General features: G+C 42.9%; 1 protein-coding gene across 1 annotated transcript; it reads right to left on the bottom strand.

The window, feature by feature from the left end:
- Positions 1–27,288: 27,288 nt before the first annotated feature.
- SLC7A14 (solute carrier family 7 member 14) lies at positions 27,289–107,724 on the bottom strand. Its single transcript, XM_083177778.1, has 8 exons — positions 107,583–107,724; positions 71,122–71,594; positions 50,236–50,472; positions 46,563–46,780; positions 42,297–42,443; positions 39,916–40,124; positions 38,940–39,817; positions 27,289–28,544 (listed from the first exon to the last, which is right to left on the bottom strand). The coding sequence occupies exons 2-8, from the start codon at positions 71,423–71,425 to the stop codon at positions 28,228–28,230; spliced, it is 2,310 nt and encodes a 769-aa protein (XP_083033904.1). The 5' UTR covers positions 71,426–71,594; positions 107,583–107,724; the 3' UTR covers positions 27,289–28,227.
- Positions 107,725–134,117: the final 26,393 nt, after the last annotated feature.

Here is a 134,117-nt window from a genome sequence, read left to right as displayed (position 1 = left end):
TGGCAGGTAAGTAAATGTAAACTTCTATTTACAAAGCATATTTCCCTCTGATGGTAGCACAAGTCCTTTGGGTGCCATTAACAAATGAGCTACTTTTATACACTAGAACATGGTTAACCTAATTTTCTATGTCAGCCTAAACAGTCTTCACTGAGATAAAAATAGTCACATAGCATAATCCCTACAATTATAAATATTTTGATTGAATCTGCACAAAAATGAAAAAGAAAATTGTTACTACAATATCCGGAAAACCAACATTCATAAAAATAAAGAACTATATATAGTTGGTGGTGCCCCCAGGACGAGTTCAGAAAACTCTGACTGAAAATTAGGGGGATCCAGCTACAAGATAGCTGGAAAAAGTCTGGCAATGACTTCTCTGGGGTACTCTTTATTATATTATTGTTTAAAATATAACTTTTATTATTTTATACTCCTAAAAAAGTATGTATGAAAAAGGAGAGACAAATGTATACTTACTATTCCTACATTTGAATTTTTAATTTTTAATGAGGCACAGTAAGTCAATTTCTCCTTATTAATATAAAATGATTTACGTTGTCAGACTTTTTCCAGCTATCTTGTAGCTGGATCCCCCTAATTTTCAATAATCCCTACAATGCAGGAAATGGGAACATCTGCTAGCCACAATGACTGAAGGCTGATTTATTACAGGTAATAAGAGTTTAAATGGAAGTTGCTGCACCGCTCGGCTACATGGACTGCCTGGAGGGGGACTAATAGAGGAATCACCAGTCACCTGTAAATAACACATATCTTTCTGTAGCAGTGTGCAAATCCTCTGCTCTTTCTGGCTGCTTATCCCAGGTTATCTTGCTCTAGCACCACCCACAAGGGTCAGGCCCTTGAGGAAAACCATTTGTAGCCACAATACTCCAGCTGACCTGCTAACCCTTGCTACTATCATTAATATATTAATGTTTCACATTGTCAATTTAGAGTGTTATCCAATAAAGGACAAGTCATTTAACACCATATTGCCCACGAAGGGAGATTGTGTACACACAATTTATTTCTTAAGAATTTTTTCTATAGCGCAGCATATTTCGGTGCATCTGCACGTTTACGTCTATTATCCTCTCCCAATACAGCTGTTAAACATACTGCCCTGCATAAACTCTTCTAGTATAACAAGTGCATATACTGTTTCAAGGCCAGATGAAACATGAACAGTAATCTATTGATCGTTAACTGACAATGCTTGGAACCCTAGAAGTGGCTCTAGGTAAGGAGCACTTATAGCTGTATTATATGAATATTTGCATGGAATATACTCAGAAGTTTGCACAGCTGCTTCATTCAGAGTCACCGCAGCTATACAACAACCTACATCTCTGAACAAGCCCTTAATGACTGTTCATACTGTATATGATGGTAGATTGTTGCACACTAGGTAGAAATGCAATTGAGGATACTTCAATCCTAAAGGATCTGTATTCCGACACACAAAGGCCCTTATTCATATCTGATCACAGTACAAATTTGTTTGGAAAATGGGCAAAACCATGTGCACTGCAGGTGGGGCAGATGTAACATGTACAGGTCGAGTATCCTGTATCCGAATATCCGTTATCCGAATTATTCCGAAATACGGACATTCCAGAAAGTGAAAAAAAAATTTTTTTTTGCTAAAAACTCACTGGGGACATATGTAACAGCATCACTGGGGACATGATATGTAACTGGCACTATATATGTGCAAGACAATGATTGCTTGGCATTCAAATTCAGTGCTGAGATAGTACACAAATTTTGTTTCACGTTTTGAAACCTTGTTTTTTGAACAATTAAAATATGTTTGTGTGTATTTTATGTGGTAATAAAATATATTTGTGTGTATATTATGTGTTTATACAGCATAAATGCAAGATACTTCAAAATACATCATTGAAATATTAAAATATTCCGAAATACGGAATAATCCGTTATCCAAAATTCTCCTGGTCCCGAGCATTTTGGATACGGGATACTCAACCTGTATAGAGAGAGTTAGATTTGTGTGAGTTATTTTGTTTCTGTGCAGGGTAAATACTGGCTGCATTATTTTTGGTACTTGTTTCCTAGCACGGCCACAATCTTATGGATCGTGTACCTTTAAGTTAAGGTACACGATCCATACGATGGACCCGATTTCCTTTGAAATCAGGTCCATTTTGCCGGCTAGGACACAATATCGGGGGCATCGCGTCGGTCGGGACCATTAACATTGGTCCCGACGCGACCGACGCGATGCCCCCGATATTTCCATAGGCTTCATTGTTAAAAAATATTTTAACATTGAAATCGTGTCGGGAAAGGTAAAATATCGGGGGCATCGCGTCGGTCGGGACCATTAACATTGGTCCCGACGCGATGCCCCCGATTTTTCCATAGGCTTCAATGTTAAAATATTTTTTAACATTGAAATCGTGAGAAAATGTGAAAAATGTGAAATGGGCCAATATGACCCATTTCACATTATATATGTCCCCGTCGTCACCCCACGATAGACGCCAACCCGAAGCGTGGCGAGCGCAGCGAGCCCGCGAGGGGCGGCGGTGCGCGTCCTCCGACCTTTTCATTCCCCTACTATCCATGTCGGCGTGGAGTTGAGAATAGAATAGTGAGTTGAGCCCGAAACTTCACAGGTATACGCGTCCCCTCGCGGGGCTCGCTGCGCTCGCCACGCTTCGGGCTCGGTGGCTCGCTGCGCTCGCCACACTATTCTATTCTCAACTCCACGCCGACGTGGATAGTAGGGGAATGAAAAGGTCGGCGGACGCGCACCGCCGCCCCTCGCGGGCTCGCTGCGCTCGCCACGCTTCGGGTTGGCGTCTATCGTGGGGTGGGGTGTACGCCGTTAAATTTGGGGGGGTTGGGAATATTTTACATTGAATCCAATGTAAAATCGGGTCCCAGGGACCCGATTTACATTTCATTCAATCAAAAAATCGGGTCGAAAATCGGTCGGTCGCGTCGATCGCATCGCATGCGACCAAATCGCATGCGATGCGATCGACCCGATTTTTCCGACACGACCACCCCGATGTAAATCGGTGTGGCCGTGCTAGGAAACAAGTACCTTATTTTTAAACTGCAATTTAGATTTCAGTTTCAACACACCCCACCCAAATGTAACTCTCTCTGCACATGTTCCATCTGCCCCACCTGCAGTGCACATGGTTTTGCCCATTTTGAGAACAAATTTGTACTGCTATCAGATCAGAATAAGGGCCAAAGTACTTAATTGGTACTCATTGCATGCACAAATGGGTCTTATGGCAGTATGGCATGGACCAGGCCCTCCAGCTGTTGTGAAACTACACATCCCATGCCTTGCCATAGTTTTAGCATCCCTAATAGCAAAACTGTGGCAAGGCATGATGGGACCTGTAGTTTCACAACAGCTGGAGGGCCATAGCTTGGACATGCATGGCATAGATAGACTGTCAATGATTGGCAGTCTGATGCCATTTAGAGCAGGGGGTGGTGGCAATGGCCATTTTGGTCTCTCATTGCAGCAGCAGCTATAGCTACTCTAGCCGTACCTCAATTAACCCCATTGTTTCCATGAACATTATTTCTAAGCAATGTGTGCCTGATATACATACAACTCTGCTTCAGGTTCTTGGCGTGGAAACTAATCAAGGACCAATTTAATAAGGTCAGTATTAGAAAAAAGTGCTTATGTTTTGGTGATTTTGCTGCAGGATTTAAAGTGGAATTTAAAAAATAAAAATCCTACCATTTATAAACCAGTTCTAAAAACATGACAGAAAAATAGTTTGGCCCTGGTTGTTTCATTATTGCAAAATAAAACTGTTTCTATGCATTAAAAAATATAAAAAATGTGACGATATATATTTTTTTAAATAACTTTGTAGCATTTCTTGTATTGAGGCATACATGAGGACTACTTATATTGCTATTTTAGAATTCACATTGCACTTTAATAAAAAAAAGGCACACATAAAAGCTTTATGCATTTATTAAAATATACACGATTTGGTCAATTGTATTTTCAGATGATACCTTTTTAGATTGATAAATTTTACACAATTTTTATATATGCATATATTTAGCTTCTTTCCGTGGTTTACACAACAATAACCCATTGTCTAGTGCACCAATGGGACTTTAAATCCACAAAAATAACAAACATTAACAAATACAGCACTCAGCTGCAGAAATAATGCAACAAAGAGGCCATGTGCTAAATATAATAGACAATAACAAATGATAAGATACAAAGCAGACAAAACTATTGTAAAAGACATAGCAAAAAAGACACTTTTCAAAATAACTTTCAGATTGGAGGACACACATAGATAACCTGCGCTCTACAGTTGTTGAACTAAAACTCAGAGGAAACAACAGAATTTTTAGATAGGGGAATCTAAGTTGGTCTTTTATCAAAAATGTTATCTTTGTGTATTTTCTACAAATTAATATGTGTATGTGAGATCACAAATCCAGTGTGTGAATAAAATGGCTCTTGAGTGCCTCCATCAGTATTTGTGAGTTTGAGTGTGTGATTACATGTATGTGTATGTATGTATGTATATATATATATATATATATATATATATATATATATATATATATATATACATACACATACATACATACATACACATATAAATGATCATACATGCATACATATATAAATTATCCACAAACCCCCACTCGCACTCAGCTAGTGTCAACAGTTAGGTTGCCCAAAGGAACGCAGTAACTCTGCATCCGCAAATATATCCAATAACCCAATGAATTGGGCAAAAGCACTCGCCATAAAAGAAAATTAAAAAAGAAGGAAGATTGATTCCATATATCAAGTGACATTAAAGTAGTCAGGCATAGAATCCAACCAATGTTTCGGTCCATAGATTAGGACCTTTCTCAAGGATATAGCATCGGTTTATTGATAATCCAACATGTTTCGGACCATCAGGTCCGTCCTCAGGGATCAATTTACACAGTGAGAATAACACACTCGTATACTGAGAACCCGCCTCCTCTGTCTTAATTACCCATGCGCCGCCGCTCACTTGTGGTGTCCAACGCCCAGGGTTGCCGAGAGAGGGGGGGAGCAGGTACAATTTACCCGGGCCCAGGCCTGTCAGGGGGGCCCTGGTCTGGACACACAGGTTTTTTTTTTATTTGGTGGCAAGTACCCCCAACATGACCCATTCCATTAGGTACAAAATGCTCTGTTCATGGACTTCCCTGCCAGTGGCAGTTACAGAGGTTGGACTCCAGCACAGTCCAAAATTCAAAGAGGGGGGTCACATCAACTGCCAGTGTGTCCAGGACAGTGATGCTTGGGGTGGCAGTATATGTGACCCCCCCCCCCCCCTTTTGAATATTGGACTGTGCTGCAGGCTCACATCTGTAATTGCCACTGGTAAGGAAGTCCAGGAACAGAGCATTTTGTACCTAATGAAATGGGCCATGTTGGAGGGTATGTGTAAATCCTTTGCAAAGAGCATGTAACGCCTGGCAGAGCATGTAAATCAGGGCAGACAGGTTAATCCTTGGCACAGAATGTTAACCCCTGGCAGAGCATGTTAACTCCTGGTAGAGCATGTTAACTTCTTAATATGCAATGAGCATTACGGTGTGTGGCATAACGTGTACTGAGCATTATGGCATGTGGTATAATATGTAATGGGTGTGTGACATGTGTAATAGACATTACAGTGTAAATTTTTGCACGTGTATCCACCTTGGAAGCAGTGGTGTAACACTGGGTCCGCAGAGTGTGCGGGGATCTCCGTCCATGGGGGCCCCAGGAAGTTGTTGTACCGGGGCCCAGGATTTCTCTTGGCGGCCCTGCCAACGCCGGCTGTCATTGCTGGTAGCCGTCGGCGCTGCACACTGCATCCGATCACTTCAGCACAGCCTTGCATTTCTGGGAACACCCGGCTCATGCTGGCCGTGTCATCAGCTCCGTTCAGCGCTGCGGTCCACCAGCCGATTCAAACCTCGTCCAGACAGCCTCTGGTTTGCGGTTGCCATAGAAATATACACAAACTGTGAAAACAAAATTGTGATAATTTAAGAGGTTTAACGAACAACACAGGTTATATTATTTTCTTTGAGTATATTTATCTGTTTTATCATTCGCATATGGATCACATTGTTTAAACATGCTTGTTTGATAACCCGTCTGGTAAATATTTAATAACCATAGACCTTTAAGTGAAGATTTAAGGAACTTGATAATGTAACAATCTATAGTAACTTTTATATGGTATACTATGGCTTTAAATGCTGCTGCAGTGTTAAAAACGTTTTTTAATGGTGTATTGTATTGTTTGTGTTTTAAGGCATCTCTTAATCACATTGTGGATACTATAACAGTGTCCCTTATATTGTTTTATTGTTTTAAAACCTCTTAAATGATCACGATTTTCTTTCCACAGTTTGTGTATATTTCTATGGCAACCACAAACCAGAGGCTGTCATCTTGACAAAGGTTCCAGAGAAGGACCGAAACGTCGATGCTCTGTACCTTCTGCCATGCTGCCTGATTAAATTCAAATGATCAAAGAGAAAGACTGGTGAGTGACGCCATTATTTGGAAAATGTGTGTTACCATTTGGTTTGAAATATAACCTATGGCGTTAGATGTTCACCCCAGCACCTAATCGATTGTCAGATGTGAGTGCCAGCCATATGGACAATATATATATATATATATATATATATATATATATATATAAAATCCAAAAGACCGACCCTCAGGTCTTACAGGTGGATGCCCCAATGTACTGGCTCCGGTGCCCTCTGGCAAGAGGGGATGAGGCCTTATCAGTATATAGAAAAAGGAATAAGCGGCACTCGGAGACTTCAGAAGATGGTGAAATGATAAGGATGTTTAATCCATGTGCAAAGCGGACTACGTTTCGGAGCTCGGGGGCCCCGTCGTCAGGTCAGGGAAAGCAACACAGGTCAGTGCTTTCCCTGACCTGACGAGGGGGTCCCCGAGCTCCGAAACGTAGTCCTCTTTGCACATGGATTAAACATCCTTTTCATTTCACCATCTTCTGAAGTCTCCGAGTGCCGCTTATTCCTTTTTCTATATCTATATATATATCTATATATATATATATATATATATATATATATATATATATATATATATATATATATATATATATATATAGTGCACCCGGAAAAGTATTCACAGCACTTTACTTTTTCCATATTTTATTATGTTACAGCCTTATTCAATGATGGAATAAATTATTTTTTTCCTTCAACATTCGACACACAAATAACCTATAATGCCAGTGTCAGAAAGTGTTTGGGAAATTTTTGAAAATATATTAAAAATAAAAAACTAGGAAATCACATGTACAGCCTTTGCTCAAAACCTGGTTGATGCACCTTTGGCAGCAATTACATCCTCAAATCTTTTTAAATATGATGCCACAAGCTTTGCACACCTATCTTTGGGCAGTTTTGCCCATTCCTCTTTGCAGCTCCTCTCAAGCTCCATCGGGTTGTTTAATCTGATTCAAGTCTGGGCTCTGGCTGGGCCACTCAAGAATATTCCCAGAGTTGTCCTGAAGCCACTCCTTTGATACAGTATCTTGACTTTGTGTTTAGGGTCATTGTCATGCTGAAAGATGAACCGTCGCCCAAGCCTGAGGTTAAGAGTGCTCTGGAGGAAGTTTTCACCCAGGATGTCTCTGTACATTGCTGCATTCATCTTTCCCTCTATCCTGACTAGTCTCCTAGTTCCTGCTGCTGAAAAACATCCCCACAGCATGATGCTGTCATCAACATACTTCACTGTGGGGATGGTATTGGCCTGGTGATGAGCGGTGCCTGGTTTCCTACAAACATGACACTTGGCATTCACGCCAAAGAGTTCAATCTTTGTCTCACCAGACCAGAGAATTTCGTTTCTCATGGTCTGAGAGTCCTTCACGTGCATTTTTGGCAAACTCCAGGCAGGCTACCATGTGCTTTTTATTGAGTGGCTTCTGTCTGGCCACTCTACCATACAGGCCTGATCGGTGGATTGCTGCAAAGATCATTGTCCTTCTGGAAGGTTCTCCTCTCTCCAGAGAAATGATATAGCTCTGACATAGGGACCACCACGGTGATCTTGGTCACCTCCCTGAATAGGGCCCTTTTCCTAAAATCTTTCTGTTTAGATGGCTGGCCATCTCTAGGAGTCCTGGTGATTTTGTACTTTTTCAATTTACAGATGTTTGAGACCACTGTGCTCATTAGGATCTTCAAAGCAGCAGATATTTTTCTGTACCTATCCCCAGATTTTTGCCTGGAGACAATCCTGTCTCTGAGGTCTACAGACAATTCCTGTTACTTCATTATGCACTGTCAAGTGTGGTAGCTTCTAAAGTGAGGTGTGTGCCTTTCCAAATCATGTCCAATCAACTGGATTTACCACAGGTGGTAAGAACATATCATGGATGATCAGTGGAAACAGGATGCTCGTGAGCTCAAATTTGAGCTTCATTTCAAAGACTGTGAATATTTATGTACATGTGATTTCTTAATTTTTTATTTGTAATAAATTTGCAAAAATCGGAAAAAAATCAACTTCTTTGTGTTGTCATTATGGGGTGTTGTGTGTAGAATTTTCAGGGGAAATTGATTTATTCCATTTTGTAGGCTGTAACATAACAAAAGGTGGAAAAAGTGAAGTGCTGTGAATACTTTCTGGTTACAAAGCTGATTAAAAAGAAATGCTACCTGTGCCCTCACAGCTTTAGTGAAAGCAGTAGATAGATGCATAAGTGCGGCAAAAAGATGACAATACAGTAACTTTGATTTCACAAGTTTTTTTTATTTCTATCTATATAGCTATCTGAAGACTGTAGAGCAGGCATTCCCAACCACGGTCCTCAAGGCACACCAACAGTGCAGGTTTTGTAGATATCCAGGCTTGACCACAGGTGACTTAATTAGTATCTGAGGGATTCTGATTAAACCATCAGTGCTGAAGCCTGGATATCACTATAACCTGCACTGTTGGTGTGCCTTGAGGACCGTGGTTGGGAAAGCCTGCTGTAGAGGTAAATAGATATAGAGGTATGATGAAGGCAATGGATGAAATAGAACCTTTCTAATTCCATACACAAAGTTGTTTTAAATTATAAATAAAATTGACAATTTGATTAATACTAATAAATGATACTTTTTTGCTTCTAGAATAAAAAATTAAATTAAACCCCTAGATTTGTGGACATAAGTTGCCTAATATAATAATCACCCTTAACCGCTTTATAGCAGACAAACTTTATATATAGACACCTGTACACTACCCATATACCGGCATACCTCTTACTATACAACTCAGCGCATGGTGTGTCAGTGCTTGCCCTGTTGTAAGACTTTACCTTTATCTCACAGTGTGAAAAAGAACCTGGTGTCATTAAAATACCAGTTTTCTTACTTTTTAAATATATATATATATATATATATATATACATTTTTATAGTAGCAACAATTTTAGGTAGCTATGGGGATTAGTTGTTTACCCCTTACCTATGTTTATCTGATATAGTTTATTAAAAATACATTGTTTTGTACTAGATTTTTAGATATTCTAAATAGTCCAAATAAATGTAGGCTTGATAAATAAGTAAATATACAGCCTATTATTATATAAAATGCAAAATAAAAACCCATCTTGATGAAGAATGCTTTACCCCAATATATTCTTTATACAAGTCCACAGGTTAAATTAGGCAGTATTACATTGCTCATCTACTACTGATTTATAGATTTAGTACTATAAATATATGGCTGATCAGAAGTTATAGACAACACAAGCTAATACCCAAGTAACAGGGGTGAATTAGAATAAGGGCAAGGCCACTGCTTTTCTTTCATTGTTGACTTTTCAGTTAATATGAAAGTTTGACATGGTCAAAGGGCAACATGACAATAGCTAGCACGTTGTTGTTGTTTTTTTGTACACACACACACACACACACACAAGATCTTGAAAAAGGTTTTATTAAACCAAAACGTCGATCACCCGTTTCACTGTGATGTGACTTGATTTACTTTGCTGTTGAAGTCCTCCTGAGTGATGCTCTCTACCCCCCTGGTCCAGGGATCTTGCTATATATATATATATATATATATATATATATATATAGAGAGAGAGAGAGAGAGAGAGAGAGAGAGAGAGAGAGAGAGAGAGAGAGAGAGAGAGAGAGAGAGAGATTTCATGTTCTGTGACCACCATCACTACAAACGCAGACTCTCGTGGGCTTGCATCGCTCACCATGCTTTGAACAAAGTGGCCGGCTTCACTCACCATGGGTTACTACTCCCAATACCCCATGGAATGTAAATGAAGTCAATCTTTGGAAAACATGAGAATTCCCCAAAACATGTACAGGCCATTTGTGACTCAACCATTGTCATGTTGACCCATTGTACCTGTCGACTGTTCATCTGTCAACCATATGATGTCGACCTATTGACTGTCGACAATACGTAGTTGAGCTATCATCCAGATAATCTGGACTAATTCAAAATAATATCTCATTACATCTTGACAGCCATTGAACCTAAAAAGACAATGCAGACACAACACTCTAAACTGAGCAACAGGTGAACCTGCATAACTGACAAATAGTCCAAAGTAGCTATAACTTTAAAATGTAAGCTCTCATGAGCAGGGCCCTCTCTCCTCATGTGCCTTTCTTTGGAGATATATATATATATATATATATATTCATTGTCCTGTCCCCTGATGCAACTGTTTTTATTTACCATGTACTTGTCCTAAATTGCCTTGAACTGTAACTCATTATTCTCTTGTTTGTTTTTTTTTGCTCGTATATCTATTGTTAGGTGCTGCTGAACCCTTGTGGCTACATATAAATAAGCAACAATAATAACTCTCACAATATAATCTCCACATCCAAATTCCTCTTGAGCCCTAAACATACATTTACACAAATAAGACAGTGAAGCTCTCAAATGCATCAGAAAATCACTTAAACAAGGTTCAATATATATATATATATAGAGAGAGAGAGAGAGAGAGAGAGAGAGAGAGAGAGAGAGAGAGAGAGAGAACATGGAAAAACGTCTGTGATGGCAGGTCCAGCTCATAAATGTTCTCATGAGACAGGGCATCTGCTAGCACTATACTGGAAATGTACCAAGTAATTGTGAAATTTTGCATATCGTTTTGAGTAGGGTGAACTTGAGAGAAGAAAAGCTCAGGGGAGATGAGATTGGAAATTGAGGAGGTGTGGTAGGCTTTGCTGAAAAGGTGCGTTAGACAAAAAAAAGTTGGTACTTATGTAATATCTGGGCTCCCATTTTTCTTATGAGACCGCGTGCGCTCGCCACGCTTCGGGCATGGTGGCTCGCTGCGCTTGCCACACTATATAAAATCAACTTCATGCGTAGTTGGATAGTAGGGGTATAAAAAAATGGGGTGCATTTAACATGGGAGCCCAGATAATACATAAGTACCAAAAAGTCTGACTTGGTGAGGGAGTTAGTCCAGACAAGAGGAACATAAGAGGAGGTATCCAAAGTGAAAGCCCTTCGCTTAGGTATTACCCAACTAGCAAATACCAGCTGAACCAGCAATTTAAATAAGCATTCCAGGCTAACCAAAATAATAAGGTGTTTAAACCATTCCCGGGGGGAACAAAAGACCTTATGAAAATGAATGTCAATATTCAGGAAACACAGTATTTGCCTAGCTCCTTCTGTCTTTTCTTATGTTACAAATACACTACATTACAAGACAATAACAAAACAAAAATACAATTATTAAGCAAATAGTGAAAACCAGAAACCTGTAAAACTACCTACAGTACTATAAAACTACAACTGAATAATTTGAAATACAAATAATGACCTTGAAAATAATGAACACACAAATATAAACACTTGAGATACACAGGAAGTAATTACCCAAAGAACTGGGTAAAAAAATGTGATAAATTAATTAAGTGAGATTTTCCAGGTTCTTTCTTGAGAATAAGCCAAAGGGGAAGATTTATTAAGCTCAGTGAAGTGATAATGTGGCTGGTATTTTATCACCGGCCAATCAGCTCCTGACTGTTTACTTACAGGCTTGGTTTGAAAAACAACAGGTAGGAGCTGATTGGCCGTTGATGAAGACCAGACACTTAATCAATTCACCGAGCTTAATAAATCTACCCCAAAGTAGCAAAGTCAAGTTTACCTGTCATTCCACCAAAATGCACCTTCATTGTGAAATAATTGCATTCCATATCAGTTAGAACAAAAATAAATCAAAACAGACAACCTCCTCATTAAGCCTCTACTGCTATATATCCTTGGTCCCCACTTTGGATGCTGCAGCCTTAACCTTCATAAAGGATGGAACATCTGAAATTAGAGAACTGTATTGCCAATAGTTATTTTTAATTATACATGAAATATTACGCTAAATGATTGACAATGCACTATTATTTGTTTTATTTGTTGCTTGTCCTCTCATGTATTCAAAATGTATCAATAAAAATTACTTGATTTAAATATACATGAAATAACCACCAGATAGAAAAATGTTTTCAATTGATTTGAATCTATAGTGCTATTTCCATCTGAAAGTGGATAGTCATATGCAAAACTGGCATAAAGTCACAGATGTGGAACCGCTAAAACATCAAAAACCATACCATACTGACAATTAAAACCTAGTTCTTCATACAGTAGGTGCTTTTTCCAGCATAAGAGTACTGTCCACCATATTACAGACCCCAAATGAGATCCATATGATGTACTGTAACAAGGAAGAACCTAAGTTTGGAAACTTTGCAAACAAAATGTTAGCATATAAACACAACACTTGTAGTCCGTTACTAGACATACAGCGCAGTCCCACCAATGTTTGCCTAGGAGGCTTGCCACCTTTTCAACATCTAGAAATAACTACTTCCTATCAAGCTAATTAAAAGTAGAAATATATGTCTCATCTGAAAGGGGCATGGCCTGATATGTTGGCTTTGTAGGAGAGGTGTGGTCCCATGGCTTGAACTCCCATTTTCTGCACTTCAAAGATCCAGGAGTGCTGTAGCTGCAGTATTGGCTCCTACACAGTGACACAAGCCGGATGCTGCATGCAATGTGTAGTACCCGGCTCCCGTCACTGAGCAGGAGCCACCATTTTGGTGTCACCTCTCGTTGGGTGACACCTGGGTTCGGCCCGCACTCCCCTAATGACTCTGGACATATGACACATATCTAATTGGCAGGTCTATGGAGAGCAAACATACCTCTATCACCCGTAATGTAAACCCTCTCTCCATTCTAAATTGACTTCAACCATGTAAAAAAAACACATCCTACAATACCTCACTCAGGTCCCTGCTACCACTCAGCTTACACCACTATCACTAGTCTGTACTGTCCCCTATACTACACATGCTAAATCACAATCATAGTGCTCGTCACGGATGTGGTTCAATAGATCTACAGTAAAAAGACAGTAAATAGGCTGACAGAATCAAAAAGTCACCATAAAAAAGATCAACACAAATTTTTTTTATTTCTTTTTTTGTATGTTTCACCATACTTGAGCCAAATTAGTGGAAACATATACCCTCTTGGGCTCACGCTTCCAGACTGGTGCCTTGCTCGACGACCGCTGTGCTCGATAAAGGTTTCTATCCCCAAACACAGTCCACGTGTATGGTAAATTATGAAAAAGTTGAAATAAAAATGATTTACTAAAAATTCTTTGTTGACCATGTGTCATGTTGACCTTTTGATCTGTCAACCTTCAGCACTGTCTGTCTGTTACCTCTCGATCTTTAACCCTGTCAGCCATTTCAGGTTGACCTATTGATCTTTTAACTGTAGATCTATCCCCCATATACATCTTGTCGCAGGTTCCTGGTGAAGGACGCTACTACAGATAACCTGATGGTGAATGTGTAGGTGACAGATGATAATGTCTAATTACTAAAAATTGACATTGCAGATGATCGTTCTATACCTATTGGAGCATATCCAGCTGCAGCACCCCCAGCATGCATCTGGCCTTTCACAATACACTAATGGGGCATACACACGGGGCAAGTTTAGCCCATTTTCTAAGCAATCTGTCTAGAACGCTTAGAAACTAAGCATGGATCGCTCCATTTGTGTGACCTTCAGCGATGGCGAAGGTCGCACAAATGGTCCCCTGCGTTGCCATCGCCCGCTCAGATCTTGACCACATGTAGTCAAGATCTAGTCATATAGTGCTACATGTGGGTAAAGAAACGCTCAGCACACATCACTGGTGCATAGCATGTGTGACAGTGATATGTGCTGAGTGATCTGTGCTAAAGTCACCCCGAGTGAAAGGGGCGTGGCACTCTTTATCATGACATAACTAGTTCCTCAACTATCTGCAAATTGGTGCCATTGGTCCATCAATCCCAGCTCCTTTTCTCTTAAGCTGGCCATACAATAGTTGACTGCGCAGAATGGAGATATCGACCGCGATCCGCGCTTGAGCCGAACAGGAGGTTCCCGGGCAGCATACGATATATGTACTAGGGCGGAGTGAAAAAACTGAAATTGAGAAATTCAAAATCGGCTAGTGTGGAAAAGTTGTGACTTGACTTGAATAAGAAACGTGCAAAAGCATTTTGATCTGAGTCAACATCTTCTGTTCTGGCAAGAGGCCTGAAGTTTCACTTTTTTGGTGAAAATGACGAAAACTATGAAGATGCTCCAATCTAGTTAAAATTATGTCAGGATGTCTTAGAGTGGTTCATTAATATACTTTAGCATAGTAAAAGAGAGTACGAGCTTGTCCTAGTGCAAAGTGAATGAAAAAATCCCTAATAATTGACCCATTTTCATGGTCACAATTGTGAATATTGTGTGTTTTCTCCTGAACGTGTTTATAATATAAGAAGCACAAATACTCTAAATGGAATTTCGGTGACACTGTGTGAAATATAACACTGCATAATAGCCCTTAATCAGACCTGATCCCAGTACAAATTTGTTCTCAAAATGGGCAAAACAAATGCTGCATTGCAGGTGGGGCAGATGTAACGTGCTGAGAGAGTTAAATTTGGGTGGGGTGTGTTGAAACTGAAATCTAAATTACAGTGTAAAAATAATGCAGCCAGTATTTACCTTGCACAGAAACAAAATAACTCACACAAATCTAAAGGTGGCCATACATCTACAGATCGATTGTCAGATTGGGCCGGTTGGAACAAACAGCTGGTAATATCTGAATGACAGTTTTTCAGCATTTCAAAGCAAATGGTCAACTGTCATTTGCTCTCATCTTTTACCAGGATTTTGTTCCAACCAGACAGATCGGACAATAAATCTGTAGATGTATGGCCACCTTAAATCTCTCTGCACATGTTACATCTGCCCCACCTGCAGTCCAGCATTTTTTTGCCCATTTTGAGAACAAATTTGTACTGCGATCAGGTCTGATTAAGGGCCATTATGCAGTGTTATATTTCACACAGTGTCACTGAAATACATGAAATTGGATTTATGCTGCTCTCTTTGCAGTGCATATACAAAGATAGACAATCCTGTGTATATAAATAAGAAATAACTGTTGCAGTCTGTTATTGAAAAACAGTAACTGTTACAATAAGTATTACAAGTAAGTGTAAACTGTCTAATGTATCATTTTACATATCACTTCTGTTTATTGACAGAAAAACAGTGTTGCATCCCCTATACTGGGAACATGATTGGGCTGCATTACAGCATATAATTATGCCAAAGATAAGCCAATATATTAACTGTTAAATACGTTGAAGTGTATTATGATGTAATAAATTGTAAGCTTGCAGCAGGGCCCTCTAACCCCCAAGTCTGTCTGTCATTACCTAGTTTGTTTTATCACTGTCTACTATTGTAAAGCGTAAAGGAATCTGTTGAGCTATATAAGAAACTGTAAATAAATAAATAAACAAATACATCTAATGTTTAGGGGAAAAAAAACAAGAACATTGATTCAAAAAATAACAGGTTAATCATTCTATGAGTGCTGTCCAGCAGTACATATATGCCAATCACTGTGTTCATTTCTAGGCAGCAGGGCCATCTTAACAGCAGTGTGGGCACCTGGGCAAAGCAATGCACTGGGGCCCTTACCCATTCTCCCCTCCTAGGGGTGGGGGGTGGTATCAGCAGCAGCTTTGATGTCCCACGGGTGGCAGGGGGTGCTCTATCTTCCATTCAACATGTAGGACCTGGAGCAGTAACTTCTGCTAATTACTCCTTTACTGCACAGGTGGTGGGAGGGTGAACACTAACGTGTGGAAGGGGGCACTGAGCTGTATGAAGGGTCCCTTGTAAATGACTTCCAGGGAGGTAGGGGGTGTTTTATACACAGGGGACGGTTGGATAATGGAGTGGGCTTAATATTCGTCATTTTCCGGTGGAAGGGCAGCTTGTTTGACTACAGATATCGCCATTATCTGGAAATAGATTTCTTAGCCTAGTATAAAAACCTAGAGTCCCAACTTTCAGGAGGTGCTGGGAACTTGGGTATCAGAGATCAGGAGCCAGAGCAATCCATTGACAAAGATATAAAACTACACCAGACGTTTGGAGCTGGAGCAGGGACCGGCTGCTTGAAGGCTGATATCTCTGGTTCTGGGCATGATAGAGACAAGCCGCTAGTGTCAGAGAGAACCTGAGAAATATGACTGGATATTGTAATTAACAGGTCGGATGTGGACTGCTGCTTTGAAGTTGGATATCTGCAGTTCCCCAGGGCCGATTTTCAAAATTTTGGTATCCCTGGAAAAAGGGGATCCTCAGCTATCAAAATACAGCCCTTATACGCCGGGGGCCCCTGGGCAAGTGCCCATTAAGCCCATACAAAAAGACAGCCCTGCTAGGCAGGATTGATCAGCAATACTTATTACAGCATAATGCACTTTAATGTATTTAACTGTTAATATATTGGCTTATCTTTGGCATAATTATATGCTGTAATGCAGCTGCAGGTGGGGCAGATGTAACATGTGCAGAGGGAGTTAATGTGGCCATACATCTACAGATTTATTGTCCGATCTGTCTGTTTGGAACAAAATACTGGCAATGGATGAGAGCACTTTGCTTTGAAATGCTGGAAAACTGCCAAAAACTGTCATTCAGATATTACCAGGTATTTGTTCCAACCAGCCAGATCTGACAATCGATCTGTAGATGTATGGCCACCTTTAGATTTGTGTTGAGTTATTTTGTTTCTGTGCAGGGTAAATACCTGCTGCAATTTAGATTTCAGTTTCAACACACCCCACCCAAATTTAACTCTCTCAGCACGTTACATCTGCCCCACCTGCAATGCAGCATTTGTTTTGCCCATTTTGAGAACAAATTTGTACTGCGATCAGGTCTGATTAAGGGCTATTATGCAGTGTTATATTTCACACAGTGTCAATGAAATTCCATTTAGAGTATTTGTGCTTCTTCTATTATAAACACGTTCAGGAGAAAACACACAATATTCACAATTGTGACCATGAAAATGGGTCAATTATTAGGGATTTTTTCTCCCGCCAGTCAGTCACTTTGCACTAGGACAAGCTCGTACTGTTTTTTACTATGCTAAAGTATATTAATGAACCACTCTAAGACATCCTGACATAATTATAACTAGATTGGAGCATCTTCATAGGTTTCGTAATTTTCACCTAAAAAGTGAAACTTTAGGCCTCTTGCCAGAACAGAAGATGTTGACTCAGATAAAAATGCTTTTGCACGTTTCTTATTCAGGTCAAGTCACAACTTTCCCACACTAGCCGATTTTGAATTTCTCAATTTCAGTTTTTTCACTCCGCCCTAATATGTACCCTTTTGCATGCTATCAAGGCCAAACATGTATGGTTTGGTTTACATTTTGTAGGCAGATAATATTTTAGTTATTTGTGTGTGCATAATGTGGCATACTGTAGTTCTCAGATCTTATAGTATGTACCCTAAATTACATTTATAAACCATAGTGTGACTATAAAGAAATGCTGCCATACTGATGCATTTTGTTTTTATGTTCTCCAAGCAACAATGTGGATATTAAAGGTATCTTACAGTTAAAATAGGCAACCCATAAACTGTTAAGCCAACTTAACCGTATGCCAAAGGTCAGCGCTGTATACCACATTGGTTATGTACATTTGGATATTATTATCTTACCTATTTTCCTTGTAAAATAATGGAGTTGGAGGTTTTGGCAGAGCAGGGTTGGTCATTTATACTTTTTTTGTATTTGTACTAAGCCTAAAAGTGAGATAACGTACCAGACACTCAGCTCCTAACTGTCATGGCACCGGCTGTTTGAGAAATGACAATAAGGAGCTGATTATCTGGTACTTAATCACTTTTTATTACTCTCCACTTTATCATTTGTTAAGGCTTAATACATTTGGCCCATAGACCCCTATGTGTTATGGTGGCTGAACAATCTGTGGTATTGATAATTGGCTATATAGTATAGTGTGTGTGGTTCAAAACAAACTTGATGATCAACATTCTTCCTGCCTGCATTTATTATCAGAAAGGTTGATAGAATTACCAATATCAGCATGTGTCAATGGTCATCTCCTGAGTTCATTAGCAGAGCCAAGCCAGCCTTCAAGAAGACATCAACGTGTCTGGGGCCAAACTGCTGTATCACATCCAGGACACTGATTGTTTTGCCTTATTTACACCAATTAATCACGTTTAACTAGTTTCTCACTTATTTATATACAATGCCAAAGAAATGTAGGTGACAGATATAAAAGCAACTTACTAAAAAATGTATTGTATTTTTCAAATAGCTAATATCTAAAAAAAATGTTTTATATACGAACATACTGTAAAACCAGAGACAGAAAAAGTGAGTTTGGAATGCATGTAAATGTTTGGCTTAATTTTAACCAGAAATGTAAGTATTCAAATAAAAGTCAATAAAAACCAAAACCTTAATACTTAAAAGGAAAGACTGGCAGCACTTGGCTCTACAGGAACACTGAGTAGGGCCATGTCCTCTTATGGGTTACAGTAGATCTGTCTGTCACCTGCTTCAGTAATGTGACAGGTGGTAATCTATTACATGTTTTCAACTTCAAAGTTTATTTTCAAAGCACAGGGTATATGACCCTTGATGGGCTTATCCAGTAAGGCAGAGGCACATGCAGAGGAATGTGTGATGAAGGAGTAAGGATTATTTCCACATTGGTAACAGAAAGGGCACTTTTCTATTGGATTTCTGAATGGGGTTAAGGGGCGCTGTACCAATGACCACTTTGCATTAGAGCTGGCCAGTGCCGGATTGAGACCTCATGGTTCCCTATGCAAGATATCAGTTTGGGGCCCTCCTCACTCAAAAAATACAAAGCTCTATATTTATGCTGCTCTGAACTTCATACTTGACTACTTTTAAAAACTAGTTTCAGGGAGATTATAGTTGGTAGTAGAATTTTGCACAGCGCCCCACTGAGGAGGTGTGTCATGCTCCACCCAAAGGGCGTGACTAGTTCCATATATGGAGAGATTGTGAACGTGGCACCTAGAAGCGTGGGTGTGTACTGCTACATCTGAGAGGAATCTTTTAAAATTACTTGGCGCTGATGATTCAATGTAAATGTATCTGTCTCTCATTCCTTTTTTTCCCAAAAATGTAACAGTGTAATGTGGGCTAGCTGACATGAGGGAGATTGCTAGACTAATGAGGGAGATTGCTGCTATTTCAGGGAGTCTCCTGCAGAATGCAGGAGTGTAAGCAACTATGCTGTACTTGCAGCTGGCATGGATAGAGTAACTTTGCTTGTGCACAGTCATCGGCATCGCGTACATATCTGAATCAGGCTGTAAGGGCTTTTGGAAGTAGGCCTGTAATACCTGTGTCACATTTAAAGTAAACTGGTTTCATCAACATACAGTCCAAGCATGTTTTATCCTATCAAAGAACATCATGGGGACTATGGTGATATGGACATGTTATGTGATGTCATGAAATCATTCGGTAGTAGCTCAATACTCGTCTGGGAACATTTTGGACAGCCATGGTATCTTTATGGGAACCCATGGGACCTGCTAGGACCTAGGCAGGCGCCTAGGTTGCCTTGTGGAAAATCCTGCTCTGCAGCTGCTAATCTCTAGGAACTCATCTTTTACATGTAATAAGCCTGGCGGCACTTTGTCACACACACTCGTCAGAATCAGTCATTTCCTTTTATTCACATAAAACATTTGAGCCATAAATAAGACTAAACTCAGCAGAATTTTGGGCAGGAAACATAAGTTAATTGAATGCAAAGCTGAAAGTAGAAAAAATGTCTCGAGAGAACTACAGTATATGTAGTCCAAGTTCTAGAGATGTTTCATAAAAGAGCTGTACTTTCCTGAAACTCAATCAAACATATATAGTCATACAGTCATTCCACATGATCATCTACATCAAGCCTCTAGATCTGTGGCTGTTTGTATGTGTTGGCCAAAAACTGCACATATAAGATCATTGGACGCTTGGCCCAAAATAGTGGATAACCCAATATGACCCTATTTTGACATAAACCTCAGCCTGAGAAATCCATATAGTTTGCAAAGCAGCAAATGGCCTATTTCTTACTAACTCAGTAGTGCATGGACTCCTTGTACAGCATAGCACATGTGTGACTATTACTGGTTTATATGGACCATTATGCAGCTGTTGGAAGAGGCAATAGTGATAAACATAGCTATCATGCTGGCAAACATACTGGGATTTATGTATTAAGATGGGAGTTATATCTCAGATGGGATGTTGGATGTAGAACAGGGACCTTTTAAGACAGTGTGGGCTACATTAAAAAAAATCAATGAAGCCTGAGGGCCACTAAGCTACACTGCGGCATTTAGACTCTGTAGTGTGCGGTATGCCACGCAGTATGAGCCAAAAGTCACATTATGCCACATTTCACTGGTGTAGTATAGAGTAAGAATACTACAAAGCTATTTTCCACAGCCCCCCTCTCCCATAGAGTAAGCACAGCACTTCATAGAGACAGCACAGCCTCCATAGACATCACAGCTCCCCCATAACATCAGCAGAGCCCTTCATAGATAGACAACACAGCCCTGAATAAAGCATAGCCCTTCATAGAGAGACAGCACAGCCCCTGCACATAACCCCCATAGATATTCAGCACAGCCTGCAATACCCAGCACATAACCCCCCATAGATATTTAGCACAGCCTGCAATACCCAGCACATAACCCCCACAGATATTTAGCACAGCCTGCAATACCCAGCACATAACCCCCCATAGATATTTAGCACAGCCTGCAATACCCAGCACCTAACCCCCCATAGATATTTAGCACAGCCTGCAATACTCAGCACATAACGCCCCCCCCCCCCCTGTATATTCAGAAATGCCCTTCTCACATAACCCCTCATAGATATTCAGCACAGCCCCCGAACAGTCCTGTCCAGGCTCCCAGGCAGTGGCTGTAGATCTCTGCATCCCACCACGACAGCAGTGAAAGAGTGGGCTGGGCAGTACAACGTCAAGAAGTAAAGACTGCACATGTTTGTGCACAGACCCGTCCCCCCAGCCACTTCACATCCCTCCTACATACCAGGGGACTACGGCATTTTGTTTTTGCTTAAAAATATATAGATAATGGTAACCTGTGCATGGCGGGCGGGGGCCACCAAGACCCCTGTTCTAGAAGAAAATAGATAGAATCTGATTGATTGCACATAGCATCATCCCATCTGAAATAGAACCCCCTTTAGCAAATTACCCCCACTGTATCCATCATGGCTGGTTTCCTCCGCATCCCTTTACATAACAACATATCACTATAAACAAGTAGTAGGACCTCTGTAGCATGGACCAAAATGCTACATGTTGTTGGTCCTCTACTTCCCAGCTTGGAAGATATCGCCCATCGCATGTTTGTCCCTCCCTTGTAATAATTTATGCAGAAATGTTAAAGATACACTTACAAGTGTAAACAAAATAAGTATACTTGTGTTTTAATGCCTTGTTTTCTTTTTGCATTTGATGAGGCTGGATAGAAATACATATCATTTTGCTGTAGAACTTTTGTATTATATTTCTCTCTATTTCTTGCTTCCTGGAAAAAGTTATTAAATAATCCATAATCCATTCATGGCAGGAGAGAAACATCAAATACACTAATTATTCATTTAGTATTTAATACGCAAATGGAATATCAGATAACACTTTATTGACTGTATTTTTACTGGCAACATGTTTATCTAAAACTAGGCGAAACTCAGGAAATGTCTTTTTATGACTTTTGCTCATAGCATCCAATCAAATTCTAGTGATAGTATTCTAGTACTAGAGTAATTATATATAGAGTCTGGTTGGATGCCCTCTGCAACACCTCCACTTTTCATTATTACAATTTTTTGTAAACCTAAGCCTAGTGTTACATGTATAAAATACAGTGTAACTGGACATTCATAATGCATACCTCCTAACTTTTGTTGCATTGAAAGAGGGACTTGCCATGCCTGAGGCACAGCCTCCTCCCAAAAACAGGATGGCCTGTGTGAGGAGGGGGTGGGGCTTTGGATGAAGATGGGGGTCCGAGGGGCAGAAGATCCATTTTTGACATTGTGGAGGGCATGGTCAGTGCTCCTTTGGGTACCCTCCCTGCACTGATAGATGCCATGTGTATGGTCAGCTTTGCCCGTTGGGGGGGGGGATGATAAAGCGGATGTAGATGTAAGAGCAGGGAAGTTGGCAATACTGTATGTATTAAACAGGTCTAGGGATCACACTGGCTCTGTAGTATGGGAAGTATTATAGCAAAGGAGCTACTCACATTACCCGTAGCTTAGAGAAAAAAACAAGAATGGTAGAAAGCCTAACAAATACAAAAGCACACATGATTATTCTTTAATACGTATTGTTTGAAACTTGTTTTACGATGAGAGTTCCAGTTTTTAAAACATAAGAAAAGGGTTTAGATATTACTCATGGAGGATTAGGCTTTATTAAGGTTTGTAGGTGTATAGAAAGCACAATTTAAATGTTTCTGTTATATTAGATTAAGGCATGTACAAGGTCTGATTGAGAAGTAATGAGACTTTGACTTTTCTGTCCCATAGGTAGACGTGGAACCGCCATGCTGGATATTGTGTAGCTCAGACATCGTGTTCAGCACATGGAACTGTTTCTCCACCATATGCTTGCCATAACATTCCATACATTTTAATTCTATGTTTAACCCAAAATTCAATTACACATCTCTGCTGTAATCTCACAGATGCGTCTTCCTCATCCGCCATGACAAAACATACGAAGATCGTTTACTCGCTATGACCAAACAAGACTAATGTCAGTCCAACCGCAGGGTCAGATGGATCGATGTATGAACTTCACAATAACCACCATATCCGCCATAACCGCCACGTCTACCTATGGGACAGAAAAACAGAGGCAGTCTCATTACTTTTCAATCAGCCCTTGTATAAGTATATTTATTTCTCTCTCTTGTTGCACATATTGGTTAAAATTGCACTTTGTGTAGTTTTAAATTGTAGAGAGAGCATGTGAGGATGGCACAGTGGTTCTGTTATCACCAAGCTTCACTTTACACAGCCAGTCTTCCCCTATATCAGAGGTTCTCTGAAAAATAAACATGACCATTAGAAATGAAGATAAAAGCAGTTTGACATGCCGTGCTGCATATAGGTTACTACATTGTACCCATATACCTTTAGCTTAATTCCACAAATATAAAGACAGGCATTACACACATACTGTAATATATGCAATAAATCTTGTATTATTTCTCATTGAACTACAGAGTGTATACTAAAGAGGTAAGAAATATAATAAGACATTTTGAAAATTGCGTTTTGGGGATAAATTCTGACTTTTTGGCTCATGGATAACTCGGAATGACCAGTCATCCATTCTGCTATGTGGGTTGATAAGGAAGTTCTTGAACACTAAGGCCATATTCCAGTGGTGAAACCTGAGAAGTTTTGCGGCACATTCGGAAATAGGCAACTATTTGGCCAGATAGTTTTATAAATGAAATTTAAAATGTGTAATTGCTAATTGGAGTTGTCCTAAACTTCTGCCTGGGTGTGGTATAACACACCGACAGTCGGGATTCCAACAGTCAGTAGCCCGAAGTCGGAATCCCGACTTCCGCGACTCAGACAGTGGGGTGATCGCAACGAAGCCCCTTGCGGGCTCGCTGCACTCGCCACCCTGCGGGCACGGTGGCTCGATACACTCGCCACCTATTCTATTCTCCCTCTATGGGGGTCGTGGACCACCACGAGGGAGAATAGCTGCTGCCCGTTTGTCTGGGTTTTAGCAGTCCGGATTCCGACATTGGTGTAATAACTGTTGGTCAGTCATCCGGCTCCCCTCTGCCTTTAACTAAAAATAATTAAGAAACTATAAATACTAGCATCACTGAGACAGAGATAATTACTACTGTACTGTCCATTATAAACAAGACTGCAAAACATGATGGGCACCTGTCACACCAGTTTTGTTGGAAATGCAGTGAACACATATACTGGCAAAGTGGCATCACTGAGGCACGAGTCCTGTGATTGGACCTGATATTGGTGCTTATGGATGAGTAAACTTTAAGCATGGTGGGGAGAATTCAATTGTTCCATTTGGGTGCGAACAGCTACAAGGAGGCACATCACAGCCTACTGAGGTGGCATGCTGAAATGTGCAAAATGTCATCTGTTTGGGGCCGGCACCCCCATCCTCCCAAATAGAACATCTGAACAGTACCCTGCAATCTCCTGTCTCTTTGGTTGGGACATTAGGCATGAAACAACAACTGAATTGCCCCCGTTGACTCTATGAAAAATAAAATCATACAAGGATGTTATCCAATGACCAATCATTTTGCTGGCAGAAGCTTAAAACCTATTCATTTAAATGCATTAATTTACATAACTGTAAGATGTGACACAAAATAACTAGCATTCCTATATCCAACTGAATATAGAATAATAGACCTTGGGCAAGGGGACATGATTTTACACTACACTCTGTGTTTCCTATAATACTTTCATCCTTTAATAGTGTATTCAAAATATTAATCACTATAAACAGTGCATAAAAATGAGGTGAAAATAACACAATATCCACAAACATGCTAGTAGTAATATTAACAGCATTAAATAGGTTTGGTTGTGAAAATAAAAAGTAGAGAACAAGCAACACATTTTTTTTTTAAATAAAACTAAGAAATGCAAAAACAATGGCCTTGTTCAAAAAATAAATAAATAAATAAAACTTTCTGCCATGTAAAAATATTTGTTTTAAGCTGTTTTTAGAATCTGGATAGCCATGAGTTTTGGGGGGCCATGCTGTAATTTTATCTGGATGTACATAATAAGAAAAGACCGGCGGTTCCTTCGGTTTACACTGTTGTTTTTGTTTTTTGTTTTTTAAACCAGATTAATAAGAATAAATAATTACTGGCTTAATAAAGTGTGACAATAACAATGTGGCATACTAATTTGTGATACTAACAATCTAATACTGTACAGCTACTGAGATGTTAGATTTCTGGGATATTATCAATAAATCTTATATTTCAAACCTGAGGGACACAATCCTCGTAAGGATAATCATCACATTAGTTCTAGAACTACTGTCTTACCAAATTCATGTAATAAAACACCTCCTATAGAGATCCTTGAACCCTAAAGAACATAACAGATACTATTAATATCAAAGTGCAGCAAGAATATATGGTGCCACTGCCCAATATATTTACCTAAAATATTTATATACAATTTCATATGTTCCTCTTGTTTAAATAGAATTGGTTTTAAAATGTAATCATTAAAAAAAAAAAACACTGTGCATCAATATTGAGTTTTTCTCCAAGCTATTTTGCGCACAGTGTTTTCTTTTTAGCTGGCTATCGCGTTCATGATTTTTTTTCTATGTAGTTATGGTGGCAATAAAGCAGTGACGGCTATAATTTATCTAATCTATATATATATATATATATATATATATATATATATATATATATATATATATATATATATATATAGTATTAGTAAGACATGATGTAGGAGTTTTAGATCTTCTTTTACCTAGAACTGCCTAATGGTAGAGCTCGTGCTGATAAGGGTGGGTATCTATCTATCTATCTATCTATCTATCTATATCTATATATATATATATATATGATGGAAAGAAAGGTTCAGAGGGCGCTATGAAGTAGTTAATGGAAAAACAACTGTAGTAAAAAGTATTTAATAACAAATTATGTATACAATTACATGAAGGAAACCACCAATGCTGGTTTCTCAAAGGCTCACAAATTAGCTCAGGTAATTCTGTAACCAAAATCTCAGTCTCAAAGGAGAGTGTGTGCACTGCTGGATTCCAAAAACTGGAGCCTTTGAGAAACCAGCATTGGTGGTTTCCTTTATATAAAAAGATTGTTCTCATTGGACCATCTTATCTTTTTTGATTATCTGTTTTGATGATCTAAACCTCTGATAGCAAATCGGTGCAAATCTCTCAATTAAACTGATTTATTTTTGCCCCTGATTAAGTCATGCTATTGACGAAACACGTCGGGCTGCCTACAACAACTTGATGACCATCACTGTCAATATCCTGAAAGGATTCCCTATTACTGTACCTTTTGATTTTATTGAAAGTTGTATTCACAATTTGTTATTAAATAATTTTCAATACAGTTGTTTTTCCATTAACTACTACATAGCGCCCTCTGAACCTTTCTTTCTCTCATTTCTATTGTTGGATTCCGCCTATAGAGCGTGGATTGGGGTCTCCTATATACATATATATATGTATATATATATATAAATATAAATGTCACTTGACGGAAACGCACACTTTTCAATAGAATGATGAGTGCCAGGTCAATAAATCAATATAAGCTTATACCACAAGCACCACTCTAAGTGCAAATAATAGGACCAGCACATCCACAGAACGATAAATAAATCAGCACATTTATTGAAGCAAGGAGAATAGGCCAATACTCATCCACGGGCAGCAGCAGATCAACATGGAGCTTTACATGGATCAGAGCAGCATAGCCGTGGAGCAATTCAGTACCCTGACGGGCCGTTTTGGCGCCTCTGCACCTTTCTCGCAGAGGCGCCAAAACGGCCCGTCAGGGTACTGAATTGCTCCAGGGCTTGTGATTATGCTGCTCTGATCCATGTAAAGCTCCATGTTGATCTGCTGCTGCCCGTGGATGAGTATTGGCCTATTCTCCTTGCTTCAATAAATGTGCTGATTTATTTATCTTTCTGTGGATGTGCTGGTCCTATCATTTGCACTCAGAGTGGTGCTTGTGGTATAAGCTTATATTGATTTATTGACCAAAGGTCAAGACATTGACAAAAAGTCAACGCAAATAAAATGTCAATGTAGAAATGAGTCGACACAAGTGTTTTTGGAATAAAAAAAATCACTTTATCATACTTTACCACGTGGATTCCCGATTAGGAATGAATAATAAACATTGACCTTTACTTTGTTTTGACCTTTTGTCAATGTCAATCTTGTGTATGTCGACAGTCTACTGTCAACTAATGACTTTCGACGTAGACCTTGTCTTTGGGCTATACCACACCCAAATAATTGATGCCATTCTGGATTCTGGAGCAGATTTTCTGGTACCTCTCTCCATACATCTGCCAATAGGGGCGTAACTAGATATTCGTAGGCCCCATAGCAAAAGTTTGTAAGGGCCCCCTATTTAGCGACTGATGGTGATAAATATATGTAAAACATATTACTTAGACAGTAAGTGGGAGCCTGTGGGCTCCATAGCAGCTGCACCCCCTGCACCTATAGTAGTTACGCCCTTGTCTGCATATAACTGATATTGAAAGTCCTAAATTATTAATAATATAAACACTCTTGAAAATAAATATTCTAATTTCACTGCAATATTGCCATCAAAACTTTTTAACTAGTTATCTAAATCCTGGTTACAACTTCTAGAGAATACAGAACAAAAATAGAACATTTGAATCTGTGTTGTGTTGTGTTGTATTAAGTTCATCGTAATGACTTCAAAATATATAGTAAAATAATTTAAGCCAAACTTGTATGAAAATGAAAATCGGCCAAACGTTAAACACTTGTTTACATCAGTAAGCAGCACACTGTGTGAGATAGATGGAGGTCGCTATGCAGGGTCTTGTATCTGTTGTCTTGTAGGCCACAGCTGAGGCGGATCGCAATCACAATGCATTACGTTTTATTCCGGGTAGTCTAACTCCTCATTGGCAATCAGTGCATCAATGTCCTGCTTATGCTTCCCTTTAGTTTTGGATCTGCTGTTTGTTCGGCTGTTGTCCTGTGGCTCCGACGTCTGCTGATAGTAGGTGCCTTTTGTTTCTGCACTTCCCCAGTCCTGGGACTTTTCTTCATCTGGAGGGTACGAGAAGCCATCATCTACTGAAAATGTGTCATCAACATCATACCGCTGGTAGGTGCTCTGATGGAGAACCTCTTCTCTTGCACTGATTTCCAAGGTGCTGTTCCACATGCCGTAGCCAAAATATATCAGCAAACCTAAATAACCATAGAGAGAGAGAGAGGCTTAGGATGTGATGAGGCTAATCCTTCTACCAATTCTTATGCCATAAACCACTTTCACTAGATATTTAGGGGTAGATGTATGAAGCAGTGATAAGACAGGAGAAGTGATAAAGTGCCTGGTACTTACTTTATTACCGGCGCCAGGGTACTACTTTTGTCACATTAGTAGTGATGTATATACACATATTCGTATACACAGCTAATGTATGGCTCGGCATAATTGCCATTTCTGTAAAATGCCAAAGGTGATAACCGATAAGGTTTTAATAGCTGTTCGCATAGTACAGCTTAAAAAATGAAAGCTAAAATTCAGGGCTGCCACCAGTAATTGTGGGGCCCGAGACTAACAAATAGGCAGGGCCCCCCCTTTCCCCTTCTTGAACCCCCGGCTTGCCTGGTGAGACCACCGGTGTCCACTGCACTTAAACTCTACATTGCTTCAAGGAAAATATGAACTTTTTATGCCAAATTATACTTAATAGACTCCAGTCCTGGGCCTTCCTCTCTGTCTGGGCCCGGGACCTGAGTCCCTGCAGACCCCCCATGATGGCTGCCCTGCAAATATTTGACAGGCCACTGTGGATAATAGACATTCTTTGCACTACCAGTTTTTACAAATGTTCCCCCGTATCCAGACTAAACGTGTCATCGAAAATGTTACTTGAAACATTGTAAGAAACAGAAAGAACAGAGTGAACATATGAGCAACTGTACATAGAAAGAGAGTTTAACACCAAAACGTTGTCTGCGCCTCCACCTTCACATGTATAAAATAAAGGTATTATACAACCCTTTTTGAACTGTACTGTAGAGGATGCTTCTGGTACAGAATCACAAATATATTCTCATTAATTGGATGTCATAATCATGTGAAAATAGAAAAGAGTGGATCATAGCGTAACAAAGTATATTTTAATACAGTAAAATCCAAATAAATGCTTTTGGTTCCCTCCTGGGGTAACAAGCTGAGGGCGGGATGTATTAAAATACATCGCCGCCCTTCCTGCCGCCACGCTCTCCCCTCACGCCGGGGACAGCTATGCATGCTGTCCCCGGTGCTTTCTCCTCCCCCCTGCAGCCGGAAGGATGTCCGGCTGCTTCACTAGAGGGAGGCAGGGCTTATCTTCCGGGGTCCAGGAGGACCCTTCAGGAAGGTAAGCCAGAGGGGGGGTCGGCGAGGCGGCGGGTTTGCGTCAGCGTCGACGGGCGGCGAAAAGAAGCCCATAGGCTTCTATAGGGTATCGCCACCCAAAGGTGGCGATACCCTTCAGTGCGGTATCATTTTTGATACATTGGAAAATGCGTTAAAACCGGGGTTTTACCGCATTTTCCATTTGATACATCTCACCCTAAAAGCACAATTACCAAAATAAAATGAGAACCTTAATGAAAAGAGTTCTCAAACAAGCATAAAAAGTATAACAGCATCAGAATCAGCACATATCCTGAGGTGGCAGAAAGTCTGCAATTACCAGAAAGCGTGGAGAACTAGATGTTATCAGTTCTCAGTAAAGCATTTCAGGGGATGACAGCTTGATGTAATTATTACCAGTCCCGGACCGCTGCAGCAAGGTTCCTGGCTGGTGTCTTCCTCCTCAGAAAATATGAAGGTCCTTTAGTAGCTGTAGTCTCGCCACCAACGCGTTTCAACCACTACTGTGGTCTTTTTCAAGGCTGCAGTAAAAGTCGCTATTGTCCACTCATTTAAAAAGGGTGATAATCAATCACTAAAACGGAACAGCTGTTCCTATTGCCGTGCTATGCGGCCAATCATCAGTGCTCATTGGCCGCATAGCACGGCAATAGGAACATCTGTTCCGTTTTAGTGATTGATTATCACCCTTTTTAAATGAGTGGACAATAGCGACTTTTACTACAGCCTTGAAAAAGACCACAGTAGTGGTTAAAACGCGTTGGCGGCGAAACTACAGCTACTAAAGGACCTTCACATTTTCTGAGGAGGAAGACACCAGCCAGGAACCTTGCTGCAGCGGTCCGGGACTGGTAATAATTACATCAAGCTGTCATCCCCTGAAATGCTTTACTGAGAACTGATAACATCTAGTTCTCCACGCTTTCTGGTAATTGCAGACTTTCTGCCACCTCAGGATATGTGCTGATTCTGATGCTGTTATACTTTTTATGCTTGTTTGAGAACTCTTTTCATTAAGGTTCTCATTTTATTTTGGTAATTGTGCTTTTAGCTTGTTACCCCAGGAGGGAACCAAAAGCATTTATTTGGATTTTACTGTATTAAAATATACTTTGTTACGCTATGATCCACTCTCTTTTCTATTTTCACATGATTATGACATCCAATTGATGAGAATATATTTGTGATTCTGTACCGGAAGCCTCCTCTACAGTACAGTTCAAAAAGGGTTGTTTAATACCTTTATTTTATACATGTGAAGGTGGAGGCGCAGACAACGTTTTGGTGTTAAACTCTCTTTCTATGTGCACTTTCTGTGGGGTAATTTGGGAATACCCCTCTATCACCATCCACGTATTTGCTGACTTCGCCTGAGGCACACTGTGTCAATACCATTTTTTATTTCATATGAGCAACTGTGGTTTGTTAATCATTTTACTTATTCCATTTTAGTCAAGTGTTCCAGCATAGAAATGTAATTTATACACTTCTGTAGTTTTCCTCCCACAGACCGAAAAAATACAGTATTGGCAGGTTATTGTCTTACTATGAAATAAGTCACAATATGGCAAAATATGATTGTAAGCTCTCTTGGACATGGTCCAATCTGAACGAATACTCACTAATAAGTGGAATATGCATAGACAGACGTAGAGGGGGTTCTAGTTGCCCAGAAACCCCCCTTCCTCACAACCTGTCCAGAAGTCACTACATGCAATATACAGGGTGGGATGGAGCTGCTGCACATGCTGAGTGGCAGCAGATTTGGTCACCCACCAGAGAGAATCTGATAAGTGGCTTACTATGATCACTGGATCTTCGTATGTCTGAAATACTGTATTACATAAACTGGAATTTATTTGAAGCGGATTAATGCTTGTTATGTGCTTATTATGCATTTCTTCACAGGCTGATGACAATCGCTGTAAAATCAAACATTTGGAAACTCCTCACCTCAAAATCCGGCATTTGTCTCTGTTGTTGTTATATGAATAAAGTTCAGTCATTTTTACGGTCTACATAATGTAAATGTGTCAAAAAACCTGACCCAATAAAACCACCTTTATTATAAGCTCCCTGCTCTACTGTCTGTTGTCATGTGCAAGTAAACGTATTCCGTCTCTGGTTACTGCATGCATGTTAAATAAATGAGCCTTTGGAAGGTATCCAGAGTGTGAACTGTGCAAGTACAAGAGCAGATTAACCTGAAGAACCCCTCAGTGTCTCATTTCCCTTCTCATGTTTTCTCTCATTGTACAAAAGTATAGTTTGCATTAGAAGCACATATGTCTGCCTGTTGATGACAAACAGCTATCAAAATATTTGGCCACATCAGGGGGATTGTATGTTGATTGTAAAGCTAAATTATTGTATCTCAGACAGCTTCACAAATTAATTATGCATGGATAATACCAGAGAAATCTCTTGATGTGCAGAGAAGCCTCAGGTCTAACAGCTCCAGATGGTACGAGCAAGGTTCTGCTCATAGAAATTTAATGATGTTCTATCTCACCCAAGTCATGGTGAGTGCTGACTTGTATCAGCCCAATTATAATTGCAACTGTGTGCTATGATGGTCTCTGTTTTGTGAGTCCTTGCAAGTAAATGATCTTAAGGGAGTTTTAATCACTAAAGAAAACTAATGTATTAATGGCTTCATTTACTTGCATTGCTCTTTTATGTAACATTATTCATGCAAAATTCATTATTCACAGCTGCAAGCCAAAGTCTTAAGGAGATGAAATGCATACAGAGGAAAGCTGCATAGTTAATTGCTATGTACACCTGTGAACCTGAAATGAACACATTGGAAGAGATGTATAAGAGACATCCATGCCCTTTACAAGGTGGCCTGTGCTCCACGGGGTGCCAGCAGAAGCCACATTTACACTGCAGTCTGGTTTATTCTAGACTTGGATGAATACATATTTATTGTCTGCTAAGATATTACCATCGTAAAAAACTGTAAGAATAATATATGAGGCTGGACTGAAAAGTAATGCCTCCATGGCTATCATGTTTTTTATTTGTGAACGCATTTAAACACTTTTTTTGTACATGATAACTCAGTTTATCCTCTATGTAATGCACTGTTCATTTTTCAACCTAGTACCCATCCCTTTCCACTCATGTGCGCCAATGCGAACGAGTCGGGCAAAACTGTCGGAGAAGAAAGCCCCCAAGCCATCGTCAAGGCTACTTTGTATATTATGGATCCCATTTGCTATATGTAGGTGCGGGGTTTGGCACCCCAAAAAATTTCAGCATAATCCAGAAAGCTCAGAGCACCAGTGAAAAAAATAAAATGTTAATAAATGTTAGTGTTAGGCAGCCAAAGCTATATACAGAAAGTGATACAAAAATAATGAGTGTAATTAAAATAATAAAGAAATAGTGTTAGTGAAGAGATTAGTGTTAAATAGAATGTAAGAACCACAGAGTCATCCAGGCAGCCCAATCCAGGGGCAACACACCCCACACCTATGTTACCCCAATTTGGGTCATTGGTTAACTAACAAAGAGACACATAATAATGTCTCCTTACTTACATATATCCAAACTAAGTGCCATCTACCTTGGAGTAACCCTTATTACTCCAAATGTTATATCAGGACCTGCGCCTCCTTCTAATGCAAGCACACAGGATAACTAATACTACTTTCAGACCGCAAATGCCGTGTCACACCCATCCCCAGAGCAACACGGCATATGCGGTCTGAAAGTTCCGACACGGCATATTGCCGAGTCAGTGACGTCCCATGGGGTGAAGCTGGGCGGCGGCGCGTCATCGGGGGCTTGGGAGGAGGCAGTACTTGAAGCTGACAGTGCTGCCTCCTCCATACTGTGAACGGGACACAGGTCGCTCTACCCAGGCAACCGTTCACACTGCACTTGACACATAGCCGTGTTCAACCCTGGTCATTACCAGGGTTGAACACCCGTGTTGCTCGACCCGTGGTGGCCTTTTCAGACCGCACCTTGACCCGTGTTGGGGCCGCAAGAACACGGCAATAACCCGGGTCTACAGTGCGGTCTGGAAGCGGTATAACTTATACCACAACGGAGTTATTAGCGGTATGGGACCTGAGACAGGAGACACCCCAATTATAGACCACATCTACCCCAAGTGACTAAGACCCAAAATTATAACAGAAGATAAGCAGATTAATAATCAGCAGAGGACCCACTATGACCAGTTAATATAGACTTCCTTGCGCCCATCTTCATAAGAAACTTTATACTTAAATCCCCTTTAAAAGTTACACGCACCTATAGTTCTGCTAGGAAACCAACAGGGCAAATACAGTATGAACTTTTTACCCAGAACAAAAAGTACTGACAGAAAGACTAGCCCACTCAAGCGCAAGTCTGACCACTTACCCCTTCATCATGTACCTTAGAGGCTAGCCTCCCTCTATTAGAGACCAACAGTTTCAAGTGACCACCACCCCAGTTAGTGAGCACCGACAATCCCCCTCTATTCAGGAAAAAACACAAGGCAGTTGGCTTCAATGGTGTAAAGGGCTACAGTTTACAGATTTAAATCACATTAAGCTGTATTCAGAATCTGTGATTTGTTTAGACCCAAGGCTGGGTCAACTAGGCTGGACTTCCTGGAGACTGCACCAGACAGCAGTGGTTGACTTAAAAAAGGACAGGTTGCAGCTGAAATGAAGCAGCGTGATATCTGCACTGAACAACAGGTGTTAAGATATGCCTCCTCCTGAGCAAGTTGGAGATAATTGGCAGTCAGGGACAGTTTAAAGCATACGCTGGGTACACAGATTGGTAGGGTGCCGCATAAAGGATGGCACCAGCTCAGCTGTGTCAGCGGCATGCACAAAACGATCTGCCGTAAATCAGGGCGCAGGCAGCTGCAGTGTTGGGGGTCAGGACTGCCTCCCCACATCTGTCACCACTGCGCCATGTCCAAAACATCACAGACCAACAAAACTGTTAAGAAACTTAAAATAATCTATTTCTCATAGCAACCCTTGTTTCTAGGCATGTAAAGAGCACTACAACATTTTGCATAATGTGTATGCGGTGCTTTAACAGTGGGCATAATGTGGATGGGGCACTACTATGGTGGGCATAATGGGTAATGGCACTACAACAGTGGGCATAATGTGTAAGTGGCACTACTATCATGGGCATAATGTGCACATCACAAAATGCGCACGCATACTGTATGACCATGTGCAGAGAGTGCTCCACTGGCGGAGAAGTGATCATGTGGGTGCCGGCAGAGAAGTGCTCCATCTACCTGAGACGCACAAGCGTCTCATACGCTTGTGAGTCTCAGTAATTCTTGCGGCAGGGTATGGCAACCCTGCCTGTGTCCACTTCAGGGAGACGGACAGGGTTAGGGGTTCGGTAGCGACTGCGTCTCGTGCACAAAGGGAAGGGGGGGTTTGCGGTGCGCAAGTGCGTCCCATGCACAATAAATGATGCATTTGCCAGTGCTCCATGTTACATACTGGCAAATGCTTCAAATCCCCACTATCCATGCCAGTCCAAAGCGTGGCGAGCGCAGTGAGCACGTTGGCGTGGAGTTGATTTTATAAAGTGTGGCGAGCGCAGCGAGCCACCGAGCCTGAAGCAGAGATGCGGAATACACGTCAAGTAATATGCGTCCCCTCGCGGGGCTCACCTCACTGCGCTCTCCACACTTTATAAAATCGACTCCACGCTGACGTGGATAGTGGGGGTATGAACAGATCCGCTCGCCACGATTCGGGCTGAGGTGGATAGTGGGGGTGTTTCAGGAGCACATTCACACCTGTCATGTCAGGCAGGATAAAATGGTCAATGGTTCCCACACAATGTAATAAGCGCTGACACAACGCTGACTGACTACGCCAACTACGTAATCTCCAGCTAACTGCGAACGTACTGACTACGCTGGCTGCGGGAACACAATGCGGATACTGACAGGGATGCTGACTACGTTGGCCGCGGGATCACAACGCTGATACTGACAGGGACACTACGCTGACTACGTAACTGGCGTTGTGATAATACACAAGTACCAATTTTACATATCCTCTGAGTCTGCAGTGAGCAACATGAAGCCCTCAAGCAGCTTCTTTTTATACCTCACTTCTGTCTCACTCGGAAGGAAGGTGCAGTATGGAAAGTTGGCTAGTAGATTTGGGAAAAGCTGTGTCATGGGGCTTCCGAAGAGGAAGTGAAACATATACAGGAAAGTGGCTTTATATGCTCAACTTCAAACAGTATGCAGACCAAAATGCTGCCTGCTGCATCCTGACAGTGTGCTCCTCAGAGAGATGTATTGCTCATTAATCTGAGTACACTGCACCACAGGTGGCTTTATAAGGGGCGAAATCTAAGATTTATTGTAAAAACCTTTTCATGTTTTCACATCAAACATATATCAGGGCCAGCAACCTGCCCTACCTGACAGATAAGCATGCACCCAATGATGTATCTTATGATGTGTTTCATAGTGGCTGTGTGTGTGTGTGTATTTCAGCTATTTGTTTGAACTATAACTTGCAAATAAAAGAGAAATAGAAGTTAGCAACATGAAAACACACTTCATCTCCTCATCCAATACAAAATTATCTATATGCTGATAACATGTATGCACAGTTTGTAAAATGGGCCCCATGCCCCATATAATTGTCATGTCCCATTAGTATTGGGGTATGGAATATCTCTGGCTATCCTAAACCACATCTGCCTATTTCAACAATTTATTTTCGGGAAGGTTCCCGGGGCAAATTACCAGGCTAATTTGCCGGCAATCCAACCCTGCTAGGTAGCAGGGTTGTTCCCGGGTTCAACCCGGGGACCTGGCTGGTGTGAATGGGGTAGGGTATATTTACCCGGGTTGCCAGTCCTCGGTGTCCTGTACGGCCGGGAATTGACGCAGGCGGCGGGCGCAAATGACGGGAAAGGCGGTGGATGATGATGACGCAGCTTTCCGGCAGCAGTGAGGGCGCCGGAGAGCTGCGTCATCTTCATCCACTGCCTATCCCGTCAATTGCGCCACCGCCTGTGTGGATCCCCGGCCTGCACAGAGGACAAGCAACCGGGGTGAGTATTCTCAACACCTCCTGCCCACCTCCGCCGCCATCCCGCCGACTGCCCGCCTCCTCCCCACCTCCTGCCGGCCTCCTTCCCGCCCCCTTCACACACCAGAAAATGCAGGGACTTTTTCTGGTGTGAATGGGTCCAAACCCGGGAATGTCCCTGCTTGTCCTGGGAACTGAATTCCTGGGTTTGTCCCTGCATTTCTGGTGTGAAAGGGGTATATTTCTAATAGAAAGCCTGATAACTTGCAGGGGGGTGCCAAATACCTGACCCATACCTCCCAACTTCTGATGAAATGAAATAGGGACACTAATTCACATTAATTCGCCGCGCGAGCGCCCGAAAAGGGGGTGGGGTGTATGCAAATGAGGGTGCAGCTTATGCTAATTAGCCGCAACCTCATTTTCATACGAGAATAGATGCTGTGCGCATGCGCACAGCGTCTATTCTATAAGATTGGGGGGTCTCCCAACTGCCACCCTCCGCAGCGGGACAATGCCTGCCGCGGGTGGGACAGCGGGAGAGGAGCCGAAAATCGGGACTGTCCCGCTGTAATCGTGAAAGTTGGGAGGTATGCTGACCACTTGCACTGAATTCTCCTAATGAGGGGAGGGGAGGTGGGGAAATTAGGTGGCAGAGGGAATTGAGATCCACGACCTCTCAAGGAACGCTTTAAGCAATGCATGTAAGTCTTCTTTTACAAGTATTATAAATTTACAGCTGGATTCTATTTAGTATTACCAAGTGTACCTTTCAGTCAGGCATCCCTTTCACCATAACTTATTTATTTACTCGATCCATGACTCAACTCTAGTTATATAGATCAATGACAGTGGGATGTCACCCTTTTCTTACATTTTTCATAAGACAAAACTGCTCTCTCTTCCATCATGTGATAGAGCTGACTGGCCTTCCTTTCCTGCCTCATTATCACTGGCTTGCACTGCACTATAGTGTACAGCAGCTAGCTGGATGAAGGACAGCAGAGATCCCACGTTGAGCTGAATAACTCATGCTGCTGGATGAGATGCTAAAATTGGATGCTACTGTATGAGTAGTTTGTAAGAAGAAATAAGAGAATCCAATGCTACTGGAAATAAATAAGCTGCAGTGTAGGATACAGAGCAAAAGCAAATAATAGCACAAAAAAAAAACAAAAAAAAAACAAAACACCATTATCCAAATATATTTTATATTACATTTCCACCACATATATATTTTCCTTTAGATCTTAAGGAGGCCCTTATTCTGGTTGACACGCTCAGGCGCAAATTCGCACCATTGTGATTCACTCTAACCCTGCCTTGGGAATGGTTAACCGGCGCCACCCATTCGCACGCCGGGTTCGTTCGTCCGGCACACGAATGGATGTTTTACATAAACAACCGTTCGCATGCCATTGGAAACTTCCCCCATCTTTTGATGGTCGTCGACCATCGAATGATGGGAAAGGCATACGCATATGTACGGGTGGTACAGGCAGGGCTCTCCTACCTCCATATCTGTCTGTTGTTACCCAGTTTGTTCTATCACTGTCTACAATTGTAAAGCTCAATGGATCTGCTGCGCTATATAAGAAACTGTAAATAAATAAATAAATAAATAAATAAATAAATGCATTGCAGCAGGCTCAATATAAATGTATGCACCCTATACACCTACATGCATTATGCAAGGTACATGCACAAAACCAAAGTGGATGTTCCCACGATTCAGTACACCTGTTTATAGCCTGTAGCTGTAGCAAATGTTGCACTTACTGTGTTAAACGTTGCTAGACCATTATGTTAATTATCTGTAGACCTGGAAACAGCACAGCATGAAACCTGTGTGTGTGTGTGTGTGTGTGTGTGTGCGCAGTGGTACAAACTTTTCTTATGATATTTTCTTCAGCTTGTGGTCAAAGATCGCAAGGGTAGACTGTACCGCTATGTACACACTGTGGTCGGGCTTCCGAGCGCAAATGGAATCCAAAGGAAATAGCATCAAACTTGATACTATATAGGTGTATACCCATTGGTTTGTCTTTTCACTTAGCAATTCAAGCGGCATACCTACCAACCACCAAGAATATTTTTTGGCTCTTCAGTAGCATAATGGTGTAAAACAGAACAATGCAAGAAATGGAATATTGCAGATATTAGAAAAAGACTTACCTACAAAGCACCAGACAGCAAACCGAATCCACGTAATAGAAGACAGCTTCAGCATAAGATAAATGTTGACGAGCATGGCAAATGCAGGTACAAATGGGACACATGGTGCCATGTAGGGTAATTTTTTGGGGTTCTCAGGCTGCTGTAGGATAACGAATACCAATGCACAGATTAGCAGTACCATTAAGACGACTAAGAGGACAGCCCACCACACGTGATCATACACATAATCTGAAGCAAATATTATAAAGGAGCAGAAGATGAATATCAAGATGAAGAGGAATATGACACAGATGGTCACTGTGCGACCAGTGGTCACAGTCGGACGATCCATCTTTCCAGGCAAGCCAAGACGTATTCTCATCGTATAATATCTTGGACCTAAAAACTTCTTCAGCTTGAAAAGATAGATGTTTTCAGAACCATCCGCCTCTATCCCTGAAGTCATGTCAACTGTTCCATAGTTTGGATGGTTTATATTATAAGCAGACTTGTCAGATTTACCAATCAGCATCTCATTGTCTCCAAGGGATGGCAAGTTCTTTGCTCCACATGTATTTGAAGCAGGACCTGTGAACTCCTCTCCATCACTCATGGGGGAGCAGGCTTCCTTCTCACAATCAGCAAGGATTCCTTCCTTCTTCTTAGTGTGCTCTTCAGATATAAATTTAACAAAGCCATCAATGTCGCTCTCAGGCTGATAACGCAATAACAGCACACACACAGACACAAGGGTGTATGCTAAGAGAGTCCCAATAGACATCATTTCTATGAGATCCCGAAGACTGACCAGCAAAGAGAGCAGGGCTGCAAGGAATCCGGAAACAATGCAAGCCACCACTGGGGTCTCTGTGTAGGAGCTGACATGGGCCAAGAACCTACAAATACCAAAGAGAAACTTTAGGATGAAAGTCAGAATAGATACATTGCAAGTAGACTGGTTGTGTTCCATGTATTTGCAATAAGATCTACTAACCTGAATAACAGCCCATCACCGGCCATTGCATAAATGACTCTGGGCATAGGAAACAGAGAGCCAAACAGGCTTACAGTGAGCCCAGCTACAGATCCAATGGCCACAATATATTTAGCAGCATAGAACCCATGGAGTACAAACATCTCCATTAGTGGTGATTCTGTATCAATCATAGTATATGGAACCATTAATGTTAACATAACACTTACCTAAAAAAGACAAACAACAGTGTAATTAGAACAGAATTGCTATGTTAAATATATTTGTATCAACATTTCCATATGATACATATTAAAAGTCAAAACCACTAATACATATGAAATAATGTACAGTATATAGGGTCAGAAATTACAATATTTAAAGCCAATGGGGTGTATTCAATGCCGGGGGTAACCTGTGACAGCGAGCAGTGCTGCCTGCTCACTGTCACAGCTCGCAGGGTCAGTATTCAACTGACCCCCTGCACACTCGGATTCCACCCACAATTTTGGAGCGAGGGGGAATCGGCGTGTGTGGCTGCAGAAACAGCAAGACTTGCGGCTAAATGCAGCGGGCTCCTTGCATTAGCCATGAGCCTTGCTGTTTAGGGGAATCCTCGCCATCCTGTGACAGTGAGGATTTCCCCGGAACGTAGAATAGGGTGAGCGGCCGGCGAGAAGGTTAAACAGCGAGCAAATAAATGTGAATAATGGAGTAGTCAAGGTGCATTATTAAGAAGGAGCAACTCCAATATACCTGTGAGACTTGTTCAACCAAAAAACATGTAAATAAACAATACAATTATTTTTTTTTGGGGGGGGGGGGGGTGGAGTGGGTTTATCCAGAGCGCTGTCCATAAATCTAGAAAGGATGATTCTTTTTTCTCAGGTTCTCACCAAAAAAAAGCGTTATTAGAGAAAATCAAGAGAAGAAATCAATGTATTATAGTGTCACTCGAACAAGAGGTTTAAACGTGGTTTTCACAAGACATATAACACTCACAATGAAGTGTGTTAAGGCAGAACTTATAAAGGTATCTTTTGTGACGTTGGTAACTTTCACCAAGTTCATCCAATGGTGGAGGGAAGAATGAAACGAGGATTATTTGTTTTCTGCAATCCCTGCTGTTTAACCCCCTCGATGGCTGCATATAAATAAATTGGTATCAAACCGATTTATTTATGTGGTCCAGGAAAGCCATATATATATATATATATTTTAATTCTTTATACATTTCCACCATGTATTTATATAAGCGTCAGATATTGTATTCAGACAACAGCTTTGTTTCGTATCCCAGGCAACAAAAATAATAACCACCGCATAATAAAGCCACAGCTTAATGGAAAATCGATATCCAGTTACAAAAACAAGAAGGGAAAAAAAATGACTGCTATGGCTCTGTGAGAATGTCAAACATTGGGCCTAATTCAGAGCTGTTCGCTAGGCTGCATATAATTGCAGCATAGCAAACAGGTAGCGCCGCTCGTAGAATGCACACCCCCCCCCCCCCACGGGGAATGTGTACGCTAACACATCCTCTCCCATGTGGCCTCCCGGCTGAAAAATCATTCGATAGTCACTGACCATCGAATTATTTTTCTGCAATTTGCAAATAAAAGTCAGTTTAGACTGACTATTAGTATGCCCACAGGTCGCCGAAAATGGGGTGGGCGCTTATGTCATGTGACGTCAGCCTCCCCCCCCGAGCAGGCATCGCCATGCCTGCATGTGCAGGGAAATGCCCAGCGTTATAATGGGGGCGTCTTGGAAACCTGCTGCGCATGCATATTTTTGCGCATGTGCAGACCCCAATCATCAGGGAAGGGGACAAAAGAATGGGTATGATTTTGCCCCATTATCACAAAGCATTTCCTTCTAAAGGCACTGCTAAAAAATAATTGAATAAGGGAAATACTAAGGGAATGTGTTGAAAGACAAAAATCGTATCCAGAAATGTTGGGAAATCACTAGATTATATAGATTATATATCACAAACAATTTAAGATATGAATGAAGCATCGCTAAACAATATTGCAGAGGAAAATGTCTATAGTAGATAAAAGGGATACTCCTAAAAGGCCGAGTTTCCCGGTAATGTACATTTAGTTTGTAAACCCGTAAAATGCACAGAGCGATTTTTTTGAGGGATGTCCCTAGAACCGATGAGGATGTTCACTTGAAATGGTCTAGGGCTAGGCAGACATGTAGGTACCAGACATGTACACCAATGAAGGAGCAGTACAGACCTGCACTTCTATGCTTGGTAAATGAGCCTTACTTTGATGAAAACTTTAGTGTTCTATAAATGACTAACTTCTCTGCCGGGCATTAGGGCATACAGTTTCTGTTTTTAAAGGCTGTACAAGAATACAGAGTAATAAGATGAATGTAATACTTACAGACACATATGCTACAAGACAAGTAATCAGGGAAGCAGTGATAGCATATGGAATAGAGGTATTTGGACTCTTAGCTTCCTCTCCGGTGGTGGCAATGATGTCAAAGCCAATGAAGGCGTAGAAACATGTGGCTGCCCCTTTCAGCACCTGCAATACAAGTGATGACTGTGTAAATAAATCACACTAATTGTATTTTTGTTATTGTTTATCTAGACCAGGGTTTCCCGAACACATACTCAAGGCACATCAACAGTTCAGGATTTAAGGAAATCCACACCTGAGGACAGGTGACCTAACCACCTGTGCTTCAGCATGGATATCAGATAAACTTGTACTGTTAGTGTGCCCTGAGGACTGAGGCTGGCAAATACAGGGGAAGATGTATGAAGCAGTGATAATGGAGAAGTGAGCCAGAGGAGAAGTGGCCCATGGCAACCAATCAGCTGCTCTGTATCATTTTATATTTTGCAAATTATAGATGTTACTTCAGTGCTGATTGGTTGCCATGGGCTACTTCTCCTCTGGCTCACTTCTCTTCCCTTATCACTGCTTCATACATCTCCATACATCTTATTGTCTAATAGAGAAGTTATCAATGTCTTTAAAAAAAAAAAAAAAGGTGGCATATATTTGAAGAAAATTTGAATGAGGGAATAAACCTGAATTTATGTTATTGTCATGTATACCTTTCATCAGGTCTAGCTTCAAGTTTTTAAGATGGTTGGTTTTTTGTACTCTAGCATATTATAAGCATAGGCGTGCGCAGCCCCTGTTATTAGGTGGTGCACCATTGGAGGGGCGTGTCTATCACTACCTACTGGGCGTGTCTATCACCGCCTACTGGGCAGCAATACAAACAGATTGCGACTTATTTATGTATATTGGCAAAATGAATCTCTCCACCCACCCCCCCACACACACACATATATACACAGTAGAAACAGAGACAGGGTGCACCGGAGGTGTGCAACAAAAATTTACATCGTCATGCCCATTACACATTAGGTCACACTCTGTAATGTCCATTAAACTTTATGCCACACTCTGTAATGCCTATTACACATTATACCAAACACCGTAATGCCCATTACATATTATGCCACATGCTGTTATGCCCATTACACATCATGCCACACACCATAAAGCCCATAACACAATATAACACACACTGTAATGCCAATTACACATTAGAACACATGCTTTGATGCCTATTACATATTATGCCACATAAGTGCTGGGTGGAGAGCGGGGGCAGCGGACAGGCAGAGAGCGGTGGATACCCACCCAATTCCCTAGATACAACAGGTGTGATGTATCAAATGCAATCCCCGTTCCCTGCTGCTGGTAGGGGGTCCAACCTGGAGATCATACTGTACGTGCAGCACGTATGATCTCCAGGTCTGATCAGATCGGAAGTGAGACACATGCTATTTGTCCACTACGCACACTATTATATGTAATTCGCTTTTCCTACCCCTAACCTTATAAAATATATTAATTAAATATATATATATATATATTAAATGATACCTCCCCCTCCCCCATGCTTTGATAACCTCCGGCTCCTGGTATCTCTATCCGTACCTGCTGCTGCCTGGAGTCTGCTCTGCATTCTGAGTTAAAGCCTGTTGCTGCCGCATGGATGGTGCCGGGGTGGCACTTGTATCATAACAGCGCGGCCATGCTGCAAGGAAACAGACTTTGCGCCGCAGCGCCGCGCAGGAAGTAAGTGTGTGGGCGGGCGGGTGGTGGGTCGGAGATTCGAGGAGGCATCGCATATATGGGGGAGAAACAGACTGTGCGCCGCAGCCAATACCTGCTCTGGCAAGTGCTACTTCATGCAGGCGGCGTAGCTCTGACGCATGAGCAGAGCCGCCGCTGCCATTGGGCACCCTATTCCATAAAAATGGTACTGCATGCAAGCGTGAGGGGGGTCATTAGGAGGTGCCTGTGCACCCCTGGCACCCCCCGTGCGCACGCCTATGATTATAAGTAAAGATGTGTCCTGGCTGATATACAAGCTACTGTAGCAGCGTGAGCCCTGCAGCATTTGTTACGCATTCATGGTTCGTGAATTTTGAGATCCACAATGGATCTCACGGGAATCTCAAACTGCTACTCTTTTGAAGTTGTAGGGTGACATTTAATGAGATGCGAAAGTGTGATTTGTGCTATTTTTAATTAAAAAACGGCCAAAATCGCACTTTTCCCCGAATTTGCATATTTAATGAAAAAAGGCAAAAACTGTGGTTTTTGCCGCGAATTGCACATCCTGAAGGTGCGATTTTAAGTAATGCTGGAAGAGCCTTTTCCAGATATATATCCAGATATTTTCCCATTGAAAAGTATACAAATCACATATTTAATGAGATGCGAATGCAGGAAAATGTGTCTAAATATCGCCACATGCAGTCTGTGATGCTGCACTGGCTTCATTGAACAGTGATTTCCTATTGGAAGTCTGACCTACCAGTCACCCAAGGCAGTCCCATTGGGAGGTGTTCCCTCCCTCCAGATCTTTTTTTTTTTGCCATATACTATTGTAAGCCCAGTTAGTGTGCCACTTTCGCTTGCCATACTTTGGACAAGGTGCCGACAGCAATACTATTCCCAATCGTAATCCATGTGGAAAAAATGGAAACTTAAAAAAAAAAAATTATTGACCATTGTTCATGTCGACCATTTGATTCTATCTACCTTTGTACCTGTCAATCTATGGACTATCCAGCTATCGTCCAGGATTCCCAGAGATCACAATGTCCCTTAGCCTTAACTTAGTATTCCTATATCCATAGGTATTTATAACTTTTCTTATACTGTAGTTTAAATGACAGCACAAAATTCTGCACTACAGCACAGCGGGGGCATACAGCACAGTGGGGGCATACAGCACAGCGGGGGCATACAGCACAGCGGGGGCATACAGCACAGTGGGGGCATACAGCACAGTGGGGGCATACAGCACAGTGGGCACATACAGCATTGGGGTGTGGATCAGGGAGTCAACCATAATTAGGTTGAGTGTGTAGGTTGACCCCAAAAGGTCAAAATGCATAAGGTCAACACTAGAAAAAGGCCAACGCAATCAAAAAGATGGCACAGAGAAGGTCAACACATGAACAGGTTGACGTGAGTATTTCACTTTTTTTGGTGTAAATGTCAACACATAAGCACATAGACCACCCATTAGTGTACTGTGGTTCTTTGCATGGCCAAGTGCCTTGTGCTGCTACTGCTGTGCTCTGTATACTTTACCAGTCCTAATCCACCATCCGCGTGGATGGTACACTATGAATAAGTACCCAAAAAATTTAAGCAATATCATGAAAAACTCACATAAACCTTTTCATGTGTCAACCAAAGCCACATCGACTTTTTGCTTATGTTGACATTTTGTCTATGTCGACCTTGTGCATGTTGAGCATATGGTGTTGATCAACTGACCTAAACATTCAGAGCCCAGTTTAGTACAAAATCAATATAAACCAACAAGGGAAGATAAACAGACTACAAGCAAATACAGAACACTCAAGAAGCATTAATGTAAGATTAGCATAATACTGTATATAATGAATGTATGCTACAGTATATATGAAACAAGTGTCTTAAGCCCCGTACACACGGGGGAGATATATTGCTCAGTGTCTCCTTTTCATCAGCGACCAGAGATGGTCGCTGATGAAAGGGAACCTCTGCTGGGGGAGCCACAGAGGTAATCAGCTGGTCATAAGGGGGCTAAAAATGGGAGCGCACACCCGGCGAATTATCGCTGGTGCGCACTCCAATCACTGTCAATATGGTCGCCTGCGACCATATTTCCAGCGATTTCAGCCCCTATCGCCCCCTGTGTACACAGCATTAGAGAACACGCAAAAGGAAAGCTATAATGATGCACAAGTGCAGGGAAATGCAGCAGACAAAAATAAAGGAGAGAGGGTCCTGCTCGTTGGGGCTTGGGATCAGGTTGAACAATAGGACCATACATATGATCACAACACAAATGCAAATGATACAATGCGGCAGGTGTATTAAGCCCAGTGATAAAATGGAAGGTGATTACACACCAGCCAATCAGCTGTGACAGTTAGGAGTTTATTGGCTGGTGCATTATCACCTTCCACTTTATCACAACTTTATCACTTGACCAGGCTTAATACATCTGCCCCATTGTTTCTATAATCACTTGTTTTAGCCTAGAATATACTGTATTTAGTCTCTTTACCATAAGCATAAGAGGTAGTTAATAAAATCTCTTGAAACACCTACCCCTGACCATCCATAGGGTAGAAAATTCCCGTGCGACCAGTTATTCCCATTGACAAAGAAAAACCCAGAAATCATAATAAAGATCCACACGGCAAAATTAATGACATTCAGAACATTATTAAATCCAACCGAATTCTTTACACCCAGGGCCACAATTATTGTCACAATCACTGCAATGACCAGGGCGAGAAGGTCGGGATAGGATTCTTCTCCTTTGCCTGAAAGAATGATAACAGCAGATTAAATAATACATAAGGAATATGAAGTGTGTACACGTTTATGATGTATGGAAACCAAGAGGTAAGAAAAGGAACCTCATATTGCTTAACGCTGGGTTCTTATTTGATCAAATAGTGAAGGTTGGTTCTGCCAACACAGAGCATCTTAGGATGAGTCACCACAGTGAGTAATATCATTTGGTGACTCAGACCTTCAGTGTGCAGACACTGTTTCTCCTCAGCCTATGTATCATCCCTCTGCATCAGAATGTGCACATTTGCAAACACGCACTGATGCCAGAAAAGAAATGTCTGTCCTTTTGTCAGCTTCTATTATATCTTTTTTATTACATTTATCTATCGCTTTGTGACAGGTGATACCAGTTTTCTGATGAGAGGGATGTTCAGAAAAGCTGTGAAACTACATTGGAGTGACATTGTGAGTCATTACATAGAGGGGCAATGAGTCATTATTTTATTAATGTAGTGGACCTGGCTCTATGAAAAATTATAGATAATGAGATGTATGCTTTCATTATCCAGCCTGAATTATGTTTGGCAATTAATGACTAAAGGTCTTATGCTGTGTACACACGGGGGCGATAGGGGCTATAATCGCTGGGAATATGGTCGCAGGCGACCATAATGCCAGTGATGGAAGTGTGCCCCGGCGATAAATCGCTGGGTGCGCGCTCCCGTTTTCTGCCCCATTGTAATCGCTGGTCGCAGGAGCTTGCTCCTGCGACCAGCTAATTACCTCTGCGGCTCCCCCAGCAGAGGTTCCTTTTCATCAGCGACCATCTCTGGTCGCTGATGAAAAGGAGAAACTGAGCAATATATTGCTAGCAATATATCTCCCCCCCGTGTGTACGCACCTTTAGATATCTCCTGTGTTTTCTAAGTAATGCTGTGTACACACGGGGTAATATGATTGCTGGGGATATATTGCTAGCAATATATCCCCAGCAATCATATTGCTCAGTGTCTCCTTTTCATCAGCGATGAAAAGGAGACACTGCTACGGGGCGGAGGGGGAGCGCAGCAGCAGCAGACGCTGCTGCTGTCACTTTGATGGGAGGAGGGAGGGAGCAGCGACACGGGGCTGGGGAGATCAACGCTGATCTCCCCGACGCTGACCTCCCGGCACAGCGATCGCCGGGGAAAGCCGCTGCTCCTGCGACCAGCGACCATTAGGCAGTGCACACGGGAGCGCGCTCAGCGACCATATTCCCAGCGATTTCACATGAAATTGCACCCGTGTGTACTCACCTTAAGGCAATATACCACAATCCCGATTATGTCAAGGGTGCTGGGATCTTTTGTGAGAATAAAGCTAGAGGAATCAGTAGGCAGCGTGGTAAGTATTACTAAATGCAAGAAGTGTACAGTATATGGGCATAATGTATCTGCAGTGAAGTGCCATTTTTTGCAGTGTTCTGCAGTGTATATAAATGTAACGGGATATGGTCATTGGGTCTACAGCAAGTTGGTGGACAAGCTTTAGGTCAAGACCATTAGGTCCATGGACGTGCGGTGAGGTAAATGGCTCAAGAGTCCCTGGCAAGTACCAGAACCAGATATGCACACAATATATGAGCCATAGGGTACATTCCAGCATTATACACATGTGTAGCAGTTTACACTGCTGGAGATTCGCTGAGTTTTGATAAGAGATGTGCAGAAAAGGTAGCCAGATGAGGCACTGCCTCACCTGCCATAGACTTTTTACTCCAGCGTTTTGACTATAAAAATGATTAGAATAATAAAAATAAGATTTTTTTTATAAATTATTTGTATTTTTGACATACTTTATCAATTCAAAACACCGGCATATACGCTAGTATGACAGGAAAGGCTGTGCCTCACCTCACCGCACGCCACTGGCTTAGGTTGACATGGGGATAGGTCGACATGTATTTAAGTCGACATGGGTTTAGGTCGACACAAGCATTAGGTCGACAGGGTCTAGGTCGACAGTCAAAAGGTCTACTTATAAAGGTATATTTACTAAAGTTGCAGGTTTACTGAGGTGGAGATGTTGCATATAGCAACCAATACTATTCTTATTATTATTATTTACCTTCTAGAAGATGATAGCTGGAATCTTATTGGTCGCTACTGGCAGCATCTCCAATTCTTTTATAATGTGTCAGCAGCTAGGTTGTCTGGAAAATGTGAACTGTTGGTAGCTCTTAAGGACTGGAGTTGGCTACCACTGAGCTATATGATAATATGTACCATAGGTCAGAATGACAAAATCTTCATATCTACCAGTGTGTACACACTATGGACCTTATTCTGGTCTGTTCGCATGGGGCCAATGTTTTTAATGTACGCATTTCTGCGCATGTGCCTGGTGCGTGTGGCAACGGCAAACAGAATGTTCTCCGGGTACACGCACCGATCCTTGCGAGCGGAGGGCGGCCCATTAGCATATGGCATTCTTCAGGGCATTCTTATGCTTTTGTGGACATGCGGAGAGTGGGCAGCTGACATCACCGGTGTCAGATGCCCGCCCACTTCCCCCTGAACGTGCACGCATACTGTAGGTAAGGTTGCTCAGAGCAAACTTACACATGCATGCATCTTCCACATCTTTCAATGGCCTGCGATGATCGAAAGATGTGGGAATTTCCCACTGACATGCAAATGTGTGTTTATGTGAAACATCCGTTCTAGGGCATGCAAATGGTGGGCCGGCATACGACCGATCGCAAGGCGGGGTTTGGTGGACTCGCAAGGCCGCAAATTCGCAGCCTTGCGAATCAACCAGAATACCCATCTATGTCGCTGATGAGGTGCGCTCCCACACATCATCAGTGACATCCTCCGGGATCTGTATATGCAAGACGATGAAGGACATTGCACAGAGGGCCATGCTGTAAAATGCAGCATGGCCCCGGCTCCATCGCTGCCGGCATCAGCAAGTGTTACTAATCCAGCCATGCGTATACATTACTGCACAGGCGCTGTGCAGCATATTGAGATGAGGGAGGGTCTTGTTAACAATATGGAGTGTATACACTAGAGGATATTGTAAAATATATTGTTCAGAAGGCCCTTTATGTACGGTATATTTTACAATATCCTCTAGTGAGTATGGAGCTTTAGATCAGATTTAAATCTATTTAAAAGTTAAATACACACTTTGATGTCAGTTGGATTTTGCAAATCGAAATGGCAAACCTAGAAATATATTGCACATAGCAACCAATGCCATTCTTCTTATTATTTACCTTCTAGAAGATGATAGCTGGAATCTTATTGGTTGCTACTGGCAGCATCTCCAATTATTTAAAATCACACCAATATAAATATATTATAAATATACCCCCAAAACCATCTGATTGTGGTTGTGTTTATAAAAAAAAGGGAACCACTGATATACAACATCTACAGTAAAACTGAATCAAGTTTCTTATACAAACACATTTGCAAATAACTGCAGTAATTACCCAATCCATTTAAAGTCCCCACGCTCTGAATTAACCAGTGGCTGATGGTGTGATTGGCAAGGGAATCAAACATGCTACTGAGGGCACTTGCTCCAGCTGCTGTCCCAATAAGATACTCTAGGATTAAATTCCATCCAATGAAGAACGCCACAAATTCACCAACAGTCACATAACTGTATGTGTAGGCAGAGCCTGTGGTTTTAGGGACACGTACTCCAAATTCTGCATAGCACACACCTGTGGAGAAAATATTTATAGATTAAACCACCATCTAAAAACATAATATAAAATGTTGACTTTAAATCTAAAAGGTTACTAAAAAAAGTAATATGTTTTTTGTTTTGTTGCATAGTAATAAAGATTACATATTTAAACATAACTGTTATTGCTTTGTAATAAATTATTGGACGATTGAACCATTTTATTTGGCAGGGTGTTGTACCTTAAAGTCTGCAGGTTTCACTCTCAGTAATTTCCATTTATACATATTTATTTATTTACAGTTTTTTATATAGCGCAGCATATTCCGTTGCACTTTACATATTGGAAAACAGTTAGATAGCGCTACCAATTATACCAGACATAACGGACAATGGGGGTAGATGTATGAAGCAGTGACACGGGAGAAGTGAGCCAGAGGAGAAGTGGCCCATGGCAACCAATCAGCACTGAAGTAACATCTATAATTTGCATAATACAGAGCAGCTGATTGGTTGCCATGGGCCACTTCTCCCTTATCCTCCTCCCTTATCACTTCTTCATACATCTACCCCAACAGTACAGAAATATATTTTGACAGTTATTTTGAAATGCGTGGCACAATCAATATAATACTTTAAGTGTGGATGGTATATGAATCATTGTGCATGCCAATAATCCCTAAACAATCTACTGATAAAGTGATAAAACTATGAACCATATAAATCTTGATTTCCTACCAGTTCTGCCCGGAAAGTAAGCCCTGAGCTTTTGCAGGCTAACATGCAATAACTATATTGTGGGCAATTAGGGTTTATTGTGTTACAGAAATGAATGCAAACCACAAAGTCTGCGTATGGAGCCACTCATCTTCATTTTCTAATTTGGATCTTGGCAGCTGGGCCTAGAATGAAATTAATCTGTGTGCAGAGGAAGAGCGAACTTGGCATGTAATAAATGATGTTGCTGTAAATGTGTGCAAAGCATATGCAATGTATTTAATTCTCCTTGTACGTCAGACGAGGGTCATCCAGTGATTGCAATCAGCTTGATGAACCGCTGCATTTTCCAACAATATTTTGACCCATCCTAGTTTAATTTAAGAAGAAAGCATAAATATATGATAGTTATAAGGCAATGGGCGTTAATGATAATGGCAAATTCCTATCATGATTGATTATACTTAATAATATAATAGGAATTCATGACAATTGGACTTCTCATTAGCAGTAATGTGGCTGTGTTTGTACAGACACAGACACAGATGGTTTATGTACCGCTTAATCATTGTTGATTTATTGCGGTTTTAAGCTCCCAGTTGTCTGCTACAAGGGGCAATATGAAGCACAGTGCACTGCTGACGATTGCACAGAGACTGCAGCATCCTATTCCAGCAAATCTAGCTTTTATTTGCAAGAAATAAAATCTTTTTTTTTTTTAACCTGTGCACAATTGTGTACCAATTGTCATAAATATCACTCTAATATTTTGGTAGAACTTCTAGATGTTTTATCTTACTATTTATTTTAATACAGTATCTTTTTATTTAAGACTTGTATGTGTTCACTTCAAAGCAGTGAAATAAACAGCGAATCACAACATGCACATCAGGCTTCAATAAAAATGCAGGGATCAAAAATAAATCACAACTGCACCACAGTGATCAGGGAGTAAGTATTAAATCAGAAGCAATAATGGTAAATTATAGCACAATAGGGGTGAGAAATGGAGATGAGGAGGAAATAGGTATGGTAGTGATAAGAAAGAGATGGGCTGGGCAGGGGGAAGGAGGATATAGGGAGGAGATAGGTCAGGAAGGCAGGATAAAGGTTGGGCAGGAGTGGGAGGAGATAGAACAGACAGGGGGCCAGATGCACTAAGCTTCGAAGTGATAAAATAGAGTGATAAACAAAAAACAACCAATCAGCTCCTGCCTGACATTTTTCAAACACAATCTGTGACATGGCCGGTAGGAGCTGATTGGCTGGCTGTTTATCACTCTCCATTTTATCACTTTTGAAGCTAAGTGCATCTGGCCCAGGGGGAGGGAGAAAAGATAGGGATGGATTGGACAATGGGAGGGAGGATATAGGTCAGACAAGGGAAGGAGCATATATGGTCAGCTATATTTCCTAATGGTAGAAAGGAATATAACGTTATAGGGGGAGGAGCAAGATCCTAACATGGTAGCCCAAATTGACCTGTGTGGGCTTGCTTCGCTCGCCATGCTTCGAGCTTGGTGGCTCGCTTTGCTTTGCTCAGTACCTGCTTACTAAAGGCTCACAGCCTTGCTCCTCCTCCAGGATATGAAAGGTCCTTTCTCCCACTATGTTTTAGCAACTACCGACAAAATAGGGAAGAGATAGGTCAGGCATGAGGAGGGTTTTTGGTTTGGGCCCGCATGGAAGTGGCATGCAGACCCTCCTCTCTCTTCACCTGCCCCTAGCAAAACACTGCCTTCAGCATAACATTTGAAGATTGGGGGTAAATATGGGGGTAAATAATATGAGTTGTTTAGGAAGCATTTATCCAAACATTGGAATGTAAAGTTAAAGACAGGGCTATTTTTAAACCGGAAGCCACGGAACGCCATTCCTGAAGCTCTTTTGCAAAATTACATAATCAGGAAGTGTTCCGGGACCTCTGCGGCCTGCCCTGCTGTCTGTCTCCTCCGCCACCGCTGACCCTGCCGCTGCTTCCCTTTGGAGGGGAGGATAGAGCATTGCACATCTCTCCTTGCCCTCACAGTGTGCCTGTGATTGGACCTCGTGGGCTGGCTCCTGTTTGGCTGCCGGGCTGCGAGCCAATCAGAGGTCACGGGCTGTCATCCAATCAGGAGCTGCATTGGCTATGCTTTATTTAGATTTGCACCACTGGCTGGGGCATTATGTGTTAAAAAAAAGTTTATGCAACAATTGCCCTGCCCTTTTGTTATCTCCACCCACATATGAGCCCAATTCTGCCCCATCAACAGTTCCTGAACCTATTTTCATTCAAAAATAGCACTGGTTAAAGAGCTCTTTGTTATTTCATGTAATTACAATCAATGAAACAAAAAGACTAATTAATCTTAATCGATCTTTCCAGCTGTTGTAGAACTACAAGTCATAGAATGTCCGGTACTTATGTAGTATCTGGACGCCCAATTTTTTGATTGTATGCCTTAACTTAAGGCATACAATCAGATGCGATGCGATAATCGCATCGCATGCAACCAAATCGCATGCGATGCGATCGACCCGATTTTCCATAGAATTCATTGTAAAAATGGTCTTGTTCATTTCCCTACTATCCAAGTGGGCATGGAGTTGGATATAAACCTGAAGCGAGCCACCGAGCCCGAAGCGTGGCGAGCGCAGCGAGCCCCGCGAGGGGACGCAGATTATTTAAAATGTATTCCATGTCACCAAAATAATCCGCATGCGCTCGCCACGCTTCGGGCTCGGTGGCTCGCTTCGCTCGCCACAGGTTTATATGCAACTCCATGCCCACTTGGATAGTAGGGAAATGAACAAGACCATTTTTACAATGAATACTATGGAAAATCGGGTCGATCGCATCGCATCGCATGCGATTTGGTCAGATGCGATGCAATGCGATCGACCCGATTTCAAAATCGGGCGTCCAGATACTACATAAGTACCGAATGTCCTACAAGACAGCAGTTGGAGAGCAGGAGTCAGCAGAGAAGTCTGGTTTAGATCATTCAGATCTTTAATGTAATTAGTCTCACTCCCAGTGAGATCAATACTGGTGGTAATGTCTTCTTTAGTAGTCATTAAATCTGTTGTTGCCAGACACAAATTGGGATTTTCCACATTTATATTGTGCATGAGGTTGCCTAGAAACAGATGTGATGACACAAGTTGAATACGATCACAAATGTCTTGGTGTTTAGCTTCCTACGCAGTTCCTGGCATTATGAACGCAGTGTGTCCTTGGAGGCGCGGTAACATAGATAAGGTTTCATTGGAAGAATTTCGGTGGTTGTGAATTTCTCAAACAATACAGTACATGATACAATACAGCTAAGTGCACGCGGCTTTCTATGCAGAATAAATCAATAGTATCCCCCTGAGCATAACCATGAAATTCTAACCCTAATTAGCAAGTACTGTATGCTGTTCTGTATATATTATGTCTAAAACACAAATAAAAGCATAGCTTATTTCCGATGGTTACAGTACCCACTAAAATTCCCTACTGCAAGAGCAACTAATCCCGCACTGAGTGCGCATTGCCCAGCTGGCCTGGCAACTGTTTTTGTTAAATTAGCCTAAAAAGATTTTGGTGAGAAAAATTCTAATACCTTGTTTATATTATAATCCCCTTTAAATTACTCTATGTAGTTATGATGGCGACAGTAGGGCTTAATTCATGTTATAAAGTATGTTGTTGGTTTTTTTTTTAAATAACATATACATCAGATTATACAAACTAAAAAAAAATATTTTTGTAAAAGTGGAACTGAAAGCCGAGTCTAGGTTTAGATTCCACTGTGTATGTGAGAACCAGCACAGACAGGTCACATGTATGAATATGTCAACTTATTATTCATTTAATAATATTTCACAGTTAAGTGTATGGTGATACGGTCACTAGGTCTACAAGAATGAGGTAGAAATGCATGTAGGTCGACATGACTGAAGGCCAAAATGGTTAGGTCAACAGGCGGTATTTAATGCCCTACCATCAACTAGGGCGTGGTGGGACAATAAAATAATGTGCTGAGTGTAGCGAGACACTGAGCCCGAAGCATGGTAAGCCATGCGAGGGGACGCGGCGCTACGTTTCAGTGTCCATGTCGACTGTTTCAACATTTGGGTAAAAAAAAACATGTCGACCGTTTGTCTGTCGACATTCCCCATGTCGACCTAATGATTGTGCTGACCTAATGACCCATGTTGACCTAACCCATGTCGACCTTCAGTCATGTCTATCTTCATGCATGTCGACCTAGTGGTGTTGACCTAGTTGCTGTCTATCCAATGATCCCATTCCAGTGTATGTGCGTGTGCGGGGGGTTAGGAGAGGTAACCTTTGCCTAAGACCCTAGATACGTTTCAATAAACCCCCTCTTCCCCTAAGAAAACTGCAACAACTGTGAAGTTTGCCAAATGGTAAAGCATGATTTGTGATTCCAGAGAAAGCAAATCCCCTGCTCCAGAGTCTAATGCAGTGCTCTATGCACCACTGTACTGGAGTGTAGAGTATATACTGTAATACCCCTTTTCCACTAGAAGAAATAACCCGGTAATCTCCACGGGGACGCGCTTCTACCCGGGTTTTGCTGCTAGTGGAAATGCTCCCTTTCAAATAACCCGGTTTGGATTCCCTGGCAATCCTACCCAGGTCATGATCAGGGTAGCACCCGGTTCGCAACCGGCTTTAAGGGTAGTGGAAACGCTCCCTAACCGGGTTATTTGACTGAGCATGTAAAAATCTTCACTGATTGGTGCTGCTGGGGCGCTGATGAGTGATGTCATCACTCAGAGCCCCGCAGACTGCGCACATAGCACGGAGGACAGCGTTGTGTGCACATGTGCTGCATGTCTGTCCTGCTGACTTTCCCCTGCTGTATCAGAGGCTGCTCCAGCAGCCACCTTCCTCTCTGCCGCCAGCACCACAGGCTGCCCGAGCGGACACTGCTAATCATCCCGCAGCACAACTTCATTATGGCTGCCAGCAATTGGTCTGATGCTGAAGTGAAGGAGCTGCTGCTCATTAGGGCAGAGGAGGAAATCAAGCGCCAGGTGACTGGTACCGTAAAAGACGCAATCTTGTACAGAAATATTGCCCAGATGCTGGAGTCTAGGGGGATACACCGCTCTCACCAGCAAGTGCTTAACAAATTGAAAGTACTAAAGAGGCAGTTCACCAAGGTCTCTGACCAGAACAGGAAAAAAAGCGGTGCCGCACGGGTCGAGTGGGTCCATTACGATCTATGCTGCAGGGCATTTGACAACACAGCTCTGATTAATCCTGTGGCACTGTCATCCTCGTTGGCCAGCCAGATGGAGAGTAGCCAGGAGCCACCAATGGAGAGTAGCCAGGAGCCACCAGACACACAGTCCACCATGGCAATGTCACCATGCTGCCCAAATTCTCCGCTCCTGATTTCGGAAGATGGCGATGAAGAGTGCAGTCAACTTGATAGGTCTGCTTTGTCTGACACCGCACAGTCCATGGCGGAGGAGGGGTCCGAAACAGCAACGGAGCAAGTGACTGAACATCAAACACCAAAACTGCGTTCAAATAGTAAGTAAAAAAAACATTTATCCCAGTTATCAACGGTATATGTTGCAGAGTGCCGCAAGTGTGCAGGTGGGATAGGGCCGTAAGCACAGGGCTGCAAACACCTCTGCTATTTAATGTTTATAGTGTATTTTTGTTTGTCCCATTTGCAGTTTACAAGGTGCCGGCAAAGAAGAAAAAAGCAAACCGTTCCGATCAAGCGGCGAGAGCTTTCTCTTCAGTAGTAATAGAACAACTGCGTGAAATGGACTCCGACATGCAGGCCAATGAGGATGCTCGTATGGAGAAGTTTTTAGAAAATGAAAGACAGATGCAGCACTCTTTCTTGGATCAATTAAAGGACATGCAGGACAGACAATTGTCCTTCTTGGAACGGATACTTAATCGTGGGTATATGCCACCTCCTCATTATCCAATGTATCCGCCACATGCTTCACAGGCCCCAGCATACCCAGCACACCATGAGTATGCGTATGGCCAATACAGTAGAGGGCCAACTCCCTCCGCCCCTAGCACTTCGTGTGAGCAACCACACCGAGAGCCTCTACCATATAGAGGCCCCAGTAGCCACGCCCCCAGCACAGCAATTAGCTACCACCCCACCACTGGTGCTAGCCACGCACCCAACACTTCCACTAGCTATGCCTCCAGCACTGCTACCAGTGCCCCACTAAACCCAGAGTATAGTGAGGCAAACACCACTAGCCTTGACAACACGCTGCTGCCAAACCTAGACTCCCCTGAATTTACTGTATATCGTAATTTGTCCTAAGAAATTATTGTTTTTTTTCCTTCAAAGTTCTTTATTGCATTATTGCAATAACAATGTTGAATACATTTGCATTCAGTCGCCTTGTGGGCACAGTTTGGTTAACCCCTTCCTGACAGAGCTAGTTTTGGCGTTCCTGACAGAGCCATTTTTTTCAAATCTGACATGTCTCACTTAAGTGGGGATAACTTTTTTTTGCTTTTACTTATCCCAGTGATTTTGAGATTGTTTTTTCGTGACACATTGTACTTCAAATTAGTGGTAAATTTGGGTCGATACAGTCTGTGTTTTTTTGTGAAAAATACCAAAATGTCGTGAAAAAATGGAAAATTTAGCGATTTGCAAAATGTTAAATTTTCTGCTTGTGAGACAAATAATCATACCACTCAAAATAGTTAATAACTAACATAGACCATATGTCTACTTTATGTTGCCATCATTATTTCAACTTCCTTTTCATTTTTTTGGACACTAGGAGGCGTAAAATATGAATAGCAAATTCTCAAATTTTCAAGAAAATTTCAAACACTGATTTTTTTAGGGACCAGTTCAGTTCTGATGTGACTTTGAGGGACTTGTATGTGAGACACCCCCATAAATGATGCCATTTCAAAAACTGCACCCCTCACAGTATTCAAAACAGCATTTTGGAAGTTTGTTAACCCTTTAGGTGTTTCACAGGAATTAAAACAAAGTGTAGGTGAAATTTCAAAATTTCATTTTTTTTGCAGAGTTTCAATTTTAATACATTTTTCTAACGAATACAGTAGATTTTACTAGAGAAATGTGACTAAAAATTGATTCCCCCAATTCTTTTGTTTTCATAAATATCCTATATGTGGCCCTAGTGTGCACGGTGACCAAACCACAGGCTTCATAATAGAAGGAGCACCTACTTGATTTTGGAGCCCCTTTTTTATGAGATTATTTTTTAGGCACCATGTAGGTTTCTAGGCACCATAAGATGCTAAAAGTTAGGAACCCCCCCACAAGTGACCCCATTTTGCAAACTACACCCTTCAGGGAATTCATCTAGGGGTATAGTGTACATTTCAAACCCCCAGGGGTTTCACCAATTGTGGTACAACTGGGCAGTGAAAATAAAAAAAAATAATTTTTCATTTTCACAGCTCAGTTGTATCAAAATTGGTGAAACCCCTGGGGGTTTGAAATGTACACTATACCCCTTGATGAATTCCCTGAAGGGTGTAGTTTGCAAAATGGGGTGACTTGTGGGGGGGTTCCACTGTATTGGTGCAACATAGCACCCACCATTCATTCCACCAAAATCTGTGCTGCAAAATCCAAAAATCACTCCTTCCCTTCTGAGTCCTGCCATGCACCCAACTGGTATTTTTTGGTCACATGTGAGGCATTGCCGTACTCGGGAGAAATTGGGGCACAGATTTTAGGGTGCTTTGTCTCCTTCATTCCTTGTGAAAATTAAAAATTTTGAGCCAGATCTGCATTTTTGTGTAAAAAAATGTAATTTTTTACAGAAAAATGCAGTTTTGGCTCAAAATTTTTCATTTTCACAAGGAATGAAGGATACAAAGCACCCCAAAATCTGTGCCCCAATTTCTCCCGAGTACGGCAATGCCTCACATGTGACCAAAAAATACCAGTTGGGTGCATGGCAGGACTCAGAAGGGAAGGAGTGATTTTTGGATTTTGCAGCACAGATTTTGGTGGAATGAATGGTGGGTGCTATGTTGCACCAATACAGTGGAACCCCCCCACAAGTCACCCCATTTTGCAAACTACACCCTTCAGGGAATTCATCTAGGGGTATAGTGTACATTTCAAACCCCCAGGGGTTTCACCAATTGTGGTACAACTTGGCAGTGAAAATAAAAAAAAAAAATTTTTCATTTTCACAGCTCAGTTGTATCAAAATTGGTGAAACCCCTGTGGGTTTGAAATGTACACTATACCCCTTGATGAATTCCCTGAAGGGTGTAGTTTGCAAAATGGGGTGACTTGTGGGGGGGTTCCACTGTATTGGTGCAACATAGCACCCACCATTCATTCCATCAAAATCTGTGCTGCAAAATCCAAAAATCACTCCTTCCCTTCTGAGTCCTGCCATGCACCCAACTGGTATTTTTTGGTCACATGTGAGGCATTGCCGTACTCGGGAGAAATTGGGGCACAGATTTTGGGGTGCTTTTTCTCCTTCATACCTTGTGAAAATTAAAAATTTTGAGCCAGAACTGCATTTTTCTGTAAAAAAATGTAATTTTTTACAGAAAAATGCAGTTCTGGCTCAAAATTTTTAATTTTCACAAGGAATGAAGGAGACAAAGCACCCCAAAATCTGTGCCCCAATTTCTCCCGAGTACGGCAATGCCTCACATGTGACCAAAAAATACCAGTTGGGTGCATGGCAGGACTCAGAAGGGAAGGAGTGATTTTTGGTGGTGGAATGAATGGTGGGTGCTATGTCGCATTAGCAAGACCCCCGAAGCACCAATACAGTGGAACCCCCCCACAAGTGACCCCATTTTGGTCACCAGCTTTGGGATGGGGGCTGGCGCTGCGGCTGGCGGGGGGGTGGGAGCGGTGCTGGCGCTGCGGCAGCCGGGTGGGTGGGAGGGAGGGGGGCTGCCGGGTGGGAGGGGGGGGGGGGCTGGCGATCGGTGGTGATCGGTGCTGTACAGCACCGATCACTGTGTTACCGAGCGGCTTAGCCGCCGGTAACACAGAAAACGCTGCAATTGGCTGTTCACATTTGAACAGCCAATCGCAGCGATCGCCGCGAGGGGGGATGTCTGCTGTCAGGGACAGCAGACATCTCCAAACTGTCACCGCGTCTATAGACGCGGTGACAGTAAAACCATGACGTATATATACGTCTTCGGTCGGGAAGTACCTCCCGACCATGACGTATATATACGTCGGGAATATCTATGTATATATATGTGTGTGTGTGTGTGTGTATGTATATGTATATATGTGTATATATGTGTGTATATATATGTATATATATATATATATATATATATATATATATATATATATATATATATATATATGTGTGTGTGTGTGTATGTATATATATATATATATATATATATATATGTATATATATATATATATATATATATATATAATATATATATATATATATATATATATATATATATATATAAAATTGAGCTGATTTGATTTCTTTTTATTTTTAGCAGCTCATGCTGCTGCTGCTGCTGTTGCTGTGGGTACGGGGGTGGGCGGGGGGAGCGCACGCTGCGTGCGCTCCGGCTGCGACTGCCGGGTGCTGCTGGCCTGCTGCCCTGGACGGTGAGCTGCCGGGGGGGTGGGAGGGGGTGTCTGCGGATCGGTGGTGATCGGTGCTGCACCGATCACCACCGATTTCTGTGTTACCGAGCGGCATAGCCGCCGGTAACACAGAAATAGCTGTGATTGGCTGTTCAGATTTGAACAGCCAATCACAGCGATCGCCGACCGGGGGGGGCACCCCTGCCCCCCCTGGGCGGCGAGGGGGGATGTCTGCTGTCAGGGACAGCAGACATCTCCTAACTGTCACAGCGTCTATAGACGCAGTGACAGTTACAAGCCATGACGTACATGTACGTCCAATGTCGGGAAGTCCTTCCCGACCATGACGTACATGTACGTCAAATGTCGGGAAGGGGTTAAAGCCTACATCTTGCACTTTTAAAAATTCTTATGGGCACTTGTTTTTTAACATGTTTACGTGCCCTTTTTTCATTGTTATGTATGCCAAAGGCTCAGGTGTACGGCAAACATTTTACCTGTCTCTGTTTTGTTACCCTTTTTTGGCATGTCTTTTCTTGTCTAAAGTTTTTTTGGTAAGGAATAAGGCGCTACATCAGATTCCTTACCAAAATACCGATTTGCATTGCTTCTATTGGGGCGAAGAAGGAATAGCCCTCGGGTTTAGACCAGTGGTTCCCAACCCTGGTCCTCAAGTACCCCCAGCAGTGCACGTTTTCCAGGTCTCCCTGCAGGTGCACTCATTATTCAGGCACATTTGAAAAGATCCACAGGTGGAGCTAATTATAGCACCTGTGATTCTGTGTGGAGACCTGCAAAACATGCACTGTTGGGGGTACTTGAGGACCAGGGTTGGGAACCACTGGTTAAGGCAAGGCAGCATAACACCAGAAAGAAGCACCCAGGACTCTGTTGTTACCCTTTTTTGGCATGTCTTTTCTTGTATTGTGTGAAGAAACTTTTAAAAGTTCCAAATATTTAATATTTTACAGTAAAATATTACAAATGTTATTTAAAAAGAAATGAGTGTGGTAATATTTGCCAGTAAAAAAAAAAAGTTATTTTAACAGAAATGAGTGTGGTCTCTTCTTCTAATATGGTAATATTTTTAATGGTGGCCCTTTTGGTGTAATGGTGGCCCTATTTTGTGACCTCCCATGGTAAAGCCCTTTAAAAAGGCTTTTTCTTATGTTTATCTATAGGGAAAAAAAGGCCTTACCCGGGTTAAGTGTAAAAGTGGATGATCCGGCAATTTACCGGGTAGCACTGTAGTGGAAATGTGTCTCCAACCCATGTCCAACCCGGGTTCGAACCGGGTACAAATTACCGGTTCCGACCCAGGTTGCTAGTGGAAAAGGGGTATAAGTGAGCATCTGTGGTTAAAGCATGTGAAATACAGAAGTACATTTCTGCAATATTCACAGTTAGTAACTGTCTGTAATTCCGATCACTGATGGGGAATGGGATCGCATATGATACATATACATCTCGTATGCATCCCAAGAAGAATTGTATGCGATGTCTTAACTCAGAGAAGTCGCATAGTGTATGGGGGCCGTAAGAGGTTTTTTAATGTGTTTTTCACGTTTGCAAAATATAAGTAAACAAGTTTAAACTAATTGTTTCTAGTGTCATCATACCCACACGTATCTTTGCTTGTGTCAGGTCCCATTATAGCAGGGTTCCTCAAACTATTTTACTCTGGGACCACATCAAACAATAAAAATAATGACAGGACCCCAGCAAGTTACTGCAGAAGGTCATCACATCACATGTGTAGTCAGCAGACAGCACATACATGGCAGCATTGGGGAGTCTAACATAACAGTCAGTGATTTAAGGAGTCTAAATAATCTGTTGAGTTGCCTAAGATTAGAAAAGTCATCAGCCTGATGGTCCACAACATGGAGTCGCGACCCCATGCTGAGAAGGGTGGGACCCACTTCGGTGTCAGGACCCACAGTTTGAGAACCGCTGCATTATAGTCTTGTTACAGCCCCATCCTGCCCATAGGAAAATGCCCCTGGGAATGTGGCCTGTTAATCAAATGGATATGTAATCTTACGTAGTTTTTGTTTATTTGCTTCATGTAATATTTTGGAAGCATTCAGTGTGCCCCAGTCATTTCCATGTATACTGGCTACTTGGTCTCCTGTACTTATGAAGTGGGTGTAATGGTTAGCATTACTGCCTCACAGTGATGAGGTCATGGGTTCGATTCCCACCATGGCTCTAACTGTGCGGAGTTTGTATATTCTCCCCGTACTTGCGTGGGTTTCCTCCGGGTACTCCGGTTTCCTCCCACAATCCAAAAATATACTGGTAGGCTAATTGGCTCCCAACAAAAATTAACCCTAGAATGTCTGTGTGCGTGTATATATGTGTGGTAGGGAATATAGATTGTAAGCTCCTCTGGGGCAGGGACTGATGTGAATGTTCAAATATTCTCTGTAAAGCGCTGCGGAATCTGTGTGCGCTATATAAGAAACTGTTAATAAATAAATAATAAGTGGAGAAAAGCCAAGTTTCCATTGCAGATGGTTTTCTTCATACTTACCAGAGCTGCTCATGCATGACCCAATGAGCCTGGTCAGAGATGCATATATGTTCCAGCATTTTAATGATACATTTCGGCAGACACATTTTCTGAGGGAATTTTATATAAAAGGACTAGTTGAACGTTTTATAATTAACTTCAGGGTCATCAGGGTCAGTTTTGATTAAAATAAATTCTGAAATATCTGTATCCTATACATTCAGCTATGCTGCCATTGAAATATTATATAAAGTACCCATGGCATGCCCCAACTCTTATATAAAGTTTTACTATTAGTGCCGTACTATATTAAAAGCAGATTTAGGGACATAATCAGACATTTGGTGGCACAAAGCAAACTTTTATAAAGACCTTCATTATATTAAAGAACAAAAAAAAAAACACATTGAAATTAAACAACTGGGTGCTTATAACTATACTATGGGGAAGTAGTACATATTAAGCCTGGTGAAGTGATAAAGTGGAACATTATTACACACCAGCCAATTTGCTCCTAAATGCCATTTTCACACCCAGACAGTAACTTGACAGCTAGGAGCTGATTGGTTGGTTCATTATCATTGGCCACTTTATCACTTCCTAACGCTTCATACATCTCCCCTATATTCTTTAGAGCTATGGTGCTGCCTTGTAGCTAGTATAACTGTAATAAGTTGTAACAAACCTCTGATATGACATTAACCCTTTGAGTGCCAACATCTCATGTTTCTTCTGCAGGCGATAGCGATGCGCGGCTCCACTGTATCGCTATCGCCTAGCAAAATAGACTATGCAGGCAAGGCAATTTTCAATAAACCCCACTTAAGCCCCAATCACACTAACCACACCCAATGTTGTCTGTACACAGTGAACGGTATCAGCTGCAAATACCATTCAGAGACGTTGTTTGGCTATATTGCCAAATTGACCTGCATGCTCGGTAGATATCAATCATCGTTAATGACACGAGGGAGCATTAACAATACTGAGTGCCCACACTAGATGATATTGTGAACAATATCACTCAAAAGCCCCTCTGACCGATATTGTGTGTATGGGGCTTTAGTCAAAATCGCTTGTATGCATGTAGCCAAAATTGGGTTAGTCGAAATCCCCATTAGCAGCAATCGAACCGTGTGTACACCCCGAGAAGTGTGCTAGTAGAGAAGTTGCACATATCAACCAATCAGCTTTGAAGTAACATGTCTCAATTGCATTCTACAAAATTATACATAGAGCAGTATTCAATGCGGGGTCGAGCGGCCGGCGAGGGGGCTAAATGGCGGGGATCGCAGAAAACCAGTGATCTTCACTTTTTAATTCCCAAGCCGGCGCTCACCTCATTCTATGTTCCGGGGAAATATTCGCTGTCATAGGACAGCAAGGATTCCCCCAAACGGCGAGGCTCGTGGCTAATGCAGGGAGCCCGCTGCATTTAGCCGCGAGTCTCGCTGCTTCTGCGGCTGCATATGCCAATTTAAAAAAAATGGAGCGAGTTGGAATCGGCGTATGTGGGCGGATAAGTTGAATACTCACAGAGGGAGCTGTGACAGCGCTGTCACAGCTCGCCCCCAGCACTGAATATACCCCATAGTGTGCCAAGGCACACTTCTCCACTCTATTCACTGCTTAATACATCTACCCCTAGGTAAGCTTCAGCTAGTTGATGGTATCAACCATCGCAAACGCAGTACTTGGATCGCAGAAGCAGACAGGAAACATATTCCTACAGACACCCTGCAGCATTGGAACATTTGTTGTACCAACCAGATGCCCCCTTATCGCCTCCTGTTCAAAATAATAAACTGGTGAAAGATGTTAAATTACAACTGACTTGTTTGTATGAGTAAAATAGAAGAATATACTTGAACATCATAAATTATTTATCTAGAAATCTTGCTTAGAATAGATTACATTGAATATGTGCTTGGCACACCCATGTATTATTTACTTTACAAGGATCATGTATGAATGATTTACACCTTTTTATCAACAGAAAGTTTTATGTCTAGAAATTTGCAAGTGAAAGAAGGGATCATGGAATGTACAGTTCAAATAAATAAAGGAACATTAAAATCCTATATAAATAAATTATGTTGATGTTGATAATGTGGATTGCAATATAACCTAAAATCATTCTTGGTGCAATCTGCTTGCACATACTGGATATAAGTACGAAATATATTGAAGCCTGAAAAAATAAAAAGGTACTGTGACTAGGGTACCTGTGTCCAAGATTAATCCAGTAGCACTAAAGGTGCGTACACACGGGGCGATATTGGCTGAAATCGCTGGGAATATGGTCGGTAAGCCGACTTTCTCAGCTCCTGATTGGCCGCCTAGCGGCCAATAGAATCATTCTATAGAGAGGCGCAGAGGATGAAGGATCTCTGCGTCTCACTGACAGTCCAATGCGGGAGCTGATGGAGTTGCCGGAGTGTCACAGAAGGTGACAGAAGTCCAGGACTACGTCGGATCAAGACTTCAGAGCTTCCATGGAGGACCTGGGTGAGTAAGATTTCCTTCCACAGGTCCCCCATGGATTTCTTCGGACCGGATGGACGCTGACAGACGCCGCCGACACGCCGCCGCCGACTTGGAGCCCATCGCCGACATGGAGCAGGATAAGGCACCGGATCAAGACCCTGGGACCTACCTATGGGATCAAGATAGGTATGTATCAGTATGTGTGTAATGTATGCATTAAAGTTTTATTTTTCTTATGTGTCAGTGTGTGTTTATTTAACTATTTTTTTTAATGTGGAACTACAAGTACCAGCGGGCCTATTAATGCCCCACAGGCTGGGACTTGTGGTTCTCCAAGTCCCAGCTTGCGGGGGGGGGGGGGGGCTTGCTGGGACTCATAGTTCCACAGTTTAAAACAATAGTTTTTACATCTATTTTTTTACACTGAAATCAGCTCAATGCCCACCGCCCAGGGGCATCGAGGACAGCACCAGGCTTCAGCCTGGTCAGGTAAGTCCTGGAGGGGGGTCACCCCTTTATTGGGGGGGTCCCCACTCCCCCAGGGCCCCTGGCCAGGCTGACCTTGGCCGGGGGGATTTGTATAAAAAGTCTCCCCCCGGCTGTGGCATTGCCCTGCTGGCTGGTTTGGCCTGGGGCTTGTTCTTAAAATACGGGGGACCCCTACTCATTTTGTCCCCCGTATTTTGGGAACCAGCCCCGGACCTGGAGCCTGGGGCTGGTTGTTAAAAATCGGGGAACCCCTATTTGTCGGGTTTCCTGATTTTTAATTACCGGCCACGGCTCTGTCAGCCTGGTGCTGGTTACAGCTGTGGGGGGGACCCCACGAAGTTTTTTTTATTTATTTATTTTACCTTTTTTTTTTTACACCTTGCAGCCTGCACGGATCTGACTGATCTGTGCAGACTGCCTCCACTAATTCGTATTCGTGGCCGTATATACGGCCAGCTAATACGAATTAATACGCCATCGGAGGGTTACAAAGCAGTCGTATTTGACTGCTTTGTAAATCCCCCTCCGGAACACGACAAAGCATACGATGTATGCTGTCGTATTAATTCGTATTAAGAATACGAATGCAACTTTTTGCATTCGTATTCTTAGTAAATTTCCCCCTCTATGTAAATATGGGAATCCCACGGACCACCAGAACTGGATGCTTTCTTCTATGTCGCAAGAGTGAAGTTAGCGACATAGAAGAAAGCATCCAGTTGTTGTGGTCCCGTGGGATTCCCATATTTACATAGACTGTGTGTGTTTTAGGACTACTAAACCATATTTGTTTTTCATTTTTATTTGCATGTGACCGTATGAAATAACTTTGGGAAAGAAGCAGTCCGAGATCTACATCTGGTAAAATATATCCAATTTGAGTGTAATTTGGAATTAGTACCCACAGTAGAGAGCTGCCCTCTGAAAAATTATTTTTGTATGTACTTATGTTCTGACCAGGTAAAGGAAGTTAGCTGCACTTTGAATTGCGCACCAGAAATCCAACCCGTTTACCTGTAAGTTTTAAAAGTCGTTGTACATGATAAACGGTGCTCCAGTTAATTAGCTCCCAAATGTTATTTTGGAACACCGTTTATCATATACAAGTCATTGATAAATCAGCCCCATCGTATTAAAGGATTCACTATGCATGACAAATAGATGCTGGCTGTCAGAAGACTGACAGCAGCAACCATTGAACAGAATCCTGAAAGGGGCTGGGTAACTATACTTACCCTCTCCCCCTACCCCCCTACCCATTGCTACCCCCAACCTAACCCTAAACCTCCATACTACATAGCCTAACCCTAACCCCACACCTCTCACCCTAACATGAAACAATATGGCACACACTGTAACGCCCCTAACACAATATGCCACACACTGTAATGCCCCTGACACAATATGCCACACACACTGCAAATGCCCTTGACACATTATGCCCCCCCCAGTAAAGCTTCTAATTCATTTTAAATGACCTGCTCTTTGCCAGGGTGACTTTTCTTTGCATGGGGATGCAATACTTATTGCCAGGGGTGTAATGCTCAGTGCCAGGGGGTTACATGTTATAAGATGCTGCTTACACGTGATGCCTCCTGTAGTGCCGCTTACACATGATGTCCCCTGAAGTGCCGCTTACACATTATGCCACCTGTAGTGCTGCTTGCACATGATGCCACCTGTAGTGCCACTTACACATAATGCCCTCTGTAGTGAAAGCCCCTCACAGTGCTGCTTACAAATAAATAATGCACATTCCGTAGTGCCACTTCATAAAGCCCCATGTAATGCAGTTTCATAATGCCCCCATAGGTGCACTCACAAGGCTCTCTGGGCTGGCCTCCATCGAGGCCACTGCTGTTGGCCAGTAAGAGGAGGAGCGCAGGCTTCTCCCAACCCTCTGGCGGCCATTTGAAATGATGACACTGGTTAATGAGCCAATCGGAACATTCAACCCTGCAACCAAATCACAGCAGCTGCCGGTAGGCAAATTCTAAATGGTTCACAGAGCAGAGTACCCAACATTGCAATTACTCATCTTATATAGAGTTGAGTGCCAGTCTATATCCATTGTGCCATCTGTTAAAGGGACAGGATTGTGTGGTGTCTGGAGGTGTAACAATTTCTGGGGTGTTTCTGGGCTCCAGTGGGGAGGGGTAGGTATGTTTGCAATATTCAGGAGATTAGGGTAATGAGTTGTTTGCTTGATGGAGGTTTTGGGGTCAATGGTGGGGTCAGCATCTTAAAGGTCTGGGGTCTACAAGATGGCCAAGCATAATGTAACCAACCGCTTCCACATAGCTGTAGTGATGTATTAATTTGGTGTTGGTTCTGCCTACATTTGATTTGGTGCCGCCCACGTGGGACCACTTCTAGATATGTACCCCTATGTTACAGGATGTGTTTGAGAAATTACAGTTAAGCTGATATCTCTGTTTATCACTTTAAACTTTATCACTTGTTAAGGTGCACTACATTTGGTGCAGTGTAACTGACCTACTTGTTGATTGATGCCTGCATGCACAAGGCAGCACAAATACCTTTTATGCATTTTAGGCAGTGATACTCCGGCTGCTTTCTGCGTAATGATGCAAAATAATATATGCTACCAGCAGGTACCCAGAATTGTGTGTATGGGAAGAGAAGTCGCAACATCTACTTCCCATCACTACTTGGGATTACCGCCAGGAAGTTGCTGAGTTTAGTACGATATATAAAGGTATACCAATAGTTACAAACTGAGTTAATGGACTATAATCAGCGGCGGTTTTTACCTATGGGCTGCATGGCTGCAGCCCCCCAGGTAAAATCCGCCACTGTCTCTGCCTAAAGTGAAGCCAGATGCAGTCTGTGAGACTGCACTGGCTTCACTGTGACTGGCAGTGGCTTCCTATTGGAATTCTGACCGGCCAGTCACTCAAGACATCCCTCCGGGATGCCTCTCGCTGCGCAAATGCGCAGCAGCCCCCAAAACAGGTTCTGAGCATGCGCAGTATCACGGACCATAATGCACATGAGCCGGAACCCAGGAACCCGATCAAGCCAACAGGGGCTGCTGCAAAGGCAGCCACCGGAGGCTTGGGCCAGCGTATGCGCAGTATGTAAGAAGGTACTTTGCATGCGCTGGCCCCATGCAGGGGACAGGGGTGCGCGCCTGCTCGAACGGTGGCGGTGGCTGGGGATGGAGACAGCAGCAGCAGTGGAGGGGGGGGGGGGCGGGCCCTCATTGCGGCAGCCACCCTTCTTTATAATGGTAAGAGCCACCACTGACTATAATAAGTTTGTCAGTGTCAAACCAAATTGTTTTTGCCTTGCAGTACAGTACATTATTTTTAAGTAATAAACAAATAAACACAAAATCTATTTGCCCATATGACTATATGTTTTGCATAAATACATATTTCTGTGACACGCACATATTCACACATCTACTGTATAGTCAGACTTTCGTCTCCCGCAGGGATGGAATGGGGAAGAGAAGGAGCGGGGAAATGTAGGCTGGGTATGAGGGTTTGCTAAGGTAAAGTTATGCAGCAAGGCAAGCAATAAGTGGCACTACAGAATCTCATTTATTGTTGCTGCATAGTTAATGGACCCATAATTGCACCTCATTGGCATGTATTCAATGACGGTGCGAGCGGCCGGCGAGGGGGTTAAACAGCGAGTATTGCTGAAAACCAGCGATCCTCACTGTTTAGACCCTGCGCCGGCCGCTCGCAATATGCAACGTTCTGGGGAAATCCTCGCCGTCACAGGACGGCGAGAATTCCCCAAAACAGCGAGACCCGCGGCTACTGCAGGAAACTCGCAGTTTATAGCCGCGGGTCTCGCTGCTTCTGGAGCCGCATCCGCCAATTCCCCCTCGCTCAAAAAACGGAGCGAGGGGGAATTGGCGGATGCGGAGGCTGTGTTGAATGCTGTCAGGGTGAGTGGTGACAGCGAGCAGGAAGCCCTGCTCGCTGTCACCACTCGCAAACAGCATTGAATACCTGCCATTATGTATCCATAAAAGAGGCATTCCCATTAATATTAACTTGTAAAGTTACTAAATCAGGCAGGTTATATGGCCTGAAACACAAGATTCTAAAGTGATACCTGCATAAGCAAAGGGCCAGATTAACAATGGGGAGTATGGAGTTGCAGCTCCAGGTCTCCACATAGGAATAGGCAGATCACCATGGCAGCATGCTGACCACCAGACAGACACCAGCTGGCCACATGGTTGGCTATATATCACATTTTTTTTAATTGCATTCCTATTCTATACATGTGTGCAATCTTTGTACTTGTATTATATTTTTAGGTAGATATTTGGGGTCAAATGTAATAGGGTGTGAGAATCAGAAAGTGAGAGAGTTTGGGAGAGCTTTCCCATTTTAAAGTGGTAATCCTATGCACTGACAAACCAGGAGGATTTTGCCATGTAAATGATTGCCGCTTTAAAATAGAAAAACTCTCCCAAAATATCTCACTTTCTGATTCTCACATTTGGCCCTTGGTCTTATAGTGTATGGATTCTACATGCCTACATGGCATTCACATCACCTCATCCACTTCTCATAATAGGCTCATTTTCAGCTCCAGGCCCATTAGGCCCTTAATCCGGGCCCCGCGTACTCATGAACAGACTTTAAGCTACAGTCTTATTCCATTGCAGGAAATCAGATATATCTCATTTTTGACTACAATAGTTGTACTGAGTAACGTTAAGTTTTCCATTTTTTTCAAATAAAGAAATACAATGAATACAATGTATGACTTGTGTATATGCCATTGTCTATAAAAGTCACCCTATGTTAGAATGCCTAAATCTCTGAAACAGGTAGTGTATTCCTCCAACTCTTTAAGGACTAGGTGGAAAACCGTGGTGGTATGCCACGGGAAAATGACCTACCTGACAATATAGATGCCACAGCTGCAATTATGAAGGACACAATAACTCCGGGTCCAGCCATTTCCTTAGCGACAAGTCCAGAGACAACATACATTCCGGTGCCAACACAGCTGCCAACACCGAGAGACACAAGGTCCAATGTAGTCAGTACCCGAGCCAGTTTGGTTCCATGAGCAGATGTTCCTGTGGTTCCTTCCAGCATGGACTCCACAGGCTTGGTGCGTAAAACCCTTGAATTGAATGCGTGCCATGTGGCTCGCCATGGAATCCTTCGGGGGTCCAGGTATGTAAGGAAACCACTCATGGTTAAAGGGTTTTAAAGCAGAGCGTGAGAATAATGCTTGAGTGCAGCTTGTCGTAGACTCTCCCAACATTCAGCTATAGAAAATCCTAGCTGTGTTACACGTTCTTTGAATTAAGGTGGTAACTCATGATATTACATATGTTCTTCAGTGTTCTAGATGTTGGACAACCTGGAAGACAGTATATAATATAGTGTGATTATATCAGAGGTAATAACTATATATTATCTTTAAGACAAAACAATCAAGTATTATGGGGTCTGTTTACTAAGCCTTGGGTGGAGCTAAAGTGGATGTAGGTAAAGTTTCAGCCAATTAGCTCATAACACGTTACAGGCTGTGTTTCAAAAATGCCAGGAAGTGATTGGTTGACTTTATTTCTGTCTACATTATCTGTATCAGATTAGTAAATAGACCCCTATGTCACTGTGGTTTAATATTACTGAAAAGGCAGCAAAAGAGAACAATACATTTTATTCTGCATATAATAGTAATATGCCTTATGATCTCTTAGAATACATGTACAAATTGGTATATTCACATACTGTAAGTGACATTTATATCTTCTCAGGAGCTGCCATACTGGAATTATATGAATAAATGAAAGGAGCTTTTGTGAAATGGATTGTAAAGGTCTCCCCCCCTTCTTTGTCCAAAGCTGTCTACAAGAAGCTTAGTGTCTCCCATTCATGTTAGCTGGGTTATCCCTACTGCTGTCACTGCTGTCTGCTCTCACTCGGCATCATGTATGAGATGCAGAATAGCCAAGGAACAGTGCACATTCCTATTTTCTAGTAAAGTACCTAATCTTGAGCAAGTGCACCTATATTTCTGCAAAATAACTGTGTATAAAGCAAGGTAAAAACATTTATAGACTGATCTGTGCAGGCTGCTGATACGAATTCGTGCCGTATATACAGCCGTTAAATACGAATCCATACGACATCCTCAAACATGAATAAGTCAAATACGACTGGTTTGTAAATTTGCCTCTGGAATACAAATTTGTAAATGACTCACGACGGCGATAGCAGTGGTATGCATTCATACAGAATACGAATACAAAAATTTGTATTCTTAGTAAATTTCCCCCAGGTGTGTTGTTGATCTAAAAATCGTTTTAGGAAGTGTTGTTACATTTGGAACATTTCAGTTTAACATTTTGGGTGTTCCCCTTGTCTTGAGTACTTTTGTTCTTTTTTCCTTTGTAATGAGTTGTGTCAGGTTCATCTTACTGTTTGGGCTTACTGGGCAGCTGCTCAGGGGCCCAGAATTCTAGGGGGCTTAGACAAGGGGTTGGCTGCTTATTCTGAGTCAAATAAAGATTGCTGTCTTTCCACTGTGATAGTGAATTACATATATTTAGAGTACCCACCACTACCCAGGCAGCATTACCGTCCTACAGTGAATGGCAGTCAACTTTTTCTACTGGTTTGGAAACTGTCTCTAAGGGTTTACGTGCAGATGATTTTCAAGTATCTTTTATTGCTAAAAGTAATTAAATACATTTGTCAAAATAAAATCAGCTATTAAGAGAAATCAATATGACTTCTACGAAATATCAATATGCTAATCACATGCTACAAAACCTATGCTATTATCTGTCAGCGCTTGTTTTCATTCCATGATATATATCGCTATGTAATGAGCTTAATAATAGAGCTGAATTTGCTAATTGAAGCTGGAGCCATCTACAGATGCACATAACCAAGGGACTAAAATAATGCACTGACTAAAGGCATAATTAGAATAAATAAAAAAGAGTAATTAGGTGTTGACCCATCAGGGCAGTGGAAATGGGACTAACAAAAACATACAATTTAGTACAATAATTGTTTTTACAACAGGCCTTACTCAAGGCCACTTTAATTAACAACTAGTTTCAATTGTTGTCATGGAATTCCTAAAGGTATTTATTTATATTTTATTAGAATTATTCTTACGTTTCTCATGTGCGGTCTTCTTTTCAACACGCATTTCAGGCACAGGTAGTGCTCATTCCATAAAGTACAAAAACAGAAAAAAAAAACCTAGGACCTCTCCAGGCACCCCACAAGCTGGGCACTGGTGCCATCGGCTCAGCAGGCTTGTCCCTTTTGCCCCATGCACCTGACATAAGTATTAATCATACTGCTCTTGGTACAGCCCTGTTATGCATTATATACACAGTGGGCCAGATGCACTAAGCTTTAAAAAGTGATAAAACGGAGAGCGATATCAGCTTCTGTCACAGACTGTGTTTGAAAAATGTCAGGCAGGAGCTGATTGGTTGGTTGCTTATCACTCTCCATTTTATCATTTTTGAAGCTTAGTGCATCTGGAACAAGGTGTCACTCTGGGAGTGATTCTGATGTGGTCCGTATTGCACAGCTGCAAGGAAGCGGCTGTGCAATACCGTACCACAAAATCCTAATGCTGCAGGAGTATCCTGTAGAAAATAGATGCCTACTGTCTGCACCTTTGACCTGAGAACTGTGTCTGATGATGCAAATCATAGGTAACAATGGGTGCAGTCCTTTGCCAGTCTACATAAGCCAAAGCTTACTCAAACTTGCTGTTGGAACCCCACTGCCAGTTCCAGGAAGTCTGCATCCAATGACATCCAATGACCGTAGACTAAGTACTAAAAATGGCCCGTAATATTGTCTTCATTTTAAAATGTGTTTACTGACAATGACTGTACATTATTCATATATACAGCACGGCATACACCTACTAGTGCACAAATTCCCGTAAAGTTAATGTTATTTATTCATTCTATCAAGACAAAGACATATTAAACAATCAAAACAATTATATACAAACTCTGCCTTATGCAACTGAATAACTTTATTTGTTTCTTTCTGTACACATGAATACCCAGAGTGTATTTCCAGGCATTTTGAAAATAAACATAGTTAATTGACATTCTATTTAATACAGCGAGTTATTTCAATATCTCTGCGTTTAGGAAAGGATGTTGTTTTGTTGGTAACACATATATCAAGCTAAATGTAATATATGTGTTTAAAGAAAATCTAGGACCACTGTGAAAAATGATACCTGAATTACATTGAGAAGCTAAATGAAACCATAATGACACAATAGATTTATCACCTGGGCTCGCTGTAACGGACTGAACACATTTTCTGAAGCAGGAAAATGGTTTATTGATTTATTTTAGGAAAAAAGTAGATGTTGTCTGGTACTTTTTGAGCCTCGGAGTACTGCCTGTAGATAGCTTGTCTGGATGAAATAATGTGTGTGATGCAAAAAAATGCAATTGTTAAATTAAAGCATATAACTCTGAATTTTATATCCTGTTGAAATGTTTTTCTAACATAATGCCAAGTGAACCTTTGACATTTGCGTCTTGATTACAATTTCATTGTATAGAATGTAATGAAGCTCTACACCGCGTCTGATTCCCAATCAACTAATGGACATTGGGCACTGATGTGAGTGATTTTAATCAGTAGCTAATCTCTAATTGTTAAGGCATCTTCTGTGATGTCACCTCTTTAGGTTTTATTGCTTGGTAATATTAAGGGCAGAGCAGTCAACACATGGCCCGAGGGGCAAGTACTGAAAAGTGGCCCATGTTGTACAAGCACCTCCTTACACAATTTAACATGTAATTGTGTGAATAATACCCCTTCACACTGTAAATGCCGGGCTGCTGCTGGGATTTGGACATGGGTCCGACCCAGCATTTGCTATGTTTTAGCTACCACAGCAACCTGGCAATAAGCCAAGTCTCTGAAGTCAGACGGGGACGAAGCAGCAGTGTATCATCGGGAGCGGAGGAAGCGATTGGAGCTGACGGTGTCCAAGCGACCCAGGTTACACATTAACACTGCACAGAATCCCTGGTTGTGACCTATGGTTGAAATGCCGGGTTGCTCGACCCAGGAATTTTGTCAGTGCTGCTTTCACACCGCAGATCAACTCGGGTTGATGCGGCAAAACCTTTGGCGGTCTGAAAGGGGTAGAAGTGTAGTTAGAGGCAGCAACTGACAAAGAATCAGCGGTAGTGTCATTGATGATAAAAATACGACAAATCCACTGTGATGTGTTTTAAAATGATTCGAGCTGTTTTGGACCAGTAACATCAAATAACTGGTCATACAGTATGTCACATATTCAAAGAAACTGCACAAAAGATCTTCCTGTTATTCACAGAACTTGCAGTGGTGTCTATATTAAATTGGTAGGCTGTGCTTTCATATATTAGTTATTCCTGTTTTCCAAACGGTCTGTTGATATGAAAGCAGATAAAATTGACTTTACGGAATAGCAGAGACTTTGCTCAGGAGAGAGATTTAGAAAATCATATTCACATGTGTATCTCTGGAGGATGCAGTAAGACATTGGATGTGGTAGGCCTCTGAAATTATAGCAGATGCTATTTAATTTCAGGGAGGAACAGTTGTTCTTCAAGGCTCTGGGTTAGAACAGAACTATTTGCTTATTTTTCTAGAATACAAGATTACCTCTAAATTCTGCTGCAGAAAAAATAGACATTTTCAGAACAAGGCTGGAAGAATTTCTTATAGGTTTCTCATGCTTTGCCATCTCTAGTGCTTATAGCTTTTTCCAGGATAAAGGGTTATTATGCTTATAGGCTTCTCATGATTACAGTATAGGGTAATATTTTTTTTTTATAAATTTCACATGTTCATAGGCTTCTCATGATTACAGTACAGGGTTATTATGCTTATAGGTTTCTCATGATTACAGTACAGGGATTTATACTTATAGGCTTCTCATGCTTACTGTACAGGGTTTTTATACTTATAGGTTTCTCATGATTACAGTACAGGGTTATTATTCTTATAGGTTTCTCAGGAGTACAGTACAGGGTTATTATGCTTATAGGTTTCTCAGGAGTACAGTACAGGGTTATTATGCTTATACTGTAGGTTTCTCATGATTACAGTACAGGGTTATTATACTTATAGGCTTCTCCTGCTTACAGTACAGGGTTATTATACTTATAGGTTTCTCATGATTACAGTATAGGGTTTTTATACTTCTAGGCTTCTCGTGCTTACTGTACAGGGTTTTTATACTTATAGGTTTCTCATGATTACAGTACAGGGTTATTATGCTTATATTAGAACAAAAAATGGGATATGCAAACCAGTGGCGCAAAACAGGGTACTTAGAGTCTTTTTGTATTCGGGCTCCTCTCTCTGATGGGATGGCAGGATGATGTTCGTTCTCAGATGGGTGAGGATTGCCAAATCATGGTGTTAACATGTGAAAAATAAAAATAAAATACAAATTAGATGACTGTGTCTGTTTCCGTTATTATAAACGCTCAGATGCGTAGTGCTCTTAGTGAAAAAGTAGGTTGGTTCCCTCTGGGCGTACCGAAACTCACATGGGTTTAGATAGTAATCCTCTCATAAAGGTTTATTTTTGTATCGTCCAGGAGGGGGTTCAACTTTTCAAAGTGTGTGCTTCTTTACGTGTGTGTGATTGGATCACAGATCTTCCATATGTTCTCGTAAAGACAAAAAGAACAGTGGTGTCTGAGATCTGCAATCTCAATGGATAAGGGGGGAAATACACATGTGGCAGTTTCTTTTACTAGAAGAACAGCGTACCCCTACTCACGATATCTCGGGGGGTTTTCAAACCTATAAAGGTTTCTTTTCACATGTGTTGTCCCACTTATGTGGTGTCATAGGTGACTGTAGTGTTCACCTGTGCGTCCGTGGCTCCAGTGTCCCAAGTGTATGAAATATAAAAATTCCCAATATGAGAAGTTTATATCATTTAGTGTGAATTATATACAATTATACACCATTCAGATGGTGTACCTTACTCACCCCTTTTAGTAGGGGGCAGAAAGCCCGTAAAGGTATCTTTTTCCCAATATATAGGATATTGATCACTGATGTTTTTGCATGGAGCCAGAAAGCCAGTTTGAAGTAAAAAATTCCATATAGTTTAATTAAAACAACACTTTACAATGGTCCCATGGGCAGGTCATGTGGACACATGAACAACATACATCCAGAAAAAATCCGGAACAAAAAACCCAAAAAATTTTTAAACAATGAAAGAAATATCCAAAACTTTAAAATGTCAAGTATACATACATCCAAGGTTGTGGCTGTTCACTTTCCTCTGGTAGGATCAACGCGTTTCGGTCTAAGTGACCTTTATCAAGATCTGCCAGAGGGAAGTGAAAAGCCTATATTTATATGGTGAACAGCCAATATAGGCTTTTCACTATATGGAATTTTTTACTTCAAACTGGCTTTCTGGCTCCATGCAAAAACATCAGTGATCAATATCCTATATATTGGGAAAAAGATACCTTTACGGGCTTTCTGCCCCCTACTAAAAGGGGTGAGTAAGGTACGCCATCTGAATGGTGTATAATTATATATAATTCACACTAAATGATATAAACTTCTCATATTGGGAATTTTTATATTTCATACACTTGGGACACTGGAGCCACGGACGCACAGGTGAACACTACAGTCACCTATGACACCACATAAGTGGGACAACACATGTGAAAAGAAACCTTTATAGGTTTGAAAACCCCCCGAGATATCGTGAGTAGGGGTACGCTGTTCTTCTAGTAAAAGACACTGCCACATGTGTATTTCCCCCCTTATCCATTGAGATTGCAGATCTCAGACACCACTGTTCTTTTTGTCTTTACCGAGAACATATGGAAGATCTGTGATCCAATCACACACACGTAAAGAAGCACACACTTTGAAAAGTTTAACCCCCTCCTGGACGATACAAAAAGAAACCTTTATGAGAGGATTACTATCTAAACCCATGTGAGTTTCGGTACGCCCAGAGGGAACCAACCTACTTTTTCACTAAGAGCACTACGCATCTGAGCGTTTATAATAACGGAAACAGACACAGTCATCTAATTTGTATTTTATTTTTATTTTTCACATGTTAACACCATGATTTGGCAATCCTCACCCATCTGAGAACGAACATCATCCTGCCATCCCATCAGAGAGAGGAGCCCGAATACAAAAAGACTCTAAGTACCTGTTAGGCACAAGGTGCCGGGAACCCCAAAGTGGAGGTATCGAGACGGCTCAGACGTGCTAGGAGACCCGGTAACTGTGAAGCTAAATGGGTCCTAGCTGGTAATCATCACCGGTCGACATGGGCCACAGAGGAATCAACAGGGTAATGGAGGGCAATAGCCCTAGAGGCCCATGGGGTAGTAGCGAGGGCAGGTGACTGACCCGGAGGTGGAGATGATCAGCACTGGTAGGGAGGAAACTGTCTCGGCCCCTAACTCCGTTGTCACCCAGTACGTCCCACGGTAGGTGCGGAGGCCCTAAATCTTCTCGCACGGCAGCCACGTTTGAATCACGGGTTAAGCCTGTACAACTCCGGTGCCCTCCAAAGCGTTTTAGGTGGTGGCCACAACCTACCGTTGGAGGAACGAGGTGGACAAGGGGAGAGCTAACTTAATGACCCCGGTGGCCGAGACAGGTGGCAGGGAAATGGACACAGGAATGGACGGGAGTCCTGGTAACCCCTGCACACTGAACCTAGCACTGATAAGAATACACAAAATAATAAACCACGATACAGCAGGAAGAAATGGAAATAAGGAGTGCGTAACGATACCACTCAGGACCCAAGGCAGAAGACCGGAATGTCTCCAAGGAGACTGCAGGAAGCCGGAAGCCAGGAGAAATCTGCTGGGAACTTCTGAGTAGCAGAATCCACCGACCACAGGCAGGGAAGAAATCCGGGTATAGGAGCTGGAGAAACCACGGGTATAATGCAGGGAAGGAACTGCAGTATGGGCTGAAGAAAACAAGAAGGACACCCCAGGGTGCCTAAGCAATCTTATAACCAGCGGCTTGCTGGACTGTGTAATCTCCATTTATAGGAGAAGTGTGCGTGCAGCAGACTGTGCGCGCGCGAGGTGATGACGCGGCGGGGAAGGACGCCGGGCAGCAGGACGTGGTTGCCAGGCAACGCCCCGATGCTCGGACGCCGGGCGTGACGTCACCGACGCTCGGGACGTTGCCGACGCTCGGGGCGTTGCTGAGCAACGTCCTGATCGTCAGAGGACCGCCCGCCGTGCACCCCGGAGGACGGGGAGGCGACTGCACGGCGGCGGCGTCTGACAGTACCCCCCCTCGAGGAGAGGTCAACCGACCTCTGAAACCGGGCTTGTCCGGAAACGACTGAAAAAACCTCCTTTTGAGTGAAGGAGCATGGAGATCTTGATCAGCGACCCACGACCTCTCTTCCGGTCCAAAACCTTTCCAATGTACTAAAAAGAAGTCCCTCCCTCTGGAAGTCTTGGAATCCAGGATGGAATCAACCACATACTCCTTTTGGCCCTGACGTAAGATGGGCACTGGCCTGCGGACAACCGGCTGAAGAGCAGGTTTGAGAAGAGAGCAATGGAAAGTGTTGTAGATCCTGAGAGAGCGGGGCAGCCCTAATCTAAAAGCGACCGGGTTAACCTTTTTGATAATCCTGTAGGGACCGATGAAACGTGGGCCCAATTTGTGTGAGAATTGCCGGAGCTTGATATTCTTGGTAGAAAGCCAGACCCAGTCCCCAACTTTGAACTGGCACGGTCTCCTGTGGCGGTCAGAGAAGTGTTTGGCTGACCTGGCAGCAGAGAGGAGCGCTCCCCGAACCATGCGCCAAACCTTTCTCTTCGAAGCCACCCACCAAGAATTACCCACTTTGGCATCCGTGGGAAAGAAAGAATTAGCTCTAGGGTGGAAACCGTAATTGCAGAAAAACGGGGACATCCTGGTAGCGGCATGCCAAGCATTATTATAAGAAAACTCCGCGAAAGGCAGATTCTCCACCCAGTCCCTTTGGGTCTTGGAAACGTAACACCGTAGGAATTGTTCCAAGGATTGGTTAACCCGTTCCGTCTGACCATTCGACTGTGGGTGAAAGGCCGTCGAAGGACTGAGTCTAACCTGCAGGGCTACACAGACTGCTTTCCAAAAACTGGCAACGAACTGGACACCTCTATCCGAAACGATGTCAGAGGGCAGGCCATGGGCACGAAAGATATGGGTGATGAATAAAGAGGCTAACGTTTTAGCCGAGGGTAAGCCTTTGAGGGGTACGAAATGTGCCATTTTACTAAATCTGTCGACCACAACCCAAATGGTATTAAAACCCAATGATGGTGGAAAGTCCGTAACAAAATCCATGGAGATGTGCGTCCAAGGTTGATCAGGCACAGGTAACGGCACCAGCTGCCCTATGGGGGAAAGACGGGAAGATTTGTTCTGAGCACATGTGTTACATCTGGACACAAACTGCTCTACTTCTGTCCTCATGTTGGGCCACCAGACCGCACGTGACATTAAAGAAAGTGTCTTGGAAACCCCCGGATGGCCGGCGGATTTACATGAATGGAATTCCGAAAAGACCTTTTCCCGGAGCTTCTGGGGAATAAATAATTTACCCTCGGGAGTGGTGGCAGGGACCGAACTTTGGGCCAGCAGCACCGAATCCAGTAGCCCTTGCGTGAGTCCGGCCAGAATGCATGAAGGGGGAATAATGGGATCGGGACGAGAAACTGGATCTTGTATGGCCGCAAAACTCCTGGACAAGGCGTCTGCTAAAACGTTTTTTGCGCCAGGTCGATAAGTAATTAAGAAATTAAACCTGGCAAAAAACAAAGCCCACCTCGCCTGCCGCGAGTTCAATCTCTTGGCTGAGCGTAAATATGCCAAATTTTTATGATCGGTAAAGATCGTGACCTGATATTTGGCCCCTTCCAACCAATGCCTCCATTCTTCTAAGGCACATTTAATGGCCAGCAACTCCCTATTGCCGACATCGTAGTTGCCTTCGGCCTCTGAGAATCTCCTGGAGTAGAAAGCACAAGGATGTAGCAAGCCATCCAGTTTGTCCATTTGAGAAAGAACCGCACCTACGCCAATCTCTGATGCGTCTACCTCGAGAATAAAAGGGAATTCGGGATCGGGGTGTCGAAGAATGGGAGCAGAAGAAAATGCCCGTTTGAGCTCCTTAAAAGCCTCAATGGCAGACACCGACCAGGATGTAGGATCGGCTCCCTTCCTGGTGAGGGCCACAATGGGGGAGACAATATCTGAGAAGTGGGAAATAAACCTCCTGTAGTAGTTCGCGAAGCCCAAAAATCTTTGAACCGCCTTCAAATTCGAAGGTTGCACCCACTCCCGAATGGCCTTAAGCTTGACAGGATCCATGGCGAAACCCTTGGGAGAGATAATGTAACCAAGGAACGAAATGGAATCTACCTCGAACTCGCATTTCTCGAGCTTGGCAAAAAGATTATTCTCCCTAAGCTTCTGAAGCACAGCCCTGACATGCTGGCGATGAAGATCCAAAGAAGAAGAATAAATTAAAATATCGTCAAGATACACCACAACAAAGATACCTAAAAACTCCCTGAGAACATCATTGATGAGGTCCTGGAACACAGCGGGTGCGTTGGCAAGGCCGAACGGCATGACTAAGTACTCATAATGGCCCGAGTGAGTGTTAAACGCCGTCTTCCACTCATCTCCGGCCTTGATGCGGATGAGATTATACGCTCCGCGTAAATCAATCTTAGAAAAAACCACAGCTGCACGCAACTGATCAAAAAGAACAGAGATCAACGGCAAGGGATAAGAATTTTTTACCGTGATGTCGTTTAATTGACGAAAATCAATGCAGGGCCGTAAGGTCCCGTCTTTTTTTTTAACAAAAAAAAAAACCTGCTCCCACTGGAGATTTAGAGGCTCTGATGAAGCCTTTTTTTAAGCTCTCCTCCACGTACTCCTGCATTGCCTTCTCTTCAGGCAAAGACAAAGAGTATAATCTACCCTTGGGTAATTTAGAGTCAGGTAACAAATTAATGGCGCAGTCATACGGACGATGCGGAGGAAGAGAGTCCGCCTCTTTTTTAGAAAAAACATCAGCGAATTCAGCATACTGGGCTGGCAACCCGGCAGGAATGGTAGTGGTGAGAAGAGCTGGAAGACTGATACACTGCTCAAAACACTCCTTGCCCCACCGTATCAATTCCCCAGAACGCCAATCAAAGACCGGGTTATGTCTCTTAAGCCAGGGAAGGCCAAGCACAATGGGTGTAATGGGACACTGAAAAACAAAAAACTTTATGCTCTCCGAATGGGAAAGTCCAACTCGAAAATCTAATAACTCCACAAAATGAGTGATTGCTCCACCAAGCAGGATATTACCGTCTAATCCGCAAACGGTGAGCTGGGACGTCAACAGTTGCAGCGGTAAACCCAAATCATAGACAATTTTACTATCCAAAAAATTGGCTGCGGCGCCAGAATCCACTAACGCCTTACCCTCCCAGGAACTGAAACTAACTGGGATAAACAACGAATCAGATGGGGAAAACAATGAAAGGCCCGAGAAGATACTCCCCATTACTTCTGGGCTCTGCCGTTTCCCTGTAACAGGGAACATTTGTTCAGGATATGATCCTTAGATCCACAGTACATACATAACCCCAGGGAACGTCGTCGGGCCTTCTCCTTGGGAGTGAGCCTAGAAAATAACCTGGTAGCCCCAAGCTGCATGGGTTCACCCAGGTCTGGGGGAGCCTCCTCTGGGAGCTCACAACTGGGTAATGCTTGAGCCTCTTTTTCGCACCGCCTCTCCCTAATCCTCCGATCGATTCGTATGGCTAAAAGGATTAATTTATCCAAAGAAGGAGGAGAGGGATATTGTACCAAGCCATCCTTGACGTTATCCGCCAGGCCTAGGCGAAACTGACTCCGTAGGGCTGGATCATTCCACCCAGAGTCGGCGGCATAACGTCTGAACTTGGCGCTGTACTCCTCGGCAGAAAGATGACCCTGTTTCAGGGCTCTAAGATAAGCCTCAGCGGAGGCTGATCTGTCAGGATCGTCATAAAGGACTCCTAATGCCTGAAAAAAGGCATCTACCGAGCGGAGAGCAGGATCGTCTGGAGCCAGACTAAAGGCCCAAGACTGGGGGTCCCCCTGGAGAAGGGAAATCACAAGACCCACTCTCTGTTGCTCAGAACCTGAGGAGTGTGGTTTTAACTGGAAAAACAATCTACAACTCTCTCTAAAATTTATGAAATGGGGCCTATGACCTGAAAACCTATCAGGGAAATTAACTTTGGGTTCCTGGTGAGAACCCGCTGGTGGCTGAGCTGAGAGTTTGGTGTCCACCTTAATAGACAAATCCTGTAGCTGTTTGGTCAGGAGCGAAACCTGATTGGCCAGAGCTTGGGCCGCGTTGGGATCCATGACGACCAAGCAATAAAAAATGAAAAAATCGCGGTAAGGGAATATGGACCGTTCACTGCGGAGGTGGATGGCCCACAACACTGTAGGCTGGTTATACTGTTAGGCACAAGGTGCCGGGAACCCCAAAGTGGAGGTATCGAGACGGCTCAGACGTGCTAGGAGACCCGGTAACTGTGAAGCTAAATGGGTCCTAGCTGGTAATCATCACCGGTCGACATGGGCCACAGAGGAATCAACAGGGTAATGGAGGGCAATAGCCCTAGAGGCCCATGGGGTAGTAGCGAGGGCAGGTGACTGACCCGGAGGTGGAGATGATCAGCACTGGTAGGGAGGAAACTGTCTCGGCCCCTAACTCCGTTGTCACCCAGTACGTCCCACGGTAGGTGCGGAGGCCCTAAATCTTCTCGCACGGCAGCCACGTTTGAAGCACGGGTTAAGCCTGTACAACTCCGGTGCCCTCCAAAGCGTTTTAGGTGGTGGCCACAACCTACCGTTGGAGGAACGAGGTGGACAAGGGGAGAGCTAACTTAATGACCCCGGTGGCCGAGACAGGTGGCAGGGAAATGGACACAGGAATGGACGGGAGCCCTGGTAACCCCTGCACACTGAACCTAGCACTGATAAGAATACACAAAATAATAAACCACGATACAGCAGGAAGAAATGGAAATAAGGAGTGCGTAACGATACCACTCAGGACCCAAGGCAGAAGACCGGAATGTCTCCAAGGAGACTGCAGGAAGCCGGAAGCCAGGAGAAATCTGCTGGGAACTTCTGAGTAGCAGAATCCACCGACCACAGGCAGGGAAGAAATCCGGGTATAGGAGCTGGAGAAACCACGGGTATAATGCAGGGAAGGAACTGCAGTATGGGCTGAAGAAAACAAGAAGGACACCCCAGGGTGCCTAAGCAATCTTATAACCAGCGGCTTGCTGGACTGTGTAATCTCCATTTATAGGAGAAGTGTGCGTGCAGCAGACTGTGCGCGCGCGAGGTGATGACGCGGCGGGGAAGGACGCCGGGCAGCAGGACGTGGTTGCCAGGCAACGCCCCGATGCTCGGACGCCGGGCGTGACGTCACCGACGCTCGGGACGTTGCCGACGCTCGGGGCGTTGCTGAGCAACGTCCTGATCGTCAGAGGACCGCCCGCCGTGCACCCCGGAGGACGGGGAGGCGACTGCACGGCGGCGGCGTCTGACAGTACCCTGTTTTGCGCCACTGGTTTGCATATCCCATTTTTTGTTCTAAAATTCTCTATTCTGAAGTAAGGGTGTAGCTTCAGTGATCTGTAACCTAAGGCAGCATTGCGCCACGTACCAACTGTCAACCTTTTTTTTTCCTTGTATTTTATTATGCTTATAGGTTTCTCAGGAGTACAGTACAAGGTTATTATGATTATAGTGTAGGTTTCTCATGATTACAGTATAGGGTTATTATGCTTATAGGTTTCTCATGCTTACAGTACAAGGTTATTATGCTTATACTGTAGCTTTCTCATGATTACAGTACAGGGTTGTTATGCTTATACTGTAGGTTTCTCATGATTACAGTACAGGGTTATTATACTTATAGGCTTCTCCTGCTTACAGTACAGGGTTATTATACTTATAGGTTTCTCATGATTACAGTATAGGGTTTTTATACTTATAGGCTTCTCGTGCTTACTGTACAGGGTTTTTATACTTATAGGTTTCTCATGATTACAGTACAGGGTTATTATGCTTATAGGTTTCTCAGGAGTACAGTACAAGGTTATTATGATCATAGTGTAGGTTTCTCATGATTACAGTATAGGGTTATTATGTTTATAGGTTTCTCAGGAGTACAGTACAGGGTTATTATGCTTATAGGTTTCTCATGCTTACAGTACAAGGTTATTATGATTATACTGTAGGTTTCTCATGATTACAGTACAGGGTTATTATGTTTATACTGTAGGTTTCTCCTGATTACAGTACAAGGTTATAATGCTTATAGGCTTCTCCTGCTTACAGTACAGGGTTATTATGCGTATAGGTTTCTCATGATTACAGTACAGGGTTATTATACTGATAGATTTCTCATGCATACAGTACAAGGTTATTATGCTTATACTGTAGGTTTCTCATGCTTACAGTACAGGGTTACTATGCTTATAGGCTTCTCTTTATTACAGTATAGGGTTATTATGCTTATAGATGTCTCATGATTACACTACAGGGTTATTATGCTTATAGGTTTCTCATGATTACAGTACAGGGTTATTAGGCTTATAGACTTCTCATGATTACAGTACATGGTTATGCTTATAGGCTTCTCTTTATTACATTATAGGGTTATTATGCTTATAGGTTACTCATAATTACAGTACAGGGTTAATATTTTTATATGTTTCTTATGCTTAAAGTACAGGGTAAGTACTAGTTCCCATCCGCCGAAAGGAACCCTGCCGCACACTGCCCATTCATCAAACGGACCCTGCTGCCTCCCCTAGTTCCCATCTGCTGAACTGAATTTACCTCAGTGGACTCCAATTAAGCTGTAGGAACGTCTCAAAGATGATCAGTGCAAACAGCATGCAACTAAACTCAATTTTGAGCTTCATGGCAAAGGCTGTGAATACTTATGTACATGTGATTTTTTTTTTAATACATTTTTGAAAAAAGCTCCAAAAACTTTTCTCACATTGGGCGGGATGTTGTAACATCCGCGGCCCCCTTCGCCGGCTACCGCATTATTAATAACGGCATATGCTATAACATATGCCGTTATTCATGCAAGGGACAGCTCTTGCGGTAAGAGCTGTCCCTTGCGATGCGGCGCCGTTGCTGGACTTCCGGGTCTATGACCCGGGAGTCCGTCTGCGCATGCGCAGACTGACGCGCCGGCCGCAGGGCACGCTGGGAGGGATCCGTGACGGATCCCTCAAACAGCGCTGCGGTAAGAAGCCCATAGGCTTCTGCAGGGATTCGCCAGCTTTAGCTGGCGATTCCCTCCGCAGCGCTGACACTGCGGAGGGGGCATATAGCATATAGAAATGCGGTAGAAACCCCGAAAACGGGGTTTTTACCGCATTTCTGCTATATAGCATCCCGCCCCTTGTCATTATGGGGTGTTGTGTGTAGAATTTTGAGGGAAAACATTATTTTATAAAATTTTTGGATAAGGCTTTAACATGACAAAATTTGTAAAAAGTGAAACGTTGTGAATACTTTCCCGATGCACTGTACATCAAAAGAAAATACAAATAGAATGAAAGTAACATTCATAACATAAAACACCTTTTTTTCTTCAGAAAGAAGGAAAGGGTTGCAACATTACATAAAAACTTCCTGGTATATTTAAATGTAAGAGATATCATACACCAGTGATGGCTAATCTTGACACTCCAGCTGTTGTTGAACTACAGAGTGAACTAGAATAGGGGCCTATGAAAGAGTGAACTAGAAAGAGTGAACTAGAATAAGGGCCTATGTGTGCCGTATAATTCCATGTGTGCTGTGTCAGTCCAGGGGTTCCGCCATCTGTACCGTCATGTGTGCTGTATCAGGTCAGGGGTGCCACCATCTGTGCGTATAATTCCTGGGGTAAGCCAAGTCTGCCGTATAATTCATGGGGTGCTGCCAAGTGTGCTGTATTAGTCCAGGGGTGATGCTAAGTGTGCCATATCAGTCCAGGGGTGATACCAAGTGTGCCGTATCAGTCCAGGGGTGAGCCCAGTCTGCCAAATAATTCCTGGGGTAAGCCAAGTCTGCCGTATAATTCATGGGGTGCTGCCAAATGTGCTGTTTTAGTCCAGTGGTGACCCAAAACGCGAAAAGTGGCCGGTGCACATCCCTAGTATTTAATATAAATTGAATTTGTAATGTTCATTTTCTTGGTGTTTCAATCAAAAAATTCAACTTTACTTTTTAAAAAACATTATATTAACCATACAATTCATTAACCTTTCAACAATCCCAATTAAAAAATGAGGCTAACTATGGTTCTGATTCTCCATGGCCATGTCCCAATTTCTTCGAACATGCCAACAATCGATCTTGACTAATGCCTGACATATTTAGGTTTCAAACAACTCTTTGCTCCATTACAGTGCAGCCACTAGCTGCGCAATGTAATGGATTGTGGCTGTGGAAGTGCTTAATGACATGGTTGGTGCAATTCCAGAAATCCCAGCTGTCCTAATTTTCGCAGGAGAGTCCCTTTTTTTGTGACTTTTCCGCTGCCACACATGAAATTCAGTGATGTCATCAGGTCCCAGATCCATACACGTAGTTATTGATGATATAGTCCAATTGAGCTGCATGTACAGTCGATGGAGGACATCGCTAAAAATCCACAGGAGTGCGCATCATTCATAATATTGAGTGCACACACTAAGCAATATTACAAATGAGATCACTCAGAAGGGCCAAAATGAACGATATTGTGTAATAGTGTATAACATCGAGATATTTGTCATTACCTATACAAAGATCTGTTATTAACCTGCTATGAAATAAAAAAAAAATATTGCATAACCTTTTAATTTGGTACATCAATGTATTAGTTTACACAATATTAGCATCTTATTATATAGACTAAGCACCCATTATCGGGCTCACTAATTCATGTTTACCCAGAAACCTCATATTGCGATGTTTGCCTATGACATCACTTACCCTAACAGACACACACATCCTTTATCAGTAAGCTAATAGTATTGTAAACAAAATTGTATTCCACAGTGTATTCTACAGAGGCTAATTATACATAGTGTGACGGTATGGTAAATCTCTGTTATCAGACACCAAAAACCACTAAGTGGCACTGGAAGGAAAATTATTACATTGCAGGTCAGAGATCTACAGCTACATCAGAGATCTACAGTATGGATGGTGTAATGGTTAGCATTACTGCCTCACAACAATGAGGTCATGGGTTCCATTCACACCATGACTGTGCAGAGTTTGCAAGGAATCGGTGAGCAGAGCTCCTGGGGGCTGTCTGGCCATCAGGGCTTCCTGCTACTGTGACCTCTGATGATGTAAAGAGAACATACTTTACTGCACCAGGGGTCAGAGGAGCAGCAGGGAGCCCCGATGACCATCAGCCTTCATTAGAGAACCAATCACCGGTCCCTCGGCAGGTAAGTATGATTTTTTTTTTTACACTGTAATCACAGTGAGCCCTGATAATATAAAAGCTGAAGCTGGCATTATTATCACAAAGCTTACTGCAGTTTTCTTTTTACATATATTTCTTTGTAAATTTGTCCAATCCACCGCAGGGACCCCGCCACTGACTTCCTATTTGCCGAACGGACCCTGCAGCACACTGCCCATTCGCCGGACAGACCCCGCTTCCTCCCCAGCTGCACACTGTCCGCTGCCTACCCAGCATGGACCCCTCTGCCTACACAGCATGGATCCCTGGTAAGTACCAGGGGAGGGGGGACCAATGTAGGATCCAATATACTGGTTCAGACCTGTTCACACTGCACAAATAACGGGTCTGAATCGTGTAAGATCCTTCTATTTACCAGTTTTGAATTACTGGTTTTCTTGAACCGGTAATTTAAAACTGGTGCTTTCACACTGCAGCTCTAACCGTTTTAAATGGCTATAAAAATGGCAATATACCGTTTTAGAGCTGCAGTGTGAAAGGGGTATAAATAACTAAGGATGTAGCCAGGCACAAGAAACCAGGTGGTGAACAACTTTTGTTATTCCTAGCCTCGCGATCAGGACCAGAGCACCTACTGCTCTGTGTAGACAGACACTTGCTCTGTAATCACTATAATGTCACTTGTTTCTGTAATCACTATAATGTCACTTGTTTCTGTAATCACTATAATTTATCTATTATACTTCAGTGGGAAACATTTCATTTCCCACCCACAGCTACTACTGTGATTTCGCTCTACTTCATGTGTGATGTGTTCTCTGAAACTCTTACATTATAATCTTTTTATAAATACACTTTTTTCTTCAGTTTAATATATGACTGTATGCAACCTTTTGTAACATGATATTCCTAACTATCAGATCCTAATAAAATGCTGCTGCTTTATACAGAATAATTATAACAGGAAGCAGGAAGAGGAAGCGTTTCACACTGGAGAATAAAATATCACATGGAACCAGGGCCGGCTCTATTACTAGGCAGCTTTAGGCAGCTGCCTAGGGCGCCAGGATCTGGGGGGCGCCACCAAGTCTACAAATCAAAAAACCAAAGATGTCTATGAGGTACTTAATGCAGGTGGCAGCTGTGGAACTTCTAAGACCTCACCTCTATACTTTCCCTTGAGTCATACTTCCTACATTGCTAGGATTGGATGACCACTAGGATTGGGTGACCACATGATCTAAAAAAAAAAATTGGGGGGGGGGGGGGGGGGCGGTGGTAGGTTGAAGTTTTGCCTAGGGTGCTGAGAAGCCTTGCACCGGCCCTGCATGAAACTCAGTCTATACTGTATCTATGGATAACAGTATCTGTACTATAGACCTACAAGGTTGTAAAATGCAACGGAATATTACAGAAACTGTAAATAAATAAATTAATAAATGTTTCTTTATATTTGCAAGTGTGCCTTCTAGTCCAGTGGTTACCAACCTGGGGTACTTGTACCCCTGCGGGTAACCTGCAGACTGGTTGGGGGTACTTGAAAATAATATTGGTAATGGCGGAAGAAACTCCCATTGCCATGTAGTTTAACCGTGCCACTTCTGGTTCCATCTGCAACGTCATCAGCGTCTCTTCACTCTTTTGTCTGACCAGCAATACAACAGCAATGATCATCTGCCCCACGCCGACACGGGTGGAGGAAGCAGTGGCATTTATACAAAAAGAGTTAGCAGGAAACCTGAAGTACACAGCCAGTGGGCAAACACAGAGGAACCGAATTCCTGACCGCGTCCCTCTGTGTCTGACCCAGGGGTGCTTGACGCACTGGCAGTTGTGCCAAGAGTTGATGGACCAGAATCAGAATAAATTATTTACAGTCCTTGTGATGGGCAGAGCCAGTGGTGGTGACTGGCAGTTATACAATACCTGGACAAATAGAACAACTGTCCACCACATAACTATATGGATGACAAGTAAACACAATTTACTTAATTTAATACAGTACGTTTAACTGAATTTCTCAATAAGAAACGTTTGGCCTAGAGATGTCATAAACAAAATGCTGATATTCTAGATCACCATGATTTAAGAAAGATTGGGAACCAGCGTCATCAGAAAGGAGAGGACTTCAGGACTATTATATCCCATTTGTAGCTTTGTATTATGGGCCTAATTCAGTACCGATCAGTCCCCGGCGTATTCACACGGGGGACCGATGTTTAGTCTCTGTGCATGCGTATGCCAAAATACGCATTTGTAGGGCCGATGTGCGAACACCTTCGGCGACTTTCACAGTAGCCAAGGCATTCACATAGGCTGGTTTCCTGCTCACGGCACCGCAGCCTCTGGCTCTTTCCTTCTCCAACCGCCGGTCATCTGCTCCACGGCTAGAAGGGGTTTGGGCAGCGGCGCAGCAGTATTTAAAAAAACAAAAGGGTGCAGGGAATTGCTTTGGACCCCCCCCCCCCCCCCCCAAGCCTCCAGGCCCCATAGCAGCTGCATCCCCTGCACCCTCTATAGTTACGGCACTGGTATCATGGATTGTAGCAGATATTAATAAATGATAATAACATTTCATGGAACAGGCTGTTTACTCTTAGGCAACGTGTTAAGGATCTCACACTGGCTATAAGCTTCAGAAACCAAGAAACTACAGGCTTCATTCAATTAAGTGTAATATTTTCTGTGAAAGGGACAGAAATCCGGATATTGCTGAAGAGCTGTAATTTGCTTTGTATGGGAAATGGCTTCTTTGTGATCAAATTTAGCAAATGTATTAAGATGACATCAAATCTTAGATGTACAGTTACATGTTTTGCTAATGTGTATGTAATTAATCGCCATGGAAACACTCTTCATTTAACCAGACTCACAGCGGTCATCAGCACATTACAAAGATACAGTACAGGACCAAGAAGAACAAACCAGAAACAGCTAATGGCAAAGTGATTACTAGAATGTACTTCATACCTCCCAACGGTCACGATTACAGCGGGACAGTCCCGATTTTCGGGTCCTGTCCCGCTGTCCCACCCGCGGCAGGCATTGTCCCGCTGCGGGGGGTGGCAGTTGGGAGACCCCCCATTCTATTCTCGTATGAAAATGAGGTTGCGGCTAATTAGCATAGACCACACCCTCATTTGCATACACCCCACCCCCTTTTCGGGCACTCACGCGAGTGTCCCTATTTCATCAGGACTGAAGTTGGGAGGTATGGTACTTTATTTTATATATTATTATTATGGGGGTATTCAATCATGGCTGATATTTCTGACAGTCGGAAATATCATCCATCAATCCCAGCTATTTTCGCCTGGGATTTACCTACTGTATGCAGATTCGACTTTTCAAAAAGTTGAATCTGCATTGTCGAAAATGGATGCTGGATTATCGAATCTGCGGCTGTTTTTGACAATCTGCGGCTGTTCCGAATGTTGGAATGGTTCAGACAGTTGGAAGATTGAATTCCGACTCTCGAATTGAGAATTTAACTGTCAGACAGTCAGAATCAAGATGCAATACCTCTCTATACAGTAAATTGGTAACAGGATATGTGGTGTCACACGAATGGGTGGAGACAGACACATTGGTCAAGCACAGATGATGTTCAACGAGCATCTAAAAACTGCAATGTAAAATACAGACAACTTTGTACTCACAGGGAAGACTTTTGTCTACTCTCACAGAATGTAAAGGAGATTCCACCACTGGCGTACAGTGACACATGGGTGAGGGCCATGAATGACCCCATCACACCCATTTTTTTTTTCTGTGAAAGTACCATTGTTAGGCACAAAAATTGTATATGTAGTCCAGCCAAAAGAAATAAGCCTGTACTGTATATCCAAATGTAAGCACTCCTACACCTAATACCCAAGAAACACCCCTGTGAAAACCAACTGCTCTCATCGGAAGGTGTAGACTTGTGTGACCACATAGATGCCACAAATCTATGTTACCCTATAGAAATTAAAAACTATAACACTATGAACCACACGACTGAAAATTGTTTTACAAATTTTGTATTTTGTTAATAAGTACAAGGATCAAACACATTTTAAAAGCATCATGCAGTACATTATAGGGGCATATGCATCAAGCCTTATGCAGCCCACACACGCACCGATCCCGGCGTGCGTTGTGGGCTTAACTAGCACACATAGCATCGCATCGTATGCCTTGTGCATACGATGTGCATGCGATGCGATGCTGTGCTAGAAAAAGCTAGTACAAAAAGTATGTGCAGCACATACTTTTTGTACTGTACAATGAGGTGCCGCGGGAGTGCGCACCCCATCGTACAGCATCGCACCGCCCGCATCGGTGCGTGTGTGGCCTCCTTTAGAAAGAGAAAAAGTTAAGGAGTTGTGCAAAGCAACCAATCAGTTAAGCCGGGTACACAGTTCATGACTCGCTCCATGAGCAATATTGTCAACTATTTCCTTTGAACTCCAAATGAACAATATAGCGCATACACACTGGATGATTCAGTGACATAATTGGGTCCATTCAGTGATCATTCAGTGTCATGATCGTGTCCCCACTTTGTACATGCAGTCGCTGACGTTATAGTCGAAGTGAGCTGCATGTACATACGATGGTGGACATGGGGCCTAATTCAGACCTGATCGCAAAGCTGCTTTTTTAGAAATTGGACAAAACCATGTGCACTGCAGGTGGGGCAAATGTAACATGTCCAGAGAGAGTTAGAGTTGGGTGAGGTATATTGTTTCTGTGCAAGGTAAATATTGACTGCTTTGTTTTTGCACTGCAATTTAGATTTACATTTGAACACACCCCACCCAAATCTAACTCTCTCTGCACATGTTACATTTGTCCCACCTACAGTGCAGCATGGGTTTTATATTTGCCAAAAAAGCACTTTTGCGATCAAGTCTGATATGGACTCTGATATGGACAGATCATAGCTCCGCTCAGTGCATTCCATTGTGCACTGAGTGATTGATTGATTGATTGTCTCCTGCAGAAACAGAGAACAGCCCCCTACTCTACTCATTGGTGGACAGCAGGAGCATTGGCTCCAGTGCTGCAAGCTCATACCACTGACAAGAGTCCATGTGACATCAGGAATACATCAGGGATCCGATTTTATCGCTCCGGTATCCCCTGTGGCAGACGGTCGTAACCCTGAAAGTCCAGTGACTGGCACTCATCGCAAATCAATAGTGTTTTCTTAGCGACCAATATACTTTTAATGATTATTAAACTCATATACAAAGATATATTTGTTCATATATAAAATATTTATTAAAAGTCCAATAAAAAATTGACAGTTCTTTTACATGGCTCCTTATGGCTAGAGTAATTCACAGTGTTTAACAGTTGTTTTGCAATCACAATTTGGAGCAGTTACCCAACGCGTTTCTTTTCATCAAGAAACTTCATCAGGGGAAACAACTGATCTACAACTTTCAGCTGATTTTTGACAGTTATAATTCTCCTTATTTTCTAATTGAAGTTTTCTAGACTCAAAGTTGGCTTAATCCTCCCAGTTTGTAGTAACAGACTTGTTCTGATCTTTTCTGGGGTAGTGTTTTCAACTTCCTTGTACAACAATTTAGTATTAATAATTCTCCTGATATAGCATACCTTCATAAATAAGAAGAGGGATGATTTTTAGGACCTCATAATAACAAGTAGACCGTTTGGTAAAGAGAAGAATAGTACCATCTCAATGGAGAATCATTCTGTAAAAAACTAGTTTGCTTATTTGTGTAATGGGTTTCATCTCCAATTCCTCTATCAACTGCAGAGTATGTGTGCTCTCCTTAGTGTCCAGCTCACAAATTACATATGTGCACAGCTCAGCTCCTAAACCAGGAATGAGGGCATTCTTGGTTTGGGAGCTGAGCTGTGCACATATGCCCCACTGAATCACTGTTTTGGTGGCTGATTGCAATTAAGATCACATAGTGCCTACTCACATACCTGAGTTAATTTAAGTTTTTTTGAGGAATCAACTCTGGTGGATATCTAACAAACCTATATTGAAAGTACCCGTGGGATATATATTTATATATACATTGGACCATTATACCTTTAGTGAGGAACCACATCCCCAACAACCGATTGTGTGGTCATCCAATCAATCTGCTGTATTTCTGCCCCTGATGAAGTCATCATTATGACGAAACATGTTGGGATAACCACATCGCTGTATTGATTGCAATGTCCACACGCTAAAACGATTCCACATTGATGATTCACTGAACTGTATCAAAAAATTCTGTATGTTATGCCCTTAGGGCAACTTTTTGTAAATATTACTTGAACGTATTCTGTTTACATTTTAATTTAGCGCACTCTGAACCCATTCCTTCTTTTCATCTTGAAACGTTGGGTTCCGTCTAACAGGGGATCCATCCAGAGATGATGCTAGCATTTATTACAGAGCGGACTGGGGCCCTCTCTCACTCTCTATATATATATAATATAGTTATGTAAATATGATTTTATTATATTTAACATGCTATTCCCTTATGTACTTACAGTTGCAAACTTCTAGACTTGCTTACATTGGGATGTGAGTAACAGAATAGTGACATGAAGCAAACAGCACATTTGTCCTTGACAATCCCAAACAAAGCGAGTGCTCAGGTTACCCATTCTTTATTCGGACCATCTGCCAGCGCAGCAGCCATCAGTCACTATGAGTGCATTATTGTATTCAGGGGTAATGCACTCAAATATAAGCTAATACCATTAACTAATTCCCCTGGGTTCACCAAATATGGCAACTTCAGAACTAATTTTCCAGGATAGAGATAACAAAATCACAGGTGCAGAGTGTTTACCTTTCTACGTCAACTAATAAAAACAGCCTTCCAATATTTACCTACCCAGACAATATCTATGCAATAACATATTATTTCAGCTATGTTTAAAAAGAAAACATACTAATGTAAAGCAGAGTTCAGAACAATTAAGTCCACCATATGCTGTGATATTTGAATGCAATCAAGATAGAAGCAGAAGTGTAGTGTGTAGTATAGAAGTGTAGTGTGTAAAATAGAAGCGTAGTGTGTAGTATAGAAGTGTAGTGTGTAGTATAGAAGTGTGGTGTGTAAAATAGAAGTGTGGTGTGTAGTATAGAAGTGTAGTGTGTAGTATAGAAGTGTGGTGTGTAAAATAGAAGTGTGGTGTGTAGTATAGCAGTGTGGTGTGTAGTATAGATGTGTAGGTCCACTTATTAGAACGGTACTTATGTAGTATCTGGGCTGCCGATTTTGTGATTGTATGCCTTACCTTAAGGCATACAATCAGATGCGATGCGATTCGATGCGATTCGATGTGATTTTGCATAGGATTCAATGTTAAGAAGGTCCTGTTCATTTCCCCACTATCCAAGTGGGCATAGAGTTGATTTTATATAGTGTGGCGAGCGCAGCGAGCCACCGAGCCCGAAGCGTGGCGAGCGGACGCATATTTCTTAAAAAGTATTCTGTGTCCCCTCGCGGGGCTCGCCACTCTTCGGGCTCGGTGGCTCACTACGCTCGCCACAGTTTTATATCCAACTCCATGCCCACTTGGATAGTGGGGAAAGGAAAAGGACCCCTTTTTCCCATTGAATTCTATGTTAAAATGGACTCAGACCATTTTAACATTGCATCCTATGGAAAAATCTTGACCATCGCATCTCATACGATTTGGTCGCATGCGATGCGATGCGATCCGATTTCTAAATCGGACGCCCAGATACTACATAAGTACCTTAGAACGTCTTATGGGCCGTATTTATTAAGTAGTGGCTTTTAACGCTGCGATTTGTTGTCAGTTCTGACCACAAGATTTATTACACTAATAATAATGAAACCAGGCATTTTTGTGCTATATGCAGCCACTATCTACCTTGTACCAGGCACTGGGAGCAAACAGATGCTACACGAGTTGACATAAGACATGGGGCAGATGTAATAAGCCTGGTAAAATTCTGAAGTTGTGATAAAGCGGTGATAAAGCGGAATCAACTCCTAACTGTCAAACACTGCTGATTGGCTGCTGCATTATCACCTTTCACTTTATCACCCTACTAGGCTTAATACATCTACCCCAGTGCTACAAATTAAAAGTAATGGATACATTAATATCCTAAATGCCTAGAGGAGATCCCAGATGACAGCTTTTGCAATGTTCTTTGACTTTGAGATGTGACCATTTTTAGGCCACAAACTCTCCACCCTACCCCCAGTCCCTATCTGCTCCTACCTCCAATCTCTGTCTTCACAGCTCCCTATCTAAAAATATCCAGCAAGTTTGAAACATATCAGTGTCCCTGCAAAAATTGCTTTCACTTTCTGTTATGACATCTTCTAGCACACAGGTTCTCAAAGTTGGTCCTCAGGACCCCACACAGTGTATGTTTTGCAGGACTCCTCACATAATTGCAAGTTAAATAATTATCTCCAAGTGTGGATCTTTTAAAATGGATCAGTGAGTAATTAGTACACCTGTGCACCAGCTGGGTGACCTGTAAATTTGAACTGTGTGGGGTCCTGAGGACCGAGTTTGAGAACCACTGTTCAAGCACACAAAGTAGTAATTTAGTCCGTTGAGTGGCCTCTAGTGCCCACTAGAAGTACTTCACCTCATAGAAGTAAGGAGTAGTTAGCCTTTTATATATATATCTATATATATCTATACTTCTTAAAAGGTGCTGGAGGATTCACACGTGCATACCCTATTCTGGTATCATATCTTTCACTCCTTCATGAGTGCCCAGCCGCTTTTATAAGGGCCTTCATTAAAGGTTCTTCATCATCGGATTTTTCCGATTTTTTTAAAATAAAAAGGAAATTCTGTTTCTGTTCTTAAACCTAGCATACCGCCCACTCCCGTGTACCCCTGAGGAAGTCTCTTCGGAGACGAAACGCGTCGGGTCTATCCATGCGGTCTCAAAGATCATAATGTGCCAATGCTTTTATGCATATTTTTAATAAATGTCTATAAGAACGTTTGATTGTCTATCTGCCTAAATTTTGAGCACTTGACCAGGTGGTGGAAATCACATCAGCGCCCTCCACATTTCACTGTCTGATATCTATATATAGATATATAGATATATATCTATATATCTATATATAGATATATAGATATATAGATATAGACATAGATACATACATACATACATACATACCGATTTACATGTCTATCTGTTTATATATCCGCACACACACACAGGTGCTCAGGTGTTGACACTGAAACAAAAAAAGGTGAAAAACTCATGTCGACCCATACATGTGTTGATCTTTTTCATGTCAACCTTTTTCCAGTGTCGATCTTTTGCGGTCGATCTAGAGATTATTTATGAGCAACCCAATGTCCTATTCAAGCTTTTCCTTCTCTACAAAACATTATCATTATAATAATTAGCAGGCAGTGGTAAATAACAGTTTAGCACACTGATGCTATTGTGTACATTAACTTTATTTCAGTTTTACTTTATGACCTGCATAATAAATACAAGCAATTAATACCTACACTTAACACATACAAGAAACTAAAATGGAAAGTTGACATTGTTTATTGCTAAGCAAATCAAAAATATTATAAAATGTAGAAAACTGAAACTGAAAAACATGGTCATGTAAAAAATGCAATCCTAACTTGTTACAGTCTGCTACCCATGACCTCATCAGACAATGTATAAGGTGTGCCCAAATGAAAGGGAAACTTTTACTGAAGCGGCATTGTATCTATAGATGGTGTGGCATTTTTCCCCATTTGCGCATGTGTAGTGAACAGCTTCGCCTCAGTTTCTTTTTTCCTGTTTTGCGTGGTCGGATGCATGATAGGTTCCTCCAGATCAGTGCATTTATTGCAGGATAAAAGTGGTGAACAGAGAGCAGTGTCTGCACCATTTGGGAATGAGATCCTCCATAGCCAAAATCGTGGCAGGGTTGGTGACAACGTGCGCCTGCCTGGGCCGTGGTAAGTTCTTGATGCTTTCGCACCCCACCTCATAACGCTGACACCACCAGGATATAGGGCAACGTGCGATAAATGTCTGAGGCATGCTCGCTTTCTGCACTACCAAATTGGATAACATCTCTTTGCGCTGATCTGGAGGAACCCATCAGGCACCCGACCGCGCAAACCAACTTTCCAGGAATGAAGAAACTGAGGCGAAGCCATTCACTACACATGCGCAACTGGGAAAACGCCACGCCATCTATCGGCAAACACATTAACCCACTGCGATGAGATACAACAGTCTCCTTTTCATTTGGGCACACCTTGGGGGAAATTTAATAGGATGAGAGATTCAGAAAGTGGGAGATTTGGTAAGAAATCTCCAGGTTTTTTAAAGCGCCAATCATTTACACTGCAAAATCACACTGGTTTTGCAGTGTAAATGATTGCCGCTTTTTAAAAAACCTGGAGATTTCTTACCAAATCTCTCACTTTCTGAATCTCTCATCCTATTAAATGTCACCCCTTATGTAATACTGTATAACAAATGTTATTCTATGCATTCATTTCCAGGTGATATAGACGTATAATGATCTCATTTATGAGAGTGAGAAAGAAATCACCATTCATCTGTCAATAGGCATGATATTGTCAAATGCAAGTCATTTAGTTTATATTCAATGCACTTTGAAAAAAGTGTCACAAGGTGCATTCACAATACTGGCAAGACAAATATTAGATGATGTTTAAACAGAGAAAGTCACAAGCTTTCTAACGACATATCACAATGCATGAAAACCACAGAAATAGCATGGAAACTTATAACAGCACCCTTAAGGGCTCGTCCGATTAAACCCATCTTCGAACTTAAATAGTCCCTTAAGATGATAAGGTAGTGTGCAAAGATTGAAGACGTTTGGTTAAAGCGTTCAAGAGTTATTGTGGAACATCCATACACACACGTTAAATTATACTGTAGATATATTGTATATATAAATCCACATAATATAAATCCTGTGTACACATTTTAATACATTCAAATACTTCAGGGTTGCCGACCCTCCCGGAATTCCCGGGAGTCTCCCGAAAATCGGGTCCTCCTCCCGGCCCCCCGGAAGGGTGGGCAACCCTCCCGGAATCTGGGGGACCCCCCTGAGCCCCCCGAATCGCGGCATGTAAATGCCGCAATCCGCGGGTCTCAGAGGAGGGGGCGGGGCTAAAATGGCACAATCGCGTCATTTTAGCCCCGCCCCCTCCATAGAGTTCAGTCATTTTTCCTGTTTCCCGTAATGGGGGCGGGGCTTAATGACGTCACAGTCAAGCCCCGCCCCCCGAACGGGTAAGGAAAGTCTCCTCTCCGGGCTTCTCCCGGAGAGGAGCATTTATAAGTCGGCAACCTTGAAATACTTTGGGAAGATTAAACCTTTTCAAATTTCAATAACCTGCTGGGACTGATGGAAACATTTCCCTCTGCCTCTAAAGTATTTCAGGAAATATAAGTATTTTCTTCATTTTACGCCATTCTGAAATGTGTTCTATAAAGTTAACTTTTACCGGTATGTTTAATGTTTTTATACTTGCTGAATAGCATACATCGTTAAAGCACTGTAGAGAGCAATGGCTTGCTACCTACTGTGTTATACTCAGATAATAACGAGAAAACTATTGCATCATCTTCTCCAAGAACCCTTTACTGAATAGTGGGGAGACGAAAAAAATGTAGAAAGGCTTTTTTCCAAATTTTTACATGAAAACAAAAGAAGACCTTTAAAGAGCACTATGCCTCAATATTAACTTCATGATTGATTAGACTAGAGGCAGTAGGAAGACTGGAACTTATGGGCCTTATTCTAGTTCACTCTTAGAGGCAAATTCCTTCTGGACAAAACCATGTGCACTGCAGGTGGGGCAGATGTTGTGCAGAGAGAATTAGATTTGGGTGGGGTTTTTCTTCATAGTGAGATCTATATTGCAGTGTAAGAATAAAGCAGTCAGTATTTTCCCTGCACAGAAATACAATAAGTCACCCAAAGCTAATTCTCTCTGCACAGGTTACATCTGCCCCCTGCAGTGCAGATGGTGTTGTCCAACTAAGAAGGAATTTGCCTCTAAGAGTGAACTAGAATAAGGTCCTATGTTCAGTGGCGTTAATATGGGAGTGCGGGACTCCCACAGAGGGACACCAAAATGCCAGCTCTTGCTCAGTGGCAGGAGCCAGGTGCTACACTGTAACATTAGGTGTAGCACCAGCCTCCCGTCACAGAATAGGAGCCTGCACTGCAGCCACAGCAGTCTCTGAGTGTAGTCTGAATCTCCCCAAAACAGGGGTTTCAGTTTGGAGTGTGAAGCCATGCTCCTCATAACCACTTTCTTTCACATAGATCACTCAGATCTGCTACTACAACTACTACTACTACTACTGCTGCTGCTGCTGCTACTACTACTACTACAACTACACTAGTAGTAGTAGTAGTAGTAGTAGTAGTAGTAGTAGTAGTAGTACAAATAGCATTTATAGGTGTAGCCTTTACTTCAAGATTGCTACTTTTGAAAAAAAAAATTCTTACTGAAATAATATGGAAGGCAAGCTGGTTCTGCAGAGGTGTTTGCCTTAGAGCAGGGGTGGCCAAAACTGTTCTCAAGATCTAGCAACAGTTTATGTATTTCAGGCAACATGTGGATCTATAGTAGGAATGAATGCAGCACGCATTTCAAAATGTGACAGTTAGTAATGACTTACCTGTGCACCAGCTAGGACATTTGGGTCATGTGACAGTTAGTAATGACTGCAACTGTGCACCAGCTAGGTGATTTGGGTCATGTGACAGTTAGTAATGACTACAGCTGGGCACCTGCTAGGTGATTTGGAAAACATGGACCGTTGGTAGATCTCGAGGATCGGTTTGGTTAGCCCTGCCTTAAAACATAGAAAAAAAGGACCTTGACAAAACTGTGTTACACCTTAGTGGACGGTTAAATCTAAATCCTACAGGAACTCTAAAGTCACAAGCACATGACACAGCAAAACAAGGGGAGGAGCAAGGTCCAAACACGGGAGCGCATATGTACCCCCGAAGGCTCGCTTCGATCGCCACACTTTGGCCACATTTTGATTGTCTCCCCTTCCCACTAGATGTCTCCCCTTCCTACTAAATTGTAAGCTCCTCACAGCAGGGCCCTCTTTCCTCTTGTTGTTAAAGCCCTCTTCTTTTCACATTTCACTTACAGCTCTCCTATACTCACTCAGCGACCACCATCGTCCGCATACTTATCTCCATCTTTGGCCACCTGCCCCTTGTACAGTGATGGCTAACCTTGACACTCCAGCTGTTGTTGAACTACATATCCCAGCATGCCCTGCATCAGTTTTAGCATGGCCAAATAGTAAAACTGTAGAAGGCCATGCTGGGATGTGTAGTTCAACAACAGCTGGAGTGTCAAGGTTAGCCATCACTGCCCTAGTAGTAAGTTGATCACATCCTCACTACTTACCTAATCTGTAGTGTGTATTGAATTGTGGCGCTCATTTTACATATACTCTATTTTTAATATTTATTTTCTGTGATGTTAAGTTTTGTCTCTCTATACTGTTCCACTGTATGTCCATTGTATGGCGCTGCAAAACACTTGTGGTGCCTAAGAAATAAAATCTAATAACGATAATAATAACTATAATAAAGATAATATATGGTGTCATGGATAGTGACAGTGCTAGGTCACCAACCTTGATGCTCCTCCTCAGGATGCATGGTTGGTCCTCCAAGGTCCTTTAGCCCACTAAAATCTAGCAACTGCTATTAGGGAACCCGTTTTAAATAAGTAGATACAATTCTAGTTGGGAAGGGGTGTAGCCTAGCCAAATTCTAAAGCAATGTTATCCGGTATTCATGGGTTACATGCAAAAGTAGAACATATTTTCCCTATGTGCTACTTTTGATTTGCACTCCTTGCATTCTAACATGGTTTGTCCAAGAACAAATTGCTCCTATCTTTTGCTGTGCTCCTATCTCTGCATAAGTTCCTGGATTTGTAAAAATGCCAAGCTGATAGATAGTGACAGGCAAGAATTTGCTTGCTCATTAATGCCCCTTTCAGACCGCACTTAAAAACCGGTATTTTGCAGATTTTTAACCGTTTTAAAACGGTAATCTGTGCAGTCTGAAAGGTACAGGACCACTTTACCATTTTACAAAAGCCGTTTTTGTAAAATGGAGGGTCCTACCCATTTCAGACCCGGTATTTTGGCATCAAAATCGGGTCTGAAACGGTATTTAGGACCCAGCCAATGAGCTGGGTCCTAAATTCAGCGCAGTGAATATTTAATGAGCACTCATTAAATATTCATAGCACTGGAGCCGCCACCCGCCCCCCCCCCCCCTCCCCGGACGTGGGTTAACATCCCCCGCAATGTGTTAAGAAACCCCCCCCCCGTGCAGCCGGTACCTCCGTAATTGCGGATCCCGGCAGTATGGACGGCTGCGCTTGTAAAAAAAAAAGTGACTTTCGGAAAATGGCTGCCCCATAGGAAAACCTGTTTAAAAAAACTGTCTTTCGTATGGGGGCAGCCATTTTCCGAAAGTCACTTTTCTTGAAAAGTGACTTTGTGTGTTGGGGGGGGCGCTGAAGACCCTTTGGAAAGTTTGACCCTTTGAAAGCTTTGACCCTGTATTTGAAAAGTTTCCAAAAACGGGTCTGCCAGTGTAAAAAAAGCCACACTTAAACGGTAATATACCGTTTAAGAGATGCGGTGTGAAAGGGGTTTAACCTGGCAGACCCGTTTTTGGAAACGTTTCCAAATACAGGGTCAAAGCCAGTTTTGCGGTCTGAAAGCAGCTTAAGTAATTCGGTATTTGGTAGGAACTATGGGTCCGATTCAGACCTGTTTGCTGTGCACTAGCGATTATCAGTTGACCACGCATGCGCATGATACAGTATGCTGTGCGCATTTGTGAGCCATCTGTATAAAGGCAGCCAGCAAAGGTTAGCCTGCACTGGCTGCTTGCAGGGTGTTTTCTCTGTGTGCATCGCTGCTGTGCACAGGGGAAGGGGGATCTCGGTGTGGCATCATTTACCTGCTTGCTGGGCTCCGAACTATTGCAGCCCAGTGAGCAGGTCTGAATCGGGCCCTATGTGAGACTATGGGGTTTATTCTAGTTCATTCTTTCTGACAAAATCCTTCTTAGATGGACAAAACCATGTGCACTGCAGGGGGGCAGATGTAACATGTGCAGAGAGAATTAGATTTGGGTGAGTTTTTTTGTTTCTGTGCAGGGAAAATACTGACTGCATGATTTTACACTGCAATATAGATCTCACTTTGAAGAAAAACCCCACCCAAATCTAATTCTCTCTGCACAAGTTACATCTGCCCCACCCGCAGTGCACATGGTTTTGTCCATCTAAGAAGGATTTTGTCAGAAAGAATGAACTAGAATAACCCCCTATATTAGCAGAACCTTTCATGTGATCATATACTACTATGATAAAATTGTGTTCTCATCACAATAAAGGAGAATTTAATTTTAGTAAAAGTAAAATATTAACAAACATAAACAACAGCACTGTAGTTTCATATATTGAAGAACATATGCACAGTATGCATCGCACAAATGTATATTTAACAACTGAATGATAAAGAATGAACAAAGTAAAATATAAGTTGGAATGTGACTATACAATTACTTATCACCAATAGCAGCAAACAGATTATTGCCCACATTTAGCTTGGATTACTTCTGCGATTCACACTGCATTTCCCGATGGTGTTGGAATTGTGCACACGCAGGACTCCACCTGCATATGTGCAGGACGGTTCCAGCGATCGCATTACAAAACTGCAATCTTATTTGCCTGACATAAGGCCCCCATCCACTAGGGTGATGTATAACTCACCCGGCAGCAGGATCGCATATCATACACTGTGGGGGTTATTCTAGTTCACTCGCAAAGGCACAATCACTCTTTAATGGTCAAAACCATGTGCACTGCAGGAGGGGCTAATGTAACATGTGCAGAGAGTAGGGATGGCCATCGACCATCAATGATTCAAAATCATTGATGGCTCATGGCCGATGTCGAATACTTTTGCCATCGATGGGGAGAACCAGATGATTTCCCTCCATCGATGGAACAGCAAAACAATGTTTTGTTGTTTTGTTTTTTTTCAAAGTGCCGGGACACGGAGCATAGCTCCGCCCCGACACCCGCGAAGCCCCACCCCATTTTTCGATTGGCCCACAGGCCAATCAATCAAACACAATGGCAACAATGGCCATCCCTAGCAGAGAGTTAGATTTGGGTGTTTTATTGTTTCTGTGCAGTGTAAATACTGTCTGCTTAATTTATACACTACAACATAGATATCAGTTTGAAGTACAAACCCCACCCAAATGTAACTCTCTCTGCACATGTTACATCAGCCCCACCTGCAGTGCATATGGTTTTGTCCATTATAAAGTGATTGTACCTTTGCGAGTGAACTAGAATCACCCCCTGTATACATTGTATACAATGTAGTGTACGTGATCCTAGCAAGGGCTACGAGCTGCGACAAATATTCATGGCAGCCCATAGGATCTGCAACTGCGTTGCGAGGCTAACGGGAATGCACCTCACATCACAATGGCAGGAAAATGACATGCGATGTGTTACATTTCCTGCAATCCATCACATTAATACATCGGAATTGCAAAAAAGTGGACATGTCGCACTAGCCGATGGCCGCCTTAACAGGCAGAGGTGTTTGCAGGGATGAAAGGGGCGGGGCCAGCCGCTATTTCTGCAAGCAGAGGCGTGTTGCCCCCATTTTCCTGGAGTGACCAGGCCAAGGACTGTGCCGCGAGGCTGTGACAGGCAGCCTGATTTAAAAAAGTGTCTTTGTTGTCTATGCTGCACTCTTGGTATTGTAGTTGTTCTGTATATTGTTAGTTACAGTTGCACTACAGTTTATGCAGCTTCATTCTGCAACAGATAATGCATATATTACAGGGTCTGTTTTTGCACTGCTGGATGGGTATGCAATAAAGATTCAAATGCCAATAAATGTCAGAGTTTGATTTAGTGTGGTCATTGCAGAATTCAATTATGGTGCAGACAAGGCATGTCCATGTTAACGGTCATAAGTATGCCGTATTGTATACTGTGCATATAATCCAGGTCTACAGCGTCTGTGACTTTATTTTGTACCATTATGAGTAAGGGTGTTTTTCAGCCTATACTCTGGACATGAGAACAGTTTTCTGCACTGATGCTGCCCCTTGGTCAATAGGATTGATTTACTATATATCTTACTGGATATAACTGGAGGCCTAAAGTGTACAAATTGTACAAATCAGAGAGCAATGTTATTCATTGTGTGACTTCATATTACACTGTCATGGTGCAGTAGTTCTTTGGTTTTAATATAACAAGCCTGTTATCATGATTTAGACAACTGACAGTGACAAAGCTGGTCTGTCTATAATATTTCCTGCAGAACACTTGTGGCTGTTAGCAATACACCTTCTAAGTACAGGGATGCAACAGATTAATATGAAAGCCATCTAAAACACTGAAGCCAACAGGATTTTTTTTAAGGATTTGGGTAAATAAATAAATTATATACTTTGGTAGTGGTAGCTAATGCTTTAGTTGCCATCCAACCAGATACAGGCAGAAACACTGGTATAAAGGGCATTTGGCTTGGACGTTAAATAAGGAAAACCTAGGAGTTCAGCACCTAGGACAGCTCCAGAAAACGCTCATAGACTATCATTACACAGTAGCAGAAGGGTACTATTTCTATAACTGGTAAATCGCTGGTAACGTCAAATAAAATTAACCCCCCTAGCAGAAAGCACTTTGCCTGTCATTAATGTCTAGCCTAATAATACCTTAGACATAGAGCACATAGCACTAAATAATAACAATGAATTCGGAAACCAGCAGAACACACTTGTTGGACTACAATGGTCCAGTGTATAATTAAATTAACACTGTCTCCACTTCAAAAATATGTCCATTTCATAGGTGATGTGACATTATTTGATACATTTAAAACTAATATATAAACAGATTGATGGAAATGTATTTATTATTTATTACCAGTTATATATATCCGCCCAGGACACAGGTGCATCTACATACAGGTGCCCAGGTTACAGGTGCATCTACATACAGGCACCCAGGATATAGGTGCATCTACATACCGGTGCCCAGGATACAGGTGCCCATGATACCGGTGCATCTACATACAGGCGCCCAGGATACAGGTGCCCATGATACAAGTGCATCTACATACAGGCGCCCAGGATACAGGAGCAGGGCAGCAGACATTTCTGTGCACTGCTTGTTCTCGCTGTAGACACTGGCCAGGTATCTTATTACCACGGGTTACATCTAAGCTGGCAAGTAGCAGACGAATGGAAAATGAATCATCTCTCCTATTGGATCTCTGTGCTGCCGTGCCCTCAGCTCCCCACACACCATCTACTGTATCTCATCATGCCTGCCCTGCGGGTGCATATGTGCCAGCATACTGGGAAAGCGACACCCAATAGTGCCTACTGGAGACCTGCTGACCCAGGCAGGTGACACTTTCAGGTGTTTTTTAATGTTCAAGGGAACAAGCAAACTGCTGGGACTAGAGTCCCACTAGGGAAGTCCTGCCTGAGTTGTACGTAGGATAACATAAGTAGACGCCCTCCTGTTACCGAATATTAGACGCAAGCTACTACTGACACAGCAGACAGATAGCTGCTCCATAAACCATTGCACGCTGCCCCTGTATAAGGCGGAGGGTAGTGATAGCAATAGCAGAGATACAGTAGCTGGGAATGGGCGTCCGATACACGAGTGCAGGCACAGGACGGGACACGGGATGCTACAGAGAATTCCCCATGCACTCACCTTGCCCCGGTACTCAGCAGCAGCAGTGGGCAGCGCAGAGCTCCATGTCTCCCCGTCTGTGCCAGGGAGGAGGGGGAGGGGGCGGGGCGGCAGCAGCAGGATGTACACGCGCAGAGCTCCTGAATCATTCACTCTAAACCTGGGTCACATGGCCTCGCCGCCTCATGTATAATTCACCAGCACATTACACTGGGGAAGGGACTGAGGTTGTGACAGACAGACTGGCAAGGAAGATGGCGACGGCGGACTTTAGGGGGTTAAATGTGGTGCTGAAGTATACTGTAACCTAGGAAGTGCACCTGCATGGAGCAATGAGGAGGAGCAATTCCATAACTACCACAGTGACAGGAGCAGGCGCTACCTGACTCTTATTGTCACAGTTTACAGGCAAAATTTTTTAATTTTTTATCAAAGGCATCCAAAACCAAATGAAATAACATAGCTGGGAACACCTAGCTGCTAGGAACCAGTCATTCCCCCATGCAATGCATTACAATCCTGCCCAGTGATGTGAAATCACACGAGCCAGATAAGCCAATGGGCTCACAATATTCTGGTGGCTGAGGCAGGGTTTGGATGACAAAGTGTAGATGAGGAAATATAATCCTAAAATACTGGGAGGAACATATCAGATCGATGCAATAAACTGTACAAGGGATTTGGGAAGTGTTCATTGTGCCCTGTGCTCTCAGCACAGGTAAGCAGTTAGATCAGGAAGAAAAATCCTGTTGTAGACAAGACTTGATGACTGACTGTATTGTACTTTAGGACTACAGGATTGTGATCAGGAGCTATTGAAAGGATAGATTGTTAACATTTTGGAGAAACAGGTGTAACTCCCTATATATATGTGGCATCACAAAGACAGCGCACCACTTTTATTATAGAAACAGCAAAGACGGCACCACCTGTATTATAGTAACAGTGACATCTGCACCACCTGTATTATAGTAACAATGTCATCTGCACCACCTGTATTATAGTAACAATGTCATCTGCACCACCTGTATTATAGTAACAATGTCATCTGCACCACCTGTATTATAGTAACAGTGGCATCTGTGCCACCTGCAGATTAGTAACAGCAGACTCTGCACCACCTGTATTATAGTAACAGTGGCATCTGTGCCACCTGTATTATAGTAACAGCAGAGACAGCACCACCTGTAGTATAGTAACAGTGGCATCTGTGCCACCTGCAGATTAGTAACTGCAGACTCTGCACCACATGTATTAAAGTAATAGCGTATTCTGCGCCACCTGTATTACAGTAACAGTAGAGTTTGCACCACATGTAGTATAGTAACAGCAGAGACTGTGTTACATGCATTAAAGTAATAACAGAGAGTGCACCACCTTATTATAGTAACAGTGGAGTCTGCGCTCAATGTACTATAGTAAGAGCATATAGGGCCTGATTCACTACCGCTCGCTTAGCAGCAGTTGCTCATTGCATAGCAAGTGGCTTAATGCCGCCCGCCTTCCCGACGAACGCACCCCCTGCACCAGCGCAGCCTTCATTCCCTCGGTAACATGCGAGGGGATGTGTTTGGGATCATTGAATGATTTGTCTCCCCTTTGAACATATGGTGCTCATTAAGGTCAGGTTTGACACGTATTTGTGCATTACAGCTCACAGCCACCCAGGGATAGTGAGTTGAAATCCTGGTGAAAAACAATTGCCTTTGTATGACCTGTCCCCTCAATTTCCCTTCCCTTTATTACCCCTTTTTAAATGATCGCCTGTTATTAATGTGAAAATATTGAATACATTTTTAATGTTGAAAAACAATTATGGCCCTTAGTGTCTAGAATTGTGCTAGTGTATAAGTCTCATATCGCTTACATTTGTCTGTATTGCACCAATACAAAGTCTGTATCACTGGAACCATTACCACAGCCCCCAGTTATCACATCACCCCTGAGGTGTCAGCAATCCACGTGGGATTCATGCAGATATTTTATACAGTTCAGTCACCAAAATAATATAGTTGTTTTGGTTTTTGGTCAGATATGTAATTATTATCTGTGACTGGAACCTTATTTGATATTTTCCCTTCAGCTCACTTTAAAATGGAGTAAAGGAGCAATGTGTATAAATACAGTTAAGGCCCATACACACTAGATGTTTTTCAGTTCAAAATTGCTCAAAACAGCCATTTTGAGTAATTTTCACCTGAAAGTCGCCTAGCCCCAGCGACAACCAACTGGCAATGATGCACGCTCCCACATCATCGCCAGCGAGGTGGGCCGTCGGCTGGTTTTACCTGCACATCTAGCGATGATGGCTAGTGTGTACGCAGCGTGGGCTGAAAGATGATGCACTTTCAGCCCGGCTGACCACCCCGCTCCCTCCCCCTTCTCCCCCACCGGCTCCAGTCATACTCACGCCGCTGAAGGAGCGCCCCGCTCGTCTGCAAAGCTCCGCCCGGCTTCTGCTTCTACTCCTGCAGCTGCTCCTCCGCCCAGCCACACAGTCAGCTGATGTCCCGCCCCTCCCAGCTTCCATCCGCCCTGCTCCCTCCGCCTCCCTCCGCCTTGCTCCACATGGAGCGTACCCTGACCACCAATGTTTCAGTTATTAGCCAGTAATATACACATTGCTGGCACAGGCCAGCAATGTGTATATTACTTTCACCACTACCCACCAATGATTAATTATATATTGGCCAGTAATAATATATACATTGCTGGCACATGCTAGCAATGTATATATTACTGGCACCACTACCCACCAATGATTATTTATATAATGGCCAGTAATAATATATACATTGCTGGCACATGCCAGCAATGTATATATTAATGGCACCACTATCCACCTATGATTATTTATATAATGGCCAGTAATAAGAGGGCTGTTGTCAAAGCCCTCTTCTCTTCACATTTCACTCACAGCTCTCCTATACTCCAACACTCAGTGACCATCTTTGTCCGCATACTCATTTCCATCATTGGCATCAAGCCTCTAGTTGTATGTTGATTGAGTCCTCACTACTTACATTTAAGCTGTAATGTGTATTGATCTGTGGCGCTCTTTATTTGTACTGTATTTTTGTTATTTATTCAATGTTATGCCAAGCTTTGTCTCCCTGTATTGTTCCTTTGTATGGCGCTGCGAAACACTTGTGGCGCCTTATAAATAAAATTATAGTATAGTAATAGTATTAGCCAGTAATAATGTATAATATATACATTGCTGGCATGTGCCAGCAATGTATATAATACTGGCACCACTACCCACCAATGATTGTTTATAAGCCAGTAATATATACATTGGATTAAAGTTAGCCGGAACGGGGCAGAACTGCGTCCATCAGGTAATTTTGGAGGCGGAACGGTTCTGCCTCCGTCTGCTCACCTTGCCCCGCTGTCTGCATCGCTAAAGGAGACAGCCTAGCAAAGCATTGGGTAAGGCTGTCTCACAGCAGGTCCATCCGTCCCCTGGCACTGAGCATGTTACCCTTGTCACCATGCATGTAACCCCTGGCACTGAGCATGTTACCTCTGGCACCGAGCATGTTACCCCTAGTGCCTGCTGTTTTAATAATTCGTTACACGGTTCTCTAAAATAATTTTTTAATTATAAAATAAATATAAAATACATACAATCACACATATATGAAAAATAAAAAATAAATAACAATATAAAATTTATCTCGTATTATGTGAATCATAGGGCTATATTGTAACTCTTGTTTTGGAGGTATAAGTGGCAACAGTCCCGTATGGGGGTATAATTAGAGCTGACGAATATATTACCATCCCATGGCTCAGATTGTTTGATGGCCAGAAAAGTGCTGTGACGATTTGAGGTTCTGTTTGCCTTATATTTTCAAAGGCTCAAGGGTCCCGAATCGACGGTCCTCCTTTCTTTCTCCTTTCTCCCATTGAAACCCAAAAGATGAAATGTCCAAGATGTATTGGAGGGGACGTCTCGGGATATAGATGAACCAGGTCACTTGTTAAATGGTGGATGAAGTCAGCATTTGGTGGATAGCTCAACGCGTTTCCCCGGAACCTCCGGCTTCCTCAGGAGCAAGTGTGATTGTGGGACAGTTTGTCCTGGGTTTATATACCTGCATAGATGATTGATTCACTGATTCACATGTGCGCTAATTAAAATCAATAAACAAATATACTAAGAGAACCACATTTCTTTAAAGGTAGAGTCTGCCTCCTGTCAATATTAAGTATATATAATGGTTAAAATATACACGGTTCTCTGTTTCCTGGCCATCAAACAATCTGAGCCATGGGATGGTAATATATTCGCCAGCTCTAATTATACCCCCATACGGGACTGTAGCCACTTATACCTCCAAAACAAGAGTTACAATATAGCCCTATGATTCACATAATACGAGATAAATTTTATATTTATTTTTCATATATGTGTAATTGTATGTATTTTATATTTATTTTATAATTAAAAAATTATTTTAGAGAACCGTGTAACGAATTATTAAAACAGCAGGCGCTGGCACAAACCTATTTCTTTTATACCTAATTATTTTTGGGTTTGTGACAAAACCCTGTGCCAGCCGCCTTTAATTGCGCAACACACACCAGTTGAAAAACTTTTTTCCCATGTTACCCCTAGTAATGAGCATGTAGGTAAGCGGCACTTATGTGTCATTTTGGTAAGATGATCAGGGCCAGTCGGGTGGGGTCCCTCCCTTTCCAGTCCCCCCTTCCCTTTCTCTTCACCTCCCATTTATTTATTTATTTCCCTTTTCTGTTCCCCTCTCCCTCCTTTATTTCTCTCCTTTTTCTCTTTGTTTTAGTTCTGTCGTAGATCTCCATAATATTTTCTTTAATTCTTTATTTCTCTCTGCTCTCTTACACTATCTTTATTCTGGTTCTCATTATATTATTACCTTTAAAAAACAAAGAGTTGCCTATATTTTATGTTGCTCGTGCATAATTGAGTTCTAATTTGGAACCTCTGCGTAGGTCCTTCAATGTGTCTATCACCTATGTTTCCATGGCATCTCATTAATAAAATTTATCTAAAAAAAAAAAAAAAAAAGAAACTCTGGGGTAGATTTATTATAGCAGCGCTAAAAGCGCCGCTATAACACTTCCTGCTTTGCCTCAGTAGCGAGGCGAAGCAGGAGGGGACACTGACAAGATCTACTAAGATTTTGGACAAAACAAAAAGGTTTACAAGTGACCAGCGCTGTATAAATAACAAATAAATGTTATCTTCAGTGTGAAATCTTTATTCTTTACGTGAGATCCCTCTTGTTGTCAAAAGGAAGTGGACTTACAATATGGTTCAATTCAGGTATGCCCGTCACAGTTTCTTTAAAACCTTCAGATAGCAGTGGATAACAGCATGAAATCAACTTACATGAGAATTCTGCCCCGCATTCACATCAGAGGTTTCTTTTCCAACAGATGACTGTGGACACCAGGTAATAGGTAAGACGAATTTATTACAGCAATCCAAGGATCCAAACAAATAGCAATAAAATAATTTAAAAAGTATCCAGAGGAGAGCAGTTCTACTAAGATCTTGCCCGCCGAAGCAGGGGAGCGCTAACTCCCCCCTCCGACGATGTCCCCTCCAGCTGACAGCGTGTCAGTTAACACTGGTGAGCTGTCTGCTTCTCCCCGACCGGCTGGACTGCGCATGCGCGGGATCTCGCTACTCATGTGCGATCCCCAGCGCAGCTCAGAGCCAGCAGCAGGGACAGCGCTGTCCCTGCTGTAGGCATAGGGCATCGCCGCCTGCAGCTGTCGAAGTCGTTAGCTGCAGGCGGCGGAAAGGTCAGCGATGCTGACCGTTCATAAATCAGGCAGGAGGCAGGCGCGCAGCACAAAATATCATAGCTGCGCTATGCCTCCTGCCCCAAACCGCCGCCGTTAAAGTACCCGCTCAGCGGGTGTCATAGATCATGGGAAGCGCTATCCCCTGCCATAAGGCACGGGGATAGCGCATATTCCCCTGATCGTCAGTTAATAAATCTACCCCTCTGTTCCCAGATTGGTTTTCCACTTTCACAGTCTCTGTTTCAGACACGCTTTCTGCTACCTGTATATCCAGCAATACATTTTCCTTCTTGCTCCAATGCCTTAGTTAGTGCTGCTGTTTCCTGGAACACAACATACCTGGATTTTAGAAGACTTTGTATCCCAAAGTCTGTATCCTTTACTTTCTTCCCAGTAGCCAAGCATCATGCATTGTATGGATTTTGGATCTAGTTTTCTTCTTTTCCCTTTGGGTATATGGGCAAAAGCTTTACTTCCAAAGACACAAAGATGCCTCGCTACATTCAGCACACTATTTTATACCCCCACCACGCCCTAGTGGATGGTAGGGCATGAAATACCGCCTGTCGGCACATGTCGGCTCAAAACTAATGTGAAAAACCACATGTCGACCCTTTGACTGTTGACCTTCCCCTTGTCGACATAATGCTTGTGTCAACCTAATGACCCTGTCGACCTAACCCTTGTCGACCTACAGTCATGTTGACCTTCCTGCAAGTTGACCTTAATGCATGTCTACCTAATGGTGTCGACCATCTGCTTGTAGACCTAGTGACCTTATCCCTGTATGCACCTCCTCCTGCGTTTGCATTGCTAAGGATCACACAGGATCAGTAGAATGATGCTATTCTATATAGTAGCAACACTAGGTTGCAATACACAAAGACATTATTACTGTAAAACTCCTACAGTGAGATGTAGACAGAAGGGGAAGGAAAAGAACAGTCTTCTCATAAACAGGAATATTGATAGATCAGCAGGGAATGAGGGGAAAGAGCAGGCATGCTGTTATGAAACATAGGTGGTCCCAGGCTTCTAAAATGTTTGCATTTTAATTTATTTCTAATACAAATTTGCTATTTATGTGCATTTCCCCAGCTCTTCTGAAAAAAAGAAGAATGATAAAGCCATGAAAATATACCAAATGCGTTCATTAATTGCAGCTTCTAAAATAAAGAAGAGGCTGGCAAGTGCCCTGATCACAATGAGGAATGAGTCAGGACTAGGAGCAGTTATGATGAGTTTTATATCCAAGACAGTTTGTAATATTTTATTAATATTCCAGCGTACAGGCTCTGTTTGTGCATATACGTATATGAATGACTGATTTGGTATAGACAAGGCCAGAATAACAATGAGGCTGATGGAGCTGCAGCTTCAGGCCTCCTCATAAAAACAGGCCCACCATCATGGCAGCATAATGATCACCAGGCAGATACCAGCTGGTCACATGGCCATAATTCCTAAGTATTAGAATTGCATTTCTATTTCCACAGAAAATTATGCTATTTTTTGTAGGTTTTTTTTTTTTCAAAACAGTTTTAATTGGAAGACTGTAATTTAGTATGAATTTAACAATAATAATTTCAGATATACATTGGACAATAATTACATCATGTTACACACAAAGAATATATACAATGACAATATATAAGCAACATTCCACCTTAACTGGAGGATTATAAGCAAATAATCACATTAAGGGGGCAATTCAGTACCGCTTGCTTAGCACCAGTCGCTCGCTGCTTAGCGAGTGGCTTAACACCGACTGGCCAAAATGCCACACTCCCGCCGCTGAATCCCCTTGCTAACATGCGAGGAGATGTGAACGAGAACACATGGCATGCTGCTGGTAGCAGTTGAAATCATTCGATGGTCATCGACCATCGACTGATTTTGCTGCCTTCGCAAATAAAAGTCAGTCTGAACTGACTTTTATATATGAGCGCTAGGATGAAGACGTGGCAGGAGCCTGGCATCCTGTGATACCAGGAAATGCCCAGCATTTCTATGGGGATGCCCATAAAACACTGGGCATTCCCCTGGTCCGGCCCTCCCTCCCTTCAGCGAAAGGCCCGGCAAGTGTGTAACTCCCCTAAGGCCAGATGCACTAAGTTTCAAAAGTGATAAAATTGAGAGTGATAAACAGCCAGCCAATCAGCTCCTACGTGCCATGTCACAGACTGTGTTTGAAACATGTCAGGCAGGAGCTGATTGGCTGCCTGTTTATCACTCTTCATTTTATCACTTTTAATGCTTAGTGCATCTGGCCTAGGGTTGCCACCTCATCCCTTTAATCCTGGAGACATATTAATTACACAGGTTCTGTGGCTGGCTCACTTCAATACTCAATTTCAACTGTTTTTTTTTTTTTTTTAAACAGCCATCAGACTTCATTTTAACTGTGTTTTTTTAATCAGCCACAAAACCTCAGGGTTGCTGACTTTAATATTCTCCTCTCCGGGAGAAGCCCGGAGAGGGGAGTTTCAGCAGCTGCTTGGGGGCGGGGCTTGATCGTGACATCACTAAGCCCCGCCCCCATGATGGTAAACAGATGCATTTGCGTATCTCCGTGGAGGGGGCGGAGCTAAAATGGCGAGATTTTGCCATTTTAGCTCCGCCCCCTCCTCTGAGACCCACGGATTGCGGCATTTAAAAGCCGCGATCGGGGGCGCAGCGGGGGTCCCCCCTGAATCCGGAAGGGGGACCCGATTTTTGGGAGACTCCCGGCCATTCCGGTTTGCACATGCGCATCGTTGCTGGGGTCGAATTCGGATCACTACGAGCGATCCTGCATCAGACCCTAAGTGTCAGGAGGTTAATGAAAACATTTAACAATTGCTTGGTCGAAATGGGAAGGGTTATACTGTAGCTTTCCCAAAGTTCAAAAAATGTGGCATCTTTGGACTCTTTATTAGTAAGGCCTCTATCCAGTCCATTCCAAATAGATAAACGTCTTCTTTTGAATAGGAAAAAGTGGGGAATCTCGGAATGAGTCAAGACTTGGAGTACTGAACTCCGGATTAATAACAGTTTACGACCACCTCGGGTCGGGGACCGATGCTTTTGTATTGCACATGTGCATATGCAGGGTGCGTGCACTCACGGAGAACAAACTGTTTGCTAGGTGCATGCACCCAGGACAGCAGGCAGGGGGCAGAGAGGTGCATGGGGAGGCGGATGGCCCAATTAGCATAGGCGTTCTCATTCTAATGAGGCCATGACAGGGGAGCAGGGGGCAGGCAGCTGACATCACCGGATGTCAGCTGCCCGCCCATTTCCATCCCAGCATGGAAGTGATTTGAAAGTCACTTTTATATGCGTGCCCTGCAAATGGATGTTACTGTGTAACATCCATTCACAAACCCCTGCTAACGAGTTGCCCTTGCGAATGGGTGGCGCCAGCCAACCATTCGCAAGGCGGAATTTGGTGGACTCGCAAGGCTGCAAATTACCAGAATAACCCCCAGAGTGTATACAGAGAGTCCTGTCTATAACTGGGAATTTCTCAAAAAAAAAAAATATTTAGAAAAATTGAATACTATAAAGTGAACTTGTAGTTTTACAAACATTATATCACTGCCATATTAAAATCCTTATTGTAATACAATGTTATTAACACTTTATCTCTGGGTCATAAATAACATAAACATTATGTAGAATCGCTGGTGATAATGGGCCTTATTCTGGTTAGGTCGGTGTATGTACGTACAGTCCGTTTCACCGTACGTTTCCCGTAAGCTCGTGGTGAGCGCAAGTCCGCCCACAGAACAGCCGCATACGGACGGTCACAAACACCGACAATGGGGAGTGGCGTACACTTGAGCATACGCCACCGTACACGGACGGGTCTCCTCTTAGACACCGTTAACTGGCGTACAACAGAGCGTACGCCACCGTATACGGACTGGTCTCGTCCATTTTCACACCGACGTCTTCCGTATATCGGAGCATACGCCACAGTGCACGGACGGGTCTAGTCTTTTTTCAATTGAAAACTCAGCGTGTTTCACCGATCGTGAGAGTGAGCATACGTCCGTGCAGGGTGGCATACCCTTCACATATATGGCACTGCAAATCTTGCCTTTCAACTATAATTAAGACATTTAATTAATTATTCTAACTGTTATTCAATAATTGTTTTCTATTAACTCAATTGTGTACCTTAATAAACACCCTAATAAAACAAAATTTTAACCCTCATTACATGTATATTTATTATGTTCGGTACATGTGAGTTATCCGGGCTGCCGATTTGGTCCTTAAGTTTGGTTAACTTAAGGACACCCGACCGACGCGATGCCCACGATTTAGCTCCAAATCGGGGGCATCGCGTCGGTCGTGGCCGTTATAAGGGGCCGCGACGCGATGCCCACGATTTCCCATAGACAGTAATGTTAAAAGACGCGATGGACCCGATTTCCCATAGACAGCAATGTTAAAATAAAATTACAATCTGAAATTGGCCAATATGTTTTTAAAATAAATGATTCATGGCCCCCCACCACCGTTAACGCCACCCCGCTATTGACGCCAACCCGAAGCGTGGCGAGCGCAGCGAGCCCGCGAGGGGCGGCGGTACGCGTCCTCCGACCTTTTCATGCCCTACTATCCACTAGGGCGTGGAGTGAGAATAGAATAGTGTGGAGAGCGCAGCGAGCCACCGAGCCCGAAGCGTGGCGAGCGCAGCGAGCCCCACGAGGGGACGCGGACACCTGTGAAGCCCGCAAGGGCACGCGGATACCTGTGAAGGTGTCCGCGTCCCCTCGCGGGGCTCGCTGCGCTCGCCACGCTTCGGGCTCGGTGGCTCGCTGCGCTCGCCACACTATTCTATTCTCACTCCACGCCCTAGTGGATAGTAGAGCATGAAAAGGTCGGAGGACGCGTACCGCCGCCCCTCGCGGGCTCGCTGCGCTCGCCACGCTTCGGGTTGGCGTCAATAGCGGGGTGGCGTTAACGGTGGTGGGGGGCCATGAAACATTTATTTTAAAAACATATTGGCCAATTTCACATTGTAATTTTATTTTAACATTGCTGTCTATGGGAAATCGGGTCCATCGCGTCTTTTAACATTACTGTCTATGGGAAATCGTGTCGGAAATCGGGTCCATCGCGTCTTTTAACATTACTGTCTATGGGAAATCGTGGGCATCGCGTCGCGGCTCCTTATAACGGCCACGACCGACGCGATGCCCCCGATTTCGGGCGCGATGAAAAAATCGGCAGCCCGGATAACTCACAAGTACCTTATGTTCTAATGTTGCATTTTAATCACTATCTATGTGTCCCCACATTGGTTTTACTTTTAAATAAAGTTATGTTCGTGTTACAGTGAAAAAGTTGACACATGTCGACTTCTGTGAATTGAGTGTCCTGCTTTTTAAAGTATACAAAAACACTTTCTGAATGGGTGTATATGGTTATAAAATAACTACCTTGACATATGTAAGCAGGTCTTAGAATGAATCTTACCTAAAATTAAAACAACCTTTACATGTAGAGAAGTGTAGAAAGATATGCTTCCAATGTGTTTGAGGTCTGTGTGTGGCTTGCAGGTAGTGAAATCCTTTGTTTCACTTAATAGGCTGCAGCAATGCTTATTACATTCAGGTGTAGTAATCAGCGTTAATTAGCAGACCCAGGCGCCCGCTCTCATACGGTATCTCTAGGGGTGGTCTGGAGCTATCTTTGGCGTCCGCCTGTTTTTGACCCAAAATGCACGGTGCGTTCGCCGATCGAGCGGTTGTAGCACCGTACATTTTTGGTGCACACCCCCGTGTATGCCCATGTTTACGCCCAGTTTTCCTCATTATTCCGGCCGCTCCCATAACAACGCCCCTATGCCGCCCACAATGACCATACTCTTGAGGACAGGTTTTTTCGCACGGAGAGACCCGTCCTTGAGCGGTGTGAGGTAGCCACACATGTGCATAGCGAAAGCTACGCATGCGCAGATATAAGAAAACCCAGATCCGCCCGTATACGGTCCCACCATACCAAGCAGAATAAGGCCCATAATGTAGACAGACAGGGTTGGTCCAAGACTTGTGAGGGTCATAAGGAAACTAACATGTGGTGCCCCGTATCAATAGAACCATCACAATGATATACTGGCATTGTTAATAGAGTATAATGTGAGGAATATCTTAAGTCCCAGCACTCAAATATGACAAACACACTGTAGTACCCTAGTTCATATTATGCGACAGCTGTTGCAGCTTGTGCCCTGGTCACCCACCACCACCTCACTGGCCAGTCCAATGCTTTGATACAGCTACAGTATATGCCCATGGTGATGATTTAAATCAGGGGTGGGGAACCTTTTTTCTACCGAGGGCCATTTGGAAAATTTGAAAACCCGTCGGGGGCCATATCAAAAATACATGTGGGCATTATACACAGGGCAGCGGCATATACACGTGGGCATTATACACAGGGCAGCGGCATATACACGTGGGCATTATACACACGGGCAGCAGCATATACATGTGGGCATTATACACACGGGCAGCAGCATATACATGTGGGCATTATACACATGGGCAGCAGTAAATAAATGTGGGCATTATACACACGGGCAGCGACATATACATGTGGGCATTATACACACGGGCAGCAGCATATACATGTGGGCATTATACACACGGGCAGCAGCATATACATGTGGGCATTATACACACGGGCAGCAGTATATAAATGTGGGCATTATACACACGGGCAGCGACATATACATGTGGGCATTATACACACGGGCAGCGGTATATAAATGTGGGCATTATACACACGGGCAGCGACATATACATGTGGGCATTATACATTCTCCTCCTCCTGGCTACAGCCAGCGCTTGGGAAGCCTGATGACGCTGCTGTAGCCAGGGAGGAGGGAGTGAGTCAGGTGACTCTGGGAGGAGTCTTTAGTGCTGCTACGCTGCGCTGCCCGGAAGCCGGACCAAGCAGCAGCAGCAATTTAGAGAAGATTATCAGCCCGCCGCCCGGCCACACCGTCAGTGATGCTTGGCGGCAGGGACCGGGCGAGAAGGGCAGGACGGAGGCAAGCGCCGGGTAGGGCAGGGCAGACGCCGGCGCGCGCTGCCCATTATTATACTTGAACGAACTTGTGCAGGGATCATTTGCGGAGGGGGGGCGGGCCGGCGGCGCCATTTGACCAATCGGCACCCGGAGCATGAGCTCCGGTGGCTCCGCCCTCCCTACGCCTCTGGGCAGCTCGCCCTCTAGCAGCTATGTTAGCCTTAGGACACATCATCCTGCAAGGCCACTCCCATTCCACAGGCCATGCCCCCTTTTTGGGCGTGTCCCTATTCTACAATACTAAATGTTGGGAGGTATGGGGTAGGGTCATTGGATCGACCAAATTAAGGTCAACATGCATTGGGTTGACCATAGAAGGTCAACAGGGAATGACACATGGAAAAGGTCAACATGACTAAGGTCGACAGGGTCAAAAGGTCGACACAAGCATTAAGTCGGCAATGGGAAGGTCAAAAAGTCAACATGAGTTTTTTCTTTTTATATAATGAGGGTCACTAATTATATTACTAGGGGACACAGCTGTAAGCATGGGCGCAACTAGATATTTGTAGGACCCATAGAAAATGATTGTAAGGGCCCCTTTTTACCATCTAATGTTGAAAAATGTATATAAAACTTGACTTGACAGCAAGTGTCCATTATTAAATAGATAGAATCAGGGCAGCCAAAAGGAGGGGGGGGGGTACTAATTACCCGGGCCCAGGCTTGCTGGAGGGGCCCCGCAGGGACCCTGTCCGACCCCTCCCTTCCCCATCCATTCCTCCCAGGTAGCAACAGCAGCACACACTTCTACAGCATGTAGGTTCAGCATGAGCATCTCACTGACAGCATGAGAGCTCATGCACAGCACATGCTGTAGGTGTGCTGCTGCTGCTGAGATTACAGTTTTTAGCATTTTCTTTCACCCTCCTCTAAACATTTTGGGGGCATGGCCTAAGTGCAGGAGGTGCCCACACCTCCCACACTTAGGCCATGCCCCCAAAATTTTACCGGGGCCCGGCATTCCTCTCGGCTGCCCTGGATAGAATCAGTTGTAAGGCTGATACATCCATGGATAAACATTGTTATTATTATTGATATTATTATTATCATTAAATAAATCAACTCTGGCACTTTCCCATTGCATCCTTAAACATTTTGAAATGGGAAAAAAACGGCAATATACCGTTTAACAAGTGCGGTGTGAAAGGGGTATTACAGTACCTCTTACATTTTTCAGTTTGTTTCTGGTAAAATACCACTCAGTTCTTTATTTTTGATGTAATTTAAGCTTACAGCTTTTGTATATTTTACATCGGGCGCCAAGAAATTGCTTTTTCACTGGATAGTGTTCCATAAGAAGCTGACTTTAACTGTTCAGTGAAATGTAATGATGGCACTGTTCTGTAAGACTACTGTAGGTGGCCTGTTGTGCTTACCACATCATTTTAGAGAAACCTAAGCATATAGAAGCAGATAGCATCTACAAACATAGGTTCCTGCACATCCTTGCCATATTACACATTGTCTTTTACTAAGCGCTACAGTAAAGGTCCATACACACAGGGATCGCTGTCATCGATTGAGGGAAAGCCACTCAGTGCATAAACACTGATCGGCTTTCCCCCTGTCTGGCGCTGTCAACGGGGGACGGGGGGGCTTTGCATAGAGCAGCGCTATGCAAAGTCGTCCACAAAGTGCTCATCTGCTGGTAATAACAGCAGATGAGCGGCTTTCCCGGCGACGATGCGGGAGCGTGCATTACCGCTAACCGATCATCGCCGGGCCGTACACACTGGGCGGCTTTGAGCTGAAAGCTGCTCAAACTTGTTGTTTTGAGTGGCTTTCAGCTCAAAATCGCCCAATGTGTATGGGCCTTAAGTCTCTTGGCAGGAAATGGCTGAACATATATTCTCTATTTATAACATGGCTGATAGGCTACTATGACAAACGTTTCAGTTTTTGATTGGTTTAACCTCAGGGCAACAACCGGCAGTAGAAAAATGATTGCAATTCCTTTACCATTAAGCAATGGGATAAAGCTACTGTACAGTACATCCAGCTGCTTATCTCGTGATTTTTCACAGGCTGCATTCTTAACTTTTCATTACATGTCTGTGGAGAGTGAATGGGTCTTAGTGACCATCAAACATTTATATTAAATATTCCCCTGTCTAATATTACAGATAATGCTTCTACATTTCAGGTCACCATTTATCTACTGTTATGACTGGAGGCCATTTCTTTATTCCATTTTTACCTTTGATTGTACACCAGTTCATACATCAAATACTATGATTACGTTCGCAGATGATACAATGGTGATTGGTGTCATTAGTAGTAATGATGAAACTGCTTATAGGGAGGAGATACGACATCTGTCTGCCTGGTACACTGATAATAATCTGCTTCTTAATACCAGTAGAACAAAAGGAGATTATTGTAGATTTTAGAAGAGAGTTCCTGTTCAAATGAATGGGATGGATGTTGAACATGTTTCTAATTTTACATTTCTGGGTACTTATATCACTGAGGAGATTTCTTTGTCAGTAAATATTAAGAGTTTAGTAAAGACGGCTCATCACCGCCTATTTTTCCTAAGAGTACTGAAAATAAACCATTTGTCAGTATATATATTGAGGAACGTCTATTGCTATTTATTTTTTATTTAGTAATTTATTTACAGTTTATTTTATAGCGCAGCATATTCCGTTGCGCTTTATGCAATAGAAAGTATCTTGACCAATTATGCTACAGTTTGGTATGGAAACTGTACAGTCATTGACTGTAAAATGGTACAGGGCGAGATGTACTAAGCCCTGAAAAGTGATAAAATGGAGAGTGATAAGCCACCAACCAATCAACTCCTACCTGTCATTATTCAAACATAGCCTGTGACATGACAGGTAGGAGTTGATTGGCTGGTGGTTTTTCACTCTTCATTTTATCACTTTTCAAGCTTAGTACATCTGGCCCACAGTAAGTGCAAGAAACGGCTCAGTGGATTATGGGGACCTCCTTTCTTACAGTGGAGGATATTCAGAGGAAGCACTGTATAAGTCGAGCATGTAGTATTTTAAAAGATTCAACTCACCTGGCTCAAGCATTATTCATGCTTTTGCCATCTGGACGGTGTATTAGATGCCGTAAGACTAGGACAAATAGGTAAAGACATTGTTTCTTTCCTTAGAATGTTTTAGCATTACATTCTGCTTCTCATTAACTGAGAGTTTTATGTATTACAGTCTTTTAAATTATATTGTAATCTGTGAATACATTTTTTATATTGCTTCATAATGTAATATGGATGGATGCAAAACTTAATTTTGTTACCCTGTTGTACATGGGTAATGACAATAAAGTTGAATCTAATGTAAGCTAATCAAAGCATGATGTTAATCCATTTATTTATTATTTAAATGTTCTCTTCTTACATAGTTGCATAGTAGGTAAGGCTGAAAAAAGACTTGCGTCCATCTAGTTCAACCTGGTATAGATATCCATTGCTGATTTGGTAGGTTCTGGTATTTTACAGACAATTTATATTTCTTATTTGTACCCATGGATGTTTTTCTCCAGTAAATGTTTGTCCAACTTTGCCTTGAACGCATTTAATGAGCCAGCCGTTACCACCTCTCTGGGAAGAGAGTTCCAGAGTTTGACTGTTCTGACCATAAAGAAATTCTTTCTACTAGCTGAATGAAATCTTTTTTCTTCTAATCTATACTCATGCCCTCACGTCCTAGATTCCTTTCTAGTAGAAAAGAGGGTCTTTTCTTGTCTTTTCTTCACACATACATTTTGGATTTGTAGTACTACTGTAAAGGCCAAAAATCTGTTGTGATCTACAAAATAGTGCATGGACTCCTGGCAAGGGTATACTTTTAAGAGCTCTGAGGCAATTGAATGTAAACTAAGTACAGGTTGAGTCTCCCGTATCCATAGATCCGTTATCTGAAATATTCCAAAAACTGTTTTTTTTTTAGAATATTTCAGGGGTCCCCCCCCACCTGCCCCTTTTTCATACTTACCAAGTCCCCCAATGTCCACGGTGACCTTCAGGTTCTTCTTCAGCATCTTCAGCTGTCCCAAGAGTGCATTTTGTGAGTGCGTGGGCGCACTGCTGATGTCACCGGCGCGCCCGTGAATTCATGCAATGCACTCCTGGGACCGCTGACGAGGATCCTGAAGGCCTCTGTGGATGCCAGGGGACACTGTGGATGTATTAAAAAACAAAAGTATTCCAAAAACTGTAAATATCCCTTATACAAAATTCTCGTGGCCCAGAGCATTTCGGGTAAGGGATAATTGACCTGTATATACATTTTAAATGTGTTATAGAGGCAGGTCACAGTCACGACTCAGCTGATAATGCCCCTTGGACACTGACCCTTTTTTTTATATCCCAGTTCACTCTGATCACTTGTTTACACCAGGTGCCCTGATAGAAGTATTCACTGTCACACTGCAGCTGACTCACAGCCAACGTTACAGCATCATTAGGATGTTGCTGAGATTGGGTGTCTCATGCCATGAATTTTAGCAGCAAGAGGGTGTACGGGTTCTTCCAAGAGTGCTGCTCCTGATTACACAGCCATGAACATCATCAATGGCAGGTGGCTGCAGTGGCGTCCCAATGGGTGCTTGCACCGTGAACTCATCCAATAGGTATCAGTCTAATTCTTATCGGCTATTGCTGTCATATGTGACAGCAGACATGAAGGGGGAAATTTACCAAAATGGATTCGTAGAAAAAAGGTGTATTCGTAGGCAGAAATACACCTTTTTTTTACGAATTTGTATTTTCGGGATTTACAATCCCAAAAATACAACAATTCGTAGTCCTAAAGATGGAACATTCGTATTTGTATTTACAAATACGAATGTCTACACCATCGATAGAATACGACAGAAATCACCATTCAAAAGAATGGTGGTTTCTGATTTACTAAGCAGCCGTACTGATAATACGGCTGCTTAGTGGTGTAAAACAGGCATGCAAATACGACAGGAAAATAGAACACCATTTTCATGTCGTATTTGCGTTTTAGCCTGCACGGATCAGTCAGATCCGTGCAGGCTGCAAGGTGTAAAAAAATAGAAAAATAAATAAATAAAAAAAAAAAACGGCGTGGGGTCCCCCCCACAGCCGAAACCAGCACCAGGCTGACAGAGCCTGGAGCCGGTAATTAAAAATCAGGGAACCCGACAAATAGGGGTTCCCCGATTTTTAACAACCAGCCCCAGGCTCCTGCTCTGGGGCTGGTTCCCAAAATACGGGGGACAAAATGACTAGGGGTCCCCCGTATTTTAAGAACCAGCCCCAGGCAAAACCAGCCAGCAGGGTAATGCCACAGCTGGGGGGAGACTTTTTATACAAGTCCCCCCGGCCAAAGCATTCATCCCTACCGACCAGTCAGCCTGGCCAGGGGCCCTGGGGGAGTGGGGACCCCCCCAATAAAGGGGTCCCCCCCCTCCAGGACTTACCTGACCAGGCTGAAGCCTGGTGCTGTCCTCGATGCCCCTGGGCGGTGGGCATCGAGCTGATGGTATGGTGTAAAAAATAGAATAAAAACCATTGTCTTTTACTGGTGAACTATGAGTCCCAGCAAGCCTACCCCGCAAGCTGGGACTTGGAGAACCACAAGTCCCAGCCTGCGGGGCATTAAAGGGCCCGCTGGGTCTTGTAGTGCCACAGTAAAAGAAAGAGTTAAATAAACACACTGACACACGTGAAAAATAAAAGTTTAATACATACATAACACATACATACTGATACTTACCTTTCTTGATCCCGTAGGTAGCCCTGGTCCTGATGTCCTGTGTCGTCCATGTCGGCTGTCTGCGTCGTCCTCCAGGTCCATGACGACGGTCCGTGTCGTCCTCCAGGTCCATGGCGGTGTCCGGGTCCCAAGAAATCCATGTTGGAGCTGTGGAAGGAAATCCTACTCACCTGGTCCTGCGCTGAAGAAGTCTTCTCTTGATCCGACGTAGTCCAGGTAATCTTCAAGCTGTCGCCGGTCCCCGCTGTCTGCGCTGTCTCTGCATCGCGCTGAGGAGAGATGCTGAAGTTTCATATTCGGCGCCTCTCCTCAGACTGAATTCTATTGGCCGCCTAGCAGGCCAATCAGGAGCCGACTTTCTCCCCCCGGCTGTGGCATTACCCTGCTGGCTGGTTTTGCCTGGGGCTGGTTCTTAAAATACGGGGGACCCCTAGTCATTTTGTCCCCCGTATTTTGGGAACCAGCCCCAGAGCAGGAGCCTGGGGCTGGTTGTTAAAAATCGGGGAACCCCTATTTGTCGGGTTCCCTGATTTTTAATTACCGGCTCCAGGCTCTGTCAGCCTGGTGCTGGTTTCGGCTGTGGGGGGGACCCCACGCCGGTTTTTTTTTAAATTTATTTTTTTTTCTATTTTTTTTTTACACATTGCAGCCTGCACGGATCTGACTGATCCGTGCAGACTGCTAGAAATAATTCGTATTAGCGGCCGTATATACGGCCGCTAATACGAATTCCTACGACATCGGTGGGTTACAAAGCAGTCGTATATGACTGCTTTGTCAATCCCCCTCCGGAACACGACTTTGCATACGACTTAAACAGTCGTATGCAGTCGTAGGGAAAATACCAATACGAAAAACTAGGTTTTTCATATTGGTAAATTTCCCCCGAAGATGCTCAACTTCAGCGCAGCAAGCCAATAAGAATCAGCATGCTTCTTATTGGCTGCCTCTGTATGTCACCGTAATTTACTGGTTAATTGTCTGCAGTCAACTGGTAGGTGGCAATGATAGCTTTGGCCACTGCTGTCCTAGATATGCTAATACAATTTAATCAAAATCATACCTTTAAAGGACAATGTAAGTGAAAATGTAGAATAATTCTAAACTATTAAACATTTATTTGTTATAAACATTTATATAGTGCCTACATATTATAAAGCACCTTAATTATAATATATTACCTTCCTGTATTTATTAGAAGATGCAAATGAAGGCATATTTGCATATGTCCCTTGAATGGAACTCTGTTGTGTCTGTCTTCGCATGAAATCGGGTGTTCTGTAGTAAACTCTACGGTGTTTATTTACTAAGATGGGAGTTCTATTGAAGATGGGATGTTGCCCATAGCAACCAATCAGATTCTACGGTACTTATGTAATATCTGGGCTCCCGTTTTTCTTATGAGACCGCGTCCCCTCGCGGGGCTCGCTGCGCTCGCCACGCTTCGGGCACGGTGGCTCGCTGCGCTCGCCACACTATATAAAATCATCTCCATGCGTAGTTGGATAGTAGGGGTATGAAAAAATGGTGTGCATTTAACATGGGAGCCCAGATAATACATAAGTACCGATTCTACTTATTTATTTAGCACCTTCTAAAAGATATCAGATATAATCTGATCGGTTGCTATGGGCAACATCCCATCTTCAATAGAACTCTTATCTTAGTAAATTTACCACTAGGGTAAACTTCTCATTTATTTAGCACCTTCTAGAAGATAACAGAACTCTCATCTTAGTAAATAAACCCTTAGGGGTGGGGACAATGCGAATATTATGGGAGTATTTTGGGCATGTATTATTTTACAATTCTAAGTAAGAAAGCTGGTTTCTGATGGATCTATGGTGGACATAGGCCACACACCAACAAGGAAGCCACGCCTCTGCGGCAGCTGGCATCCCAGCAGTGACAGCACACCTCATCTCAGCAAGGGAGCAGCCCCACAGCATTATCCTGTTTCCAGCTCCCACAAGTACTGTCCACGTGGTGCCAGCTCCCCACTGCCACTGCTAGGGGTACAGAGCCCTAGTTACGCCACTGTATATATAATGTATTATTTATTCCTAGGGAGGGGGGATGGGTCCTCATGTAGTGGGGCCTATTGAGGGTTTCGGCTGCACCCCTTTGGCTCTTATTATGTATTAAAAATATGACAGAGAAAATGGAGGAAAAAAATGTTCCACACAATGGCTCTGCAGAAAGAAGTTGATTGACAAGGATAATAAATCAGACACATGAGTAGCAGCAATGATTGCAAATTGCTAAGTGATAAATATTGACAGTAAATAGAGGCGCTAGATGTGATGTTTACCAAAAATGCATAATGAAGGAATCAAACGTTCCCAAGTATTTGAATTGTAAATGAAAGATGAAAACATCAATTATGTGCGCCAGATTATTCTTGGATGACAAATTCATTTTAAACAAGTTTAGATTTTTTTCCTAATTCATGCATAAATGTTTGTCTTCTTATTGTACACAAGAGATGAACACCTGGCTAATGTCAGAATATGAAACGTTACATATATAGATCGCTCTCTGCCCACTTTGTCAGGTGGAATGATACTCTAGCTGTGGTCGGTGGATAAACGACTAAATGGATGTGAGAAGTACAATTGGGTAGATTGTGTTTATTGTAAAAATAAAGTAAACATTATACACACCATGTGGTATAAATGTGAGGGGGTGGGTGGGAGTTGTGGTGCATGCATGTGTAGTTTGACCACTTAACGGGCGCCACATCCTCTCACCTTCAGACCGCGAAGAACCACGGTCCTGGTAACTCGCATGCATTCGGACACGAGGATCGAGGAGGAAGGAGAGGAGGTGGGACTGTCCTTAGCGCAGGCCGATGTGCTCTCTGTCCTGCGACGTTCCTACAAAACGGAGCTTCAGGTTTATGTGGAGGTCACCCTTGGCACTATTGGCCTCAGAGCCTGAATTATCACCTATTGGCATACCTAGTGAGTGTGTTGTAAAATTATTATGGAAGCTGGCTGTTAAGGCCTCTGCTGACAGGCTTCTCCGCATGTTTTCTACTCTAATAGGGGATACCATCTCTCCCTCCTACACCCATGGAGGAGTGTATTGAACCAAAATGAGAGCATATGCCCAAGTGCCCTGATGCTGCAGCACATACAGCTCCTGTGATTTTGTATATCTCAGACTTGTTCTTTCCAGTAGCTTTGCCTACATTTCTCCTTCCTGGCTGCTCTCGGAATGCTGTGATCCACTCAAAAATTCCCTCTTCATTTCTAATGGACGACCTAAAACTATGGGATTCCTTATCTATTTATCCTGAATCTTCTCCTGTTCTCTCCTGAGAAGCTGGAGACAAGTTTAATATCATATTAATGTTTTACACCGCATTGGAATTTGTGATGTCTTTTCCAGTTACCCTTCTTTTTTTTCTTTTCCTTCCCTTACTGAATTATATTTCTGTATTTATAACCTATTTACATTCTGATTATTTATATGTTCCTATATGCCGTACATTGCTTTGATTATCCTTATGTGACTTGGAATGGGATTGGCACTACAGGTCGGGTATCCCGTATCCGGGCATCCCGTATCCGAATTATTCCAAAAACCGTGGTTTTTTTGAATAATTCAAATTTTTTTTTGTTCCCCCCCCCCTAACCCTCTTTTAATACTTACCAAGTCCTCCGGCGTCCACGGCAGGCCTTCAGCATCCTCCCCGGCGTCTCCAGCGGTCCCAGGAGTGCTTTGCGCGAGTGCGCGCGCGCGCCGGTGACGTCACCGGCGCGCCTGGGAACTTGCGCAAAGCACTCCTGGGACCGCTGGAGACGCCGGAGAGGATGCTGAAGGCCTGCCGTGGATGCCGGAGGACTCCATGGACACCGAGGGACCACCGGGGACCCACCAGGGGCAGGTAAGTATGACTAAAAAAAAATTATTCCAAAAACCGGAATATTCCCTTATCCGGAATGCTCGTGGTAGTTAGATAGTTTAGTTAGGGGTAAATCTTTTAGGGATCCAGGTATACCTAGGTTGTAGGTAGGTCATGCAGGGTGGAGGGTTATGCGGAAGGTTTGCTTTGGGTTTTTGTTCAGTTGTTTTTTCTGTATTTACATGGTGGTTGGGTATATATCTGTGTTCTGGGCTGCTATTGACATATGTTTGCATACATATATACAGTGATCTGTTTCAAAGTATATACCTGGGTTTGAATATTTAATATACAAACAATATTTTGGTGTATGCTCCTAACTATTTTGTAATGCCAAGCCCAAATGGCTCCTTCGGGTGATTGCAATAATACACTTGTGTTGTAGGAATGTTTGAATAGCCGGACTTTATATGTACCCTTCTAATATGAGTACTGTTTTACAAATGTTTTCTTTTTTTTCTCTTTGGTGTTTTATGTTTTATTTTTCTCAAATGCAAAACTCGGTACTTGTGTATTATCACGGCACCCACGATTTCCATCGCAGGGCATTGTACAATCAAAAATAGGTCGCATGCGATGCGATCATATCGCATGCGGTGCGACGCGATTGGACCCGATTTTAAACTGTACAGGCACCCTGATGCCAGATTCCCCCAGACCCAATTTTTCATTGTACAGCCACCCTGATGGGTGATTACTATGTTAAATGCCTCCGCATTGTTAACGCCACCCCACTATCAACGCCAGCTCGAAGCGTGGCGAGCGCAGCGGTAGGTGTCCTCCGACCTTTTCATACCTCCACTATCCACCTTTGCGTGGTGTTGATTTCATATAGTGTGGCGAGCGCAGCGAGCCACCTAGCCCAAAGCGTGGCGAGTGCAGCGAGCCCCGTGAGGGGACGCGGATTACTTCACATATATTACTCGTCCCCTCGCGGGGCTCGCTGTGCTCTCCACGCTTTAGGCTCGGGGGCTCGCTTTGCTCGCCACACTATATAAAGTCTACTCCGTGCCGATGTGAATAGTGGGCGTATGAAAAGGTCGGTGGACGTGTACTGCCGCCCCTCGCGGGCTCGCTACGCTCGCCACGCTTCCGGTTCGCGTTGATACTGGGGTGGCGTTAACAATGGGGGGGGGGCATTTCACATAGTAATCACCCATCAGGGTGGGTATACAATTAAAAATCGGGTATGGTGATGCATTTAACATTGTAATCAGGCATCAGGGTGCCTGTACAATGTAATATCGGGTATAATCACGTTGCATCGCAGCGAATGCCATTATAATGGCATGCGATGTGACGCGATATTAAAATTGTACACTCTGCCCGGGAAAGCCTCAAAATCGGGTCCCATCGCATGCCATCGCATACCTTAATTAGTGGTATGCGATGCGATGGGCGCCGTGATAATACACCAAAACTCAATAAATATCATTGAATTAAAACTGCTGCCTATTACACCTCCAGAGTTGGCCAGCCCCTAGATGTTTCTGTTAATCATACTGGGGGACCAGAGAGGTGACAGCCACACAGCCTGTGCACCTCTTACCTCAACTACCCACGGGAAACTACACTCTCCACCACCTGCTGGGTATACCTGGAAAGGTAGCAGCCTCTGCTACAATGCTGTACCTAGAGCCCCCTATTTATTTGCAGTCTCTATGGCCTGACTTGTACCCATGGGCCTAGTGCCCTAAGTCACCAGACAAAGAAGCAACCTCCTAACTGTGCCCAGGCCTCTAGGGGCCTTGGGCCGAATGCCAGGCTGACAGGGGCCTCGGGCTTGGTGCCCAGATGAGGGGGGGGGCATGGACAAGGAGGGCCCAGCTTATTGGGGCCATGGGCCAGGAAGGCCTGACTATATAGACGTGGGCCAGGAGGGCCCAACAATAATGCCCCATGGGCCAAGAGGGCCGGTCTATTGTGCACACAGGCCAAGAAGGCCTGAATATGCCACATATACCTAATGCCCGAACACCCGGTGGTCTAGGGAGGGGTTGTTGGCCACTGGCCGCCTACCTGGAGCTCTCCAGGACCAGCCACCATCTTCTTACTTCTGTCACTGGCCCATTTTGGCCAGTGGCGGCGCCGTTTCTTAGCCTCTTCCAGATGGCGCCGGGAGCCCGGCATCGGTACTTGTGTAATATCTGGGCGCCCAATTTTTTTATTGTATTGCATTGCATCGCCTCACATCGCATGTAATATAGTGGCATACAATTCATGCGATTTTTCATTGTAAAGACCCAATTTTTAATTGTATAGTCACCCATGGGTGATTTCGAACCTCCACTGTCCAACTACACATGGAGTTGATTTTATATAGCTTGGCGAGCACAGCGAGCCACCGAGCCTGAAGCGTGGCGAGCGCAGCGCGCCCCGCGAGGGGATGCAGAATACATGTTAAGTAATCCGCGTGCGCTCGCCACACTTCGGGTTCGGTGGCTCGCTGCGCTTGCCACACTATATAAAATCAACTCCGTGCGTAGTTGGATAGTGGGGGTATGAAATCACCCATGGGTGACTATACAATTAAAAATCTGGTCTGTACATTGAAAAATCGCATCGCATTGCATCGCATCGCATGCCTTAAGTAGTGGCATGCAATGAAAAAATCGGGCGCCCAGATAATACACAAGTACCCCGGCATCTTCTGGCCTCTTCTTTAAATCTCCCTCTCACCGCCTCCCAGGCGTCATCAGATGCTGGCACCCGTTTTCAAACACTACTGGCGGCATTTCTTATTGGCGGCCGGATTGGCAGCAAGTTTGAAATGCCACTCCAGCCACATCGTGCCCTTGCTGCTACCCGCCGCCATACTTCCAGCGCTGGGATAGACCTTTGATCCCCTACACAGCCATCTTTGACCAATTTATTACTTAGAATATAAAGAGGTTCTTTTTCTGCAGAAACTGGTAACAATAAATAGAGCTATGGAAAAAAAGAGCTGAGATAAGGAGTGCTGCTTAGTTGTGGGGAGAATGTACTTGATGGAGAAGAGTGAATACATTGGTAACATATAACTGGCTAATTGCCTGCTCATTTTAATGTGTTTTATAAGTTTATCCTTACCTATTTGTATACTGTAACCAGCATTTTCTGACACTATTCTATTTATAATCTAAAAAAAAAGTTATGATGGTGTCTGTTGTTGCTGTGTTTTGCTCTATAGTAAAATTCAGCACCCCACGAGCATACAATAACTGGCACTTTGATTTGTTTCTCTCATTGCACGACCTGGGAGTCTGAGCTAGTATTCCCTGTATTGTATGAGAGTCAAACAATGGTATTCAATAGGATGATGCTCTCTGTATTGTGTGGTGGGTACTTAAATGCACTCTGTATTGAAAGGCTGTCACTGACATTATTTCTGTATTGTATGGCAGACACTAGAATGCCATGTCACTCTCTTTATCGTTTTGTGGTTACTAGGAGGCTCCCTGTATTTTATGGAGGTCATAAGGATGTTCTGCGTATTCTCATAGAGGCAATGTCATTATTTTTTTATTTTACACTGTTAATGAGATGTATTTTACTTTTGTTGACCATGCCACTCTCATTATTTTATCAAGGGCCAGTTTAAGTTCCCAATCTGCTCTTAGGGATACCTAATTAGCACTCGCCTGACAGCGATACCTGTTTGATAAATTTGGCTATAATTAATTTTATATCACTGTGATAAATGGAAATACAAAATAATTATAATCCCTCAATGTGGGAAATATAAATATTTATATCAATAGGAGGCTGACTAAACCTTGGCTGGCTATAGAAATCTGGCTTTAGAAATTTAGTCAGAATTCAAAGTAGGAAGATTCTAAGTAGGAATATACAACCGCACACTGTCAGCCTAGACTTAGCCTGGACTTAAACTGGACAGAAACTGAAGGAAACTACAATCAACATAAGTGCAACTCTTAACTGCTAAAACTTTGAATATTACTATTTCTGCTTGCATATGCACTGTCTGTTTTGAAAATGCACAGTTGTACCTCTAATGACTTCACATCTCCTGCTCTTCCATTGATAATAGGTGTC

This window comes from Crinia signifera, chromosome 3, assembly GCF_055691185.1.
Source record: "Crinia signifera chromosome 3, ASM5569118v1, whole genome shotgun sequence".
NCBI classification, from domain to species: domain Eukaryota; kingdom Metazoa; phylum Chordata; class Amphibia; order Anura; family Myobatrachidae; genus Crinia; species Crinia signifera.
The sequence above is the reverse complement of the archived record's forward strand: the minus strand, read 5'-3'. Positions and strand labels throughout refer to the sequence as shown.

Bases quoted from the DNA above. Each gene is read 5' to 3' on its own strand.
- SLC7A14 (XM_083177778.1), bottom strand. From the start codon at position 71,425: ATGAGTGGTTTCCTTACATACCTGGACCCCCGAAGGATTCCATGGCGA. The intron at 42,444-46,562 runs GTAGGTGTTTCA...CTTGTATTGCAG, and splicing joins TACCCTATGGATGGTCAGGG to GTGCTGAAAGGGGCAGCCAC. The intron at 39,818-39,915 runs GTTAGTAGATCT...TGGTATTTGTAG, and splicing joins GGTGATGGGCTGTTATTCAG to GTTCTTGGCCCATGTCAGCT.